At 44.6% G+C, this 142,050-nt stretch overlaps 4 protein-coding genes and 3 non-coding genes across 8 annotated transcripts; 2 read left to right on the top strand and 5 right to left on the bottom strand.

Moving 5' to 3' along the window:
- The first annotated feature begins 3,852 nt into the window (after nt 1–3,852).
- On the top strand, nt 3,853–45,898 carry MAP2K1 (mitogen-activated protein kinase kinase 1). The gene is made up of 11 exons (XM_087704381.1): nt 3,853–4,270; nt 22,572–22,782; nt 24,921–25,067; nt 27,758–27,835; nt 29,280–29,331; nt 34,489–34,613; nt 36,549–36,756; nt 38,076–38,140; nt 40,976–41,037; nt 42,338–42,383; nt 44,618–45,898. Exons 1-11 carry the CDS (start codon nt 4,191–4,193, stop codon nt 44,729–44,731), a joined length of 1,188 nt encoding a protein of 395 aa, XP_087560507.1. The 5' UTR covers nt 3,853–4,190; the 3' UTR covers nt 44,732–45,898.
- A 1,785-nt stretch (nt 45,899–47,683) lies between these two features.
- Nucleotides 47,684–55,247, bottom strand: SNAPC5 (small nuclear RNA activating complex polypeptide 5). Its single transcript, XM_087704382.1, has 3 exons — nt 55,131–55,247; nt 51,146–51,235; nt 47,684–48,321 (listed from the first exon to the last, which is right to left on the bottom strand). Exons 1-3 carry the CDS (start codon nt 55,218–55,220, stop codon nt 48,223–48,225), a joined length of 279 nt encoding a protein of 92 aa, XP_087560508.1. The 5' UTR covers nt 55,221–55,247; the 3' UTR covers nt 47,684–48,222.
- A 1,378-nt stretch (nt 55,248–56,625) lies between these two features.
- On the bottom strand, nt 56,626–62,521 carry RPL4 (ribosomal protein L4). The gene is made up of 10 exons (XM_014066688.2): nt 62,387–62,521; nt 60,919–61,090; nt 60,231–60,337; nt 59,744–59,882; nt 59,038–59,162; nt 58,572–58,701; nt 58,188–58,344; nt 57,193–57,276; nt 56,872–56,992; nt 56,626–56,782 (listed from the first exon to the last, which is right to left on the bottom strand). Exons 1-10 carry the CDS (start codon nt 62,387–62,389, stop codon nt 56,699–56,701), a joined length of 1,122 nt encoding a protein of 373 aa, XP_013922163.2. The 5' UTR covers nt 62,390–62,521; the 3' UTR covers nt 56,626–56,698.
- Nucleotides 58,444–58,515, bottom strand: LOC148048488 (small nucleolar RNA SNORD18). The gene has a single exon (XR_015695756.1). It is a non-coding gene; the product is annotated as a small nucleolar RNA SNORD18 (small nucleolar RNA).
- On the bottom strand, nt 59,944–60,042 carry LOC148048489 (small nucleolar RNA SNORD16). Its single transcript, XR_015695757.1, has one exon. It is a non-coding gene; the product is annotated as a small nucleolar RNA SNORD16 (small nucleolar RNA).
- LOC148048490 (small nucleolar RNA SNORD16) lies at nt 61,162–61,262 on the bottom strand. The gene has a single exon (XR_015695704.1). It is a non-coding gene; the product is annotated as a small nucleolar RNA SNORD16 (small nucleolar RNA).
- Nucleotides 62,522–62,616: 95 nt separating the features above from the next.
- On the top strand, nt 62,617–78,106 carry ZWILCH (zwilch kinetochore protein). 2 transcript variants are annotated; one of them, XM_087704383.1, is made up of 18 exons: nt 62,617–62,908; nt 65,508–65,559; nt 66,604–66,699; nt 66,777–66,892; nt 67,250–67,446; nt 68,227–68,306; nt 68,618–68,788; nt 69,984–70,055; nt 70,427–70,520; nt 70,830–70,885; nt 71,371–71,467; nt 71,611–71,690; nt 73,340–73,496; nt 73,945–73,973; nt 74,560–74,696; nt 75,740–75,835; nt 77,008–77,126; nt 77,742–78,106. In XM_087704383.1, the coding sequence occupies exons 1-18, from the start codon at nt 62,853–62,855 to the stop codon at nt 77,828–77,830; spliced, it is 1,794 nt and encodes a 597-aa protein (XP_087560509.1). In that variant the 5' UTR covers nt 62,617–62,852; the 3' UTR covers nt 77,831–78,106. The 2 variants fall into 2 exon arrangements, with proteins under 2 accessions (XP_087560509.1, XP_013922162.2); XM_014066687.2 differs by having other exon boundaries at nt 62,618–62,908; nt 70,830–70,870.
- The last annotated feature ends 63,944 nt before the right edge of the window (nt 78,107–142,050 follow it).

Consider the following 142,050-nt stretch of genomic DNA (forward strand, 5'->3'; position numbering starts at 1 on the left):
CATCAGGTGAGAGAAGTTCCGAATGAGGAAAAGGTCACCTCTATAAAAAATATCTCCTATCTCTGCCACGCTCATATTCCGGTGGGTGACGTTCCTCCTCTGCGCATGCGTATCCACTCCCGGCCTGCCCTGCCCTCGTATTTCTGGGCCGCTCTGCTGCCGCCAAGCGCGCATGCGCTGCTGTTGCCGCTGCAACTTTCATAGAACTTTGGGTAGTTCGTTCTGTGCGTTTATTTTCTGGTCGGGTTTGCTAGTGTAAGGTTTTTAAACCTAAATATTAATGTTTTTTTAAAAATCTCTACGTTTTTCTAGTCTAATATTATACTGTATGTATTAAATAGTATAGTATTTATTGTCATTGTACAATATAAATACAACGAAATAGGTAAGAATAATTGAGTTTTAATATTGTGGGGTTGTTTTTTTTACTAGCTGGGTTTTCTTTGAGCATGAAATCTTGTTGCATTTTTTAGGACGCTTCTCTGACGATTCTGCTGCTTTTCTGCTGCAGCGTCTACTGAGTTGCCTGTCCATTTGGACACGCCCAGTGATTTACTACTGGTCACTCCCCCTGTTGGCTGGGGCATTTGAGAGTTGTAGTTCTTTAGGCTTAAGACTTAGAATAACTTTATGGTCACTTTGAATGTAATTGGCATACATTAAAATGAAATCCCGTTGCATACAACTCTCAAAAGGGTCTCTACCTCCAATTGACACTACATAAACATGACAAAATAAGTACAAAATTCTGCATATATGACACACAGTATGTTGTATGCCATGTGGCAAAGTATGTTGTCTGCTGGATAATACACCTTCAATGAACTAGACACAATTGCTTCCATTACTGACCTGTGCACAAGGCAGCTTATCTTTTTGACAGCTAGTGTAACAAGTGTGCCATTGCAACAGAATTAACAAGCCATGGTTAAGAACACCCTGGGTTAGAAGGTATTTGGAAGAGTTGCTAAATCAAAGGATGGAGTTGAGCCCCAGAATTATTTTTATTAGGGATCACAAAAGAAAAATATGGAAAAGGTGGACTATATTTAATGCTGCATATTTTAACGGTGGCAAGACTAGTTTTTGCACAAAAATTGAAAAATAAAAAGAGACTCCCTCGGAAGAAGAAATAATAAATAAGATACTGACATGTACAGAAATGGACAGACTGACTCTAGAGCTCAAAGGCAAGTGGGAGACGGAATATCACGAAATCTGGGACAAATGATGGTGAGAAATGAGGGGAAAAGGCCGGGAGAGAAAAACACAGACAAGTTAAAAATTGGAAAATATGGTATAAAGAATGTGTGATAGGTAGGAATTGGATATGTATTTGTATGGTTAGTAATTGTATAAAAGAAAGGATCAATGGACGGGTAATCTAACTGACTACATGCACTTATGTAATGGATATAAAATGTAATCATTGTAAGATCTAATCACTATATGGAAACGTTTATGCCAGAAATGTTGCACTATGTCCAATGTTTTTAATGTTTACCTAATAAAAAACCTTTTTTTAAAAAAGAACAACCTGGCTTAAAGCGATGTGTGAACACAGCCACCTTAAGAGCCTTGCAGAATATTAAAACCGTGGAGGGATTGGATTCACAGACCACATTGTTCTCACAAACAACGCAAAGACAATTGTCCGCAGTGCATTTACTCCTTGACTTGTGACAGTCATTGGACCAGGGTTTCTGTCACAGTGATCACAGCCCAATGGGCATGACGGCATCATTTAGGGATCACAATCCTCACAGTCCTGCTTGCTGTCGTAACCCCAGAACCTTGCAGGTCGTTAAGCAGGAAGAGTCAGAAGTCCCAGGCAGGCGGGGGCCACAGGTGGATGCTGGAGAGGAGAGGACTTGAATTGGCCCTTCACACCAGTGGCCGCCTGGGGTCTCCATCTGCTGCCACTTTTCTATGCCTCTAATTCAGGGCCAGCACTGGCCGGAATGAGGCCTCGAACGCCACAAAGGCCATCCTCAATCCCCATGCTCTCTAGCACCCACCATGGCACCTGGCCTTTTTGCCTCGGTTGTTAAGTGTATCACTGCAGTTGTTAAGCAAATCACATAAGTTGTTAAGCAAATCCAGCTTCCCCCATGAAGGGAAGCTGGATGGGGAATTCTGGGAGTTGAAATCTACAGGTCTTAAAAGTTTCCAAGTTTGGGAAATTCTGATCTAGGTGAATGCAACACAGGCAGCCCTCAACTTATGACCGCAATGGAGCCCAACGGTTCTGTGCTTAAGCGAGACATTTGTTAAGTGAGTTTTTTCCTCCATTTTACAACTTTTCTTGCCATAGTTGTTAGGTGAATTGCTGCAGTTCTTAACTTAGTAACATGGTTATTAAGGGAATTTGGCTTCCCCAATTTGGCTTGTCAGAAGGTTGCAAAAAAGGGATCACGTGACCCCAGGACACTGTGACCGTCATAAATATGAGTCAGTTGCCAAATGGAGGAATTTTGATGATGTTACCCTGAGGATGCTGCAAAGGTTGTACCGGCAAGCTAAGCAAACAGTGGTACTACCTGTACTGTATACAGCCGCTTATTTTTTTTGGGGGGGGGGGGTTACAAAGTAACAGTGGTGCCCCTCACCAAACAATCCGGCAAATTCCCATCTGGGAAGACCCCTCCCCTCCACCACCACCCGGAGCATAAATAGGAGAGTCAAGCAAGAGCCAAAAATCCTGGGAGTAGTGTGGACGACCTACACGGAGCAGCAGAGTTGCCAGTGTGCGCTAGCCAGCCCAGTCTGACCCAGGGGGGGGGCTCCCCTGACCCTCCCACTGTCCAGGGAGCCAGAGGAAAGGGGGAGCGCAGTGGGAACAGCGCCTGACTGCCACCTTCTCTCCCTCTCCACCTTTTCTCTCTCCTCCCCTGCCCCTCCTCCCTTACCCCGCCTCAATCTCTCTTCCTCCTCCTCTGCCCTCCTTCCTCTCCTTCCTCCTCCTCTCCCTTGCCCCCTCCTCTCCCTCCTGTTCTTCTCCCCCCTCTCCTCCCCCACCCCCTCCTCCCTCACCCCACGGCACCCTCTCTCCCTCCTCCTCTGCCCTCCTCATCTCCCTTGCCCCCTCCTCTCCCTCCTGTTCATCTCCCTCCTCTCCTCCCTCACCCCACCTCACACTCTCTCACTCCTTCCTCTCCTTCTCCTTCCTCCTCGTCTCCTTCCTCCTCCTCTCACTTGCCCCCTCCTCTCCATCTCCCCCCTCTTCTCCCTCCTCTCCTTCCCTGCCCCCTCCTCCCTCACCCCACCTCACACTCTCTCCCCCCTTCCTCTCCTTCTCCTTCCTTCTCCTCTCCCTTGCCCCCTCCTCCCCCTCCTCTTCCTCTCCTCCTCTTTTCCCTCCTCTCCTCCCCCACCTCCCTCACCCCACCTCACACTCTCTCCCTCCTTCCTCCTCCTCTCTCTTGCCCCTCCCCTCCTACTCTTCCTTTCCCCCTCTTCTGCCTCCTCTCCTCTCCTCCCCCACCCCCACCTCCCTCACCCTCTCTTCCTCCTCCTCTCCCTCCTTCCTCATCCTCTCCCTTGCCCCCTCCCCTCCTACTCTTCCTTTCCCCCTCTTCTCTTCCCAATCTTCTCCTCCCCCTCCTCCTTCCTTCCTCCCTCTCTCCCTTGCCTCCTCCTCTCCCCTCTTCTCCCTCCTCTCCTCCCCCACCCCCACCTCCCTCACCCCACCTCACCCTCTCTTCCTCCTCCCCTCCCCTCCTCCTCTCCCTCCTTCCTCTCCTTCCTCCTTCTCTCCCTTGCCTTCTCCTCTCCCCTCTTCTCCCTCCTCTCCTCCCCCACCCCCACCTCCCTCACCCCACCTCACCCTCCCCTCCCCTCCTCCTCTCCCTCCTTCCTCTCCTTCCTCCTTCCTCTCCCTTGCCTCCTCCTATCCCTCCTCCCTCTTGTCCCCCCTTTCTCCCCCTCCTCCCCTCCCACGCATTCCGGGCGGGCGGGGGGGGGGCGGAAGCGCGGCGGCGTCTTGGCGCTGCCGGCTGAGCCAAGAGCACATGCGCCTTGCGCGCCGCCCGGCCCGAGGGAGGGGGAGCGCCCCTTCCCCTCGTCCGCCTTAAAGCGCCCCCCGAGCGCAGCCGCCCGCCGGGCCCCGCCGTGGCGCTCCGACCGCAGCCGTCCCGCCGCCCCCGCGCCCCGCGAGCCTCGCCCTACCCGCGCCCACCGCCGCCGCCGCCATGCCCAAGAAGAAGCCGGGGCCCATTCAGCTGACCCCCGCGCCCGACGGCTCCGCCATCAACGGCACCACCGCCGCCGAGTGAGTGGGGCGGAAGGAGGGAAAGGAGGAAGGAAGGAGGGAAGGGGAGAAGAGAGAAGGAAAGGAGGAAGGAGAGAAAGGAGGAGGAAGGGAGGGAAGAGGAAGGAAGGGAGATAGGAAGATAGGAGAGAAGGAAAGGAGGGAGGGAGGAAAATAGGGAGGAAGGAAGGGAGATAGGAGAGAAGGAAAGAGGGAAGGAAGGAGGGAGGGTGGGGAGAAAAAAGGAAGGAAAGGAAATAGGGAGAAGAGAAAAGAGGGGGAAAGGAAGGGAGATTGGAGAGAAGGAAAGAGGGAAGGAAGGAGAGTGGAGAGGAGGACGGAAAGAAAAGAAATAAGGAGGGAGGGAGGAGAGAAAAGAGGGGGAAAGGAAAGGAAAGAAGTGGGAGAAGAAGGAGAGAAGGAAGAAAGGAGGGAGGGAGCGAGCGAAGAAAGAGGGAAGCCGGAGGTCCTGCGGCCACCGGTGCGGGCAGCTCTCAACCGCGCCCTCTTCCCGGCCGTCTTCGGACTGCCTGTTGCCGGAGGCTCCGGACGGCGCTGGGCGCTTCCTGGTCTCGGGCAATCCTTGCCGGGCGCGCGCGGAGCGGATGCCGCCCTGCCCGAGCGAGAGAGGCGCCGCGCCCCGGAGAGGCATGGCCCGCGCTGGGCGTCTCGCCCGCCGAAAGAGCCGCCTGGGCGCTGCGGCTGGTGCGGGGCTGCTGCCCGTCCCGGAGCGCCCTTTAGCGGAGCCCCTTGGAGCGCCTGGCGCGGGAAGCAACCTTGCTTGGAAGCCGGGACCTCCGATGGGAGTGAGGCTCTGCAGCCCCTCCCCAAGCAAGGGACCTACTCCCCCCTCCTCTTTGCCTGGACTCTTCCCTTGTTTTGTCCTGGCTTTCCTTATTCTGGGCAGGCAGCGCTCAGGTCAAAACCAGGATGCCCCCTTCCTTGGGATATGGAAGAAGGTTCAGGTGGGATTTCCTAGGATTTCGGTGCAGACCCCGGACAGGATGAGGGAAGCAGGCCAAGCAGACTTAACAATAGTTCTGGCCCTTATTTAGAAGTTGATGCTGGGCTTCTGATTAGAAAGGTGGTTTCGCTTTATCTAATGCACCCAAGAAGGAGGGATCCTAACAATGGAATGGAATAGAATAGAATTCTTTATTGCCAAGAGTGATTGGACAAACACATCTTTGGTGCCTATGCTCTCAGTGTACATAAAAAGACAAGATACATTCATCAAGAATCATAAGGTACAACACTTAATGATAGTCACAGGGTACAAATAACCAATCAGGAAAAAATATCAATATAAATTGTAAGGATACAAGCAATAAAGTTACAGTCCTGCAGTCATCAATGGGAGAAGATGGGTGATAGGAATGATGAGAAGGCTTAATGCAGCCTTTGAGGGACTTACTTGTTTAGCAGAGTGATGGCATTGGAAAAAAAACTCTTCTTGTGTCTAGTTGTCTTGGTGTGCAGTGTTTTATAGTGTCTGAAACAATTGATGTCCAGGATGCGAGGGGTCTGTAGATATTTTCACAGCCCTCTTTTTGTGCAGTGCACAGGTCCTCAATGGAAGGCAGGTTGGTAGCCATTGTTTTTTCTGCAGTTCTGATTCTCCTCTGAAATCTGAGTCTGTCTTGTTGGGTTGCAGAACCAAAGCAGACAGTTATCATGGTGTCAACATGGTGCTTTTAGATCAGGGAGGTGTTTTTCCCCCCTTCTGCATTTGCTTGATTTGATCTGAAAATGTGCAGTTGTAATTGCCAGTATTTGTAGAGTCTGTGGCCAAAAAACAGGCTTTAGAATTGGCAGGTCAGCTGGTTAGGACAGATTAAACCATATCAGTGGAAGTGCTGGGGCACAAGATAGGTTGGGGCGGGAGAGAATATAGGCTCTAGGCAGAAATTTTGGTAGTAACAAACCTTTCTTTATTAAAAAAAAAAACCCACACCCCAAAGCACTAAGTTGTATTTCTCCTTTATTTAGCCTTTGTGGAGAGTAATTTTTTTCAGTATTTTTCCATTATTTATTATTTCACTGTAATTTCTGTGTTTGCTTTGCACTCAGAGTTCATGAGAGTGCAACAGCCTACAAGTTTAATAAATTATTGTCATTATTTGCAGGAAAGTTGGGAAAATAATAGAACTGCCTTCTGGAAATGCACTGAGATCTGAATATTGATTCTTCATCTCTATCTATCTATCTCTCTATCTACCTCTCCATTTCTCCCTCTCTCTCGCTCTCCCACCCACCTACTCTCCCACCCATATATATCGGATTAGGTAATGGAAAACTAGAAACGAAGGAGTGAAGTGGAGGAAAGTCAGCACTTCACTTTTTCAAGAATTGCCATTGATATTGGGCGGTGATAAATAATTTAGAGTTCGAAATGAGAATAGTGTTCATTCTGCTTTGATGCCTGGCCCAAGCAAGGCACCAGGTTGCTGACAGGTTTCACGCCCCGTCTGATTTTAAAAGGTTTATTTATTTTAGAAATGGAAGCTCACACCCTGCAAAGCAAACTTGAGCCCAGAGGGCAACTTAACTGCGAAAAAAGCAAACGCCATTTTAAGCTGCCTCCAGGTGAGCACAGTAACTGCAGTGTGAGAAGCTGTGCCTCTCTGCTGATCGAAGGTTGCCCTCCAGATTATGGTGTCTCCTTCTGGGCACCGAGTGTTGATCGTATTGACCAAATGGGAGCAGCCAAATTGGACAGGGATCCAGAAAGTCAGTCTGGAGCAAATGACGCAGATCTTCCGGGAGCCAGGAAATATTCCCACCTGCCATGCAGCCGAGGGTGTTCAATGTAATTGTTTTGGCACTCGGGCTACTGCGGAGGCTGTGATGATGTGGTGGTGTCAAGCTAGGAAACGTGGTGTGCAGTTCTGGCTCCTGCCTTCCTGAGATGGCATCCAGCAGGAGTTTGAAGTGGAGGACGGATCCCTTCCAAATGGGAGGATTCAGCAACCTGATGGGACACACTTCAGAATGAACATTACCCTCATTGTAAACTCCAGATTAATGATCACGATCAATAGCCATGGCAATTCTTGAGAAGGTCAAGTGCTGACTTTCTCCATTGCAGAAATGATCGGATTGCATTCCTAGTTTGTTTTCTTTCTTTCTTTCTTTCTTTCTTTCTTTCTTTCTTTCTTTCTTTCTTTCTTTCTTTCCTTTGTTCCTTTCTTCTTTCTTTTCTTCTTTCTTTCCTTCTTCTTTCTTTCTTTTCTTCTTTCTTTCTTTCCTTCTTTCTTCTTTCTTTCTTCCCTTTTTCTTCTTTCTCCCTCCCTCCCTCCCTCCCTCTCTCTCCCTCCCTCTCTCTCTCTGGAATACATGGATAAACTATCAAATTGATATCTGTCCACCCATCTATCGAGAGAGGAGTAGGTGAATAAGCTATCAAACCTGTATGGCTGTCCATCTTACAAGATGTGTGAGTGACTCCAGGCAGCATATAGCCAAAAAAGTAAAATAAAGTCATTGACAAACAATTGGACAGTCTGTGCTGAAGTGTCATAATTCAAACACTTTTAGAGAAAATGACCCAAGACCAATATTCAGTTCTCAGCAGTATTTCCAGAACTGTTTTTTCCCCCATCTTTCCTCCCAATAGTACCGTAATAATTTAGTAAATGGTAGGATCGAGGAGGATTTGTTAACATATTAAGCCCCTATAGAGAACAACCAGTTGGCAAAAAAAAAAAAAATGGAATAAAAAGGAAAATCATCCTTCCTTTCTTTTGGGGGTAGAATTGGATCCCTGATGCAGTTTGCAAAGGAAATGCAAGTGATTCATCCAGTTTTTATTTGCCCAGCCTGAAAACTGCACATGGCATGATTTATTTTTTTTAAAGGGGGATTATATTTTGACCTCTACATTTTGTCACCATTTCTTAACACAGGAAATGCAGAAATACAAATAGACAGCTTGCAGAGCAAAATGCTATCATCATCCATAGGTATTCCTAGAAAATAAATTTGGAACTATGTTCCGATATTTTGCCCAAAAGCACCCTTGTTGGCCCCAAACAAAAGACCAAGGAATAATCATTAACAATTCAAGCTTTGCCTTTAAGCACTGTGAAAATGGGCATGAGGTGAGCAGAATCTAGGGCCATATTTCTTGATCTTGACAAAGATTAGTGGACTTCAACTCCATGCTGGCTGGGGAATTCTAGGAGTTGAAGTCCACATGTCTTTAAGTTGCCACGGTTGAAAAATTCTGCACTACACTCAATTCCACCAAAAGGCTGAAGACGTTTGGACCTTTACTGCTTTTTCCAAACCAAAAGTTATCCAGGTATGCTGCTTGACAGAAATTGTAATTTTCTGCATTTCAGAGATGCAAATCTGTTGGGGATCCCTGTATAAGCAAACTTTCTTTGAATGTGTGAATTTTCAGATTATCCGGGGGTGCTGCATTTTGTAATACTGCATAGATTATAATCTAATCTATTGCAGAATAAAATATGCAAGTTAAAATGTTCTTTTTAAGACACTTGTGATAGTTGAAGAGGGGCTTAGGTGTTTCATGTGTAATTTTGGCAGTGAGAGCATTAACTCTCTCTCACCTGTCACTTATGAAAGTAGCCACCTCTGTTTTTACAGCTGCAGGAAACAGTCTGGGATGGGACTGCTTTAATGAGTCACCCAGAGATGCTAAATTGGTACTTTCTTGCTTTTCAAAACATCTGTCACAAATTGATTCTAAAGCATCACACAATCCTAGAATAACATTAAAGTAACAAGATGAGAGTAGAAGAAATTGAATTAAAACACCTGAGAAAATACAAAGTTTTTATTGTCAAAATAATATAGGTAATAATATAGATGTAGATAAAAAGCTGTAAAGATCAAAACCAGCGCTGTGAACTAAAATAGGTTGCACAGGGCAGCTGAAGTATTTTTATTAGATTTGATTTATACCCTGCCATTCCTGGCATAATAGGATCAGAGAGCCTGGTCTCATTTTAGTCATCTGGCACCCATATCAATGAATTGTTATGAAACCATCTTAAGGGCAGGCACATGTATAATACATTAAACATCTGGCAGTTAATAGAACATGGATCCTGGAAAATATCCTGCTGCTTTCATTTGCTAAATGCTAAAGAACGGTGGCTCTGGTGGAATGGGGGACTAAGGCCCCAGTCCTGCAAAGTAGATGGTTTTAAAGGTTTTTTTAATTGTATGCTATCTTGACAGCTGTTGGTTGCAATAGTACTTAGACTTATATACCACTTTGCAATGCTTTACAGCCTCTCTAAGTGATTTACAGAGTCAGCATATTGCTCCCAACAATTTTGGGTCCTCGTTTTACACACCTTGGAAGGATGGAAGGCTGAGTCAACCTTGAGCCTGGTGAAATTTGAACTGCCAAATTACAGGCAGCTGGCAGGCAGCAGACGTAGCCTGCTGCGCTGCACTCTAACCACTGTACCACCGTGTCTCACATGTGACTTTATGGCAAGCAGCTTGGTGGAATCCACCAAGATGTCCAGCTGAGACCTGTTCTCAACAACCTCCCCTCCTGATGGACAGTTCATGATGCTCTCTACCCATCGGGCAGAATTTCTGTGGATTGAAAGAAATCTCCCATCTCAAGATGCCTGTCCTCAGTGTGAGAGCGGTCTGCTTAGTCTACTGATGTCAGGCTCCAAAAATTAAGAAAGATATACTGGTAATCCTTGAGTTACAACAGTTCATTTAGTGACTGTTCAGACTTACAACAGCACTGAAAAAAGTGACTTGTGACTGTTTTTCACACAACTGTTGCGATATCCCCAGAGTCACTTGATCAAAATTTGGACACTTGGCAACTGACTCATATTTATGATGGTTGCAGTGTCCCGAGGTCATGTATTCCCTTTTTGTGACCTTCGTTCAAGCAAAATCAATGGGGAAACCAGATTCACTTAACTATGTTACTAACTTAACAGCTGCAGTGATTCACTTAACAACTGTGGCACAAAAGGTGGCAAAATTCACAACCAATGTTTCACTTAGCAACAAAATTTTGAGCTCAATTATGGTGGTAGGTCAAGGACTCCCCACATGGTAATTCTTCCAAGCAGATTCTTTTATTCTTCCTCACCTGTTAACATATTCTTGCCAGACTAAAGCAATGTGCCATCCCCATTATCCCAAAAGGGACTTTATTTCAAAAGGTAGCTGGACTTTCCCTTGTTTTGCTTAAAGATGTTTCGCTTTTCATCCAAGAAGCATTTTCGGTTCCACAGCATTCAGTCAGAACTGAAGAAGCTTCTTGGATGAGAGGCAAAATGTCTTCAAGCAAAGGAAAGAAAGTCCAATTGCCTTTTTAAAGAAAGCACCTTTGGGACAACCATGACCAGGATGGCGGAGAATCTCCATAGATATTCCGCCATGTATTCTGGGAACTGATAGGGAGGAGTTATCTTCACCCTCTTTCTCTTACACAAGTTATCTGAACTCAGTTCTCTCTGACTCCTCTGGATTGCACCCAATCCAGGGGGAAAATGCTACCGGTTCTCACTGGTTTGCGCAAACCGCTAGGGACGATCGCCATTAGTTCTGTGAACCGGTAGTTTAAAAAAAAGCTTCCGAGGATCGCACGGCTCTTTAAAGCATTTTGTTCCTGCCGGTTCGGGCGAATAGGCAGGAAAAAAATGCTTTAAAAAGCAGGAAACTTTTTTCCGAATGATCGCGTGGATCAGCTGTGATTGTCGGAAGCTTTCCCCCCTCCCTTTTTAAAGCATTTTTCCCCTGCCTAATGGCAGGAAAAAAATGCTTTAAAAAGTGGGGGGACAGGTTCCGTGACAATCAGCTGTGCCATGCGATCGTCAAAACCTTTTTTTCCCACTTTTTAAAGCACTTTTTACTACATATTCACCCAAACTGGTAGTAAAAAAAATGCTTTAAAAAGTGAAAAAAAGGTTCCCACGGTTGCCCGGCACAACTGAACCTTTCCCCCCCCCCCCCACTTCTTAAAGCAGTTTTTACTACAAGTTTGGGCGAATAGGTAGTAAAAAATGCTTTAAAAATTAAAAAAAAAGTTGGCCACTCCCACCCAGTCACATTACCCTCACCCCCAAGCCATCGCCCACCAAGCCATGCCCGGAGAACTGGTGGCAAAAAAAATTACATTTCACCTCTGACCCAATCCCTCCTGGGAATCCAGACTGCCTTCCATTACACCTGGGCATGAAGTGATCGGGTTGGAAGAGACCTTTCCCAGGTGGTCCCCTCCTTTCTTGGAGTGAGTAAGTCTAATCCAATACAGTCTCGCCCTGCGTGAGGGACTCCAGTCTAGCATCTCCGAAGGTCTCATCCACCAACAAGGTGGTGTAGAAGGACAGGAAATTGGTTTTTCCACTCTTCCACCCACCACTTCCCCCAGCAGCAAACAGCTGAACAACCTCTGGTGCAATATATATGAGCCGATGTGGTTCAGTGGTTAGAGTGCGGTACTGCAAGCTATTTCAGCTGACTGCAAGCTGCAGTTCGGCAGTTCAAAGCTCTCCAGCTCCAGGTTGATTCAGCCTTCCTTCCTTCCTTCCTTCCTTCCTTCCTTCCTTCCTTCCTTCCTTCCTTCCAGGGTGGGTAAAATGAAGATCCAGTTTGTTGAGGGCAAGAGGCTGACTCTGTAAACTGCTTAGAGAGGGCTGTAAAAACACTGTGAAGCTGTAAGTGCTATTGCTGCTATATTAGCTATTTAGTTTCTGCTTCCCTTCTAGTCACTATTAGAGGGAGCCCTTGACGTGCAGTCACAACCAGGGCCAGAAAACCCATTGTGTGCAATTCTTAAGTGAGGCTTCACATGACTGCACCCTATCTTACGACTTTCTTGCCACGTTTATTGAGTCAACCACCATGGTCATTGAGCAAGACTTCACACGATACGATTTGTAACCTTTCCCGCAGGCTTCCCCATTGACTTGTTGGAAGCCGGCTGGGAAAAACTGCAAATTGAAACCCTGCAAACACAGGACGCTGCAGCTTTCGCAAATGCGAGCCCATTTGCGGGTGCCTGAATCATAATCACGCAACCGTGAGGGGGGGTGTGCAAGTGTAAGTTCAAGTATGGGACGTAAGTCACTTTGTCCGGCTTCATCATAACTTGTCATCAAAATGTCATTAAAAAAATAGTGGTAAGTTGATGAGAACCTCTGATATTATGAAATCATATTATTATATGCCTTATAAGACAGGGAAGAGCAATTTTGTTTATGTCTCCTTTTTTTTTCGTGGAAGAGGAAAGGGAGCTCATCACTTTGGGCCAAAGATGCTTCTCATCTGGCATTCTGTTAGCTTCTTAGTCAGATGCTTCTGGTAGCTTCATCATGAAAGCAGCAGCTGACATCTTCAGCTGGTCTCCTCCAACCCAGCATCTGTTCCTGTGTGGTTTGTGCTACGGCAAATTGCCTTGTGCGCAAACATTCCCTGGCCCCAATCCAGCTTCCTTCGGGAGATTGGTTTCTTCTGCATTCTCCAGTTATTCCAGGCAGGTCTTTACCCTAAGCAGGGACAGCCTTCCCTGGGCTGCTGTGATGAGTGTTGCAGGCTGGAACATCTGGGAAGCAGGTTGGGGAAGGCTGTGGGAGGCTTTTATCGCTGTGAATGTCCGTTTGATAAAGTCTTGAGATACAGAATACTTTGACTGCGGAGAACATCTTGATGAGCTTCATTAGGAGCGTGGACAAGATTTCTTTCATCCCGGTTGAGTCTCTTTCACCTCCTCTTCTCCCATTGCACAAAGAGAACATCATCATCTTTCAACAACCCCATAATCCCTTGCAGGGTGGAGTCTGGGCAACTGAATGGAGCTAGCAGAAGTGCTTATGGGCTGGATGCCTTTCCTGTTGCCAATGAGGAGTTTTGTTCAGCAGATACATTCTCATTGTGCCCAGAGAGAGAAATATATCTGCCTCTACCTAGGATTGAACTGACAGCCTCCTGATTGTGAGGTGAGAGCTCCACCTTCTAGGCCACCACACCACTCATTGCACACAGAGGACATCCGATGGGGGGAATGATGAAATTGCTTGCTTTGTCCTGCATAAGAGTCAGGGGCTACTTAAAGAGGAAGAAGCAATTCTTGACCAACATCTGCTCTCTGACTGAGGCCTTCTCCATCACGAATTCCGTGGGAACATTGTTAGCTGGTGGTCCTTCCCAGCGAGGATAAGGAAGCAACTTTTACTCACGATTTCACTGCTTCTGGAATGTTTTCTCAGGGGCACATAAGGACCAAGCAAATTGGTGACACAGTGGCTAAGAAGCTGAGCTTGTCGATCAGAAAGGTTGGCAGTTCAGCAGTTCAAATCCATAGCACCACGTAATGAAGTGAGCTCCCGTTACTTGTCCCAGCTTCTGCCAACCTAGCAGTTCAGAAGCACATAAAATGCAAGTAGACAAATAGGAACCACCTTTGGTGGGAAGGTAACAGCGCTTCGTGTGCCTTTGGTGTTTAATTATGCCGGCCACATGAGCACAGAAACATCTTTGGACAGTGTTGGCTCTTCAGCTTTCAAATGGAGATGAGCACCGCCTCCTAGAGTCGGGAACGACTACCACTTATGTGCGAGGGGAACTTTTACCTGTCCAGGAAGTAAAGCTTAAGGTGTCACTATGACTTCTTTAGGGATGGTTGCCACCCATGGTGACCTTCCACCACCAAATTGCAAGTATGGGTAGGCCTGCAGGGAAGAAAAAATTCTCCTTACAGATCAATCATGTTAAATACAAAATAGATCTTGCCGTACCATGGCCATCAAAAAATGTCAAGATGGCAGAAATGACCTCTTTTTAGATGAACCCCAATGAATCAAATATTGGTTTCAGGCTCATTTCTCTACTACCATATCTCAGATCTCCAAAATGGCTCTTCTTGATAAGTGAACTTATAGCCTTTGGGCAAAATTGTCTTCAGAATAAACCTTGAGAAAACATTTTCTCTTCCTAGAAGTCATCTCATCTAACTACTTCTCAGCCTTCCTGAGTAAAGGCCTGAATTTCTCCAAAATCTTTCATTGCTGAATTACATGGAGTGTTGTAAGTTCCTTGAAATTGGCCAAAAGTACTCTGTATAATCATACTTATTTTAAATCTTGAAGCTTGCCCCTATGGTGGGTTGTGTGCCGTTTAAATCTGGATTTTAAACAGCCTTTCCTAGCTCTTCGAACAGAAATAAATAGTTGGTTGCTTTGCCAACTGCTGTGGAGGTTGTGAGATTTATTTATTATATGAAGTGACAATATGGCGGATTATAGGACAGATGGCACCGACTGGGGAGGCTTGTTCTGAAAGCAACAATCACCTTCAGTCTAACATGAAATTGACATGCATTTAATTTCAGTGGAATAGGAATGGAATAGAATGCAAAATAGGGTGGGGTGGGGTGGAATAGAATAACAGAACAGAGCAGAATAGAATGCAGAACAGAATAAAATAGAAATAGAATTCAGAATGGGGTGAAGTGAAACAGAGCAGAGTAGAATAGAATACAGAATGGGTGTCAGGCCTGCAGTTATATTTCTTTTAGGATATTTGGCCTGCCACACTCTATTATTTTCCTATGCTGTTTCATTAGTGTAGTGTAGTGGGAGGGGGAATAGTAAGGAGTGGAATTGTAGAATGTGTTGTTGTCATTCCCTTCTAGAAGCCCAAGGTAATTCTTTGTCTCTGCACCTCTGCACCTGACCGGAACTAGATGGGTGGAAATGCCAGTGTGGACCATGTGATGAACTTGTGGGCGTGGGAGCAAGATATTGAACTTTAAACTGGGTGGAAACCCAGGAAGCTTTCAGATTCGGGTTTCCACAGTTTGTGCCAACATGTCTGTCTTATTAAATTGGAACTTTAAGGATAGCTCTGCCTTGGACTCTGTTTTAATTCTGCATGATATTTGGAATGCTGACAATGGGGTTGGTTGGTGTGGAATGGAATGGAATGGAATAGAATAGAAAATATAGATAATGGGATAGGACAGGACAGAATAGAAAATATAGGGAATGGAATAGAACAGAATAGAATAGAAAATATAGAGAATGGAATGGAGTGGAATAGAATAGAACTACAATAGAACAACACAGAATGGGATGGTGTGGAACAGAACAGAATAGAATTCTTTATTGGCCAAGTGTGATTGGACAGACAAAGAATTAGTCTCCAGTGAATAAGCTTAATGTGCGTAATATAATCATAAGATACCAATAGGGAAAAGTAATAGAAAAGATGAGAAGGTAATAGTAACATAGCACTACTACATGGGTAAATATCCTTAGACATAAGACAGCACTGTGGTAATTAGGTGTTCAGCAGAGTGATGGCACGAGGGGAAAGAAACCATCTTTGTGTCTAGTTGTTTTGCAGCGTTCTCAGGTTTGGCAACTTTAGGAACTTTTTTAGCTTCCGTTCTAGTTTGGAAGGATGACTAACCCTTAGATCTGCCACATGTGAAGTTCCTGAACCTCGAGACAGAGTTCAAACAAAACCCATTCATTTATTAGGATCAACATCTTAGCATTACTTCTGTGGAGCCTAAACTGACTTTCGCTTAATTGCGTTTGAACTTTACCCTCCATACTTCCCCCTTCTGTCCTGCCATAAATCATATTCTCCAACTAGATTGTAGAAGATATGCATGGAATTCTACTCCCTTCTAAAGTTGATAGTAGTCATGGAAACGCTTTAAACGTTGACATCATGAGCCTATGTTATATATATTTTTAAAATTGCAACAGGATACTGCACAATCTCCATTCCCACCCCACTCCAGGGGAAGGATACTGCAAAATTCCCATTTCCACCCCACTCTGAAGCGAGCCAGAGGTGGCATTTGCCGGTTCTCTGAACTACTCAAAATTTCCACTACCGGTTCTCCGGAACCTGTTGGATTTCACCCCTGCTTTGAACAAATTCACATTTGCCCAAGGGATCTGTCTTGGGTCCGGTTGCATTTATACCCCTAGAAAAAGTTGGATCTGGGGGAGGATGAAGTGCAAAACTTGAAATTGTTCTGCTGTGTTCCCACGCACTTTTGAGAAGGTAGGAGGCAGTTAACAGTTCAATTTGCATGAGCAATTACTGGGGAGGTGGAGGAGGCTTTTAGCGAGGGAGGGAGTGATTCTGAAGACAGCCTCATACATTTTCAAGGGCAACTGTCTTTTTCTATCCTTGATTGCTGAAGCAGAAAAAAAAACAAAGAACATGTGATAATTTTCCAAGCATAATACTGGAGCTTGAAGCAGCTGTTCCCAGCCAGGCATTCTTCAGATGTTTGAGGATTCCAACTCCCAGAATGCTTAGCCGATGGACCCAGAAGAGATGGTTATCAATATTCTAACACGATATTCTCCAAACTTGGCAACTTTGAGACTTGTGGATTTCAACTTCTAGAATTCTCAGCCAGCTTTGCTGGCTGGAGGATTCTGGGACTTGAAGTCCACCAGTCTTAAAATACCAAGTTCGTTCTAACACCTCTGGCTGGGGAACAATTTAAGGACACAGAAAGTATCCTTAACAAGAGAGATTATAAATAAATAAGTCCCTCAACACCATCAAACTATTCACGAAGTCTGCACGACTATTAATCTTCTCATCGTTCCTATCACCCATCTCCTCCCACTTATGACTGTATGACTGTAACTTTGTTGCTTGTATCCTTATAATTTATACTGATTGTTTCCTAGTATGATTTGATTGCTTATTTGTACCCTATGACTATCATTAAATGCTGTACCTTATGATTCTTGACGAATGTATCTTTTCTCTGAGATCATATGCATCAAAGACAAATTCCTTGTGTGTCCAATCACACTTGGCCAATAAAGAATTCTATTCTATTCCTTATTCTATTCTATTCTATTCTATTCTATTACAATTCTGTTCTGTTCTAATTCTATTCTATTCTTTATTCTATTCTTATTCTTATTCTCTTCTATTCCATTCCATTCCCTATATTTTCTATTCTATTCCTATATTCTAATTCTTTTCTATTCCTTATTCTATTCTATTCCTGTTCTAATTCTATTCTATTCCTTATTTTATTCCATTTCATTCCATTCCAATTCTATTTTATTCTTTTCCAATTCTATTCTAATTCTCTTCTATTCCTTATTCTATTCCATTTCATTCCATTCTAATTCTATTCTATTCCAATTCTATTCTAATTCTCTTGTATTCCTTATTCTGTTCTATTATATCATATCATTAGGTTTTCACACTGCTAAATCAGAGTTTATTGACTTACCGTAACCACCGTGGGCTGGATTTCCATAACATGCTAAGTCACAAACCATAGTTTCCAGCTAGAATTGCAGCAGCAACCCCTCCCATCAGGGCCAAATTACATCAAGGCTTAAGGCAGGATGTGAGCTCAGCCTATTCCTCCATCTAGCCCAGCCTGTTGAATTGTTTCCTTGGGCTGAGAACCAAATTGGCCATTATCTGCTATCTGGTCCCTTTGAGAGAAGAAATGGATGGCGTTTGTGATTCAGAAGTGCCAACCCTGATGACAACTGCAAACTTAAGTTGAACGGAAGCAAGAGGCTTTTCCCGCTGTGTCTAACTCCATCCAATTGTTGAATTAAAGAATTATCTTTTTGGCAAGGGGGAGAGCCAAAACAGCAGTCTGTTTAATCACTCTGAAATTCTCTTCTTGCACTTCTTCATCGTTGGAGCAAAAGCAAGTTAGTTGGAAGCCAGAAATCAGGAGTCTGGAATACTTTTTCAGACTCAAATAAAGATAGAAGCTCATGAAAGCTCACTCATTTCCATTGTTAGTTACTAAGGTGCTACCAGAGAACCAACCTAGAAATAAGGAGAAACTTCTTGACAGTGAGAACAATTAACCAGTGGAAGGGCTTCCCTCCAGAGGTTGTGGGTGCTCCATCGCTGGAGGCTTTTAAGAAGAGACTGGACAGCCAATGGTCTGAAATGGTATAGGGCCATGATGGTGAACCTGTGGCACGTGGAGACATATTTGGTGGCACGCCAGCCGTCAGCTCCGGATGTTTCGCCCTTCCGGAGGGCCAGGGGAGGCTGCTTTCACCCTCCCAGGCTTCAGGAAAGCCTTTGGAGGCTGGGGAGGGCGAAAAATGGCCTCAGCGGGACAACCAGAAGTTCGGGAACGATCTGTTTCCAGCTTCCAGGGGGCCGGGGGACACCATTTTCGCCCTCCCCAAGCTTCAGGAAAGCCTCCGGAGCCTGGGGGGAGTTGTGCGTGCATGTGCGGGGGGGAGGCGGTACAGGGGGTTGGACTAGAAGACCTCCAAAGTCCCTTCCAATTCTGTTATTCCTCCTGCTGTCTGGCTGAGGTTGTGTATTTTACCTTATTTCTGATTAAAGGGGCAACCCGATTTTAAGCAACGTGCTGCAGTCCTGGGTTGCATCAACCAAGGGATAACTTCAAGATCACGGGAAGTGACAGTGCCACTCTACTGCACTAGGGAGGGAGGCCACCTTTTGAATGCTGCGTCCAGTTCTGGTCACCACAATACAGAAAAGATGGTGAGATCGGAGACAGTGCAGAGAAGAGCAACTACAATGAGAAACGATCTGGAGGCTAAATTGTATGACAAATGGTTGAGGGAGCTAGGAACGTCTAGCCTATCAAAGAGAAGGATTAAGGGGGATATGATAACCATTTCCCAGTACTCGTGGGACGGTCCCAGAGAAGAGAGGGTTGACTTTTTCTCCAAAGCACCTGAGGGAAGGACAAGGAGCAATAGGTGGAAGCTGATCAAAGAGAGATCCAACCTAGAGGTAAGGAGAAATTTTCTGACAGTGAGAAGAATTAATCAGTGAAACAGTTTGTCTACCAGATTTGTGGATTCTCCATCACTGGAGGTTTCCTGAAATAGGCTGGACAACCATTTGCTTGGGATTTACAGATTAACAGAGTTGGAAAGGACCTTGTAGGTCATCTAATTCAACCCCCCACCCAAGCAGGAGACCCTACATCATTTCTGACAGATGGCCGTCCAGTCTCTTCTTGAAAGCCTCCAGTGATGAAGCTCGCACAATGTCCGAAGGCAATTTCTGTTCCATGGGTTGATTGATCTCCCTGTCAGAAAATGTCTTCTTATTTCCTGGTTGAATCTCTCCTTGGTCAGTTTCCATCTATTATTCCTTGTCTGGCCTTCAGGTGCTTTGGAAAATAGCTTGACCCCCCCTCCTCTCTGGGGCAGCCCCTCAAATGTTGCAAGACTGCTATCCTGTCTCTCCTGATCCTTCTCTTCACTAGACTAGCCATGCCCAGTTCCTGTAACCGTTCTTCATATGTTTTAGCTTCCAGTCATCCTGGTTGCTCTTCTCTGTACTCTTTCTAGAGTCTCAACATCTTTTTTATAGTAGTCTCCTGCCTTGAACAGGGGATTGGACTAGAAGACCTCTGAGGTCTCTTCAAATCCTGTGATTCTGTGTTCTAAGCTTGATGTATGTGTAGACTTTGCCATTGTATAGTAATTTTGTGTATCTCAGATTGTGGTGAAGTCTAGCATATGAGTAAACCTGGACTTCCATGAATTGGAATTGGAATGAATGGAATTCCATGAATTTCACTGGATAAATCCCCAGGTTTTGGGGTGTTCAACTCAAGCAGTTAGCTGGGAAAGGAGCACATTGCCAGCGGATGTCCTTTTGAAACACGAGCTGTCTTCCACTCTGCTAAGGGAAAAGAATCTTTCCCGGAGCAGGAAGCACATAATCCAATTGCAATGACAGTTGAAAATTTACTGTGGCTTGCTAATGCGAGATCTGTGCTGCTCCTAATGATAGCTTATTCACATTTTGGTTTGAGATTGTCAACCTAAAGACAAGGGGTAGGCAAAGACAGCTGTTTGGGTTTTTTATTTCTTTTAACAGCTTTTTATTTTCAGCTAGTGCTTGGAAATTGCCCTCTGCTTCCTCCCTCCTCCCACCAAAGGAGAATTTAAACCAGAGGTCTTCAAACTTGACAACTTTCAAGGCTTGTGGACTTCAACTCCTAGAATTCTCCAGGCAGCTATGGGAGTTGAAGCTATGCTGGCTGGAGAATTCTGGGAGTTGAAGTCCACAAGTCTTAAAGTTGCCACGTTTGAAGACCTGTGGTTTAAACCATCCATTCTGTGAAAATTGCAATGTTCCGTAGCTGTGTTCTAACCAAAACCCATTTCGTTGTGAGCGTGAAAAGTGATTTCCTGCTGTTTTAAAAATTACTGGTCCACAAATCTGTTGCTGTGCAGCGCTTGAGTTTGCAAATTGTTGCTGATTTTCCTGCTGGATTTCTCATAAGCCCTTTTTCATCTGCAGGAGTCTTGCTTAATGGTGAGAACTGGTCAAGCCTAATCTTGCAACATCTGCCAAAATTCAAGGCGGAAAGTGTTAGGCTTAACAGTTGGCGTCAGCTCATTTCTCTGTCTTTTGGTTAGCAAGGTTCAAAAGTGGCCGTTGGCTTTCCTGAACTCCTTAAACGTGCTTAGCTGAAGACCCCAAAATACACTAGCAGCTGACAGGATCTGCTGCAAGAGAAGAACAGAATGGCTTTTACACCTCTCAGCTTAAAAATAACCTCCAGGAACCATCTGCAGGAACCTTGAAAGAAGCCCAAGACAGTGTTTAGCAACTTTAAGATGTGTGGACTTCAACTCCCAGAATTCCCCAGCCAGCATGGAATTCTGGGAAATGAAATCATCATACCTTGTAACATTTGGGGAGGGGGTATCTAAGACAGGGGTTTCCAACCTTGGCAACTTTAAGCCTGGCGGACTTCAACTTGGAGTTGAAATCCGCTAGGCTTAAAGTTGCCAAGGTTGGAGACCCCTGGTCTAAGAGATGATGGACCTTTAGAACAAGAGGCATAGCATCTCCGGTCGTCTTCTTTTAAACCTGTTTACTGTATTTTCCTTGTGAGAAATGATGAACAAGTGAGGTGCATCCATGCGAAGTGTGAGTGGTTGCGTAACGGCTTGCAGATGTGGTTCCCTTGAGTGCCTAAAACATTTCAGCAGAATGGAAAGTACTATCTGTTTGTGGCAAATGGAATCTGAGAATATTTTCTGTAGGGGAAATGATTGCTCATCGGGAACAAGACAGCTGTGTTGAATCAATGAACGCCAGAGGATGGGAAACGTTTTTCATCGGTTTGAAAGTTAATTAGTGATGCTTGTGTGGTTGCTATTATTTCTGCTGGATGGGTGTCCCATTAAGGCAGAGGTCTCCAACCTTGGCCACTTCAACTCCCAGAATTCCAGCTTTGCTGGCTGAGGAATTCTGGGAATTGAAGTCCACTAGTCTTCGAAGTGGCTAAGGTTGGAGACCCCGGCATTAAGGTGTTCCATCTGTGCAACAGGGAGGAACAGAGGCAGGAAAAATACACATGTGTGGATAGGGACATATCTGGAACGTTGAGAATAGAAGTGGAGCACTCTCACAAGATGGCTGCCAGTCACTAATAATCCATTTCATAGAAAGTGGAATTGGCCCTTCCCAACCAAACCTCAGGAGGTGCATTGTGGGAGCTGAAGATCTTGCGGCTTCCACCTGCTCTTTAGTAGGCTGTAGAGCTCCCTGTAGAACTCCCTTACTACCCTCCCGGCCTTCTGTAAAGCTACTAAGTTCTGGCTGATCCGGCAGGCTGGGGGCTGTTAAAGCACCCAGCCCCGTCTTAATTGTGACTTGTGGATTTTAAAATTGTTTGTATTGTCTTATTTATTCCCTCCCTTGTTTATTGTGAGCCGCCCAGAATCCTTCAGGAGTGGGCGGCATACAAAACCAATAAACCAACCAACCAACCAACCTGGGATGCCTAGGGGCCATGCTGTCTTGTGCCCCAATTTACCCACAGGGTGGTTGGGCGATAAAACTAGGAGGGAGCTCTTTGTAAGGAGATGTCAAGAGAAAAAGATCATATCTACCTAAAAGATCATATATACCTACCTAAGTTAGACTGATTTATTGCTAAACACCCTATGCACAAGAATCATCTCAACTGATGGTTTGCACCTGCTTGGAGTTAGACAAGGGTCCACAGAATTCAAGAGGACTTGGACTTGGCTCGCTTGTGGCTACGTTGGGATTCTAAGCTGATTCCTCTCTCGACTCCACCCCCAGATTCTGCCACTCCTCCTCTTACAGGGGAGCTTGCAGACAAAAGGCAAGACACAAACACCATAACAATTGGTCAGGGTAGTGGATGACAGGAGAAACAACAAGGCAGCTTTGCTCTAACCTGCATCAAAACTTTTCTTTCTTATGAGCAAGTTTTCTGTACCTTGAGAGAAAAGAGCATGCCCAGAGGTCTCGGCTCCTGTGTCTTTAATAATAGGAGTTTCTCCCTTCTCTCACCTGGGTCCCACAGGACTAATTTGGAAGCCCTGCAGAAAAAATTGGAGGAGTTGGAACTGGATGAGCAGCAGCGGAAACGGCTGGAGGCCTTTTTAACCCAGAAGCAAAAAGTAGGAGAACTGAAGGACGATGACTTCGAGAAGATCAGCGAACTGGGTGCAGGCAATGGTGGCGTGGTCTTCAAAGTCTCACACAAGCCTTCTGGACTCATCATGGCCAGGAAGGTGAGTTTCGTGACTGGCGAAGTTTGCATGTCTTGCTAAGCCATTTCTGACCATGGTTTATTCAATCAGCTGCCTTTTGTAGAAGCCATTAATTGGAGGTGGACAATTTGACCTCCTGAGCATTGATGTACCTCCAATTACCCGTGTTCTGGCCCAGCCTTTGCATGCAATGAGAAATCACTTACTCACGTAAAACAATCCCCTTTTTAAAACAGAGCAGGAGCCATTGTCAGGGTTCCAAATAGCACTCAAAAGTAAATCAGAGTCCAAGGCAAAGTATTGCTCAAAGTTCCAATTTATTGAGAAAGCCATGTTGGCACATCTGGGAAAACCGGAATCTGAAAACTTCCTGGTTTTCCCCACCCAGTTGAAAGTCCAAGATCTTGCCCCCACACCCACAAGTCCACCCCATGGTCCAACCTTCCACTGCCATGCTGGTAGTTCCACCCATCCATTTCTGGTCAGATGCAGAGGTGCAAAGACAAAGGATGACCTTGGCTTTCTGGAAAGAATTTTGTTATGGCTACATCACATCTAACTCCATACAATCCCTCCCATTTTCCCACAATAGAAAATGCCTAGCAGAATAATAGAAAGTGTGGCAGGCCAAAGATCCAACAGAAAACATGTCTGCAGGCCTGACAGGAGAACTCAGGATAAAAAGCCCTTGCAATGATTAAGCCAAACAGAAACAGCCCCTGTTCATGCCCGGCTGAGGCAAATTCACTGCCTATTGTTTCCCAGCAGGGGAGTCTGTCAGCAGCTCAAATACAGAGCAATTAGTCCAGACAAACCTGGTTCTGGCAAAGGAATCCGACTTGATGGATGCACACATGCAAATGAACAGTTGCCTGCAATGCAACGACAGGCCACTCCCAAACCCCTACTGTTTATTTCCCAGCCAGGAAAGGGCTGGTTAGCATCTACGACTTCTTTTCCCCGACAGCCGGCTTATTGCTTTCCGTGGTTCTCCTCTCCTCTTCATGCATACATGCATCTGAGATGGGCCCCATCTGTTCCTCCCCGTCATTTAGCTCTGGCCCTGAAGACAGCTGCCTCTCCACCTGCCTCTGACTCTGCTTCCTCATCAAAGGCCTTCCAAAGGCTCTGAAGCTGGCCCGGGCCTTCCCTCAACCTCCTCTGACTCCCCTGCTAGCTCTGCTGGCAGTCCGCGGACCACAACAACCAGCCAGCTTCTCTGCTCACCTGTTTTACCTTTAAAAATGCTTAAAAGTGAAAGCAGAGGCCTGGAAGTGCTGGGCTGGAGTCTGCCTTCACCCGCGGAAAATCATGTTCTTGGTCCAGTCACTCTCTGAGCCTGCTCGCTTTCGTCAAGCTCGTGTCCTTCAGAAACTCTTTAAGGACATAATTAACAAATGAGTCACCTGCTAGCTTGTTGCTGTATCAAACTCTTTCTTTTTCTTCCATCATGAGCTCAGATAGAGAGAGATTCAAATGGGGCACAGGTAGTCCTTGATTTACCACTCTTCGTTGAAGGATGGTTCAAAGTTACATCAGCCTTCAAAGTGACTTACAACCTGCCCCAGAAGTTAAGGACTGTTGTACCACCCCATAGTCATGCGATGGCAATTCACGTACTTGCAACCCAATGTACAGCCGTGAGGGTTGCGATGTCTTTTGTCTCCATATGACCGTGATTTGGGGACCTTCCCAGATGACTTCTGACAAACAAAGCCAACTGGGAAAGATGGATTTGCTTGATGAGCAGGTGATTCATTTAACAGCCACCTGAATTGGTTAATGAACTTGGGGAAAAATTAAATCATAAAATTGGATCTGGTCAGACAATGACTTGCACGATGATTGCGTCTTTGGTGACTGAAATTCCAGTGACAATTGTGGTCATAACTCGAGGACTGCCAATATTCAGTCTTAGAATTTTGCCTTCCCCTCTTAGGCAGGCAAGGAACGATGAAATGCCTCCTTCCTTGGTAAATAAAGGATGGCACGGGCACCTTTGCGGGGTGGCTTGTGGGCACAGAGCAGTAAAGATCAGAAGGGGTTTCAGAGCAGAGCCCCCCCCCCCCCCGAGTCCTCTGCGGGCAGCAGGGTGGGCTGGGCTTGGAAGTCCTGGAAGGAACCGAGGGGCAACCTACAGTGACTGCTTCTTTTGGCAGTTGATTCATCTGGAGATCAAGCCGGCAATTCGCAACCAGATCATTCGGGAGCTCCAAGTCCTGCACGAATGCAACTCCCCCTACATTGTGGGGTTTTACGGGGCCTTTTACAGTGACGGCGAGATCAGTATCTGCATGGAGCACATGGTAAGTGACCCTCTTTGCTTGCAGGGGGAACTGCTTGGGGCCCTGTGGTGCTTGAGTCATCAAGGGCTAGGGGAGATTGGTTGGAGGAGCAGAGCCAGAAGTTTGTTCCTTCCTTCCTTCCTTCCTTCCTTCCTTCCTTCCTTCCTTCCTTCCTTTCTTCCTTCCTTCCTTCCATCCATCCATCCATCCATCCATCTATCCTTCTATTTTTTCCTCCCTCCCTCCTTCCTCTCCATCTATCCATCCCTCTATTTTTCTTCCTTCCTCATCCATCCATCCTATTTTCCTCCCTCCCTCCATTTTCCTCCCTCCCCTCCATCTATCCATCCCTCTATTTTCCTTCCTTCCTCATCCATTCATCAATCCCTCTATTTTCCTTCCTCATCCATCCTTCTATCTTCCTTCCTTCCTTCCTCATCCATCCTTTTATTTTCCTCTATTCCTCTGTTGAACCATCCTTCTATTTTCCTTCCTTCCTTCCTTCCTTCCTTCCTTCCTTCCTTCCTCATCCATTAATCCATCTCTCTATTTTCCTTCCTCAGCCATCCCTCTATTTTCCTTCCTTCCTCAGCAAGTCATCGATCCCTCTATTTTCCTTCCTTCCTCAGCCAACCTTCTGTTTTCCTCCGTCCCTCTGTTCAGCCATCCTTCTATTTTCCTTCCTTCCTTTCTTCCTCCCTCCCTCCCTTCCTGATTTAAAGCCTTCCTATGGCTACCAGCTTCAGCAATGCAACTCTGGGCAATGTATAATAATCAAATGAACAAAAATGCCACACACAAAAAAAAACCAACTATGGATACCAACTAAACACAAAAATAACATCATAATTGTGATGCTGGCCCTCCAGACAGAAGCCACCCTAATCTAGTTGCCTAAGGACAGAGTTGTTCATCTCATTGCATTGGGAAAGCCAGTGAAAGGCAGGTCGAGACGAAACACTAAAAAACAAATCTTAAAAAAAAATGGTTTCTGACCTTGAGAATTAGGATTAAGGCTCATTTTGTTTAATTAACACGTGCTACCCAATGCAGCTTTGCTGGCCTAGTTGCTCTTTTGAAGGGTTTGAGTCACTGGAGACCATCTGTTGGGGGCTTTGCCAGCCAGAAAGTCTGCTTTCGCTCACAACACAGTAAGCAGCCATTGGCTGAGCTTGCTTGCCTCCCATGTCCTGCACTGAGACAGGGCTCAAACAAGGCCATCTATCCGGACCCCAAAATGGCCCCTCTCTATAGCAGCATCCGCTCTCTGGACTGAGGTTGCCCTGAGATTTAAACGCCCCAAACTTTGGACCTTTTTCTCTTTTACTCCCAACTGGGTTTCTTCTCTCTGCCATTTTTTTTCCTTTTGTTTTTGTATTTGCTGCATTGTCTCTTTTAAAAGTTTTTAACGATTTGTGAACTATCCAGAATTTCAGTACACACATTTCATGAATTATTACTCTTGATATAGCATCAAAAGTGATTTTTAATTTTGAAAAGGCAACTGGGCGGATTTTTTGAGGAAAAGAAGACATTTCACTTCCTATTCTGGAAGATTCATCAATTTACCATCCCACCAGTGCTGGGATTGTCTTATGCCCAAATTGACTTCCTAGAAATTATGTACGATGACTTCAATGTTTCTCAACCTTAGGAACTTTAAGATTCATGGACTTCAGCTCCCAAAATTCCCCAGCCAGCCATGCTACTACGGTTAGAGACCTCAGTGTTTCTCAACCTTAGCAACTTTAAAATGTGGATGTCAGCATAAACTCTGGGGATTGAAATCCACATATCTTAAAGTTGCTAAGGTTGAGAAACACTAAACTAAAGAATTGGGGAACTGAGTTTGTCTCTATTTCATTGCAGGCAATATTTCTTGTTCCCTTCTACGCCCACCTTCCTGTTCATTTTTTAAAAAAATGTTTGCCATTCCTGCTCTTAGAAACAAAAATCTCACTTTATTTTGGACATCTGTCAGCCTTGGTCTGACCAGATGGAGCCCGACACACACATGTTAGAGCTCTGTTTCTGTGCTCGGGGGGTCAGTTGTGCCCCTCCTCACCTGATTCTTGATGAGAGGTGGAAGAGTTCTCTATGTGGGGAAGAAATTGCTTTGGGGGTCTGCAAAAAATAATTCAACAAAAAATAGCTTTTGATTCCTGTTTTTTTTTAGCCATGTTTGCTACAGAGGTTTTTTCGTGGCCAAGCAGAGCTTTTAACTCATCTTCCCCTGTTGGGTTGCTAATATTCCTTTTGAGGTGGAAATTTAGTTTTGACTTCACAGAAAATAGAGACTCTTGGGGAAAGAACCATCAAGAGATGAAGAGAGGGAAGGATGAAGTTTGTGCAGTTTGTGTGATGAGAGGAGAAAGGTAACATCTGTTCTGCACCTGTTCCCTTGGCAATCTCTCAAGTATTGGAATGTGTTTGTATCCTGAGTTTTAGTTGGGAGACTTGAGGACTAAAGCCTTGATATTACCAAAGGACGGGTCAGTTTGGGAAGAGTTGAGTTGTAGAGATTTGATTCAGCGTTATTCCTCCAGCCATGCGGGATTATTCCATGCTGAAAAGATCTTTTTTTTTAGGTTGAATTTCATCAGCCAGTTGCCAAATTTACATTTCCCTGGGTTTCTTTTGCTGTGTCCTCAACACTTTGACAATGAACACAATTAAAGGCTCTCTCTCTCTGCTTGAACATTTCTTAATAGGATGGCGGATCCTTGGATCAAGTCTTGAAGAAGGCTGGCAGAATTCCCGAGAAGATTCTCGGCAAAGTCAGCATTGCGGTAAGTATGTAATTTGGGCATGTGAAAAGGCAGATGCCAACATGGTTGGTGTCACTCTGGGTAGAGGCCCAGAAGGGAGAGAGTGCTGAGAACATCTTTAAAGCAACGAGACATGAAATTCTTCCTCTTCCTCCCTTCTTTCTTCCTCCTTCCTCCTCCTCCCCTTCTTCTTCCTCCTCCTTCTCCCTTCTTCCTTCTCCTCTCTCCTTCTTTCTTTCCTTTTCCTCCTCCTCCCTTCCTTCTTCTTTGTCCTCACTCATTCTTCTTTTCTCCCTCTCTCCTCATTCCTCCTTCTCCCTGCCTCCTTATTTCTTCCTTTTTCCTTCCTCTTCCTCCCTTCATCCTCTCTTCCTTCCTTTTCCACCTCTTCTTATTCTTTCCTTTTCCTCCTCCCTTCTTCTTTGTTCTTCTTCATCCTTCCTTCTATTTCTTTCCTCTTTGTCCCTTTCTTCCTCCTCTTCCTCCTCTTCTTCCTTTCGTCCTTTTTCCATCCTCATCTCTTCTTCCTTCCTTTTCTTCCTCCTCTTTCTTCCTCCTTCCTCCTCCTCTCTTCTTATTCCTTTCCCCTCCTCTTTTTCCTCCTTCTCTCTTCATCCTTTCTTCTTCTTTTTTCTTCTGTCTTTCTTTTCCTTTCAAAATGAAGGCCTCAAATAAGGCTGACTCTGCAAGGGGCAAAATCAGGGATGTTTCCTCCCCTCCAAGGATTGTAAATCATGTAGTAGCCTCTGTTTTATGCCTCCATCCCCAGGAACACATTTGCTCTTGCAAAGAAATGACTCACTTGCCTTTGGAAGAGTGTGAATTATTACGAAAGACCCATCCAGATGGGTGAACATTTGTGGGTGTGATTGCCAGAAGTTAAACCTGATGGTGTTTAGCAACAGCTCTCCATTCCTTGGCACACAATATGGATTGGGGTCACATAGAGAGAAAAAGCAGAAAAAAAGACAAGTGGAAAAGACATTCTCTCTATGTGCGTCTCTCTTTCTGCTTTCCATCTGTCATAATCGGCTGAAACAAAAAAAAAAATAGCTTCCCAATTTTCCTAAAGTTTTAAGACAACGTAAGATGACCTGCCTCAATGTCCCTCCACCTTGTCACCTTTAAGATACGTGGACTTCGACTCCCAGAATTCCCCAGCTAGTACTGCTGGCTAGGGAATTCTGGGAGTCAACATCCGTGCATCTTAAAGTTGGCAAAACTGAGAAACATTAACCTGCCCCGTGGAAAATGTTCCTGTGCTTGGTTGAGCTGCAAACAATTTTTCTTTATGAAAAAAATATATATTGGGCTTGGAGAAAATGATAACAGGTACCTGGGTGTGCCTGCATCAAACTGAAAGATTCTATTGAGGAGGAATACGGTTACATTCCTTCAATGTTTATCCAGTGGCATGCTGGTCACTGTTTGCTTGTTGCAATGAGCGCCTTCTTTTGATTCACAGGTTATAAAAGGCCTAACGTATTTGAGAGAAAAGCATAAGATCATGCACAGAGGTAGGTGATTTATCTTTCCTTCGAGCTCGTCCTCAACGCAGCCAGATTTTCGTCACTAGGAATGTTTTGCTAAAAATTGCGAGCAGGGCTTGTAGAGATAGAAATGTCAGGAAAATCAAGATTGCACCTGAGACTACAGAACCGGAACTCTCTCCTAAAACTCTGTGGAGATTCTCAGTCATCCAGGTTGTCCCAAAGGTGCTTTTTCCCCCTCTTTTTTTTCCCCAAGAGGCAATTGGACTTTCTGGTTTTTCTTTGAAGACCTTTTGCTTCTCATCCAAGAAGCTTCTACAGCTCTGACTGGTGGGGAATGGAAGGATTTTTCCACCCCAAGGATAAAACACCCAGACAGAAAATGAGCAACGTGGTATATGCAGTACAATGCAGTGAAATACGTGCAGATCTGTACATTGGGGAAACAAAACCACCACTTCATAAACGCATGGCACAACATAGGAGAACAAACCCATCAGGACTAGATTCAGCAGTCCTTCCGCATTTGAAAGACACAGGGCTCTCTTTTGAAGACAGCAAAGTCCACATTTTGGACAGAGAGGATCGTTGGTGTGAAAGAGGAATCAAAGAGGCCATCTATGTCCAAAATGAACAACCTTCTCTCAATGGAGAGGGATGGACAGGACATCATCTATCTCCAGTCTACAGCACAGTCCTTTTTTAGCAGTTCCAAAAAGGCTCCACATGCATTTGCACCACTCGGGACACAGATAAACATCTAGGTGACCTTAATGACCTGCTAAAAGAATGCAAATATCCAGCTGTCTGCAAGGAGTATCAATCCTTCCATTCCCCACTATCCAGTCAGAGCTGAAGAAGCTTCTTGGATGAGGAGCGAAACATCTTCAAAGAAAAACCAGAGTCCAGTTGCCTCTTGAAAAAAGCACCTTTGGGTCTACCCCAAAGGGCCTGACATCCCTCCCACTCCCTTGCAAATCACCTGGGGAGTGGTCCACCAATGTTGCTGCATTTCCCTGGCTTGAAAACCGGGGGATAAAAGTAGTTGTTAACTTACGACCACAACAAACCCAGAATTTCAGTCGTAAAGTATTGTCAGAATTCGAGTTTTCATGTGACGAGACTAAGTTTGATTATCGTCCATACACTGTTGTAAAACAAGTCACTATGGTTGGTAAGGGAATCACATGGTTGTTGAATGAAGCACTTGGTCCTTAAGTGAATCCAGCATGGCCTGATGGGTGTTTTTTGCCATTTTCTGCTATGACAAAATGACAAAAAGCATCTCAAATCATGGCTGGATCATTGCAGGACTCTGTTGTAAATGGGAGCCACTTGCCCGAAATGTGGTCATAAGTCAAGGACTACCTGTGTTTTGAGAGGGTTGAAAAAGCTTCATCTTAAGCACCGAATTTCAGACCACTTTCTATCTACGATGCCTAAAGGGCAGGGGGTCCAAACTTGGGAACTTTAAGACTTGTGGACTTCAACTCCCAGATTTCCCCAGCCAGCCAGAATGCTGTAGAGTGTAAGATTTGCCACTTAAGTTGGCTTCCTGCAGAGGAATGGGGTGGGGGTGGGGGGCTGTGTCCCAGCACGATCCAGTCCCAGCTCCCCAGGGCCAAATAATGCCATTTGCACCAATCAATGCGCTCGATATGCTCACATCCGCCGGCTGGTTCCTGCTAGTCATTATTGGATGCTCAGGTGGCGGAAATCAATACACGAGTTCAGAGAAAATACAAGCTGGAAATACGGCTGAGAAAAATGAGACTGACGAAGCCGTGAGAAGCAATGTACCGGAACTGGATGTCGCTTTGTGCTTAAAGAGTCTGAAAACTTCAAAGCCTCCGTAATTTCCACGCACTTTGAAATGGCAGCAACACACCTGCTCTTCAGCGGCCATTTTACTTTCTTCACCGTTGTGTTCATTTTGTTCTTTACCTCCAACAATTCAGGGGAAAGGAGGGGAGGGGTTGTCCTATGTTCCCCTGTGAGGGTCCCATAAGTTGCTACACCGAATGAAACAAAACCAACTGCTCTGGTCAGTTGCTCTGAATGGCCTTTTCTTTAGGGGGAGGTAAGAAGGGGTGAAACCACAGCCCAGGGATGGATGGATATATTTATTTATTATTTATTTATCTTCTGTCTGTCTGTCTGTCTACCTACCTACCTACCTACCTACCTATTTAGCATCTATTCATCTATCTTCTATCTATCCACCTATCATCTATCCATCCATCCATCCATCCATCCACCCACCCACCCACCCACCCACCCACCCACCCACCCACCCATCTATCTATCTATCTATCTATCTATCTATCTATCTATCTATCTATCTATCTATCTATCTACCTACCTACCTACCTAACTACCTACCTACCTACCTATTTAGCATCTATTCATCTATCGTCTGTCTATCTATCCATCCATCCATCTATCATCTATCTATCTATCTATCTATCTATCTATCTATCTATCTATCTATCTATCCATCTGTCTATCCGTCTATCCATCCATCCATCTATCTACCTACCTACCTAACCTACCTACCTACCTACCTAACCACCTACCTACCTATATCTCTATCCATTCTTGTGGTTTTTAAGGCGCTTTGCGTCCACAAGTGGAAGCAGCAAGCAGCTCTTTCCCGCTGCTTGATGCCTGCTTTCCTCGAACTCGCCCCCCCCCTCCTTTCTCCCTGCCCGGGTGGTGGGATGAATGGCAGATGGGCTTGCTTTCTCCGGGAGCCTTAATGCAGGGCTAATGACTGCTTAAGTGCTGTGCTCTGCTGAGTGGTGTCCTACGCCCACAGGAAGAGGGGGGGGGGGAGCGGCTTGCAAGGCTTCAGTCTTGGTGGAGAAGCCGTTGCCTGGTTACCAGCAGCCTTCTCGCAGGGAAGAGGAGCATCCCAACATGTCCTCATCCCGCCTGGTCATCCTGTGGTTCTCCAAAGAGTTCGAGATGCTGCAGGCAGGGAGAAGATTCTGGCTGCTGATTTACTTCAGGTGGAAGAATAGCAGTAATAGCAGTAGACTTATATACCGCTTCATAGGGCTTTCAGCCCTCTCTAAGCGGTTTAGAGAGAGTCAGCATATTGCCCCCAACAATCTGGGTCCTCATTTTACCCACCTCGGAAGGATGGAAGGCTGAGTCAACCCTGAGCCGGTAGGATTTGAACCGCTGAACTGCTGATCTAGCAGTAGCTTGCAGTGCTGCATTTAACCACTGCGCCACCTTGGCTCTTGCAAGAAGCCCATTCAGATGAGCAGGAAACCTAGCGAAAGGTGGATCCTGTCTTGTTCCACAAGAGTGGCTTGTAGAGACTCTTGAAATGGTCCTGCAAGACAGAGCTGGCTGTTGCTTTTTGGATACCAACAACAGCTGGCATACAGGGGAGTCTTATGCCCACAGGTCTAAAGCACCAGAGGGCAAGACAAGGAACTATGGATGGAAGCTAATCAAAGAGAGAAGCAACCTGGAATTAAGGAGAAACTTACTAGCAGTGAGGACAATTCACCAGTGGAACAGCTTGCCACCAGAAGTTATGGGTGCTTCATCACTGGAGGTTTTTAAGAAGAGATTGGACAGCCACTTGTCTCAAATTGTATAGGGTCTTCTGCTCAATCAAGGGGTTGGGCTAGAAGACCTCCGAGGTCCCTTCCAACTCTGTTATTTTACGTCCTATAGTGGGAGCTATATAATAGAGTGAGGGGGATCATCTATTTCATCCAGTAACTGCGTTTAGAATGGAATGCCGACTGAGATGGAAGATGAAAGGAACTTACTGGCTTTCAAAAACCCCAAATCTGTTTCTAATAATTTTATGGCTATACTTTTCTCCGTATCCCATAATGTTAGCATGCTAATGGATTTCGATGGCTGTTCCTGTGTCTCTAAATAAGTTCCATGCATCTTCTCTGCTTTCAGAGGCCTCTAGAGCGGGATCTCCAATCTTGGCAGCTTTAACACTTGTGGACTTCAACTCCCAGAATTTCTCAGCTAACTTTGCTGGCTGAGGAACTCTGGGAGTTAAAGTCCACAAGTCTTAAAGTTGTCAATATTGGAGATCCCGCTCTAGTGCAGGGGTCGGCAAATGTAAACACTCAAAGAACCATTTGGACCCGTTTCCCACAGGAAAGAAAACACCAGGAGCCACAAAGGTCCTAACCGGAAGCCCCCTGTTCAATTCTGGAGTTGACCGGAAGTTCAGTTTCCCCCACCATAGTCTCCTCCTAGCGCAACATACTTTTTCCTCTACCTGTCATAACCGAAAGCCCTTTCAATTGTGGAGACAACTGGAAAAACCTCCCCTTGCCATAGAGTCTTCTCCTGGCGCACTGTGCTTCTCTCGCCTCCCCCACCGGAAGCTCCTCTCAAAATTATGGCGCCGACCGGTGACGGAGCCGCAGCAGAGGGAGGAAAGAGCCACATGCGACTCCAGAGCCGCAGTTTGCTGACCCCTGCTCTAGAGCAATGCCTCTCACTGCAACATTCACATCAGTAGCAGCCTGTCAGTCATCATGGCTAGCAGAGAAAGTCACATTGTTCTCTGGTGACTCTGCCTTAGACCAAGGTTGATTCCGTGGGATGTTAACATTTTAATCTCGTTTACCCCTTTCTATACAGGTACTCCTTGACTTACAACAGTTCATTTAGTGCCTGTTCAAAGTTACAACAGCACTGAAAAAAGTGGCATCTAACCGTGTTTCACACTTATGACCATTGCAGCATCCCCATGGTCACGGGATCAAAATTCAGACCTAACTCACATTTATGAGTTACGGTGTCCCAGGGTCATGTGATCCCCTTTTACGACCGTTCGACAAGCAAAGTTAATGAAGAAACCAAATTCACTTAATAATTACTGTTACCCTTAACAGCTCCAATGATTCGCTTAACAACTGTGTCCAGGAAGGTCGTAAAATGGGGCAAAACTCACTTAACAACTGTTGCTTAGCAGCAGAAATTTCAGGTTCAAATGTGGCCGTAAGTCGAGGACCCCCTGTATATCCGATGTGTTACTCCTTTTTATTTAAGGATTTGAATATTTTGTCTGTGAGCACAATAGAGAGAACGCTTGGGGATTTTACAATCTTTTGTGTGCTACCGAACAGAATAGCTGTCCCAGAGCTAAAATATTTGAAGTATTCCCCATTTCTTCCTCCCATCTCTCTCCAGATGTAAAGCCCTCAAACATCTTGGTAAACTCAAGAGGAGAAATCAAACTCTGCGATTTTGGGGTCAGTGGGCAACTGATTGATTCCATGGCCAACTCTTTTGTGGGCACGCGATCTTACATGTCGGTAAGTTCAGGCCGTGGGATAGCTGCTGTCAAATTCCGACATCCTAACAGCTGCTCAGTGTCATGATCAATCTCTTGTTGAGTGTTTCCTTGCTTGCAAAGAGCACAAGTGTTTTGCACAGGAGTGTGCAACATAAGGATGCCCTCTCATTTCTGCCCAGGGCTGCTGCTTGAGGCAGAGATTTAGAGATGCTAAAGAGAGTGGTATTTAGCCTAACAAAGAGAAGACTTAGGGGAGACAAGATAGCTGTTGTGGCCCACCAGCGGCCAGCAGAGCTGGCAGCAGACTCAGACAGTGAGGAGGTTGGGGAGGAACATGAGCCAGTCCTGGAATCTGCAGAAGGCTCTGATGAGGACTCTGCTTCAGAGGCAGAGATGGGGCCAGGGCCATCTGACAGTTATTAGCTGCCTTCGGAGTCACAGATCAGTGAAGCAGAAGAACAGTTGGAGCCTGTGCCCGATGTGCGCATGCGCAGAGCTGCCAGGAGAAGGGAACAGCTAAGGAACAGAGGTTGACTTGGGAGTAAAGGCACAGGTGGACGGTGAGTGGCCCCTCCCATAGGGAATAAAGAGGAGCAAAAGGGGAGGGGAGTTTTCAGGAGACAATTAGTTTGTTTAATTAGTGTGAAGATTTGTTGATGACTCAGAGATTCCTTGCCAAGTATTTCCTTCTACAGCAGTTGCCTTTGGAGGATATTGGCCTGGCAGCTCTCCAAGCCTGATAAGGTCTGTGGTTGTCAATTCACCCTTGAAAGACTGTTTGCCGGGATTTTGCTGGATGTGAATGAGAGGAATTCACATTAGCTTAATAAAAAGGGGTTTTGTTGGGACAAGGAGTCTGCTTCATGATTTTGGGAAATCTAGGTCAGAACAATAACCATCCTCCATTACTTGATGGCTGTCACAGGGAGATGGTCAACCTATTCTCCAAAGCACCAGGGGGGCAGGCCCAGAAGTAATAGGTGGGAGATGATTAAAGAGAGATACAACCTAGAAGTAGGGGGGAATTTTCTGACAGTGAGAAGATTTAATAATCAGTGGACCAGCTTGTCTCCTGGGGTTGTGGGGGCTCCATCACTGGAGGTTTCCAATAAAAGTTTTGATATCCATTTGCCCAACATAGTATAAGAACTGCTGCCCTGGGCAAGCTGTTGGACTAGATAGAAGATCTCCAACCTCCTCCCTTCCAGTGCTGGGATACTATGATATTGTCTTTTGGAGAGTTTCAGTCATGTGGAAAGAGTACGATTGGGGCTGAAGTCCAGAGCTTCCTGGGCTGGTGGTACATCTGGAGATGGACACCTGGAGTCTAGCCTTCTCACAAATCAACTGCCATAGTGGGTAGTCAAAAGAAGCACATAACAAGGATGCTTCCTGTTCCCCTGCAAATTCAGAAATCTGGGCCATGTTTCTAAGTTTTCAAACTCTTGAGTCCACACCCTGGCCACAAAACCTAAAGGTTTGAAGAAGTGGAATCTAGTTTCACATTATCAGATTTTTCTCCCTCCATCACCGTTTCCTTTTTTTTAATAAAAAGTTTTTTTCATTTATTATTGTTACATAATAAAAAAAAATATTTTGCGAATAGAGTGTTCTCCGGATTTTCCCTTTAATGTTTCCACAAACACATCATTCATTCTACATTATATTTCCATTATTTCCAATTTTAGCCGTATACTTTTCTTCTCATAATTTCCCATTTCTAATTTTTAATATATATAAACAATATCATTTTCCCCCTCCTCTTTAGAAACAAATCAACTTATCATTTCTTTTCCATCTGTTTTCTGTTTAGCAACGTATGTCTTGAAGTTCAATTTTTACAGGGTCAACATTTAACATCTCCCTTTCCATGCTGTGACTGGACGGGCTTTTGCTGCTGCACGAGGCACATTTTCCCACCATTGCCACTCGTTCTCTCTTTGTCTTCCCCCAGCCAGAGAGACTGCAAGGGACCCACTACTCGGTGCAGTCGGACATCTGGAGCATGGGGCTTTCCCTGGTCGAGATGGCCATCGGCAGGTACCCCATCCCTCCGCCCGATGGCAAGGAGCTGGAGCTGATGTTCGGCTGTCCTGTCGGAGCCGACTATCCCGTCTCAGAGACGTCTCCGCGGCAGAGAACGCCAGGCCGGCCCATGAGCGGTAAGAGGGCACCAACTGGCAGTGCCACCTTGGGGGCTGGAAACGGACCACTCCTTTGAAAAGGGAATTGTGACTGGGAATTTTAGGAAGGCCAGTGGGTGTTGTGGGTATGGCAGTCATGTTGGGATGGGTGGGCACAGGCAGAGCTGGCCATGCCAAAGCCACCTGATCCTTCCAGCATGGACTGGAGCTAGGAGCTGAATGTCAGGTGTGCCTCCTTCAGCATCCAAGAAAAGAAACTCCCAACTCCAATTAGTTAAAGAAAAGGTACATTTACTGGATATGAAATGAAAACAGCGAAGATGAAGCAAGATCTGAGGCAAAAAAGCACGAATTTGTACATATCAAACATTTACCCAAATCCCTCCCCCTGGTTATCCCAACCAATGTCCAATCTCCAGCTCCCAAAGATGTCATGTGGGGTGCATCTTCAGGTGGCCTCATCCAGCAGATATGCAAACAGTTGGCTTTGACCAAACCCAAGCACGAGCCTTCAGCATGCACAGAAGATGGTGAGAACAAAACTCCCCCTTTCAAAATGTCTCCACCAGACGATTCCACTCCCAAATACCCCTCCCTCCCCTTACTATGACAGCCAATAGCAAGCAAGCAATATAGAGGCTGACACTGGGTCTTCCGATCTGCTGAAACATCTTCAGTGAAGGGGCCATTTCTTCCCACTGCTCACACCTGCTTCTACCAAGGCTTTGCTTTCGTTCAGACAGCCCCTGCTTGGTTACAGGGCCAAGATTTCCTGACAGTCTAGGCCAGGGATTTTCAAATGGGGCTAATTAAAGATGTGTGGACTTCAATTCCCAGAATTCTCCTGTCAGTGTTCGTTCATTCATTCATTCATTCATCTTGTATTAGTTGAAAATGGCGAAGATACCCAACACACCTTCCCCCTCCTATTTTGCCCACAAGAAGAAGCCTGTGAGATGGGTTGGGCTAAGAGAGCAGGAGTGACCCAAAGCCCCCCAGCCAGCTTTCATCCCTAAGGCTGGACTAAACTCAGAGTCTCCTGGTTTCTGGGCCAGCGCCTTAATCACTACCCGGAACTTGGTCTATGTATGATGGCTGGGGAATTCTGGGGGTTGAAGTCCACACATCTCAAGGTTGTTGAGTTTGAAAAACATTTTGTTTTTAGCAAACACTCGCTGACAAAACCTACACTATCTTCATCAGCATTTCTGGAAGAAATTTCAAGACCTCCCACTGAACGAATTTTGGAGGCAAATAAGTCTCATTAGAAAATAATGAAAAATAAGCTATAAACCAAAGAGTGAAATTAATTTTGCTGACGTATTGTCATTTTTCAGCCTACAGTTCAGACAGCCGGCCACCTATGGCCATCTTTGAGCTCCTGGACTACATTGTCAACGAGGTGAGTGGAATAGTGAGTCTTCTGCTTTTTTGTCTCCTGCCATCAGAAGGGTTTTTGCTATCATAAGAAGCATCTTGGAATCATGCTGTCATGATGGGCCCCTGCCCTGGATAGATGTCTGTTGTGGCCTATCGGCCACTGGCCACTCCAGCAGCCAAAGCAGAGGAGGAGGAGGAGGCTTGGGAGTTAGGGTCAGCATCAGGGCAACCTGAGAGCTCTGAGGGGGGAGAGGGAATGGAGCTGTCAGAGAGAGAGACAGAGACAGAGCCTGGGCTGTCCGTCAGCCCTCAGATGGAGAGTCAACAGCCCCCAGGTCTGGAGGTGGCTGATGAGGAAGAGGAGGAATAGCTGGGTCCAGTGCCTGATGTGCGGATGCGCAGAAAGCAGAGGAGAGGAGAGCAGTGGAAATCAATTGGCCGGTCCTTGGGACGGAAGAGTCACCACTGCTAGTGAGACCCCATCCTAGCTCTGGGGATAAAAGGCAGGGGTTGGAGATGAATAATGGCAGACAATTATTCATCTTCTGGCCAGACAGATTTGTTAGCCTCCGTTGAGAGAGAAACTTTTTGCTGGGGCTCCTAATAAAGGAATCTTTCAGTTCACTTCAGAGGGTTTGTTGTGTTTGGGGAGCTGGGTCAGAACAGCGACCTCCAGGACCCCTTCCATTCTGCAGTGCTCAGAACCCCCGATGAGGTTCAAGCAATGGCTGGGATGTTCCCCCCAAAATCTTTGTAGATGGATGACATCTCACATGAGATAGAGAGTCTCACCCAAGGTCTTAGCAAGACCAGATATTTTTTTAAAAGGGTTTAGGGGTGCATCTGAAAGTGAAGCAGCCTTTCCCCGTGTGGCTGAACGTCTTGCTCTTCTAACAGGCGCATGAGTTGCAACGCCCGTTTCCGTGGCAACGTTAAAGTCAGTCATTGCAGGATCAAGAGGCAGCTGATGCTGGGATGCGAAAAGGAAGTTTTAATCTGCTGTGGCCTGCCAGCGGTCAGCAGAGCTGGCAGCATATTAGGACAGTAAGGAGGTTGGGGAGTAACATGGGCCAGTCGTGGAGGCTGGGGAAGGCTCGGACAAGGGTTCTGCATCGGAGGCAGAGAGAGGACCAAGGCCATCTGGTAGTTATTTGTTGCCTCCGGAGTCTGACATCAGTGAGGCAGAAGAACAGCAGGAGCCTGTTCCCAATGTGTGCATGTGCAGAGCTGCTAAAAGGCAAGAACCATTAAGAAAACAGGGTTTACTCAGGAGTAAAGCTTGGAGATGATTGGCCCCTCCCATAAGACATAAAAGAGGAGCGGACGGGACAGGAGCTTTTGCAGGAAGCAGTTCGTTTATCTGGTCAGTTCAAGCTTTGAAAAGTTCTGTTTGATTCTGTGCTAAGTTTAGTCCTGCTCTGCATTTGGCAGTTAGGTCTCTGGCATCATTCCCAGGGAGATAAGATGGGTGTTTGTCAACATTCCCCTGAAAGACTGTGGCAACTCAAGACGGCATCTGTCGGAACCTTCACAGACTATTTATGAAGCCTTGCGGACTGTGAATGACCATAATTTACAGCCGCATAAATAAAAAGGGGTTTTGGGGACTAAGATTGTGATTTATGCTTGCTCAGGAAGCCTAGGTCAGAACAGAATCCAAGATGGTTTGTTGGCCCCTCTCTGCTGAGTAGAGGCAGATTTAACTCTTTTCCCTCTTGGTGTTCCACCTGCGAATCTCTTGCATCTTTCCTCAAGGACCTGTTTCAGGTTGACTTCATTTAGTTCCCACATTTCTGCTAATTTTTAGTAGCATTTCCACCAGGACTAACAGATTCTGTGACAGCTTTGTTCCCTAGGCCATCCATCTGGTAAACTCACAAGATTGGTTCTTCTCGCCATAAACATGTAGGCTGTGTTGTTTCTCTGTGTGTCATATATGTGGGTATATGCATAACTTTGTATTTATTTCTTTGTCTTGTCATATTTATGTAGTGTAAAATTGAAGGTAGTGACCCTTGAAGAGCTGTATGTAACGGAATTTCATTTCTCATGTAGGCCAATTAGTGTACATTCAAAGTGACAATAAAGTTATTCTATTCTATTCCTAATTTTCTTCCCATTCCTCTTCTATTCTAATTTTCTATTCATTCTTATTCTATTCCTAATTTTCTTCTTATTCTATTCTATTCTACCCTACCCTACCTTACACACTACACTACACTTCCCGATAGTACACTACACTGCACTACTCTACTCTACCCTACCCTACCCTTCTCTACACTATTCCGCCCTACCCTACTCTACCCTACCCTACAGCATTTGGAAAATTGCTGAGAGTCTTTGAAAATGGAGCAGCATTTAAATAATCAACAGTCATGAAAGACTGACATAATTGTGACTCCTGCAATAGCAGGTAGAGAAGATAGATACTGTAGATAGATTAGATAGATAGATAGATAGATAGATAGATAGATAGATAGATAGATAGATAGATAGATAGATAGATAGATAGATGATAGATAGATAGATAGATGATAGATAAAGAGAGAAAGAAAGAGACAGACGTTTGGCTTAGTGGTTAAGGTGCTGGCCTTGATACCAGGAGACGGAGCGTTCTAGTCCTGCCTTAGGCATGAAAGCTGGCTGGGTGACTTTGGGCCAATCCCTCTTTCTCAGCCCAACCTACAGGATTATTGTTGTTGTGGAGAAAATTGGAGAAGGGAGGATTATTAGGTACATTCGCTGTCTTGAGTTACTTATAGAGTAAGAAAGCTGGTATTAAAAACGCAGTGAACAAATGCTCTGCATTGCAAGATCTTTTCTTCCCTTTTCACCTTTGTCCCTCGGTTGCTTTCAGCCCCCTCCAAAGCTGCCAAGCAGAGTCTTCAGTCCAGAATTCCAAGACTTTGTGAACAAATGGTGAGTTCGGTCTCCAAACTCTTTCCTTTGGAGGAGGGCAATGAAAATGCAGTGGGGGGGGAGGGTAGTCTCTTTGAAAAGACATTTTGGTAATTAATAAAATGAGGCCCATTTGTGCCCTTCTGGACCACACTTGCTCACAATTTAACATGATGACATGATTTTTAAGATTTGGGAGGGGGGGGTCATTTGATGGCCACACATAGTTTTTGAGCCATGTGCTGGGATGCACACTCCAGCAATGTGGATAAAGCCAGGGCAAAATCCAAAACTGATGTTATTTCATTCAAATAAAATGTGGGAATTATTGACCATGGCTTAAGCTAAGATTGCACCCCTAGTATGGTCCATTGCAACCATAGCTCATGTCCTATTAGATTGCACTGGATATAATAAGATCCTTCTCTTCGATATATATATATATATACAAAGGCAAATACCACTCACTCATCAGGAAATCTCCAAACCGTAAAGCCTACAAACTTGAAATGTGGCATGTATGTTCCTCATGGCTTCTAGGTGCTTGCTAAGAAAGCATTTTTCGAAATGACCATCCGATCATCAGTATTTCTTATACAGTAATTAACATGCTCTGATGCTAAGAAGTTCTACTCTCCCTCCCCACTTGAAAAGAACTCTGTTCCAACTGCTGGTTGCCTCACATTCTGTTACCTCAGTTCAAACTGGCAGGCGTTCCACTCCTTCCCTCAGGAGCAGTCTGTGGCTCCATACAGTACTTAACATTGGTACCTCACCAAAATGTCTACGCCTTCCTCCTATGGAACTGTTTCTGGACTCAAGATGGCAGGAGCGATATTCCCTTATGTGTTTCAATCACCGACCACTGAGTCGATTGTGAACCAAATTTCTCCTGCAGAGTCTGATCACATAGTTTCGTCGTGAAGCTAGTATATACTGTATATATAATCATCATCAAAATCTTATCTCTTTTAGGTACATATGATAGTTTCTTTGAGCATAGTTACATTTTGCTATACTGTAAAATTAGGCAGATTTTGGCTATCCATCAATGAACTCATCCCTAATTATAATACACTATTATATCTTCTTCTGCTGTTTGTTTTATTTTAATGTTTTAATTTTATTCTGGTCTGGGACCGTAATGAAAGTTGGACCATGCATTTAAGCTTCGCATTTTGGCTTGTCATTCCTTCAGCCTTTGCATGGAATCCAGAATTACAGGCCTCCAATTTAACATATACCGCAACCATGATTGGGGAGTTTGTGTGTGTTGGTCTCCCATACATCAGCTGCAATGTATAACTTTTATTTTTGACAGCTTGATCAAGAATCCGGCTGAGAGAGCAGATCTAAAACAGCTTATGGTGAGTGAATTCTTCCTGGTTTTTTGAAAGCTGCACATTGCAGGATTCCTCCCCTTGGAATCTACTGGTTTCTTTAACATGCTAAAGTGGTTTCATTAAAAACTTAGAAAGTCAACATGCACAAATTCCAAATGAGGTTACTTTTAATCCTGACTTGGTTGGGGTAGACTTAGGGCATTGTATAAATGCTCTCCATTTATCTAAGCCTGAGTTAATTGTGAAACCCCTGGTAATGGCTTATCTAGTAACCTGTGTTGCCCCACTCATTCACACACACATAAGTGTAGTTTAGAGAGTTCATTAATGTTCCCCAGCAATTCCCTTCACCCAGCCTCAGCACTGTCCCAAATAAATCCAGCCACAAGCAGACCAAGATCAGTCCACAAGGCAATGGCCAATAGTCCATAAAATGATTGAAAGTTGCTCCAATAAATATGTCTACCAAACAAACTTAAATCCACCTGGCCAAACTGAAATACACCCACGAGAGCTCACTTTGCAAGAGAAGTTCAGAGTTTCCAAGGTACAAAGTCAAGAAGGAAGCACAAAGAACAAGCACACATAGCCATAAACCAAACACATTGTTCCCCTCTGCAATAAATAGCTTTCCAGTGCAGCCCATCAAAACGGGAAGGGCCGTCTCCAGAGTAATCTGGCAGATCTCCATTGCTCTTGTCTTTTCTCTGCCCTGTGTGCTCTCGGATTCAGTATGGAAGGCAGCTCCTCTTCTTCCTCTTCACTGACCGCCCACCCCTGCAAGCTGTCCACAGCCGAGTAAATCTCTTTCGGCTGGCTGTTCAGAGTCTTTAATTAACTCCGTTCCTGATGTGCCAGGAACTCGGAGGAAGAATCTGAGGAGTCGTCCAAGGGAGACATCACCAGGCTAAGTAAATTGTGTGGAACTCAACTTTGGAGAAGTTCCAGATGGTTCCCTTGGGGTAGCTGTGATAGGCAAGAGCCCTGGGGCAGCTACTTGTGAATGGCGAAGACCTTTCATTACTGGCCAACCCCAGTATTCCTCAACCATGGCAGATCTAAGATGTGAGGACTTCAACTCCTATGCTGGCTGGGGAATTCTGGGAATTGAAGTCCACTGATCTAAAACAGTTTTTAAGGTTGAGAGAAACAGTTGTAGAAGAATATAATCTAGCTCAACCATGCAGCAAACATTTAGGAAAAAGAAGAAAACTCGCAGGTGGGAAAAGAGAAAGAAGAAGGAAGAGAAAAACACCCCCTCCCTGTTCTGTTGAGTATACGAGTGGGCTCAGCTTTCTGTTATTATACCCTTGAACAATAAAGTAGCATTTATGGAATGTTTGCTTTATCTGCTTGGTAACCCCAATACTTCCCTGACCATGTTTACAGACAGTTCTCTGCTTATGACCGCAATTGAGCTCTACATTTCTGTTGCTAAGCGAGACTTACTAAGTGAGCTTTGTCCCATTTTACAAACTTTCATCAGTGCAGTTGTTAAATTAGGAATGCAGTATTGCAGGTTAACTCTGCCCACTGCAAGGAGCGATCCTGACCGGCTCAAGGTTGACTCAGCCTTCCATCCTTCTGAGTTGGTAAAACCCAGATTGTTGGCTAACTCTGCAAACCACTTACAGAGGGCTATAAAGCACTATGAAGCGATATATAAGTCTAAGTGTGAGCACTATTCTTAGTCCAGTCCAGTCCATATTTTATCCATATCCCATCCCATTTTATTCCATTCTTTCTACTCTACTGTCATGGTGGCACAGTGGTTAGAATGCAGTATTGCAGGCTAACTCTGCTGACTGCCAGCAGTTCAATCCTGACCAACTCAAGGTGTATCGTTAAATGTCTGTGGATATTCTCAGGTCCTGGCTGTCCCAAGGGTGCTTTTTGAAAAGGCAAGTGGACTTTTATTTAAAGACGTTTCACTTCTCATCCAAGAAGCTTCTTCAGCTCTGACTGGATGGTGGGGATAGATATCTATCTTCAGTCAGAGCAGAGGAAGCTTCTTGGGTGAGAAGCGAAACGTCTTCAAAGAAAAGCCAGAAAGTCCACTTGTCTTTTCGAAGAGCACCTTTGGGACGACCAACTCAAGGTTGACTCAGCTTTCCATCCTCCCGAGGTAGGTAAAATGAGGACCCAGATTGTTCAGGGCAAAGAGGCTGACTCTGTAAACTGCTTTGAGAGGGCTGTCAAGCACCTTAAAGCAATACACAAGGCTAAGTGCTGTTGCTATTGTCTCTTCCCCTCTCCAGGTCCACATTTTCATTAAAAGATCGGAAGCGGAGGAGGTGGACTTTGCGGGCTGGCTGTGCTCCACCATCGGCCTCAACCAGCCCAGCACTCCAACCCACGTCGGCGGACTATGAGCCGCTCGCTGGCCACGGTACGAAGACTCCACCGGCTGCTGCTGCTGCTATGCAACTTCCATTCCACGGGGGAGGCCGACTCGGAACTGCTCACTCCAGACCCATTGACGCGCACCGGGGTTGGGGAGCATGGCATGTGGCGCATTGGTGTCCCCAGCCACTTCCCGCTGTTTAGAGCCATGCTGTTCTGGGGTAACCCTCCCTTCCCCCCCTTCCTTTTCCTGTCTACTCCAAAGTATCCTGCTGTTCCCCCTCCACTGCCGTCCCGCTTCCGTGCTGCGCCTTCTCAGCTTTGTCGTGCCAAATTCTTTTCCAGGTGGAATCCCTTTTTGAGGCTTCGCGCGAACAGCTGTTGTGTTTGATTCTTAATGACCAAATGTGACCCTTCTGAGTCGCCAATCTGCAAAAGTTGAAGTGAATGATGGGGAACCTTGCTGGGCCTGGTTGCTGTCCAAAGCCCTTTGCAGACTTTGTCCCGTGAGCCTTGTGTATATCCTGGTGGTCCCCTTTCTTTCCTCCGGCTTTTGCTTAGCCAGTCCTGGTCAGAACGGTTAGCGGGAGTTAGGGGGGGACTGCCTTTAGACGAGACGGTCCCCCCAAAAATGGATTTGATGCCACTAAGCTGAGGTGGAAGTTATGAAGAACCCTGGGTCCTGAACTGGTGGGAAACCATTAGTGGGCTTCAGCCTGAGTAGCGGTTTTGTTTTGTTTTGTTTTGGCCTCCGCTCCTGGGTCAGTATGGACACAACTGCTGATGCATTTATTTATTTGCCTTGTTGGATATTTTGGGCTGGCTTGGTACGGTGTTTTTCAGCCTTCACCATTTGGAAGATGGGTGGGGAATTCTGGGAGTTGAAATCCACCCATCTTCAAGTGGCCAAGGTTGAGACAGACACTGCCTTAGTGGCATTCATCTCCTCCATCTGTTAATTTGGTATCTGTCTGTTGAGCATGGGCCATAGGAAACTGTCTGGCAGAATCAGTGCATTTCTCTCTCTCTCTCTCTCTCTCTCTTTATCTTTTAAAGGCATCAAGATTATTTCCCTTCCAGGTTATTAGATATCATGAACTCTGTACATCCGTTGTGTTGGAAACTTCTTTTAATCATTTTACTCTTCAGATGTTGAGCAACTGCATCTTACATTGAATAAATGTCACACAAAATCACTTTGGAGAGTTGTGGGGTTTTTCAACACGGCTGTTGGCTTTAAGGTGGACTTGGTGGCATTTGGGGGGGGGAGAAGAAGTGACTTCTGGATTTAGCTATGCCGCTGGTCTCCCAGGCATGAGATTGAACAAAGGATCTGCAAACACTGCGTAACCCATCTGCAAATACCCCATAACCCATCTTCCAGACATCTCCCTTCTCCAGATGGAGGTGTCAACTCCTAAAGTTGTCATGGTGAGGGAAGGGGGGGGGGAGGAGCACATACTTTGTTAGAGTAAGATCTCAGATTACTGCAGCAGGCTTGGGAGGGGTGCACCTCATTGGGGAATGTGATTTATGACACAGACTGACGGGGGTGGGGGGAACGAACAGGGGTAAAGTTCAGCTATAATTCAAACAAAGCTCCGATCTGACTGCAAAAAGGCCTTGCCTAATGGCGCTCCTAATAAATGACTAGTTTTGTATTGAAACTTGGCTCGATACTCATGAATCAATTAGGGCATTTTTAGGAAACCTGAGGATTGTGAACAATGCAGCATGGAGTATAAAGATGCTATAGCACCTGATGGACGATGACAATGAAGCATAGCTGTTGCCCTGCTGCCCCTTGCAATCCAGCCCCCAATTGGACTGTCATACCCACAGATAGTCCTCGACTTATAACTGTTTGTTTAGTGACTGTTGGAAGTTACAATGACACTGAAAAAAGTGACTTGTGGCCACTTTTCACACTTATGACAGTTGCAGCATCCCCATGGTCACATGATCAGAAGCGTTTGGCAACTGACTCATGTTTATGTCCGTGTTCTGGGGTCATGTGATGACTTTTTGCGACCTTCTGCCACGCAAAGTAACGGGGAAGCCAGATTGACGAGTGTTATTAATTTAATACATGCAATGATTCACTTAACAACAGTGGCAAGAATAGTCGTAAAATAGGGCAACTCTCACTTTACGAAGGTCTCACTTAGCAACACAAATTTTGGGTTCAATTGTGGTCGTAACTTGAGGATTACCTGTACTGGGTTTTGGCCAAAAGCCAAAACGCACTTGTGTGATCATGGGACACCGCAAACTGCCATAAAGGCAGGCCAGTTACAGAATGGCCGACATGCGGGACAGCGGGGGAGTGGCTGGCATTCCAAACTTTGTAACCAGGTTGTAAGAACCATTTTAGCGGTCTGTTAAAATTTCCTATGGTCCCTAAGCGACCAGTTGTACCAAGTCGCCTATAGGAAACCTTGGAAGCAGCTGTTCACTTTCAACAACATGGAGTATGGAAGACTAGAAGACACACACAAGGGAGGGACACAGAGAAAATTAAGGATGGTGGTGACTAACATATACTCTCTTTTGTGCAGGGGTAGGCCATGATTGCAACTTTACAACTTGTGGACTTCCAACTGGCAGAATTCCTGAGCCAGCATAGCTGGCGCAGGACTTCTACCAGTTGAAGCCCTCAAGTTGTAAAGTTGACATAGTTGTCCATGCTTGCACTTGTGTGCCTGCCTTTTTAAGTTTGCAACTTGCCCCATTCCATTCCAGCTGGTTTGCTTCTCCCTGAAAACAGTGCCAATATATGGGATGCCGCCTGCCAAATAGCTGCCAATTCACTGCCGTATTTTAGAGTCAAACTGGGGATGAAAATATTTATGCTTCCGGGCCAAAAAGCACCCTCCTATTTTGGGAGTGATTTGTAATCCCCAAAATCAGAAACTTATCCCCAGCTATGCAAAGCAAACAGTCGTTTTGACATCTGTCGGAAGGAGGGACATGCCATCTGCCCGCTAGGAAAGTATTTTTTAATATTACCCATAGTAAACAAAACATTTTTTAAAATTCAAACATAAGTTTCATAAAACGGGCCCAAACCAAGCAGAATTAAGGAGTTGTATACAGCCGTACAGGGGGGTGGGGGGGAAATCCCCACATTTTTCAGGACTCTTGTGCAATTTATCCATAGGAAGGTCAGGAAAACAACTGGCACAGAAGTGGTCCCAGCTCTTTTTTTTTTTTTAACAACCGGGGAGGAGATGTTTCATGGACAGATTATTGCTTCAAAAGCTTCATTTCCTGAACTGCTACTTGTTTTGAAACATTAGGTCTGCTCTAGAAAATGACTCGTGCTACATAGTTAGGCTTCAATGCTCCCTTTTTCCAAACCCGCCCCATGATTTTATTACCGCCTTTGGAAGTTTGTGAGATGCTCAGTGGCATTTCCGGTTGGAGTTTAGTCTCTGTAGCACCACACAAAGTTTCATCAAAGCCAAGGAGGCTTCGTTAGTCTGTCCTGGGAAACTGGCCTGACAGCGACACTGGCACCCTAGGAATCTGATTCTTCTTCCTCCTCCTCCTCTTCCTCCTCATCACCATGCACTTGTAACTGCAGCTTAGTCTGATTAATGGCCATTTCATTGTCCATCTGTTCAAAGAAAGAAGAAACAGGTCACTTCTGGTCGGGGTGGAGAAACATCCCGAATGCTGTTTGAAGCAGGTGAGGAAATGTTGTGCTTGGTGGGAACATAGAGATACCGTATTTTTTTAAACTATAAGTCGCACTGGAGTATAAGACACAACATGATTTTGAAGAGGTAATTTTTTTAAAAAAAGTTTTTGCACTCTGCAGGCCTCCCAAATCTTCTGCACGCCTCATTTTTTGCACACAAAAAAGGGGGAGGGGTATGCAGAGCTTTGGGAGGCTTGTAGAGTGCTCCTAGGGGCTGGGGAGACAAAAATGAGCAAAAGGCCCATTTTTCGCTCGTTTTTGCCCTCCCCATCCCCCAGGAGCACTTTGCAGGCCTCTCAAACCCTCTGTACGTCCATTTTTGCAAAGGGGGGGGGGATTTCGGGAGGCCAAAAATGCTGTATTCAGTGTATAAGATGCATCCAGATTTTCACCCTCTTTTTTGGGGGGGAAGGTGCGTCTTACACTCTGAAAAATACTGTAGTCCTTGACATGGGACCATAATGGAGCCTTACCATTAAGGTTGTATGCCGTCATGGTTGTAAAACGGGTTGGTTGTGTGACCTGATTTTACGACCTCTTTCACAGTTACCATTAAACGTGATTGTAAAATGAGCGTTAACATCTTTAAATGAATCCAGTATTTGCTATGGCACAATTTTGTCGAAAATGGGAAGAAACTGCTGGTTTTCAGCAAAAACATTGTAAAACTGTCAAACACCCCTCCCCCCACATATGTTAGAAATTACATGTATTAGCACACCAAGATGTTACCTTATAAAATATTCTTGTCCCCAAACAAAATGTAAAAAGTGTGAAACGGGTCTAATATTTTAGAATTTAGAATAACAGAGTTGGAAGGAGCTTTGGAGGTCTTCTAGTCCAACCCCCTGCTTAGGCAGGAAGCCCTGTCCCATTCCAGACAAATGGTTATCCAACATCTTAAAAACTTCCAGTGTTGGAGAGTTCACAACTTCTGGAAGCAAGACGTTCCACTGATTAATTGTTCTGTCAGGAAATTTCTCCTCAGTTCTAAGTTGCTTCTCTCCTTGATTAATTTCCACCCATTGCTTCTTGTTCTACCCTCAGGTGCCTTGGAGAATAGTTTAACTCCCTCTTCTTTGTGGCAACCCCTGAGATATTGGAAGACTGCTATCATTTCTCCCCTAGTCCTTCTTTTCATTAAACTAGACATCCCCAGTTCCTGCAACCATTCTTCATGTTTTAGTCTCCAGTCCCTTAATCATCTTTGCTGCTCTTCCTGAACCCCAGTGAATCACATTATGCAGCCCGATTTAAAGATTCCCTGGGCCAGAAGATGTAAGAATCTGCCAGGGAAAAGTTTCTAAAGTCCTCTTTCTCCTGCCTACGTATGTGGCTGATGCGTTTTTCTCCCCACTCAATAGTGACAGAGTGTTTATAAATCACTGCCGTCATGCCTGCATCCAGCCTATGAGGGTCTACGGAGATTCACCGTCATGCTTGTCCCAAAGGTGCTTTTTTTCTAAAGGCAACTGGACTTCCTTTGTTTTTCCTTGAAGCCATTTCGCTTCTCATCCAAGAAGCTTCTTCAGTTCTGACGGAATGGTGGAGAATGGAAGGATTCATATTCTGGTCGTTAGCACGCATTCAAAAGTTTGAAAGAGGGGTCAAAGGGACTACCTGCATTAAGACTGAACAGCCCTCTCAACAGATGGGGAGGGATATGACATCATCTATCTTCAATCTACAACACAGTCCTGTCAGCAGTTCCAAGAAGATTGCACACCAGTGGGAAAATTCCAATTTTTTTTACTACCAATTCTGTGGGTGTGGCTTGGTGGGCATGGTGGGGGAAGGAGAATGCAAAATCCCCATTCCCTCCCTACTCCAGGGGAAGGATACTGCAAAATCCCCATTCCCTCCACACTCCAGGGGAAGGATACTGCAAAATCCCCATTCCCTCCACACTCCAGGGGAAGGATACTGCAAAATCCCCATTCCCTCCACACTCCAGGGGAAGGATACTGCAAAATCCCCATTCCCTCCCTACTCCAGGGGAAGGATACTGTAAAATCCCCATTCCCTCCACACTCCAGGGGAAGGATACTGCAAAATCCCCATTTCCTCCCTACTCCAGGGGAAGGATACTGCAAAATCCCCATTCCCTCCACACTCCAGGGGAAGGATACTGCAAAATCCCCATTCCCTCCCTACTCCAGGGGAAGGATACTGTAAAATCCCCATTCCCTCCCCACTCCAGGGGAAGGAGACTGCAAAATCCCCATTCCCACCCCACTCTGGGGTCAGCCAGAGGTGGTATTTACTGGTTCTCTGAACTACTTAAAATTTCTGCTACCGGTTCTCCAGAACCTGCTGAATTTCATCCCTCTTGCACACCCATTTGCACTATTCAGGTGACCCTGAGGACCCAGATAACCCTCCATGTGGTCTCAAGGACTCTCAGGAAGAAAATCAAGTTGGATCAGAAGTGAAATATCTTCAAGGAAAGTCACAAATCCAACTTTCTTTAGAAAAAAGCATCCTTGGGAGATCTTGAGTGTTTTAAAAAGAAAACGAGTTTCTTTGCTTGGAAATATGGTTCACTTGCATAGACAGAAACAGCGGAGAGAATCTCTGCTCAGTTGGCATTGTGATAAATGAGGGACCAGTTGCAACCAGTAACTGTAAATGATTAGCCCTAGAGCTGCAAAGGATCCTTTTCTCTCTTGTGGTGAAGGTGACTCAGTCTTGGTGGCCTCTAAACGGGAGGAGCTACATCAGCGGTGTAAAAGAGCCTTACGTTTACATGCTCCTCCGTGACATCAGCCGAGGGAGTGAATACCGTCTCTTCCCGGGCGTTGATCATGGACCGAAGAGCCAACTCTTCCACCTGGAAACAGAAAATAACGGTCAGCCTCGATCATCTTAGTTGCTCTTCTCTGACCTTTTTCCAAAGTCACCATATCCTTTTTGTAGTATAGTGACCAAAATTATGGTGACCAAAACGTGTGGGCTCCCCTCTAATTTTATCCCAACAACAATCCTGTGAGATGAGATGAATATGACCAATTTAAAGTCAAATCTGGTCAAGAGAATCCTGCAATTGAGACAATAGTTGGAAATGACAAAAAAGCCCTTGATATTTTGTGACAGAAACCCTCTGTTTTGAGGGAATATCAAGCCTCAGGGAGACCCCAGAATGAAGGGGAGACTTGCACTACTCCCACATGTCAACGTCTGGCCACATCAGGAGGCCTAGAAACTGGCTGGGCTTCTTTTAAGTTTTCGGTATCTAAGTATTTAGGTATCCAAACAATTGTAAGCAGATCTGCAGAAGAGGAAGTGGAGCTGAACACCAGACTTAAAGGCTAATCCCCTCCGGAAAGCACATTCCTGGGTGTCTATTTATAATGCTACCCTTTGTGCATATGGCTGGGTCTGGCTTTCTCATTCATACCAGGGTCTTAGCACCTTGCCAACAGCTGGCCGAGCATTCGCCAGCACCTGTGTCATTCAAATACACGGCAAACACCCGGCCTGGAGGATGGCTGGTTCAGCCCTTGTATGGCCCTGAGTGCCATGGGAAGAAATGGGGCGTTAAGTCTCAAGCCACTATTGGAGGAGAGCTATATTCATCTATGGCAGCCAAAATTCAGAAGATGTTCCTTTGCAGATGAATGCAATTGATGAAAAAGATGTGTGTGTGTGGTGTTTTTTGCTTCTGTCAGAGCACCTGGTCTACTCAAATATGGGAGGGAGCATGACTGCTTCCCTTTCACTTTTCACTCCGCTCCAGGAGTATTCCAGGCAGTCGCTTTCACAACAAACTTCCTTTATCAGCAAAAATGTAACACACATACATACACACACTATATATATATGTATATATGTGTGTATATATGTAGAGAGGGGGGGAGGAAGGGAGGAGTAAGTTGAGGACTACCTATACTGGACTAGAAGATCTCTGAGGTCCCTTTCAACCCAGTGAAATCAAACAGACCCTTTTCCCATCCGAGGGGTCTTCCCCAGAAAACTCTCCCAATGGCTTGGAAAAGTTGGTGCTTTTACATGGTTTGACTCCCCAGCACTGAACACAGAGAGGTCTACAGGTAGTCCTCGACTTACGACCACAATTGAGCCCAAGATTTCTTTTGCTAAACGAGACAGTTGTTAAGTGAGCTTTGCCCCATTTTACAACCTTGCTCGCCACAGTTAAGTGAATTCTGCAGTTTTTAAGTTTGTAACATGGTGTTAACTTGTAAAGTGTTGCCATGACTATTATCAGGTTGGCATTGGAGGGGGGATTCCATGCATACCTTCGGCCAGAGTCAGATCTCATACTTCTACATCCTAGTTGGTGGATATGGTTTATGACACAGGCACAAGGGAGAGGATAGAGAGATAAAGTCCAAACGCAATTAAGTGGAAATCAGTTTTGGCTCCGCAGAAGAACATGCCAGAATGTTGATCCTAATAAACGAATGGATTTCAAATGAATGGGTAATATTAAGGCTCTTAAATTAATTAGGTCATCTTCTGGGAACTTCACACATGGTTGTTAAATGAATCTGGGTCCCCATTGACTTGGTTTGTCAGAAGGTCACAAAATTGCACTATCCATAGCACTTAGACTTATATACCGCTTCACAGTGCTTCACAGCCCTCTCTAAGCGGTTTACAGAGTCAGCCTATTTGCGCCCAACAATCTGGCTCCTCGTTTTACCCACCTCGGAAGGATGGAAGGCTGAGTCAACTTGCAGCCGCTCAGAATCGAACTGCTGCAGAGTTATCCTGCAATTCTGCATTCTAACCACTACGCCACCAGGGCTCTTACCTGTTCGCCCTCAGAGCAAAAAGGTGATTACATGATCCCAGGACACTGCAATTGTCCCAAAGATGAGCCAGTTGCCTAGCGTCTGAATTCTGATCATGTGACCATGGGAATGCTGCCATGGTCCTAATGTGTGAAAAACATCCACAAGTCGCTTTTCCCAGCGCTGTTGTAACTTCACAAACAGTCTCTAAAAGGATGGTTGCAAGGTGAGAACTATCTGTAATGTTTCTGATTAGGAGGGCTTTTGAGGGCCAACCGGTATCTGTGGTTGCTCTAGGCTGGGTTGGGCTTCCAAAGGCAGATTAGCTCCTACTTGGATCGCAGCCTGCATTTTCATCCACCTACTGCTAGTTCTATCCAGACAGGCAGCAGCACCAGGGAAATATCCTCTGGGGAATTTATATTTTACTGGCCAGGAAATAAAGGAGGACTAGTCTAGATCTATTTCAAGCTATTTAGCTCTCATCAGCCAGCCTAGCCTTCTGGGATTCGAACTCAGGCTACTTGCATATTAGGTAGATGCATTAACCTCTAAGCCATGGGCTCTCCTCGCTTTGTTGGGTACACCAGAGGACAGATTAAGTGTTTTCTTTCAGTGAGACCAGAGAACCGATATTCAGGTAGACCGGCGTATCAGAGCAAACTGGTCCACCCAAATATGGGATGGAGCATACGGCTTTTGCTTTTCCCTTTCAGTCCCAATCCAGGAGCTTTCACAGGCAGTTGTTTTCATGACAAACTATTTTGTGTTGAATTTTTATTTACCGATCAAGAAATAAAGGGAGACTAGTATAGATCTATTGGCTAGTATAGATCATATAGATTAGTATAGATCATATAGACTAGTATAGATCATATAGTCAAGGCTACGGTTTTCCCAGTTGCAAAGGATGGCTGTGAAAGTTGAAGCATAAGAAAGGCTGAGCACCAAAGAATGGAGGCCTTTGAACTCTGGTGCTGGAGAAGACTCCTGTGAGTCCCTTGGACTGCAAGGCGATCCAACCGGTCAGTCCTAGAGGAGATCAACCCTGACTGCTCTTTAGAAGGCCAGATCCTGAAGAGGAAACTCAAATACTTTGGTCACCTGATGAGAAGGAAGAAGCACTCCCTGGAGAAGAGCCTCATGCTTGCAGCCTTCCAAATTTATTGGACTATCACACCCATTATCCTGTGCCTTGGGTCTTACAGACCTAGAGACAATGGGAGGAGGGGAGATTTGGAGATTTTCAGTCCTCAAGTCCTCCTTCAGACCCAAAGGGGTCCCCCCCCTCGAGGGGCAATTGGACTTTCTAGTTTTTCTTTGAAGACGTTTCGCTTCTCCTCCAAGAAGCTTCTTCAACTCTGACTGGATGGCAGAAGACGCCAAAGCATAGACAACCAAACAAATTGGTTTAAAAGTAGTTTCTATCCTTGGGCTGTCCGACTCTTAAACACAACCACAATCACTTCCCACACACGTATGAATAGTTTTTCTATTTCTTTCTTCTTTTCCCCTATTTTATTCTTTATATGTTATGTTGTTTGTATTTGTTGTCATGGATTGCACCAGTGGGCTAAAACCAACTTCGTTGTATTTATTTTGTACAATGACAAGAAAGGCTATATATATATTTGTGGGGAATGGAAGTCAGAGCTGAAGAAGCTTCTTGGATGAGAAGCGAAACGTCTTCAAAGAAAAAAAAAGCCAGAAAGTCCAGTTGCCTCTTGAAAAAGCACCTTTGGGACAACTGGGGGGAGGGGGTCGGGGGGCTGACCACTGGGAAGAGGCAGACCCTCTTCCTCCCCTCTCCCAGCTTAGAGGCTATGTCTTTGGGGTGACAGCGCCCCATGCTGCTCGGGCGGGGTACGACACGCGTGTGGGCGTCCACACGTGCGTAATTCTGGGCTGCTGCCCCCCCCCCTCCCCGGGAGCTGGTCCCGCTCCCTTCCCCCCCCTCCCTGCCCTGCGCACCTTGAGGCGGGTGAGCTGGTCGTGCAGCGCCTCTTTGACCCGCAGCAGCGTCTCCTCCTCCTTGCGGAGCTCCTGCAGGCGGCTCAGCATCCTGCTCCCCCTCCCCGCCTCGGGGGGCGCGCGCGCACGGATGACGTCGCCGGCGACGGCCCTCTTGCCGGCCGGAGGGAGAAGAGGCGTGGGACGCGGGGGGCGCCATTTTGCTCCAGGGCGGAAGAGAGGGAAGAAAAGCCACGTGCCTGATTTGTAGGCCTTGAAGAGCTCGGGTTAAGCTCTTCATGCTTCTCTCCTCCCCCCAAACGTGGAGGGAAGGAAAGGCCAGGAATGACGTGGGCAGAAAAGCAGCTGGTCAGGAGAGGCTAGCGGCAGAGGGGAGCAGTGCCCAGCCACAGCAGTCCCTTCCCGTTCTACCCATTATTTTTATGCCCAGGGCAAGGGTCCCCAAACGTGGCAACTTTAAGACTTGTGAACTTTTAAGTCCCAGAATTCTCCAGCCAGCTGAAGTTGACGTTCACAAGTTGCCAAGTTTCAAGACCTCTGGCTCAGGGTGTTACCCTCGAAGGACAGATAAGAAACGCTGGGTATTTTTTTTTTTTTTGAAGGCTTGTTGGCACCCTAGCATTTGTGAGGGAGATGGGCAGTTTAAAAATGTTGATCAATACATCTTCACATATTGCCAATGTTTGTATCACAAATCTGCATTTTTCTCCCTGCTGCAGTCTGTCCCAGTACAGCTGGGGAGTGCAAAGGCTCACACTGGATATTTTTGCTTCAAATACCCTGCGATTAAGCACTGCAGCATCTGAGATTAAAACACACCATCTTCCTGTGCTGGTTTAGCCAGTTTGTGGTATAAGCTATATGTGTGCCAGGATTTTTAAATCTGATAAAGAAAAAATTCCTTTGTAAACATTTACAATGCTTTTCCCATTTTGGAAAATCTCTAAACACAGAAACAGCAAGCACCAATCACATGGGTAGATCCTGTTTTCTGTAAATCTGTTTTCCCAGGCATCATTCTTTCACATCAGGTTTGTTATATAGCTGGGGGATCCCTGAGCAGGAAGCATTAAAGGAAAGCCAAACACCCTCCAAATCTGGTGCAACATAGCAGCTGTTACCCCCAAAAGGTACCATTGTTAATTGCACATTTAATATATACAGAAATAGCATATCCTGCTTTTCCTATCAATTTCTAATCGAGATATTTATGCAGAAATAAAAAGCAAAGTAACAAAAAAGCAAGGAACTAATTGTGAAGGTCCTTCCCACATTTTTTTTCTCCCAAGATCTTGATCTTGCTCCTGAATTCCTTTTCTGTGGCTGTGATGGGAAGATTCCAGCTCGCTGATGAAACCTAGTCTTCTGCTTCTGCCATTCCTGCAACATCTGGTCGCTCGAGTGAATATGTTCATGCAAAGAGCATCCTTTAGCTCAGTCATGCTGCTCTATTTCTAATTACATTGCATTCTAAAAGATGAAATGATGACACCACTTTGTATATATTTTTTATTATGAGTAAATTGTCATCTTTTGGGCATTGAATCATAAAAATGCAGCAGCTCTTTTTATGCTGTACTTTCACTCTTTTCAGCACCTGCAACTTGGATCTTCGCTTTCCCTTTCGCTGCCTTCTCCTCTCTGAGTTTGTGCTATCAAAAAAGAGAAAAGGGTTCCGTCATTTCTATTCCTTTAAAACAGGTGTTCTAGAATAACACTTCAGAAATGTCAAGCCACTCACATTTTTAGCATGGCGCAGAATAGTGTTACGCCTCATAGTTTTGGCATATGGGTTCAGTTTAACCATGATTCTCAAATTCTTCAGTGGATTCTTCTTAAGGACTCTACGATGAATCTTCTTCCTGCAGAACAGATGGGTAGACAGAACTGTGAACACAACTTTGGTGGACCACTCAGTGTGCATGAAGGGTAACTACCAAAGACCAATACTGGGGAGAAGAGGTAGCATGCAGAAAAGTAGTATAACACAACTCCATCTTCATGGGAACACAAACACACCTTTATCCTCCAGAGAACAAAAGCTTATGGTTTGGATACGTACTTGGGTGGACGTAGGGCCTTCTGGATCTCCTGGCTTTTTAGGATCCTTCCAAGATCAGTATTGGTCATCTTGTGCATTGGCAGACTGCAATGAAAGACAGATTAGATCAAAGATATAACTAATGAATTATTCTTTTCAAGATGGAGTATTGAGAGGTATATATAACATGATTACTATTTCATAGTAAAAACAGGTGGAACAAGCATTAAAAAAGAACCAGATTGAGATTATAGTGCAAACCCATCCAAACGTGATTACCAAGAGATTGGCTCTGGCACTTCAGGTATGAAGGCCTACAGGTATATGCAACACCTCTCAACTACTTTATGGAGTTGCCAATTACACTGAAGAAAGCCTCTCTCTCATTCAAAGCTCAAGTACTGCACAGCTTCTACTATATTTCTATATAATATAAATTACTAAAAGAGCCTTGGTGGCCCAGCAGTTAGAAGGCATTATTGCAGGCTGACTCTGCCCAGCACTAGGAAATTAATGGAAGGTTGACTCAGCTTTCCATCCTTTGAATAGAAGTAAAATTGATGGAAGTAAAAAAAAAAACACCTCAGATTGTTGTGGGCAATGAACTCATTTTGTAAACCACTTAGAGAATGCTGTAAAAGCACTATGAAGCAGTATACAAATCTAAGTGCTATTGCTATTTCCCCATGACTTGTGTTAGAGAGATATCCAGGATCAACTTTTTCAATCAGCATTGATCTGAATTGGCAACAATATGTTCATGCACTGGTAATGTAGATCTATGAGCCAAAATGTCATTTCTGATTCCCGGGTGTAAACCCCCCCCACCCAATGAAGAGAAAGGATACTGCCCAGTTCCCTTCAACACGCTGACCTCAGCATCGTGAAAGGAACAGCAAAGATGAACACGGACTGAGGTCACCCCCATTCAATGGCCCCTTGAGTTGGTCATATCTGGGTTAGGACTTTCAATGTTCCAGTTTGCAAAGCTGAAAATGAAGCTAAGGCGGACTCACTTGTAGCTACTTTTCAGGGTGGCAGGCTTGCGCCAAGTGCCGTATAAGTTGTCCAACTTGCGGAAAGCACTTTCAGTCCAGATGCAGAAACGCCCAACGTGGCCACCAGGAGCAAGTCTCAAGAGATTCAGCTGGCTCACATTCAGAAGAGTAATTCCTATTAGGGGAGAGGATGCCAGATGCCCTTTCATGTAAAGTTATTGTCTTAAACTCAATCCATGAAGTTTAGAAAGTAAATGGTCCACTATTTGATACCTAAGTCAGAACTTCCACCAAATCATGTGTTTTCAGAAACACGGACCAATGAAGTGGAATATCATCATTCAGGGCCTTTCTCTAGCCTACAAACTTGTTTGAATCCTGGAGGGCAACTGAAGGGAGTACCTGGAATATTTCTGAATGCTTTTATGACGCCATTGTCTTCGTTATAGATGATGCAAGGTCCCCTGCGCTGGATGCGACGGCGGTTCCTCATTTTACCTTTGCCTGCCCGCATGCGCTGAGAGGCATAGACCTGGACAGAAATAGGTGTGTAAAAATCCAAATTCACCAACTTCACTATTACAGATGTGTTACCCAGCAATTCAGAATTTCACCATCGTCAACGTTTATCTGAAACACGGACCAGTGAAAAATTCATCATATGCAAAGGCAAATGATTACGCATGATCAGTCGTTTTTGGTACCTCTCTTTGCGGTAATCATATATATTTGTACTAAACGCTAAGCTCTTTGAAGTTAGTGAATTCTAGTAATGAACTGGCCAACAGAGATTTTTCAAGCCAAATAAAACAATCAGTCTGTCCATCAGTCAGCAACGCTTCTGCTTTGTAATTGATGATCAACCCACCTTTTTGATATCATTCCAAGCTTTCAGCTTCTTAAGTAGGAGAACAGCTTCCTTGGTTTTTTTGTAGCCTTCAACTTTGTCTTCAACTACCAGAGGAAGTTCTGGAATCTCTTCAATGCGGTGACCTAAGATAGCAAAAGAATCATTTAGAGTTGGCAAGCGAAGCCCAAAACCTACTACTCTGACTTTTACGTTGACTTTCAATTAATTTCTGAGTACATTTAAAGACTTAATGGAGTGATCTAGTTATCTCCAAAATGACCTCTTCTGTGCAACCTGGTTGAGCATGCTTTATATCACTCACTACCCCTACCCTAATTGAAAGGGAAGCAAGCTATGTTTTTATGTGCTCACAGCCTTGTTGAATAACTTCTCCCTACAGGTTCATTTCCCACCTACCCTCATACAACTCAAGGCTTTGGAAGTGTTTTTGTAGTAAAAACACTGTGGTAAACTCCACTGGAGTTTATATCTGTTTGTTGTAAGTTATTTTTAAATTACTGTTTTGATTTTATAATTGTGGCATATGGTTACTGTGTTGCAGTATCATTTTACATTTTATGGATTTATCTATTGTGAAGTTCTTATGGTTACAAGGACATTTATACAAGTGCAGTAATATTTGATACCTTTTTGCACATATTTCATAGGCTCTGTTCAATTACATTTACCCTGTATACCAATACCATTGCAGAAAGACACTTGCCTTTAGACATGACTAGAGCTGGAAGGGCAGAAGCTGCCAGAGCAGAGCAGATGGCATAGCGCTTCTGAGTGACGTTCACTCTGCGGTGCCAGCGTCGCCAAGTTTTGGTTGGGGCGAACATGCGACCTCCACGACACATCTATGCTTCAGGCGTCAAGGATGGAACTTTTTTTTTATTGCAGGAAGCCCCTCTTCCACCTTGCTCAGAGTTAAAGGATCATCAATCATCTGTACCAGCTGTTGACAGCAGGCAACTGTCACTGAATACAGAGTAAGGCGCAAATTACAACATCATTGCAAGTAATGGACCTCTCTTCTTGTAACCAAAACAAGGTAAGCAATTGGTGTAGGGTTTTCTATGCTACTAGGGCTTTAAGTGAACTGCCCATCAAACAAAACAAACATTTTAAATCATAATAGTGAAGTTCAAAAGCCATCTACATTACACAGTTGCTATGCATATCAAATAAGTTGTAACGAAGGATACATTGCCAAAAGCACCCTGGCCAGATCGATGAGTTCCACCCCCACGAACCCTTGGAATACGAGCAACTGCCCTTCCAGTACCCCAGGATTCAGCACTGGTCTGGTGCCCTGGGGAAAGAAAATATATATATATTAACCACACAGATAGATTTTAGGTAATTTCCCTGAAGATTTAAGCACCAATATCAGATTGTCTAGTAATATTAATAAAAGCAAATGTTTTTCCAACAGTCCTTGGAAGCAAACATCTGCTTTATGTTTCCTAATGAATCCATGAGCTATTCTAAATGTTATTGTTTTTTTTTTAAAGTGGTTATCAATGATTTTGATTTTTTGCAAGTTTGTATATTATCTAAAGATGTGATTGCAGTGGTATGGAAATATGGGAAATTCAAGACCAATAATAAAATTTCACCATTCTATTAATATTCTGTTGCAGTATCTCATTTTCAAACCCAGTAACTCTTTGGATGATTTTAAATCCTAAACTAAATCAACACACTATGATATTTGGTTTTTTTTTTAATGTTAATGTCTGAAGAAAATGTGTTTTGTAGTGGATTACTGTATATTTCAAATCACGTATCATTACTGCTTGTGATGTGATAACTACTATCAATCTAAATATTGAAAAGCACTAAATGCCCATCTTTCAAACTTTACAAAAACACAACTCTTCTGCAACTTACCTGCAAGTTCACTGACGGCATAGGGCTGCCTGCTGTTCTTCCTCAAATTAGTGTGAACAAAATTCACAATGTCTGGGCGAATCGGAGCCTTGAATACAGCAGGCATAGTGACATTTTTACCTGAAACCTCTCCCTTTTCGGAGTAAACCGATACTAATGGCCGAGTACAAGCCTGTAGAGGGAAAAAGAGCATTAGGCTTGCAATTCAACTCATTCTGCTGATGCTTAATAATATAGAACTATTGCTCAGTTTGGAAGAATCGTCAGTTCAATGGCAACAGTTTATGGACAGCAGGCAACCGCCCCTGAATACCAGATAGGACGCAAATTACAACATCATAGCAATACAGGTGTTCAATTCATTGGATTCTGCATGCCTATAACCACCATGCTGCAGCATAGTGCATCTTGACTTTAATGTTTAATATGAATTATACTGCCTCTCATCATGGAAATTTAATTTACCTCAACACTTGGTTGGCGGGAAGAGGATGTCATCTAACACTGAGCAGTTGAAACACGAAGGTAATAATGGAAGAGCTGCTGCCTCTTCTGTCACAAGGACCATCCCATCCCAATCCTTCCCAAGCCATTGAACTTGTAATTTGCTTCACAAGACCCATACGTGAATTTCAGCCACTTACAATCATAATCAGGAATAACTAATACTGAACTACATAGTTATCTATGTACTCCATTATTTTAGACCATAGTAATACAGTTTAGAACATACCAATACTTATGTAGTCACAAAAGGTCCTACAAGCCTACATTCATCTTGCAACTACAAGAACTGAAATGAAGGCATGTGGCTAATTTTGGGGAGTAATGTTAGATAGGAGACAATTCGATATGGAGATCCCCTCTGGCTCGGCATTTCGATGGTGTGCGTGTGATCTAACACTAAGTCAATCCTCCTTGAGCAGCTGAAAGGAATTTGAATATATCAGATATACCCCGGTCTGCTGATTTGCTTCAAGAAGCCCAAACGGGAATTTCACCTCCTTACAACCATTCCTAAGACTATTATTATTATTTATTACTGTCAAGGTTAAACGAACTGCCCAGCACAGGGTTGCAGCAACATTGGTGCTTTAATGTGATCTGGAATCTACCCTTTCATTATTGCTGATGATGGAGTCATCGCGGACCATTCTCCACGGTGCGTGTCGGCCTTCTTGGGAGGGCGACCGTCTTCCCCTCTCCCCTCGATTTAAAGCGGGTGAGGACTCCCTGCGAGGCGAGGCCCGGGCCTCCGCCTTGGTTCGGTCGGCCTCCACGCGGCAGCGATTCCTCCATGACGCCAAGATGGCGCCTGCCCGGCCTCCGGCCTACCCGGCCTCCTCTCTCCCCGTGTTCCCCAGGAGGCGCCCCTTTCGCTGCCCGCTTGTCAGCCGAGGCGTTCCGGCCCGAGCCCCCCCGCCGCCTCCCCCGGTTTCCCCACCATCCGGCCCGCTTATCTCCTCACCATGATGGGCGCCGTCAAGACCGCTGAGGAGCCCCTCGCGCGGCGCCCGTCTCCGCCTCAGCCCCGACCGGAAAAGGAAGGTCACCTCACAGCTCTATGGCTTTTGCCGCTTGCGCGCACGACCCCGCCCCTTACGAGCAAAGGAAGCGCCCCTCAGTCGGCAGCTCGCCCGTGTTTTCTTCTCTTTCCGTTCTGATGTCCTCGTCTAGTGAAGATGAAGGGGAAAAAATCTTTTCCAGCCGCATTCTCCGTTTAAAGTCTCCTCCGAAGATGTCGGGATTATCTTCTTGGGGGAGGGGGAAGAGAGAGAAAGGATCCGGCAGGCGTCTCTCTTCGGCGGAGGGATTTCTCAGGCACCCACGGGTGTTGGGAAGTAGTTCTGGCGCGCAAGTTTGAGCTATAGGAAGCGACTGCGCATGTGCGCGGCTCCCGGGCTGCTGGCCGTCTCTGAGGCGGCGGTTCTGGGATGGATTCGCGGCGGAGGCAGGAGGGCATCCTCCGCTTCCACAGCTTCCTCGTGCAGTAAGTGGGCCCGTCCTCCTCTCATCTTGAAACTGTTCAAAAAAAAAAGAATAGGGTTTTTAGCTCTCCGCTTTAATCTTCACAACAACCCAGCGAGGTAGGCTTGAAAGGGTAGCGGTGAGGTTCACGGGTCTCCAGCTTAAGAGATGATTATAAAAAGGGAGGGAAAAAGTGAAACACCAGGAGTGAGCCTTACTAGCCTTGTAATACAGTAATAGGGAGATTATTATGATCTAGTTTATTTTTATTCTCTGGGTAATAAAAATCTGCCATTCAAATAATTGCCTTTAGGTTCCTGCTGGAACTCTTTTGCTTCATATAACTAATTTTAAAAAATAAAGTAAATGAAATTATCCAGATTTAGTTATTTTGCAATTATTTTTGGAACCCATTCCATTCCTGGACAGGGATGGCTATTAACTCTGAGGGAAGATTTGAACCCAGGTTCCATCCTGTAAAAGCCCAGTGTGAAAATACTGGAGTGGGCTGGAATCTGGTGGCTTTCAGTGAAGCCTGTGAAAAAAATGGACCCGTAATTTCGGAGTATAAGACGCACCCTTTTCCCCCAAAAAAGGGGGTGAAAATCTGGGTGTGTCTTATACACTGAATACAGCATTTTGGCCTTCTGAAAATGGATGTGCAGAGGGTTTGGGAGGCCTGCAAAGTCCTCCTGGGGGCTGGGGAGGACAAAAAAGAACAAAAAATGGACCGTTCCCCCCCCCCCCAACTGTAAGCTTCCTAAAAGCTATGCATACCCTTTTTGGGGCAACAAACGGGCTTGGTTTTGCAAAAAACAGGTTATCTTTGGTCGTGTTTGCCCAGCCCCCAGGAGCACTCTACAAGCCTCCTAAAGGCTATGCTTGCCCTTTTGGGGGGGGGGGGAAACTGGCCCATTTTCATGAAAAACTTGACTTTTTTGCTCATTTTTGCCCCCCCAGCCCCCAGGAGCAGGCCTCTCAAACTCTCTGCATAGCCAGTTTTTCACAAAAAATGAGGTGTGCAGAGGGTTTGGGAGGTCTGCAGAGTGCAAAAACGTTTTTTTAAAATTTACTTCTTCAAAATCTTGGTGCATCTTATACTCTGGTGCATCTCATACTCCAAAAAATACAGGTAATATATACCTTGACAAAACTAAGGAAAGATTAACACACTGTAACCAATTAAAGAGGACCCTGATGGTTTCTCTCCAGCTCTCAGTAAATGCTAATACAGGTAGTCTTTGAGTTACAATAATTCACTTAGTGACCGTTCAAAGTTACAACAGGACTGAAAAAAATGGTCGTTTTTCACACATGGCTGTTTTTCACATTGATGGCCCCTGCAGCATCTCCATGGTCACGTCATCAAAATTCAGATACTTGGCAACTGGTTCATACTTAAGACCCTTGCAATGCCCTGGGAGGTCATGTGATCCCCTTTTTCAACCTTCTGACAAGTAAAGTCAATGTGGAAGCCAGATTCACTTAACCATGTTACTAACTTAATAATTGCAGTGATTCATTTAACAACTGGAAACAGGGTGTAAAATGGGGCAAAACTCACTTAACAATTGTCTTCAATTAGCAATGAAAAGTTTTGGCTCCATTGTGGAGGAACCAAAGTCAAAGGAGGCAGCTGATTCTGCCCAAAGTATAGAAAGAGTGTTAGGAGTTTTCGGGGGGGCGTTGAGTCAGTTGACTCCTGATGACTGTCTAGACTAGACCCTGCAGTTTTCTTAGCAAAATGTTTGGAAATGGCTTCCTTCTGCTTTCTTCCTAGGGTTGAGAGAGAGTAACTGGCCGAAGTTCACCAGCTGGATTTTTCTGAGGTGTTTATAAAATTTCCCAGTCTAGACTATTGCCCTAGGATTTCTTGAGAGTGTCCTATCCAAGTACTAGCCAAGACTAACCCCACTTTTTAATAGAACAAAAATCAACTATTTTTTCATTCATACATACATTTCCGAAGCTACAGGCAATGTGGAAAGTTGTGTGTTACAGGAAGTATTAGGCAAATCTAATATTTGTCTATCTGTAGACAGACCAGATACTAGAACTGTAGTAGTTTACAAAATGCATTGTGAATATTAGCTGGAACCTTTATAGTTTATTGGTAGTCCTCATGTGATAGGCTTGTTTAGCAACCACAGTTATAACTGTGATGAAAAAGTTTCAACCAATCCTCATATTTATGACTTTCACAGGTCTGTAAAGTAAAGGAACCTGAAGTAAGAGCATAAGCACAGTTATGGTTTCATTTGTTCTTGAGAACTATTGAGTACTCTGTTATGGGTATCTATTTTCTTCTGTGTGCATGTAATTGCCATTGTGCTTATCAAATACTTTGGAATTTAGTCAAGAGAATGGTGTAGAGTTGTCTTGTATTTTCCTCTGCTAGCAATGAGCAGGAAAGTGATGGACGGAATTTTCTTATTTTGTTTTAGGTTGCTTTATGGTAGATTGACTTTAAAAGTAACATTAGCATGTGTGTATATAGGCACATCTCATGTCAAACAGCATTTTAGCATTGGCTACATTCTGAAAATATATTAATTTCATTTTGCTCTTGAGATCTGTTTCCAGTATTCAGAAAAATAAGTAAATCACTATTTATATTTCAGAGTATATGAGGAAGGAAAGCAGAACAATACAACTGGCCCTTCTACTTTTGAGGTATGTCTATTAAGTGTTTTAAACACAGTATTGGTTTACAGGAAATGCTGTGCAGTTAAAGGTAGTAAAGTTTAGAAATGCTAAGATTTTAAATAGTTTAATGTTAGATATAGATTCTAGAAGGGGAAAATATAGTATAATGCTGAATGAAGTTTAATTTATTTATATTTTTAAGTGTGACATGTTCCTTCTTATTGTAAGGATAAATTTGGAAAGGTAGTGCTATATATGTACTCCAGAAGGAAACTTAGGATATAAGTATAATAAATAATAAAAATGACAAGTCATCTTAACAGATAGCAATAGCAATAGCAGTAGACTTATATACCGCTTCATAGGCCTTTCAGGCCTCTCTAAGCGGTTTACAGAGAGTCAGCATATTGCCCCCAACAATCTGGGTCCTCATTTCACCCACCTCGGAAGGATGGAAGGTTGAGTCAACCCTGAGCCGGTGAGATTTGAACCGCTGACCTGCTGATCTAGCAGTAGCCTGCAGTGCTGCTTTTAACCACTGCGCCACCTTGGCATATCAACAGATATGTTGTATAATTCAAATTGCAAATTTGGACTGTTGATTCAAATTAATTTGAATATATTCTATGAAAGGAAATATAGATTTCTTTTCTCTTTTCTCTGTAGCTTGGTTTGTGTTACTTTTCTATGACTATGGTTATTATCTTTAAATAAATTTTATTTTGCTAGGGAAGGACTATTCGTAAGTCCTGAAGTCTGCTATAAAGCATGATTGCTAAGTTATGTATGTATCAACATTAAAACTCTTATATAGTCTGGTGGAACACACGGTCCTCTAAGGAGATCCCAGACTATAGAAAGTTACTGAAAAATCTGGTCTGAAATTCTGACATCTGCTACTTTGAAGCAAGACTATGCTGCAAAGGAAAGGATATGCATGAATGCAAATTGCAATAAATTTGCCTTCCATACTTTCCGTGTATAAGCATGTGGTGCTGTAAGTCAAATTATTTTTAAATTTAGATTGAGAAAAGTACTGTATTATGGAAACAACTTGTTTCTTTTTACCAGACTGACCTACAAGTCCATTTGATCAATGAAGGCCATACAAATCCCTTAGAAAAGCTTTGGGACCAAAATGGAAGTTTTTTTGTTGTAGAGAAACTGGTAAGTTGGTAAATAACTTCCATATGTTCCACCTTTCTGGAACTTAGCAAATTTCTAGCACAGCTGCTTTTTTGCAGAGATCATATGAAGAAATCAGCAGCCTGAAAGTATGTCAAAATGGTGAACCTTCAGTTTCCGAGGCTTTCCCAAAAGAAAATTTTTCAGCATCTCCTTTGGCCCTTTCAAGAGCAAGGTATGCATGTTTGTGTGATTATTTTAATCTTTATTCTTCCTAAAGCAAAAACTAATTTTACTGCCTAGCAGAACAGCTATAATTCAACGTATATTAGTTTCTACAAAATGATATCAACTTTAGATATTCGAGTGAGTAGAATTTTGTACCAACAATTCCTTAAAGAAGGACAATTATAAGATTCCTTTGGTTTGTGTATGTGTATAATAAGCATTCATGTACCTAATGGAATAAATACTACCTTTCTTTTTTAATTAATGTTAGCTATTTTGGGATACAAAAAAATAAAGGTTAAGAAAAATACATCAAATATTTTGTAATTAGTAATCTTCCATAATGTCTTTTCACCATTGATAGGCAATTGATTTCTTTCTACACAATGTCTCAAAATCCAAACATGGAACATCTACAAATAAACCATGCAGTGCAGTTTCCTCCGCTCTGGGTACGATGTGAACCTTCTGACCCAAAACAGATTATTTGGCTTGGGGCAGAACCTTCGAGGAATGGAAATAACCTTTTGGGAATCAGGCTTCACACTGTTACATGCAGTGGTAAGTGTCTATGGGAGAGTCTTGGTCATCTAGGTCATGGTTGTCCGAAAGATGCTTTTTCAAAAGGCAACTGGACTATGTTTTTCCTGTTTTTTTAAAAGTCAGAATCTAGGGTATATACCGTATTTTTCAGAGTATGGGACACACACACCAAAAAAGTGGGTGGAAATGTCTGTGTGTCTTATATAGTGAATACGGGCCCATTTTAGGCCTCCGGAGGCTTCTGCGGGTCCTATTTTTGCCCTCCCTGGGCACGTTTTTAGTCGAGAGTGCTTCTGGATGCTGGGAAGGACAAAAACGGGACCCACAGAGGCCCACCTGTTTTTGGCCTGGAGAGTGCCCGTGGAGGCAAAAAAACTACTTTTTCTTGTTTTCCTCCTCTAAATCAAGATGTGTCTTATAGTCCAGTGTGTTTTATACTCCGAAAAATGCGGTACTTCTTCTAAAATGAAACCTGTTTTAGCAAATTGATTCAGACAAAGTGTTATTTTTGAAGTTGTGGGCTAAAACTGTATGTAACAGGATTGGTTATTTAAAGTAGTCTCTGGAAATATCTCTTTACTTTTCAATATATGTTTTTCTCTGCTACTTCAAACATACAGATTAATTGAGGTATGTTATTGGTTGCTAATTATAATTTTTGATATAGTATTCATCTACATTTTTGCTGCTGATAGGAATAATAGAATTAATATTAGAAGATTTTAAAAATGAAATCAAAGCTTTTTATCTAGTTTTGATCATTAGATAGTCCTCATTTAATTCAGTTTTTTTCCCTAGGTCCTGTGTCAAATAGTAATTATTCTATTGACTTGGAGAAATTGAAAGAAAAACATAGAATGAGACATCATGCTTCAGATGTATGTTTATTTTGATTTTTATTCACAACTAAATATACACTAACATTTAAAAAAAATGAAACAAACCTCAATTGAAAAATTTCTAAGTTTAATATATGATGTTTTATTATGTAGCACAATAACTTTGAGTTCAATATATGATGGATCATTATATATTGAATGCAGAAGCCGTTGTTTTCATTGTGGCCTTTAGGGAGTTTTTATTATTGCAGTCTTAATCTGATTTTAAGGTAATTGATAAAATGTGATGTTTTCATGGCTACAGCCATTCAGCTTGGCTGGCTACAGCTATAAACTCTCTTGTATCTTAGCTGACAATAACAGGCTTTGCCCGTTATGAATTTCTTGAATCCACTTCACTGGACTCCTTGACTCAGGAGGATTCTCTTATTCCATTGGAGAGAAATATATATGCAGATTTTTCTTGGGAGGGTGTGAAAATGATGCTGCAAACCCCTCCCCTCTCCTCTGCTGCTCTGCTGGTAAGGAAATTAACAGTTTCAATACTGTGATAACAGATGCTGAAATGTTGCTGCTAATTTAGCACCCATTTAATTGTGAACTGGGTAAAGGAGGTAGTGTGCAAACAATCTTGTTTAAAACCTAAACTCTTGAAGGCAATTCAAGAAATAATGAATATAAATAAATGATTCATTCTTTCTAGGCCTAGACTCTGTGTGTGTGTGTGTTTTCGTACATTTTCACGGGTGTAGGTATCCTGGTCTTGTTGTATTCGGGTCTTTTACCGTGTAAGATTGAGATTGTCTTGGCAACGTTTTGGCGAGGTCTCACTTGCCATCTTCAAGTTGGTGTTTTCGGCTTTGTGTTTGTGTGAGTAAAGCATGGTCGGAACTGCCGTCTTTCTATAAATCTTGGTGAGGGTATGTGGAATGCTGGCTTTGTTTCAGTAAGTGGATTGATTGGCTGTGTAATTGTATCATGATTCGTTGATTGGTGCTGATTGGTGCTAGCTGTGTGTCCGTTGTTGCTTTGTGTTGTAACGGCCTGGGTGGGAGGTGGGGCAAGTTTGTTGACTAGGGCTGGTTTCCAGATGTCTGGTAGGCAGGAGGTATCGTCACGTTTATTCATGTTGTGGGTTTTTTTCTCTATTTCAATAGCTTCCATAATTATTCTCGTTGAAGTGTTCAGTTTTGGAGATTAATTTGGTTCCTTCAAAATCAATTTCGTGTCCTGTAGCTTTAAGGTGCTGGAAAAGGAGGAAGTATTTTCTTTTTTTCAGACTGTGTTCTTGTGTTCTGCGATGAGTGCATTTATTCTCCTATTAGTTTGTCCTATGTATGTTGCAGGGTAGATTTTGCATGGTATTTCGTAGACTCCTTGGTTTTCTAGCTGGATTTTGTCTTTGGGGTTTCTTAAGATATTGGCTATTTTTTGGTCAGTGTTGAAGGCTCTACCAATCATGATACAACTACACAGCCAATCAATCTACTTACTGAAACAAAGCCAGCACTCAACACACTCCACCAAGATTTATAGAAAGACAGCAGCTCTGATCACGCTTTACGGACACAAACACGAAGCCGAAAACATCAGCCTGAAGATGGCGAGTGAGACCTCGCCGAAACGTTGCCAAGACAATATCAAACTTACACAGGAAAAGACCTGAATACAACACCAGCACGCACACACAAATCATTTTATTTTTGAAAATTTCAGACCCTTCAGATGGCCTCTGGGAGCCCCTTGAGTTCTGTATATGAGCAAAACAGAGAATTGCAGTTTCTCTTGGTGAGTATTGCAACATTATTTCCCAGTCAGAAAATAATGCTTAGCTGAGTAATAGCAAGGATGATTGCGAGCTAAAAACTCAACAGTCCTCTTTGAAATGGAATCAAGGTAGAATTGTTAAACATGCTTTAAATGAATGTTTTTAATGTGTTAATGCTTAAATGTTGTGGAAATTTCAGTACCATTTTTATTTTGTGTGTGTGTGTGCATCTGGTCACACAAGTATATGTAATGCATTCTGCTGAAGAGCAAACACCCTTAATGGGATAGTTTAATACAGGCAGCAGCCTGTATTAAATAGCCGTGTGTGTTGCACTCTGCTGTATCAAGCCATGACTTTAGACTTCTTTCTTTTTGGATGATGGCGTTAGAGTTTGGCTGAGACGTTGAAGAATGGACTAACAAAATGTCCGAAGAGTCTGGGAAGAAAATCTGCTGTTGAACTAGTGCAGAAACTTTTGAAAGGTAATGCTAAGCATTTTGGAAATAATTCCCTTGAAGTCTTAACTGAAATATCTGTAATGGCTGTGTTTGCATTGCACACTTGGTCTGCTGAATAAACTAGAGTGGCTGCATTCACACAGCATGTTAATCCCAAAAAGAAAATACCACATATGAGCCAATACGTGGCATGTAGGCAAGTGTGCCACATCATCACAAATTGATGTATTCAGGAAATGTTCCCTCCAGCCAAAGTTTCATGACAGCAAAGTATGTTCCATTGTATTAAAGCTGATGGCCATAGTACATAGCTTTCTTTTTTTTTTCTTTTAGACTTAAAAGATGATGATACTGAAAATGAAGATGATACTGAGGTATTTGGTAAGATAGTGAGTAGAAAAATATTCCCTCAGAACTCTAGATTGACTGAAGACTGTTTCAATATTGAAGCTTTCAGTGAGTTTTGCTTCAACTAGAATGGCAAAAATAACAGACATTCTTTTGGGAAACCTATTTGCAAGCCTGATATAAGTAGTCGTTGTTTAGCAACTGCCTCCTGCAGTGGCCATTTTGTTACTCAACACCTCTAAACTTAAATGGAATGCTGAGAGGGGACTAGAAATGGCAGAAGTTATATTAGAAGTGTCAATCACCCTTTCTTGGAGAGTTGATGGCAAAAGTGTGTTATATTTCCTTCCACCTTCATAGTTTTTTAATGCACTTTGTTATTTTGAACCTTTAAAATTCTATTTCTAGTTTTCTTAATCACATAAATATATGGTTACAAAATTTCTTTGAACTGTGATGTTTAAATAACTAAAATAGTAATTCCTGTTTCAATTTGAAATTCATTTTCCCTTTGTTAATTTTCCAGGATAACACTACAACAATCAATGGTTCCATGAAAACGCATTTTAATCAGCGCAGAGACCTTGATTTCCTTGAACTGCTGTGGTGCAATATATGGAGAAGTATGTATGTTTCTAGGTTCTGTCTCAAAAAAATTTGAGATGCTGTCTTTAAGGGGACCAGGGAAGGATTTCTATTAATTTACCTGGTCTACGTTGAGTTTGGTTACTGCTTTATTTAATACTTGACTCCCCCTGTCCCCCAGATGTTGCTTCGCATGAGGAACTGGTGAAGTGTTTTTCGTTGGTAATAAGAGCCCTTCAGCATGGAGAACTGCAGACATGGGTGAGTCGGAGTAACAAACCTGGAATGCAGGCAGAGCCATACTGTTCTTCAGCATGCCCAGCCTTTGCACATTGCAGGTGATGCGATGTGCAAAGGGCTGCACCCTCTAAAACCAGGGCAAGATTAGGACCAAGAACTAGGCAAAACCAAATCAAAACCCAAGCTGAATGCAGTTACAGGTATTCCTTGACTTACGACCATTTGTTCAGTGACCGTTTGAAATTATGAGGGAACTGAAAAATGGCCTTACGACCTGTGCTCAAATTACAGCAGTTGCAGCAGTTCCATGTCACATGATCAGTATTCAACCACTTGGCAGCCCACTTGCCCTTATGACCACAGAGGCACTTCAACACCCACCCCCCAAACCTGCCTCCCCCTCATCTCTGCTCTTTTGGCTGCCTTGTGAGGTGGCACAACCCACCCCCCCCCCCCAACAACTGCAGTGCTCTGCAGGTGCTGCCATGCCCAGAAAGCCTCAGCAAGCATTCATTTGCCTTCTCTCCCACCAACCTTTCACCTGTTGTTCCCAGCATCCCACTGAATTTGCTTTCTTATTTTCAGACCCAGCCACTCACTACATGTAGCTAAAGCTGTGCTACCTTCAGAAAAATTTGTGAAGATAGGGCAGCTTTAGCCACTTCAGGAAAGGGAAGGGCTGGAGAACCACATGGGGCTGGGGAGAGAAGGCATGTCCTATAGATGGATGTTTTTAAAAAAATGAGAATTGTATAAATTAGGAACTCCCTGGTTTGGGATTGCTTGATAGAGGTTAATGAGTCCTCCATTCTCAAATCTTCTTAATAATATTACATTGAGCACTTAATAGAAATCAGATCCCTTAGATTTTGGTTGCACTATTTTGGGTTCACTAGTCAGACGTAATAGGCATTAGCATCCTATTATGGCACAACAGTATCATGTATTTTTTTTTAAAATTCTGGCTTAGGTCTAATTCCCGTTAAACTCCAGATTTCCCAAACCAATTAAATAAAATGTGGCTTGCTAGGAGATATCAATCCAGTCAAATAGTCTTTCCTGGCCAAGTATATGTACTTAATTGCTAGAAATAATGTTAGGTACTCAGAGGACTTAGTTTGTTTTCCTTTTTCTTCCTGCTGATCTTTACAGCATTTATATCTACTCGGGTGGTGTTCAAAAAGTCAAGATGGCAGCCACAACCATATGATTAACACCCCATCGCATGGAAGTGTTTTTAATCTGATGTCTTACATTTCCCCAGACAATATCTTTCCTTCCTTTTTCAGGAGATTTGCTTCTGAGGCTTGGGCTGGATAACACACTCCTTCCCTCTTTCCATCTTCTAATCCCCCATCCTTCCACGATTCCATCTCTGTGCTTCAACCTTTTTTATTCTGATTTAATCTGTGCCCTGTGCATGAGGGAGTCTCAAATATTCTGGTCTCACTTTGTGATTCTTTTCCAAACTGAGCTTATCGTGAGACTGGAGGTGCTGGTTGGCAATTATATTTTGGTTGAACGGTGGGAGCAGGCTTATTTTGTACACTTAAAATGTGTAATTTATGTAAAATTTCAAATTAGATTTATTTCAATAGCTATTTTGAGATATTTCTGGATATACTATATAGAGCAGGAGGATCTATGTAAAACATTTGTTCTTTTTGTAGATTCATCAAGAAAGTAACAGTTTACTGAGCAAATTGATCAAGCAGTCTTATCATGGAAAAATGGAAACAGTTTCTCTTGATGGAGATTCTCCCATTCAGATGCTTCTAGAAATAGGCATGGATAAAATGAAGAGAGACTATATCAGCTATTTTGTGGGTATGTTGGCTACCCATCCTGATTTTGGGTAGTTGTATCCAAATGATTTATCTTTCTGTTTTAAAAAAACAAGATATTAGTATCTTGTCAACTAATACCAAGGGTGAGCAAATTACTTATCAGACATCAAATGTATTGATTTAATTTACAAACTAACAAATAGAAACTTTTTCTGAACGAATTTTGATTATCTGACATTGCTGGATGCCTCCCCACAGTCACTTTCCCCTGCCAAACTCTGAACTAGGGAAGGAAAAACTCTAGCTGTCTCTAATTCCAGTTTTTCTTTCAGTTTTTCAGAGGGTCCCAATAATGCAAACATGGAGGCAAATGTCATTGTCTCCAGCTTTTGGTTTTCTAATTTTGTAATAAATGAAGGCTTTCATTGCAGCTTTTAGCATTTATTTTGTATGAAATTGTGATACAAATTATATTTTTTGTGTTTCAGGCAAAGAATTTGCCATACGGACTCATTTGGTAAGTCATAGTCCCCACTTTCCAAATAATATTATATAAATAGTTCTTGACTTATGAACACAACTGGGACCAGAATTTCCATTGCTAAGCAGAGTGGTTGTTAAATGAGTCACATCCAATTTTATGACCTTTTTTGCTACAGTTATTAAGTGAATCACAAGACCATTAAGTAAATCTAGGTACCCCATTGATCGCTTGTTGGAAGCCAGTGAGGAAGGGCGCAAAGAACAATCACATAACTCTGGGACTCTGCTGGTTGCCAAGTGCCTGGGTTTTGATCACATGACCATGGAGATGCTGCAATGCTTAAAAGTGGGAAAGAAACCCGGTTGTACGTCACTTTTTCAGCACCGCTGTAACTTTGAATGGTTGCTAAAAATGGCTGTCGAGAACTACCTCTACTTGAGAGTTGAATAGCGACAGATGTCTGGCGTGGAGGGCATTGGGGAGATTCTTACTAGATTTTTGCAACTGAGGCTGCCTACATATTATTATTTACCCAATCCTTAGGAAAGTTAGCCTTTGATTAAGATTACGGATGCTGTCAATAGCTCCTGATGCTTGTCCTCTGCTATCTCTTTCAAAGGACTACTTCATGTCCACTTCAGTAGGTCTTCAGGAACAGGCTCATCGTATCCAGAAACTACACCACATGTTGGAAATTGTGGACAACTGCATGAATCTTATCAAACTAGAGCAAGAGAACCTCATCTTTCTCACACAGTAATTACTTGCCAGCAACTTTCGCTTAATAAGAGGGTTCCCTTGAATAATGTGATGTTTGGCGTGGTTTTGCTTCACAGAGTTGTGCAAAAAGTGTGCAGCTTCTACGCTTCTTTCTGCACTGGGAGAAAGAAGGCTAAAGGAATATTTCAGCAGTATGGGGAACACCATAAATTAATAGTTACTGAATTGTTTTGATCCTTTAAAAGTGGCATTTCATTCTTGCCCTCATTTTCAATTCCTATCTTTGTGTTAAATCAAGAGGCGGGGGAAGAAACTCTATTCTTCCCATTATGTCCCTAAAGTCACAACACAATTTATTTTTGAAAAGAGAGTTCTCCCTGATGTATGCTATTTAAAAAACATCTCCAAGGTGTATTGAGTGGCGAATATACTTTGAAATTGAAAGTTTGGATGTGAGATCCATTTTTTTGCAAGGGTTTAAAGTTTAGAGCAATCCCTGAAAAACTTAAATCCCTTTCAAACTTAAAAGACTTCTCAATTGTCACAGAACAAATATTTTGAGACTTGTGTATCCATGTTTCTTACCAAAGTAAAAACTTAAATCTGATATAACACAGAAATGTATTTGATATGACTGGAAAGTGATCATATGTATTGCATTTGATTAAGTATGAAAAATAGAATCAACTTTAGTTTTTGGCCTAGCTTTGCCTACTTGTTTTGATCTGCTTATTCTTTGGCTCATGTAGGCTACCTTGTGGGTGAACTTCCCAGCTTGGGTATAATTAGTGTCTTTTGCTTTTTCTTCAGTTCAGTCCAAGTTTCTTCTTCCTGAAAGCTGTTAGAGTCATGAGTCTCCATTGTGTTCACTTACGTGCTACTTTTGCATGTTCGTCATAATATCTATAAATTGCTATTTATAATATTAAATACAAATATATATTAAATATAACTATAATTGCATGTATTGAACAGAAATCGGAAGATGCTACTGGTTTTGATTTACATTGTAATCTACATAAGTTCTCTAATATATTTTTCTAAGAATTGATGGTGTGAAAATGTTTTTGTTTTTGTAGATCTTGTATCAATTATTATAAAGAAAATCCTCTGAATGAAAAGCATGCATTTCAGCTACCAGTCAGGACAAGTTTGTTGAAGGAATTTTACCAAAAGTAAGTTAAGTCCTCAGGGAATTAAAGCCGATCAATTGGCACAGAAGTAATAATAATTGTCAGGTAAAGGTGGGCAGTAGTATGACATTTGTAATGTCATGTAGGGCTTCAGAGGTGACAACCAGCACCCTGAATTGCACTCAGAACTTAACAGACTGCCAGTGCAGCTCTCGTTATAATGGGGTGGATGGACAAACCACAGTGTGCCCATTATTACCTGGGCTCCTGGATGCTGCGCTAGCTGTAGTTTCCAGTTGGTCTTCCAGGACAGTCCCACTTAGAACATACTACAGTAATCCATCTGTGATGAGACTGTGAGTAAAGTCAGCTAATCAAGGAAAGGCCACCATTGCTGCACCAGACGGAGTTATTCACCCGCCCTCCTGGCTACAACTTCCAGGTCCTGTTCAAGTTGAATCCCAAGATTCCCCAAGGAGTGTCCAGTTCCATTTGTCAAAGCACTCTCCTTTCCAGAGTCAACGATGAATTATTGTGTGGGAAATACCTGCCAAGGGAGAATGGAGGGAGTAAAAAGACATCCTGGTATGGAATCTGTTTTTCCAGGGGAGGAAACAACAGAGACCAGGCTATGAAAGTCTATTCCCTGTTTCTCAGGGGTTTGCAGTCAGTTTTGCAAGATTCTGATAAATAGGTGATCAATAACCAAACAATTTTGGCCCATTCACAGAGTTGTTCTGATTCTTTGCGTCTGACAACTGTCTCGGGACTTAAGCTGGCATCCAGATCCAAGCTAGGATCCCTATTCAGACCTAACAGTTTGCAGGTAGCAAGTGAGGATTTCTACTTGTCCCCTGTCAGCCTACTTTGGATATGTTATTAGCATATTGGTGATGCCTCACCCCATCCTAAAAATAACCTGTCCCAGTCATTTCATCTGGGTGTTAAATAGTAATGGGGAGAAGACTGAGCCCCACTTAATGGGGTGGCTGACAGCTTGACCTTCACTCCCTGTCTCAGCTGACTGGAAGCAGTTGTAAGGCATCTATCTCTTTGACTTAAGGCTCTCGGCTTTCCTTTGTAGCTACAATATTTAGAGGTAGTCTTGAGATCTGGCTACCTGCAGGAGACCCTTAGGTTTTACCACCGAGCTTTCCAAATATATGCACCTCTTTAATATGGTTCAATTCTTACCTTTTTTTTTTTTTTTACAGTGCTCATCCTCAGATATGGAGAGTGGCAATCAGCAGCGGTCAAGGACCAAAAAGGGTGAAAACAATATGGCAACTTAGCAACACCCCTCCAACTGCACACCTGCAGCCAGCCAATGGAGGTGAGGAACTTTTGCAGTCTGGAATCTAGAATGGCATTAGCTTTTATGTTTTATTCATTACCGCTGCTATTGTAATCAAAGCCCTGTTTTGAAATTTCCTTCTGGAATTAATTAGCAGATCACTTGGTGGCATGTGGCATATAATATTTTGTGTCCCTCTGTTTATTCTCTGGCTTCTTATCTATGGAACTTATCCATCTTTCTATTTGTTTTGGGTGTTCTATTCTAACAGGTGGCATCCACAGATCTAGATAAAATTGTGTTTTCTGTCTATGAGAAGAATGCCCTTGTTTTGTTTTCCTTTTGGTTAAAATAACTAGAACCCATAGTTGACCTTCTGTCCTATTTTCTTCTTATGTTTGGGGAAGTTAGTTTCCAGAGTGAATAGATTCTGACTTTCTTGTTTTGCATAATTTTAATTGGCTTCATAGCTGAGAGTGTCCAAATCTTGAGCCATGGATGTATCTCCCCAGAAGAAATTATGTCAATAAAATTCCCCTGTAACCTGAAAGAGCCCTCATAAGTAAGCCTCCCATCCAAGGCAGTTAAAATGTTTTTTTTTAGTCGTCGTCCCCCCCCCACCCATGTTTGTTACCATTGCCTTTTGTTCTGCAGATTCACTGGATGACACCAAAGTCTGTGGCAACGAAGGGAAGCATTTTATCATTCTTTCTGAGTGCTCTCAAGTGGACTTCATCAAATGAATGTGCAATTCATGATTCTTTTCTACACCCAGAAAGAGTTGCATTGTTGTGCTTGCTGCATTTATTGAAATTCTTTAGCTGAGGGCAGGTTGAAAGGAAAAGCGCATTTTAGTGGAGAGCAGCCATAACTGCCCTTGATGGATGCTTCCTTCCCCATCAAAGGAGGAAAGCTCAGAAGTTCCTTACTGCTCCGAGTAACAAAAAACAGGTGAGAGATGCAGCAAAAAGGCTTCTCTTCTTTTGTTAACGACATTAATAAAGGCAATTCAAGGAACACTTCAGCATTTTGGAATTCTATTAGGGATCTGATGTCTGTAGAGATTTCCTCTTACTGGGATGGTGATCCAGCCAAATCTTGGAATTGGGAACAGTCAGCTTTTGGGAAATGCCCCTTAGCCAAAAATATCAAGCAATTTCAAGCTCTGGTTTGCAAAAGTAAAAACTGTTATTTTGGAACCTCCAAAATAATCCCCCCCTCTCTTTATTTTTCATTTCATGCTCACCTTGCCATTAATTCAGAAAGCATTGGGAGCCTATGTATATGCATCATGCTGGCTGGGAAATTCTTGAAGTTAAGGTCCAGAGGTCCTAAAGTTGCCAAGGTTGGACACTCCTGAGATACACACTTAAAATATATGCTGCTCTTGTGCTCACGCAGGCTTAAGAAAACCCTGCTTAAACTTTGGCAACAATTTGCAGCATACAGATACACTATCCTATCCCAAGGCTACAACCTCCTCTTGTTGCTGTGCCATCCCAATTTTCTACTCTGGGAAAACCAGTTTCTTATCTCTGTGAGAAGAAGTGTGTATATGCTTATAGTACGTGTGCAAATGCTCACACATAAGCCTAAAAACAAATCCATGCGAAGTAATATTAGGGTTGATATATACGCATTTATTTCTATCTAGGTAGTAAGTTAAAATGCAGATTAACTTGTAAAATAAATATGCATGGCAAGCAGCTTATTTTCAGCCAGTCTGTAGTCTAATAAACTTAGTAATCTCCCCTACAGCTTGGTGGCTAAGAACTTTACCTACTACGCAAGAGGTTGCTGTTTTGGCATCCAGCAGAAACTTGGCAGAAATAGTTATTTTCACTCAATAGCTAGGAAAAGAAGGAGGGAGGAAAGGAAGAAAAATTTACTGAGATTTGAACCAGCATCCTTTTAGTAGCCAAGCAAAACTTTTAGCTACTGTTTTAGGTTAATATTAAGGGATGTGGTGGCTAAGATGCTGACCTTGTTGATCAAAAAGTTCAGCAGTTCGAATACCTAGCGCTGTGGAACAGAGTGAGCTCCCGTGACTTATCCCAGCTTCTGCCAACCCAGCAGTTCGAAAGCACGTAAAAATGCAAGTAGAAAAATAGGAACCACCTTTGGTGGGAAGGTAACAGCGTTCCGTGAGCCTTCGGTGTTGAGTCATGCCAGCCATATGACCACAGAGACGTCTCCGGACAGTGCTGGCTCTTTGGCTTTGAAACGGAGATGAGTACCGCCCCCTAGAGGCGGGAACGACTAGCACACATGTGCGAGGGAAACCTTTATCTTTAGATTAATATTGCCAGTAGAAACTTTTGGATCAGAACAACTCCTGTTTCAGATGGCAGATATTCCGTCCTCTGTATCGCAGCCAAGGAATTGCTGAGATGAACCAGAAAGAAGGGGAGCACTGCAGCCAAAATATAATGCAACATAAAATAAATTTGCAATTGGGTGTGTGTGTGTGTGTGTGTGAATCAGCTGATATCCATTCTTTCCTCCCAAATGGGCTTCTCCATTCCAATGCGTAAGCAACTACTCAGTGCAAAGTTCTACCTATAACAGGATGGTCAACTGTGGTCCTTTTACAATCTGGACTTCAGATTGTTCAGGAATTCTGGGAGTAGAGGTCCACAGGTTGTAAAGGGGCCATAGCTGCCCACCCTTGACATAGTGTGGTGCTTTGATTTATTTATTTATTAAGCTTATATGCTGCCCTATTCCTGAGAGACTCAGGGTGGCTAACAATAAGCGAGGGGGTACAAAAAATAAAAACAGCAATTTAAAATTCCACAACAGTCGTAACCTCGGATGGGGCTGGATACTTCAACAGCCCCAAGTCTGCCGGAACAGCCAGGTCTTTATGGCTAATATTTTTGTTTTCCCTAAGTTTATTTTAAAACCAGACACTTGACCATATTGATTAATCGCATTCATTAAAACCATACTGGATTCCTGCGGTTGTTCCAATATTATGACCAAATCATCCGCAAAAGCACGCACTCTGTATTCTTGCTGCCTAATCTTAATTCCTTTTAGACCATCCAAGCCCTGTATTTTATTCAACAATACTTCCAAAGTTATAATAAACAATAGTGGGGACAAAGGACAGCCCTGTCTTGTATCTTTTCCAATTTGAAAAGAGTCTGTTAAACTTCCATTGACTATGATTTGAGCTGTTTGCTGTTGATATATTGCTTTAATTGACTGTAAAAAACTATCTCCTATCTGCAGTTTTTGCAATATCTTCAACAGAAATTGCCAATTAACTCGATCAAAAGCTTTCTCAGCATCCAAAAATATGAACGCAGCAGGAATTTGATTGTTCTTTCCCAAGTATTCTAGTGCATTAATAACTAACATTACTTTTCATTTGTCTCCCTTGTATAAAACCTGTCTGGTCAGCGTGTATCAATTGTTGAATAACCAGCATTAACCTATTTGCTAATATTTTAGTAAAAATTTTATAATCTACATTAAGTAATTTAGTTAGTTTTAGTTTTTAGTTTTAGTAATGAGTAATAGTAATTAGTAATGAGTTGTAATGAGATAGGCCTATAGTTTTTGGGTTGAGTAGTATCTTGATCTTCTTTGGGTATCAAAGATATAAAAGCTGTCTTCCAGGATGGAGGTACCTTACCTTCCGTTTGAATCTTATTAAATAATTCTCTAAGAGATTCTACCATTTCTAATTGTAAGTTTTTATAGTAAGCCGCTGTCAAGCCATCTGTGCCTGGTGTCTTCCCTGACTTTAACTGCTTAATTACCTGTAAAATTTCCCCCGAGGTTATTGGTTGATTCAATTTTTGCCTGTGCTCTTCTTTAACTAAGGGTATTTTCTCTATCTAAATATTTGTCTATATCTAAACCATTAATTTTATCCCCCTTATACAACTCTGTAAAAAATTCCCGAAATGCCTTTTGAATCTCATCCTGTTGAAACACCTCCTTCCCTCTATAAGTCAATTTAGATATATTTCGAGATTTCCTTTTTTTCCTAATCTGATAAGCTAACCATCTGTCAGGTTTGTTTGCGTTGCAGAAAGTATTGTATTTTGCGTATAACAAACTAGTGGCTACCTGGTCAGAAATCAACATGTCAAATTGAGATTTTAATATGGCAATTGCTTCCTTGACCTTTGTATCGCCTGGGTTTAATGTTAACTCCAGCTCTTTCCTCTTAATTTCCTCTTCCAATTCTGTTCGTTTTACCCCTTGTTTATGTCTATGTGCTTTGTTTATATTTATCAGTACTCCTCTCATATACGCTTTGCTTGCATCCCATACAAATTCCATGGGTGTTCCCTTATTCATATTAAAAACAAAGTATTCGGTTAGCAATTTTTTACAATCACTGCACTGGCTACCTATTAGTCTCCGAATCCGCTTCAAGGTGCTGGTCGCTACCTATAAAGCCCTACATGGCATCGGACCTGGGTACCTGAGAGACCGCCTCCTGCCAATTACCTCTCAGACCAATTAAATCGCACAGGTTGGGTCTCCTCCAGATTCCATCTGCCAGCCAATGTCAGCTGGCGACTCCCCGGGGGAGAGCCTTCTCTGTTGCAGCCCCGGCCCTCTGGAACGAGCTCCCTGTTGAGATCCGGACCCTTACTACCCTCCCGGCCTTCCGCAAAGCCACCAAGTCCTGGCTGTTCCAGCAGGCTGGGGGGAGCTGAGAAGCATCTACCTCCACGGAAATTGTGAATGTTGGTTTTGTTTTTAATATGTTGTCTTTGTCTCGTTCCCCCCTTTCCCTTGTCTTTTGTGAGCCGCCCAGAGTCCTCCGGGAGTGGGCGGCATACAAGACAAATAAATAAATAAATCTCTCAGTTCAAAGTCATCCATCATGTCAAAAAAGGATTTAGGTAGCTTTGCTCGCATCTTAGTATTTGGGCGAAAAATCTTCTTGTCTCTCTTGGTATCTATAACGCCATTCCAGGCACCCAATAATACAAGACCTATAATCCCACTGTACTAATTTAGCATGAAGATTTCTATAGAATCCTTGCTGTTGATTAGGAGCATAAATTCCCAGAAGCAAAGTCTTTTTCCCTTCTAGGATTAGATCTAACGCAATGTATCTTCCATAGGGATCTGCTTCAATTAATTCAGCTTTCATATCTTTTCTTAAGTATACAACTATACCATTTTTCTTTTCCATAGCAGAAGTTACAAAGTGTTGACCAAGTTTTGGGTTAATCAGATATTTTTGATTGGTTGATTTAATATGAGTTTCTTGCAAACAAATTGTCATTCTTAAACTGTTTAAGATAGTGAAATATTTTCTTTCTCTTCTGTGGAGAATTCAATCCATTGACATTCCATGTTAAAATCTTAGTTGTCATCTTTGGTTACCTGAAGCTTTTTTAGAGCCTCCTGCATGGCCTGTTTAACCTTTGGCCTAGCTCCTCCCACGGCTTCTGGACTTGTTGCTGTGGCTCCTTGATCGATGGCCGGTGATTGTTGAGGTTGTTGCCTTTTAGCTTGTTTCTCCATTCGTCTAGTAGTCATACGGCTAGGTCTTTGTTCCATAACACCTTGCGCTTCTAGGGGAGAGAGATGATCCATCTTATCTGGTAGTTGTGTGGTTTGCTGTCTGTCCTGTCCTTCTTGTGGTCTTTCTCTGGGTCCAGATGGTGCAGGGTGTCCAGCCTTCAAAATATTATGATAAAAATCTCGGGCTTTCCATACAGAGTTGAGATGATATCTTTGCCTACCAAATGTAAGTATAATGCCAAATGGTGCGTCCCATCTATACTGTATCTGACGGTTTCTAAGTTCTTCAACTAAAAAAGCATAATCTCTCTTGAACAGCCAGGTCTTAATTGCTTTACGGAAGGCCGGAAGGGTGGTAAGGGTCCGGATCTCAACAGGGAGATTGTTCCATAGGGCCGGAGCAGCCACAGAGAAGGCCCTCCCCCGGGGGATCGCCAGCCGACATTGGCCGGCAGATGGAATTCGGAGGAGGCTTAGTCTGTGGGATCTGATAGGTCTTTGGGAGGTGACTGGCAGGAGGCGGTCTCTCAAGTAACCAGGTCTGATACCAATTGATTTTCCTATCTGCAGATTTCTGGAAATAGGACTCTTATTGGGGGCCAACGTCCTGTTCTTTTTATGCTCCTGTGATCACAATTGCCGTCTTGGCTTTTTTGAGTCCCCCTGTAGATGCTCTTGGAAACAGCTCTGGTTCTAGGATAGAAGGGACCTTGGAAGTCTTCTAGTCCAACCCCCTGCTCAAGCAGGAGTCCCAAAATGGATTTTTAGCATGTGTTTCATTTACAAAACTCCAAGCAGAGAAATATGGAAACCCCAAGTATTTCTGCCGTCCTCACCTTGCAACCATTTGTTTACTGGCCGAAGTTACAACATCACTGAAAAAAGTGACTTATGACCAATTTTTATACGTACAACCCTTGTAGCCTCCCCAGGGTCACGTGATCAAAATTTGGGCGCTTGGCAGCTGATGTGTGTCACGGTTGCAATGTCTCCAGGTCACGTAATCTTTTGTGACTTTATGATAAGCAAAGTCAACAGGGAAGCCAAATTCATTTAGCAACCATGTTACTAACTTAACAGCAAAGGTCATAAAATGTCACTTAACAAATGTCTCACTTAGGAACAAATTGGGGGCTCGATTTTGGTCATAAGTCAAGGACTGTATGCTCTGTGGTCAACCCAAATACGCCAGAAGGCAGGAATTTTACACAACAAAACCACCTCTGTGGTTGGTTATGCCCCAGATTAATGTGTTGGGGCGCATTTCAAGGAAACAAAAACAAACTCCTACAAATTTGGCTCAGCCTCACTTGGAGAAACTGTACAGAGTGCGAATTCCTTTGTTTAATCCATCCTTTCGACCGATGACGGATATGGCACAAGAAGAAGAACCCGTCTGTGGCTTTTTGGTTGGAAGGACTGCCTGCTGTGCCCCTTGCCCTACCCTTAAGCCAGGAGTTGTGCCCAAGTCACATTTGGAGAGCTCAGCACAAATACTGGACACGGCACTTTGCAGGTGGAGTGCATTAAGACAGCTTTGAAACTGTAAAGTTTGGTTGAGGCCACAAGGTGGCAGCACCAGAACATTTATCAGGGTGTGCCCTGTTGAGTCCAGCCAAAATAATAGTTTTATGGCAACTTAAATATTTGCTGCACACATTTTGGGTGGGTGACAGTCTATTTGATGCAGGCAGGGACTCTAGTCCTGAAAAAGGAATGTACACACACTGTAGTTGGTTAATGTGCTTAATGTGACCCAGATGTTCTTCCTTGGTTAAGCAGGTTAACCCGTGTGGTAAGAAACCTTCGATCCTGCATGATCAAGAAACAGTGTTAAAGGCTCATTAATTGCAGTGCTGTTGCATCCCCTGAAAACAATCTTTGTGATTCGTTGTGTCAGCGATAAGCAGCTTAAAAGATGGCTTTAAGCCAGAATGGTTGAAAGTCCCAAAGCTGATGTTTTAAATTTCTGCCAGTTAAGTTTGCCTTCAATTGCTCTTTGTTTTTTGTTTTTAAGGAGGGAGAGTAGCACTATCAAGAGAAATTAGTTGACAGCTCCATTTGGCATCCTTCCCTTCATCCTTTTGGAGCTTCTGAGGCTTCAGTTCACATTTGCAAACAGTGAGTAAACGTGTAAAAGCGGCTGGCTTTAAAAATAGAAGTCCTTGGAAGTGAACAATAATTTATTAACTTGGAGCCTGGGAGAGGGCTTAAGGCAAGATACCAGTGGGCTACCAGCACCAATTAACCAGAGCTGTATATTTAGTCTGTAATCAAGCTATTAATTGGTTAATCACACTTGGTAATCAACGGATACTTTCAGGCTTAGTTGGTATCGCTGACATCGACACAACGCCCCAGGCAACGATTCAGCACTCAGCCAGCCCTCACCCCTCCCATTTTCTCCAGCAAAGTAGACTTTAAAACATGAGCATCCGGTGCAGCAATAGCAAAACTGGGCATGGTCTCACAAGCGTGAATTCCCCCCCCCCCCGCTCCCCTTAAGGATCAGATTCCGATGTTCAGCTTTTGGTCTTAATTTTTTTTCTGCACCCGGTAGAATCATACAGGCGTTTATATTACACAGACATCTCTGTAAGTTGCTTGCCCACAGTTAAAATGCAATCAAATAAAAATACCTCGCCCCAAAATAGGAAATGATGAAACAGGCTGTTTGAAGAATGAAGCCAAAGGAGTGGGGGGGGGGATCATGGTTGTAATGGGTGTAAAAGAAGGTATGTCTGAATCATACAAAAAAGATGTTGAGACTCTGGAAAGAGTGCAGAGAAGAGCAACAAGAATGAGCAGGAGGCTGGAAGCTAAAAAGTACGAAGAACAGTTGCAGGGGTTGTGTATGCCTGGTTTAATGAAAAGAAGAACTAATCGTGACATGATAGCAGTATAACTATTTCTGAGGGGCTCAAGCTATTCTCCAAAGCACCTGAAGGCGGGACAAGAAGTAATAGGATGTAAACTAACCAAGGAGAGAAGCAACCTAGAACTAAGGAGAAGCTTCCTTGCAGTGGGAACAATCAACCAGTGGAAGGGCTTGCCTTCAGAAGTTGTGGGTGCTCCATCACTGGAGGATTTCAAGAAGAGACTGGACAACCATTTGTCTGAAATAATATAGGGTCTCCTGCTCAAGCAGGTGGTTGGACTAGAAGACCTCTGAGGTCCCTTCCAACTTCTATTCATTCTTGTTCTGTTGTACTGTTTCATTCCACTCCACCCCATCCTGTCCTGTCCTATCCTACCCTATTCTTAAGATATTTAAATCAGGCTGTTAACTTAGCCAGGATCTTATATCCCTTGCATTAGTTTCTATGCTGTTCACCCAGCATCGCTAGGGAATCACCATTGCTAATGAAACCTGGGGCTCCAAGAAATGCAAAGTGCAAGCTAAGCCAGGTTGCCTCTTCTGCAAGCCACATCCTTGCTTAAGAGTGCAATTTTGGCCACTCTTGCAAGGATAGAGGCCTTGCCCATTTCAAAAATGGCTGTCTCGATTCCTCCTCTCCCAGTCACAGAGACAAAAGGCGCAATGGGGCACAAGTGAAGACTGGGAGTGCTCCACTACATTCTTACGTTTCTTAAGGTATATTTGTACATATAGGTAGTCCTTGACTTACAACAGGTCTTTTAGTGGCCGTTCAAAGTTACAGCAGCACTGAAAAAAGTGACTTGCCAGTTATGACCATTTTTCACACTTTATGACCATTGTAGCATCCCCATGGTCATGTGATCAAAATTCAGCCACTTGGCAACTGACTCATATTGATAACGATTGCAGGGACACGTCATCCATTTGCAACCTGACAAAGTCAACCAGGAAACCCGACTCACTTAACAACCATATTACAGTGAACCGTTGCAATGATTCACTTAACTGTGGTGAGAAAGGTCATAAAATGGGGCGAAACTAATTTAATGACTGTCTCTCTTAGCACAGAAATGTTGCACTCCATTGTGGTCGTAAGTCAAGGTACATGGTAATGCTCCAAAGATTGTTGGCCTCACTTAAAGAAAAATGACTCCTTTTTTTTTGGTGGATTATTTCATAGTCCTAGTAATGAAACAAATTCAGGTGTCTTCCAGCGAAGTTTGTGTCCTTTTAATTCTTTGTCCATCTGTTCCCTCACCAGCCGGGCAAAATCTAAACGCCTATCTTAATTTACTTAAAAGCTACCATTTTAGAACAGTTAATTGAGCTCCCTGTTAATGGTGCAGCTGATGGCTAATTAAGATACATCCTTCCTTGATTTGGCTGAATTGCTTGGAGGGAGACCGGGGTGCCTCATCTGGGTTTCCACAGGACTGCAGCAGCATCCAGACCCCAACATTATTTAGGGAATGTTTATCCTGAGCTTCATGTAAAATCCCAGACATCTCTTCGTTTATATTTGGAGGGCAACACGGAACCCCAGGGATGAATTCGTACCGAAAGGCTTCCCGTTCCCAATTCCAGGGAACATCAAACTTTTGGATGCGGCTGCAGAAAACCGGTCATGTGGCTATCCATCGTTTTCTAACAGATAACAGATTAACAGAGTTGGAAGGGACCTTGTAGGTCATCTAGCCCAACCACCCGCTCAAGCAGGAGACCCTACACCATTTTTGACAAATCTCTAATCGCTTCTTGAAAGCCTCAAGTGATGCTCCCACAACTTCTGAAAGCAACTTCTGTTCCATTGGTTGATTGTTCTCACTCTCAGAAAATTCTTCCTTATTTCTAGGTTGAATCTCTCCTTGTTCAGTTTCCATCCATTATTCCTTGTCTGGCCTTCAGGTGCTTTGAAGAATAGCTTGACCCCACTCCTCTCTGTGGCAGCCCCTCAAATATTGGAAGACTGCTATCCTGTCTCCCCTGGTTCTTCTCTTCCCTAGACTAACCATGCCCAGTTCCTGCAACCATTCATCGCATGTTTTAGCCTCCAGTTCCCTAATCATCCTGGTTGCTCTTCTCTGCACTCTTTCTAGAGTCTCAACCTCTTTTTAATAGTGTGGTGGCCAAAACTGGATGCAGGATTCTAGGTGTGGCCTTATTAGGGCTTTATAGAGTGGTATTAGTACCTCCCTTGATCTTGATTGTATCCCTCTGTTGATGCAACTTAGGATTCCATTGGCTTTTTTGGCTGTCACTGCAGCTGGGAAAGATGAAAAATACACCTTGTGGGGGCTGTAAAATAGACATAATTCAATTAAAAATAACACAGTAATTCTCACTCATTCTAAACCAATCCCAACTACTTTGCAAGAGACGGTAGAGTGCAGTGGTTAGCGTGCTGGCCCACGAGAATGACTCTAGGTTCAAGTCCAACATCCACTTTGAAAGGTTCCCAATAGATTTTGGATTTCAGGTAGTCCTTGACTTACAACAGTTCGTTTAATGACTGTTCAAAGTTACAATTGTTTTTCACACTTACGACCATTGGAGCATCGCCATGGTCACATGATCGCAATTTGATCCTGGGATCATGTGATCCCCTTTTGTGAGCTGACAAAGTCAATGGGGAAGCCAGATTTAGTTAACAATTGTGTTCCTAACTTAACAACTGTGGCAAAAAAGATCGTAAAATGGGGCAAAACTCGCTAAACAAATGTCTTACTTAGCAACATAAACTTTGGGCTAAGTTGTGGTTGTAAGTCGAGGATCACCTGTACCCTTTGGGGAAAGATCCCCGTTAAAATTAAAATTTTAAGGAAAAGTTTCATTGTGAAGAATCAGTCAAAGGTATTTGACCCTGGAGAAACCAGAGATAACCATTGTGGTTTATTGTAGATTAAAAGCCATGGTGGGCTTTCTGTGAGGACATAGGAGAATAGATTGTTAACAAAGGGCTTTGAAGTTTAACCTTGCTGTTTTGGCTTTACTTGTTAACTATGCTTTTTTTATCGTAAATAGATGTCAGGTCAAATTGGTTGTGTAAATAGAGTTGTAGAAGTTCATAAATCCTAGGCCTGTTTCACAAGGTGAGGGAAGTATTATTTTTGAAACGTATCTATCAGTATTCAACTAGGGGAACAAATTATGTATATGTTTGCTTTTTTCTTTTTGTATGCACAATTGTATTTTTTATTTTATTTTATGTCTTGTTTATGTCTGTTCTTTTTTCTTCTTGGAGTTTGTATTTTGTTGAAATTGGGCAGCCATTTATTTGAAATGGTATATGGTCTCATGCTTGAGCAAGGGGGTTGGACTAGAAGACCTCCAAGATCCCTTCCAACTCTATTATTCTTGTTTTGTGTGTGTGTGTGTTTGTTTGTTTGTTATCGGCATGCAACATTTTGGGATCCTGTCTTTATGTACATCAAGCCATCTCCACTTCCACTTTATTGGACAAGAGCCTGACTTCTGCCTCTCTGAATGCAGCCTTGTTTGCCAACACACCCGTCTTTGGCACGCAAAGGGGAACCATGAGAGAACATAATGCTTTGTGTGTGAGTGTCCTCAAAGAGAGAGCCAAGGCGCTACAGTGGGGAGGGGGATGACGTCGCAGTGGGGAGACCCAGGTTCCAGTCCTCTGTTACCCAGGGACCAATGGCATCTTTTCTCTCATTTGGGAAGACAGCCACTTTCTCACACTTAGATTCTGATTGGAATCAAAGCAAAAATTGCAATTGGCTGGTCCTGCTTTTTCAGAGGCTATTCTGAAAGTATGGTCTCTCGCACTTTTCTTTATTGCATTTGCATCCTGCTACAATCGCAATCAACCCTTGGTGGTTTAAGGTTGAGCTTTTTCCTGACAAAATGAATATCTCTGTCTTTTGCACCCTGCAATCTGCTTCCTTTTCATGATTGGTACAATCTAGCCGCATGTGCTAAGGCTTTCTGGATGGATGCAAAAGCGGAAGAGTTGAGCAGTTGCAGGAAAAGGAAAACTGGTCCAGGCTCGTGTCTTGAAATGATTAGTCTTGCTGTCTCTTGACCCGATGAGAAGCAGAGATGCTCTCCTCGCAGGAAGCTCTCAAGGTTGCACAAGGAAACAACAGGACTAAACGTCTGAGCCAAGCAGATTCTTGTCTTGTAGCCCTGTGCATTTGCAAGAGGGGATAAAGAGAAGCGAGACCCAGTTCTGCTTGGGTCAAATGTGGCCCCCAGTGCAGACCATATTGCTAACTGTTTTATCTCCTCTGTAAAGTTTGGCCTCCTTTGGCTCAGGGTAGCACAAAAAGTTACAGAAAGCACCTTTAGTACTTTAGTTTAGTTTAGTTTAATGAAATTTGTATGCCGCCCACTCCCATTGGGACTCTGGGCGGCTCACAGGCAAGATAAAAGCATTTTTTTAAAAATTTAAAATAAGAAATACAATATTAAAATTAACACAACATCCATTCTGTCCAAGAGGGGCTGGATATTAATCAACAGCCCCAGGCCTGCCGGAACAGCCAGGTCTTGGTGGCTTTACGGAAGGCCAGGAGAGTGGTGAGGGTCCGGATCTCTACGGGTAGTTCGTTCCACAGGGCCGGCACAGCTACAGAGAAGGCCCTCCCCCGAGGGGCCGCCAGCCGGCATTAATTACTGTATAAAAAATACTAATGATCTGATGGTCATTTCAAAAAACCTTTTCTTAGCAAGAAGCAACCTAGAAGTCAAGAGGAACGTACATGCCACATTTCAAATTTGTAGGCTTTACGGATCTGGAGATTTCGTGATGAGTGAGTGATATTTGCCGTATGTATGTATGTATGTATGTATGTATGTATGTATGTATGTATGTATGTATGTATGTAACTCAATGCACTGAACATATGTAATACTCTTTCCTCTTTTCCCCACAACAACAACCCTGTGAGGTGGGTGGGCTGAGAGAGAGGGACTGGCCCAAAGTTACCCAGTCAGCTTTCATGTCACAAATACAGGTAGTCCTCAACTTACAACAATTTGTTTAGCGACCGTTGAAAGTTACCATGGCACTAACAAACCTGACTTATGACCATTTTTCACACTTTTGACTGTTGCAGATCAAAATTCAGATGGTTGTAAACTGGCACATACTTATGACGGTTGCAGAGTCCCGGGGTCACACGATCCCCTTTTGCAACCTTCTGGCAAGCAAAGTCAATGGGGAAGCCAGATTCACTTAACAACTGTGTTACTAACTTAACAACTGCTTTGATTCACTTAACAATTATAGCACTTAACAACAGCAAGAAAGGTCGTAAAATGGGGCAAAACTCACTAAACAATTGTCTTGCTTAGCAACAAAAAATTGGGGCTCAATTGTGATTATAAGTCAAGGTCTACCTGTATCTGCTTCCAACTAGATTGAGTTGGAATTCAACCCATTTATGTATCATATGTTGAAGCATCTCGAGATAGTTTAGGAAATAGCATTTTTTAAAAACAAGAGCAGTGAATGCTTCAGCTTTCCTTGGGAGGCTGCCCATTTGCTCAGAGCAGAAGACCCCAATAAAAGAGGGGGTGAAGGAAGGATAAGCTGGAAGCCAGCTAAAGTGGCATTTGGCTTTGGCCGAAGTGTCATTCCGGCCTGTGCCAAAACCTTTCCGAGACTCAAATTATTCCGATCTTTGTCCAGAAATCAGGCATTCTACGTTCTTGGCCCTCAGCCTGGAAGTCCCTTTTGTGGGCTCCAGTTGAAGGAACTACAATCCTGTCAGCTGATCGCAAATTCTGATGTGGGTAACCGAACATTGTCTGCATTAGATAGTAAGCGATGGATTTTGATATTTTGGGTGGAATGGAATGGAATGGAAGAATTCTGAATTAGAATGAATAGAATAGAATGGACCTCTGGTAATCTCTGGATCACCAGAGGTCCCTTCCAATCCCTCCATTCTATGATCGGAATAGCAAAGGATCTTCATTGTGTCGTTAAAAGGATGTGAGAATGAGCCAACACCGTTCTTGGCTTGGATGAGGCTCCTGGTGGATTTACAGATATGAAACATATTCAGGGTTGCCCAAACCTGTGGCATTCACCTCTGAAAGGTTGATCTCAGATTCAAGAAGTCAGAAACCATGATAGAATTTAAAAGTACTACAAGTGTCTTCCATACTATCTATACACAAGAGTCTGGACAACTAATGGTCAAGGCAAATTAGGATCAGATAAGAGTCAACGGACTTCAAGGGGGGTGGATGGACTTAGGGTGTGGACACTCCAAACTGATTGTGTGTTTGATCCCTCCCTCAGGCTCAGCCTGGTTATCTCCTATCGTTGATAGAACCTCAGGATCAGAAGTACAGTATATACCTTATTTCTATGTGATGCCTTTAAAACTTTAATTTAATCAGAACTAAGGAGAAATGTATTAATGGTGAGAGCAATTAACCAATGAAGCAACTTGCCTCCAGAAGTTGTGTGTGTTCCATCACTGGAGGCGTTTAAGAAGTGACTGGCCAGCAAATTGTCTGGAATGGGATAGGGTCTCCTGCTTAAGCAGAGGGTTGGACTAGAAGACCTCCAAAGTCCCTTCCAACTCTGTTGTTCTGGTGACCACAAGAGATGCTGGTGAAAAAGGCAACAATTCTCTGGTGTCTCCCCCACCTCTGAAAGGTTGTAAAATGGGACAAAACTTGATAAGTGTTTCACTTAGTAACCAAAAGTAGGGCTCAATTGTGGTTGTAAGACTAGGACTGCCTGTAAAAGATTCTATCTGCAGAGGGATCTGAGAGGAAGGTGGTTTCAAGAACAAAATATTCTCCTTTCTCCTCCTCTCAAATGTTTTGACATGAATTGAGTTTCTTGTGTACCTTTCGGCATTCATATTGCCAAGTTCCTGGGAAAACAAAGGTGTTTAAAAAGAAGAAGAAGGTGGTGTGTGTATGTGTGTGTTGGATCACATTACAAACCACAAATACCTCTGTGGTTCATCCCCACAGACTTCCATTGTGGCACGAGGGAAAGAGGAATGTATGTATCCGTGGAAGAAGGCTGAGCCGTGCGGAAGTCTTTCCTGCTTATTTTTTTTTCCAGCTTTCTCTCTTCGAAGCCAATCTTCGAAGCAAATATGCAACTTTTGTTGTGTCAATATAGGGAGAAGCTGTGAAAAGACGGCCCTAGAGGACCTGTCCATTAACGGGGAGAAGGGAATTCTCCATTCCTTCCTTCCTCAGCTCCTGCGTGGAGCAGAGCACGCATAAAAACGCAGCCGCCCCGTTTTGGGGATGGATGGGTCATGGGAGAGCCTTTGGCTGCTGAGGTTCAGCCCAGCTCTCCTCTATAATTGCTCCAAAAATAGACTTCACCGTTTCTCTGGCACATTGGTGTTGACCTGAATTAATTCCCAGCCGGCCTCGTTTCCTTAAAATAAAGGCAGGCTCACAGTTGCCTGACAAAGATTTAGCACACTGCGGTGGATGTGTGCTTCCTTGGTTCAGATCTAATCCAAGGACCATTAAGCTTGGAAATGGGAAGGAGACGGACAACCCCGTTTGGAGAATACCCTGAGCAAAGACACAGCTGTTCACTTGCGCCTGATGCCATGCAAAAAGAAAAAGCCAGAGTAGTGTGAAACAATTCCACATACACTCACACACACAGTTCAAAAATCAGCCATGCAAATGTTACAATACAATACAATAGCAGAGTTGGAAGGGACCTTGGAGGTCTTCTAGTCCAACCCCCTGCCTAAGCAGGAAACCCTATACCGTTTCAGACAAATGGCTATCCAACATCTTCTTAAAGACCTCCAGTGTTGCAGCATTCACAACTTCTGGAGGCAAGACGTTCCACTGATGAATTGTTCTAACTGTCAGGAAATTTCTCCTCAGTTCTAAGTTGCTTCTCTCCTTGATTAGTTTCCACCCATTGCTTCTTGTTCTACCCTCAAAAACATGTTTTTAAAGACAAAGTAGTTCCCTGCAGCTTCCTGCCCCCTCCCCACCCTTTGTCAATGAGCCATTAAAGCTAGTCTACTTTACATAATAAAGGTAGGATTAGCCTTCTACAGAACTCACCACATGGCATCTGGAAACTCAATCAAACTTGGACTCAAAACACAACCTAGAGAGCTGCCCCTGCATGGCCCCATGGGAATCTGACAGCCAATCAGAATACATTTCTTATGCAGGAACAGGAAACAGAGAGGTGGGGCTGAAGAGAGTATAAAAAACCCAGCGAGTCCCTTTTCCCCCTCTCTTTTCTCTCTTCACCCAACATCTGGAAGCCTGAGATCCCCCTTTTCTGTTCAGGAACTCAAGCCATGTGATCCTGTCCACCATTAAACCATCTTTCCAAGCAGCCTCCATGTTTCCAGTGTCTTTTCCCTCACTTGGAACTGAACCCAGAAGGACAATTCTTCCCACACTTTCAAAAGGGTTTTTCCCTGCCAGCCTTTCTCTACTTGGGCAGCCCCATTGGGATGGCCATGTTCTCCTTGCACACGGAATTGAAAGGATCTGGTTGTTGCCATTCACTTGATTGCTCTACAAGGGAGGGATCTATTCCACCCCATCCTTCATCCAGAAAAGAAATGGAGGGTTCCAGGGCTCTGTCCTCATTCCCAAATAAGGAAGCAAATATTATATTTCCAGGACCAGAAAGGGAGGAGGAAAACTTCTGGTTAAAGGAGATAGCTAGAATTCTTTATTGGCCAAGTGTGACTGGACACACAAGGAATTTGTCTTTGGTGCAGATGCTCTCAGTGTACATAAAAGAAAAGAGACATTTGTCACGAATCATAAGGTACAACACTTAATGATAGTCATAGAGTACAAGTAAGCAATCAAATCATACTAGGAAACAATCAATATAAATTGTAAGGATACAGATAAAGGAGGAGCCACGTCGCGATGTTACAACGTGTGGTCTTGATACTCCGAGACTGCCATTGACACTTTTGCCACTGGAGGGTCCATTGAGACCTAAACCGTCCCATAGAGACGTTGATCAGGAAGACAAAGCCTTACTGCTCTCAGGGATATCGCAAAATCCCTGCTAGACCCAAGGGAAGTGCTTCAAGGCGGCGGTAAACAGGCAGCCTCTAGGCTGATGAAATCGGGATGCTCCAGAAGGAAGAAAGTGAAAAGAGAAAGTGAGTCCATCTGGTGAGATATTTTTTCTAGAGCCGAGGTGGCGCAGTGGTTAAATGCAGCACTGCAGGCTACTGCTAGATCAGCAGTTCAGCGGTTCAAATCTCACCGGCTCAGGGTTGACTCAGCCTTCCATCCTTCCGAGGTGGGTAAAATGAGGACCCAGATTGTTGGGGGCAATATGCTGACTCTCTGTAAACCGCTTAGAGAGGGCTGAAAGCCCTATGAAGCGGTATATAAATCTACTGCTATTGCTATTACTGCTATATTCTATTTTGCTAAAGACTGCCCAAATAAATGTTTCTTTAAAGCCAAATTAGATCCTTAAACAAAAGAACTGAGCGGCGAAAATAATCCTAATTGGATCGCTGTGGAAAGTTTTTTTTTCTTTGTAACTATTTTTTGTGGATTGAAGTGCTCATAACGTTCTTCATCTCCTCTTAAAGTGAACGGATTGATTTTTTTTCTTTTGCTTCTTGTTGCTTTATTTTTTTACTTCTGGATTAAAACCTTCCTTTTTATTTTAACAATTGTTCCTACTACTTGTTATTAAATCAATTGTTCCTACTATTTGTTATTAAATCACACTAAAAGAAATCTAAAGAACTTTGTTCCCTATAGAAGGTTGAAAATTAACTGCCACTCGGAGGTCAAAGGCTGGGGTTTTTGAAACTCTTTTCTTTCCTTATTTGACTTTACTAACTTTGTAGCTGAAGGGTTTGCAACTTGTTTACAGAAACTGATAAAGAACCAAGGGCACGAATTGTTTTCACAGGTGCCTCAGAATTATTTTGGCAGGGAAAGAAACAAAGGGGTGGAAAAACAGAACCCTTCCCCTTTGAAGAGCATAAAAGAACTTGTGTTCACGTCAATTTAAAATAAAAAATAAGAGAGGCCTGGAAGGCTAGAGTGGCAGTTGCTATTGGGTTTTTTTCTGTTTCTTTCTCTCTTCTGTTTTGGAAACATGGATCAATACTTAGATGAGGAAACCTTAAAATTCCAAAATATCTTGGCTGGAATTCAAAATCTATTGGAAGGATATGGGAGAATTGAGAAGAAGTTGGAAAGACTAGTCTTCCTCACAGCAAAAGATGATGGGGTTGGCGCCCCCAAAATTAAAGGGGAGAATGAAGATATAGAAGATAAAGATAAGACAATAGATGAATTTATTAATGGAGCAAATGTGGGTGAAAGTGGAAAGAAGGGAATATGGAAAAGGGAATTCGACGAATTGGAGCTCTACCCCAGATTCCAGGACACAGAAGAAGAAAAAATACTAATGATGATAGACATAAGAAGAGAATTTTTTTCAGAAGCAAGATTGACAACCAAAAACAAGCTAATTTTAGTAGCAACTGGTGGGCAACAAGATTATCTGAGAGACCCTTCAAGCAACAAAGTGCGGAGAGAAGCCTATAAAAACCTTATAAAGGACATAAAAAGAAGACTGACACCACAATTGGCAAGAGAGATAAGACTGTTTTGTTATTGGAAAGATACAGGTTGACAATGAAAGTTGATAGTAAAAAATTAGTTGATTTTGGTGATTAATAAGTAGGAATTTTGTAACTCTAAGGTGTAATGTTATTGGAGGATTTTTTGAAATAGCTAATGAATGCCATTATGTGGTTGTGTCTTTAAGTATGAATGATTTGAGGTAAAAGCATGTTCAAATAATTGTAGTCAAATGAGAATTATGGTACACTGATAGTAAGATATACAAAGATCTTTTACTTAAAGTATATAATCTAATATGAACTGTAAGTAATGACTGTGGAAGAAATGCACAAAAGTTATCTGTAACCAATTGACACGCTTTCTACAAGATGTAATGAAGGATGATTCTTTTTTTGTGTGTTTTTGTTCAATTAAAATAAAATCAAAAAATAAATAAATTGTAAGGGTACAAGCAACAAAGAGTCACACAGTCATAAGTGGGAAGAGATGGGTGATAACAATGATGAGAAGATTAATAGTAATGCAGACTTAGTGAATAGTTTGACAGTGTTGTGGGAATTATTTGTTTAGCAGAGTGATGGCATTTGGGGAAAAACTCTTCTTGTGCCTAGTTGTCTTGGTGTGCAGTGCTCTATAGCATCGTTTTGAGGTAGGAGTTGAAACAATTTATGTCCAGGATGTGAGGGGTCTATAGATATTTTCACAGCCCTCTTTTTGACTCGTGCAGTGTGCAGTTCCTCAATGGAAGACAGGTTAGTAGCAAATCTTTTTTTCCCCAGTTCTAATTATCCTCTGAAGTCTGTGTCTGTCTTGCTGGATTAAAGAAGAAACCGAAGGCTGTCTAGGGCAAAAGACTTGCTCAATATATTAAATTTTTCAAAGCATCAGAAGGCAAGACAAGAAACAAGGGATGGAAACTAATCAAGGAGAGAAGCAACCTGGAACTAAGGAGGAACTTCCTGACAGTGAGAACAATCAGCCAGTGGAACAGCTTGCCTCCAGAAGTTATGGGTGCTCCATCAATGGAGGTTTTTAAGAAGAGACTGGACAGCCATTTGTCTGAAATGGTATTGAGTCTTTACTCATGCAGGAGGGTTGAACTAGATGACTCCAAGGTACCTTCCACTTCTATTCTGAAATAGAAAATAAAGACAAAGCTCTCTAATGAAGGACTTCATTTGGACATCTGACTGCCCTCCTGAGAAGCTTTTTCTAACATTGCACTGGAATCTCTCTTCCTGTCATTTAAATCCATAGTTTTGTGTCCTGAACTCTGGAATAAGGAGAAAACAGTTTTTGGCTTCCTTCGGTGAGATATTTGCCGGCGATCATAACCCTTCTCAGTGCAGGGATTATGGACTTCCTGTTTTCAGAGATGGGAAGGAGACACCGTTTCCTCTGTCCTTGGCAAGTAGGCATCGTCTGATGCCAGCACTGACATTTCATTTTGTCGCAAACGTCATCTTTGAACTTACAAAGAAATAGTTTACATCTGGCCTAGTTTTTTGGACTTTGCTGCTTCCTTATCTCCACTTCTTTAAAGCTTCTTGCCCGATGAAGAATTCTGGAGAAGTCCAAAATTTGCATATCTTTTGAGGACTCCCTCACCCGTTCCTATTCCTGTTTAATCCTGAATTTGCATCATTATCGATGGGCTCAAGTCAGAGCAGCTTATAGGATCAAATTGGAATGGACGTAAGAAGGCTCAGGGTTTGTCTCCTTCCTTTCCATTTCACAGAATGTCAGAGTTGGAAGGGACCTTGGAGGTCTTCTAGTCTAACCCCCTGCCAAAACAGGAGACCCTCTACCATTCCAGACAAGTGGCTGTCCGATCTCTTCTTAAAAACCACCACTGATGGAGCACCCACAACTTCTGCAGGCAAGCTGTTCCACTGGATAATTGTTCTCAAGCTTTAAGAGAGGTTTGAATTACTTCTGGAGTAAAACTTCCATGTATGGTGCTTTTTAATATTCACCTTAAATATCTTTTCCCTGGGATTCAGAGGTCTGAACTCAAAAGCATAGGACCACAGGCAATTCTTAATTTAAAACCTTTGTTTAGTGAACAAAGTTGCCACCGCACTGAGAAATGTGACTTACAAGTGGTCCTCACACATATGACCGTCACAGCATTCCCCACTGTCACATCATTAAAATTCAGACACTCGGCAACCAGTATGTACTTACGACATCCTGGGCTCATTCGATTCACAATTTTCCCTGCTGGCTTCTAACAAACAAAGGCAATGGGGAAGCCAGATTCACTTAATGTCTGCATGATTCACTTAACAACCATAGCGATCCCCTTAATAACCATTGCAAAAAAAAGGTCATAAAATTGGGCGCAACTCAACAGTCATTTTGCTTAGCAACTGTCAGCCTCTGTGATGCTTGTTTGCTATCGGCTGCCATAGTAACAAGGAGGGGGGAGCATTTGCATTTGGGAGGGGAAGGGAGCTGGAGGACATGTGTGAAGGAAAAGGGAGGTTTGCTCTCATCATTTACTGCACAGCTGAATGGACTGGTTTATGCCCAGTCGGGGTCAACCGTCCCAGCATACCAGATGGGTGGAAGCACCTGAAGATGCGCCCCACATGACACCACGTGGGTTGGGGATTAGACATTCAGTCTGGGTCCTTGGGGGGAGGGATTAGGTCATACTTTCAATATGTAACTTTCCTGCCTTTAGCCTCAGATCTTCCTTTTCTTTCATTGCTATCAATTCAAACTCAGTCAAAGTACCTTTTCTCTACAAAGATGGAGTTTTCCTCTCTTGGGTTTTGAACGGATACACGCCTGACAGCCAGAGAAATTCTATCCTAGCTGTGGTCATAAACTGAGGACTACCTGAAAGGAGAATTCCCATCTTTGAGACCTGATGGGAGAATTTCTCCTCCTCTTGGAAAATGCCTAAAAATGTTCCAACTTCGTTCATTGGTACCCAGCTTTCTGGGATATTCACTCTGGATATTTTTCTCTGACATCCCATACAATCCTCTTCCCCTCCAGCAGAGGGAAATCTGCTCCAAATTCTCTTGCCTCCGAAGTATCCTTATAGGCAGGAAAGCTGGGTGCCTGCAGAGAAATTCAGGATCTGGCTAGGGCCTCCAGGTGAAGGTCAAGAGAACATACAAAGGATTCCTTAAAAAACGGCATGGCGGTGGCACAGTGTCTGCTGCCTGCCTGTGGGTATGCCCAGCCCGCCAAACCAGCTTCAGACGGGAGCAGTGCCAGTCCTCATTATCTCCCAGCCGGGTTGCACCAGCCTTGGCGCAGAGCTCATCAGAGCTCACAACTGGCGCCACGGCTGGAGGACAATCACCCCTCCGAGCTTCTTGCCGAGCCATAGGAGAAATTACAAGGGGAGAAAGAAAGGGAAGGATCCAGGCCAAGAGAGCTTTGGGGCTGCCATCCCAGCCAGGTTTTGATCTGGTTGCCTGTGGTCACCATCAGGTTACATGACTTCGGCTTAGGCCTGGAATAATTCCACTGCCACTTTAAATGTACACTAATTGGCATACATTAAAATGAAATTTCACTGCACACAGCTCTCACCACCTCCAATATACACTACATAAGCATGACAAAATACATACATACTAATGCATATACCCACATATTTTATACACGGACATATATTAATAGCTCCAATGTTGATATATTTCTTAAACGGGCTTCTTCCCTATCGGGCTTCTAAACAATTGCTGTGATTAAAAGTTATTGGGGGGGGGGGGCAGAGAAGAAACTAAAGTGCCTCCCCCAGTTAGGAGCTGCTCCAGCCTTCAGCCCTTTGAACAGATTAAGGCACAAAGGATGGAAATTCCCTCCCCTCCAGCGCAGGCCAATGGTTTACACACACTCCACAGTTTGTTTTTTGTTACTCTGGAGCCTACACAAAAGAGGGGGGAAAATGGAATAAGAATGAGAAGAAAGCACCACAGGAGTTGTAGTGCTACATCACTGGAGGTTTTCAAGAAGAAACTGGATAGCCATTTGTCCAATAGGGTCTCCTGCCTTGGCAGGGGGTTGGACTAGAGGACCTCCAAGGTCCCTTCCAACCCTATGTTCTATGCCTCTGTCCACCATATTTTATTCAAAGTGAGCTGCCCATAAAACTGAGCAATTGAAGGTGAGAATTCATCATCCTTTCTGTTCTTCAAAATGCTCCTTTGTATTTAACTGAGAAGAGGGGCAAAAAACCCCAAAACTCACAAAATGGCTGCCACCTGGATGCTACTGAATCTGTTCGTTGGTTTTGTGGTGAATCAAGATGGCTCCGAAGCAGGAGAGCCCTCCCACATCTTCAGCAATTAAAAATAATCTTCCCTTTTATCCTACAGCCTGAGAAACAGGAAGGCGACCAAAGGCAGAAAGAGAGTGGCTTGAAAGCAATCTTTACCCTATCTTTTTCTCTGCTTTCCTTGCCTCCAGCGATGGGGTATTTTATGGGATTTTCTCCTTGCATTTCAACCTGAAGATTTCCCCTCCTTTTCCTTCAAAAGACCCAGAGTGCACCAAATAACATGTTGGATGGAATTTGTTTTCTTAATTCCGTAATAGGATTAGTGGGCATGGGGTGAAGGTTCATCTCCCTTCCTCTAACGCAAGGTTTCCCAACCTCAGTTTCAAGTGCAGGAAATCGGGAGTCCACGCAGCTCAAATGAAGATATACATTTATTGTACCAAGGTACCTAGGAACTCAACCTTAATTGCTTCTAGGAGACATAATGAGTACCAAACAATTTTTCCCCATAAGGAATAATATAGTGAATCACAAGTAGCTAACCCCGACAACTTTTGGTTTGTGTATTGTGAACAGATGGTCCTCAACTTATGATTGTAATTGAGTCCAGAAGTGATGTTGCCAAGTGAGAAATTTGTTAAGTGAGTTTTGACCCATTTTTGGAGTTTTCTTGCCACATTTGTTAAGCGAATTACTGCAGTTGTTAAATTAGGAACACGGTTGTTAAGTGAATCTGGCTCCTCCATTGACTTTGCTTGTCAGGACATTGGAAAAGGAGATTCTGGGACACTGCAACCGTCATAAATATGAGTCAGTTGTCCAGCATCTGAATGTGAATCACATGACCACAAGGATACCCAAATGGCCATGCATATGAAAATAATCATAACTCACTTTTTCCAGTGCTGTTGTAACTTTGAACAATCACTAAATAAACTGTTGCAAGTTGAGGACTACCTGCATCAAACAAATGATGAGTACTGGGACAAAATGTTTACGTCAAAATGTGTTGAGTATCAAATTTAATGAGTTTCAAAGCAGTTGAGTTTCAAGGTACCGTGGAATGCTAAAGCTCTCTACAAGATCCTGAACTACTAACGGTCAAGGCGATAGAGAAGAGTCAACGGAATTCAAGGATGGCTGGACTTTGATATCTTGTGGACGTGAAGGGACCCGAGACTGAGGCCACCTTTGACCCCTCCCTCGGTCTCAGCCTGCTCATCTCCTACCCTTGTCATTTTTAAGATGGGCGAACATCAACTTCCAGAGTTCCCCAATATTTATCCTAATTCTTGAAACAATAGTTGCTATTTTTAAAGGCCGGTGGCCTTCCTTAATGGTTGTATTCTACAGTTTTTAATCTGACAAAAACCTGCAGCTAACCTCTTCCAAAAATTACCTTAACTGTTTTTGCTGAGTGCTTTGTTAAAAGAAAAATCTGTCTGGAGTGGAGCCAAGTTTCAGCCCTCATATAAACAATGTTTTACAGAACAAACTGAACCGCAAACTAACCAATCACATTGTACCCTGGTGAGTTTTGCAAAACCACAGTCTAGGTGAGTTAATCAATTGTTCACTGTGTTGTGCAGATCCAGAAGATTAATGAAGTGAGCCATGGTTACGTCATGGGCTCAGATGAACTGCCTGGTCCAAGGTAAACTCAACCGATCTTTCCATTCCTTAGGACCAAAGATCTCTGCAGCTTGTAAAAACCAATTCTTCCAAACCTTCCCGTGTCTTTTCTCGCACTGATCGAACAGGTGACCACACTTAGTTGATCTTGGCTGATCTCAAAAGAAGAAAGCCAGGATGGAGCTGATAAATCTTTAGACAGGAGACCACCTAGAAAGGAGCAATTGCAAACCAGTTCCCTGTTGTTTCCAACATGTTGACTTTCAAACACAATTGGGACACAGATTTTTCCACTTGGCAAAAAAGCAGTTGTTAAGTAGTCACACCAAATTTTACAACATTTTCTCCTCCCATCCTTGAGTCAACTGGACTAGTATCAGTCACTAGCATCAATACTGGATTGGCCAACTAGCCGTGGCCAGCTTGCCGTGGTTAACTCGCTATGGGACAAAAGTTACACTAACTGGAATAGAATTATCAAAGAAGGGACAAAATGACGTACAAATGACAAAAGTTAAAATATTTTTAAACTTATTTTAAACAATTAAATTGAACTGTTGAATTGACCCACAGTGGATTGTCCTGTGGCGAGTTGGCCATGCCGAGTTGTCCCGTGATGAGTTGGCCGTAGTGACATCTCCCATTCTGCCTCTTGCTGACCCAGATCCTTCTTTGGTTGTTCTCTGTCTCGCCCATCACCTGCTGATGGTTGACAAAGTGTAAAAGATTTAGGACTAAACCGGGATGATGTCAGATTAAGAAAGAAATTTTACGTTAGCATTTGTGCCAGTAAGGAGGACTTTAAAAAAAGTTAAAGGTTTCCTCTGTCCAGTTGTGTTTCACTCTAGAGGGCAGTGCTCATCTTCCTCTTAGTCAAGGAAGACAACATTGTCCAAAGACAATTTCTGTGGTCATTTGGCCAGCATGGCTATACATCAAAGGCTGTTACCTTCCCACTGAAGTAGTATCTATTTATCTACTGGCATTTGCCTGCTTTCGAACTGCTAGGTTGGCAGGAACTGGGGTGAGGATGGAAGCTCACCCCGTTGCACAATGCTTGGGTCTCCAAACTAACCACCTTCCAGCTGACAACCCAGCAATGACTTCCTGCTGCTTTATTCCTGGATGGGCACCAAATAAGGACAACATCTGGAAACTAAGGAGAAATTTTCCTGACGGTAAGAACAATAAACCAGTATAAGAGCTTGTCTTCAGAAGCTGTTGGTGCTCCATCGGTGGAGGCTTTCAAGAAGAGATTGGACCACTTGTCTTCCAGCCACTTGTCTGGAATGTAATATGGCCTCCTGCTTGAGTAGGGGGTTGGACTAGAAGACCTCCAAGTCCCCTCCAACTCTGATATTCTATATTTCTAAGGTTATGAGGACATTGCAAAAGAGAAAGAGATTGCCAAGGCATATCGATGTTGCTGTTCATTTGAGGAAAGGCCCATAAGTAAATTTTAAGTCAGAACGGCAAAGTTTTAACACCGTACAGTATTTTCCTGACCTCTTCTCCTACTAGTTTTATAGCAGCTGAAACGTTAGCTGCCCTCATTTTTTTTCCTCCCAAAGGGCTGAAGAGGGCCAGGAGGAAATGCTCACGAAGCGTTCAAACCAGCAAGTTGATTTATGAATTATTGGTTTGAAATCTATCCCCATCTTTAAAGCTCCCAGAGCAGCTAAGAAAAATCTAAACGCCCGTAAGAAAGATCGATGAATCGCCATGAAAGTGCAGCAGGAGGGGTAGCATTCAAAGTTAAAACCAAAGTAAAAGGATTTTTACATTAAGGGTTGAGGCCTTTTTAACCACAAAAGATTCCATCGCTTTACTTCTGGAACTGGAGACCGTTTTGTACCGATCAAGATGGGAAGAAGACTCACTTGGGGACAGGACTTTCTTCTCCCAGCCTCCTTTTCTCAAAACTTCCCAGAATCCCCTCCAGTGGTCAACTGGCCCACATTAGTAGTTCCCCTCCCCCTTGTGTCCATCTTGTGGGTTCCGTACCCACCCCAAAAGAATTTGTACTTAATTTCAAAGCACTGCCCAGCCCTAGAAACTAATTTTATGTTTTCAAAGTATTATGAAGGAGAACATTTGTTAGTATTTGAAATAGTCAAACAAAATGGGTGGCACGTAAATCAAATAAATAATGCTCCATATTAGGGGGGATCTGCACAAACTGAAAATAATGCAACAATGCCTTTTATTGTGCTAATATGTAGAGATTTGACATTACTGGGGAGAGAAATGCACACTTCTGAACAAAATGTCTATTTATAAATGGTAGAATAAACTTTTAGAAAAAAATTATACAAGTTTGATCAGCTGAATTTGTCCTACTTGCAAAAAAAAGGATGAAAAATAATTAACCCACTCACCCATCCCAATTTTATTTTTTTAAATGTTCTATAAGGCAAGCAGAAACAAGATAACACCCCAGAACAATGCATTTCATATTCAATCATAGGTTATTATTGTTATTATGACTTCTATAATATTTCCAAATCTGATAAAAATATGACTCATTTTTTTGAGATGTCAGTAATTTAATTTTATCATATGCTTTTTATAACTGGATTTTATTATATCCAAAACCCATTGACCTTACTTTAGCATGCCAATTCTTCAATGATTTGGCATGCTTATTTGGAAATTTCCAATTTTGAGCCTTTCTTTAGTGCATTATCAGTGGGTTATTTCCCTCAAAACCTATAGCTATTCCTACTTTGGAATATATTTTACTTCTTGTTTGATTGTTCTTCTAACTTAATGTGTTTCAACCTTGGTAATGTTAAGCTGTGTTGAATTCTGCTCCCAGAATTCCCCAGCCAGCTTGTTGGCTTTGGAATTCTGGGAGCTGAGGTCCACAAATGCTGACCACCCACAATTTCCACTATTGGTTTGATTGAACTGGTCCAAACCGGCTGAATACTCTGATGCTGACTGAGGGATTCTGGGAACTGGCTTCTCCACATGCTGGGAATTGTGGGAACTGAAGTCCACCCAGGCTAGCTGGGGGATTCTGGGAACTGACTTCTCCAAATGCTGTCTAGGGAATTCTGGGAACTCAAGTCCACACATCTCCGAGTTGCTGAGGTTGACAAGTTCTGTTCCAACACTCTCTTCCCTATTTAGCATTTGATGCAACTCCAAAGCTCACTTTGAAAAGAAGATCTGCAGCCTGCAGTTGAGCATTGCCCCAAGGCCTCCTCAACCCCAGGTGAGGTTAAATGAGGGCTGCCATCCTGCCCTGCTTCTTGCCAAAGGATGATTCCGTGATGGGGTGATTAAAAGGCCCCAGTGCCTGTCTCGCTGGGTGACGCCATTCCTCTCTGCTTCCGGCATCTTCCTTTGTGACGCTCAGCTCCATCCCCAAATTCTTCCTGTCTTCTCTTCCCTACAAGGGAATCTGGGAAGAGGCAGTGCCTCAACTGCCAGAATTTTGGCTTCCTTTGAGAGAGAAGGCAGCCACATCGCCCTCACCTTGATGCCAGGGTTTAGAAAAACACTCCCCCTATTCAAGCAATTATGTTCTGGCAGGGGCCCTAATGTAATTTATTCTGTCATGATTTAATAAATGCCAACCTTCCTTCTTAAAAGACTCCTTGAGGCATGCCCTTGCAACAGGGGCTATGGCTGTTAAAACACTTTTGCATTAACTGGTGGATTCAAGTGATACACTTTGGGGGAGGTTCAGTCTAGGACTTCTTTGTGTTTTTTGCGGGCCATGGGATGCCTAATGGTCGCCTTCAGCACCCCAGTTCAAAGGCTCTCCCCCCCCCCTTCTCTTTTCTATCTGCCTTTTTCCGAGGCCAAGTTTTCCAGCCGTAAGTAGCAATTGGAAAAATTATTGCATTAAGTAATCTGCATTTGTAGGATCCAATCTGGGTCGGTCACTGAGAGGTTTAGTCTTCCAAGCTTTCAGATTCGTGCTGGAGCCCATCTTCAGGGAACATCTCTCTCACCAGAATCTGTGCTTTGGGCTATTCTAGACATAGTATTTATATGGTCAGCACACCACAAAAAATATGTTGAGATTCTAGAAAGAGTGCAGAGAAGAGCAACCAGAATGATTAGGGGACTGAACGGTTGCAGGAACTGGGCAGGGCTAGTCTAGTGAAGAGAAGGACCAGGGGAGACATGATAGTAATCTTCCAATATTTGAGGGGCTGACATAGAGAGGAGGGTGTCAAGCTATTTTCCAAAGCACTTGAAGGCCAGACAAGGAACAATAGATGGAAACGAAACAAGGAGAGATTCAACCTGGAAATAAAGAGGAATTTTCTGACAGAGCAATCAACCAGTGGAACAGAAGTTGCCTTCAGAAGTTGCAGGAGCTTCATCACTGGAGGCTTTCAGGAAGAGACCGGACTGCCCTCTGTCAGAAATGCTCTAGCGTCTCCTGCTTGGGCAGTGGGTTGGGCTAGATGTCCCTTCCAACTCTATTAATCTCTTAAAATAGTGCCTGGTTGTGTGTAGCTTTTTAGTTGTTGATTGGGGTATTGATGGCTGATGAAAGCTTGGAAGACTAAACCTCTGGTCCCAGTAACCGACCCAGATCGAATCCTGCAAAGATACTTTTTCATAATTGTGTCTATTGCAAATGGTTGTTAAACAAGGCAGTTGCTAAATGAGGAGTACCTGGAATGAATAACTGTGTGGCCTATTTGGGTTCTAGAAGAATTTGGGAAATAAAGTTGGTGCTAGGAACTTTCTAAGTATGAAAAAAAATGTTAATTTGTTAGAAATTCTGTTTATATAAAGCACCTCTGGAACGATCTCCCCGTGGAGATCCGGACCCTCACGCAAAGCCACAAAGACCTGGTTGTTCCGGCAGGCCTGGGGCTGATGAATTTCCAGCCCCACTTGAATCGTTATGACTGTTGTTGTTTTTACCCTGTCTGTCTTTTGTCCTATTTGTATCCCCCCCTTCCTTTTGTTGTTAGCCACCCCGAGTCCCTCGGGAGTGGGGCGGCATACAAATTAAATAAACATAAACATAAACACCACACAGAGCAAACAAAGAGTACGGTCACCATGTGTTTTACTGCTCAACTATACATTTGTAACAGGAAACTCAGCTCAGAACAAAAGAGCATAGAGTGTGTGGCTGAATACTATTGTAGTTGTTACATAGCAATACATTCATAATTAATTTTGAATGCCTCCTCATGTTCTGCTCTGCTGCTTTATCATAGGTGTGGGAATATTCCTGGAAGGTATAAACAAAGAATGCCTGGTATATTCACAACTATATATACTCCCAGAAGGGTCACCTGAGGCATAAAAACTATCCCTGCTATCCAACTAAAGCAACTAGGAAAAGTGGAAGGGAAGAGAAGAAGAGAATTACTATCAGCAAGGGGTTATATGCTGAGTTATATAACAGAATAACAGAGTTGGAGGGGACCTTGAAGGTCTTCTAGTCCAACTCCCTGCTCAAAAAGAGACCCCATACCATTCCAGACAAGTGGCTGTCCAGTCTCTTCTTAAAAGTGTCCAGTGATGGAGTACCTGCAACTTGGGAAGACAAGCTGTTCCACTAGTTGATTGTTCTCACTGTCAGGAAATTTCTCCTTAGTTCCAGGTTGCTTCTTTCCTTCTCTCTTCCATCCAACATTTCTTGTCTTGCCTTCGGTGCTTTGGAAAATAGGTTGATCCTCTCTTCTTTGTGGCAGCCCCTCAAATAGTGGAACACTGCTATCATGTGTTCTTCTTTTCATTAGATTAGACACACCCAATTCCTGCAACTGTTCTTCCAATCCCCTAATCATCTTTCTTGCTCTTCTCTGTACCCTTTCTGAATATCTTTTTTACATTGTGGAGACCAAAACTGGATCCTGTGTTACCAGGATGGTCTTACCAAGGCTTATAAAACGATGCTAACATTTCACATGATTTTGATTCTATCCTTCTGTTAATGCAGCGTAAGATTGCATTGGCTTTTTGGTGGCTACAGCACCTTGCTAACTTATATTTAAGTGATAGTCCACTAGGACATCAAGATCCTTCCCACAGTCTGTTGAAATCCCTCTGGATCTTGAGCCAATCTTCTGGTGTATTGGCTATTCCTGCCAGTGTAGCGCTGTCTCCAAATTTGATGAGTTTCCCTTCTATTCTCGCATCTAAGTTGTTTATGAAGAAGTCGAACAAATATCATCAATAATGCAACATTGGCAGAATTGAAGGACCAGGTTGGAGGCAGGTTATACTGGAGAAGGTCTATCTCTGTGTCTATGGAGATTCTCAGTCATCCAGGTCCTGGTTGTCTCAAAGATGCTTTTTCAAGGCAACTGGACTTTCTGGGTTTTCTTTGAAGGCGTTTCGCTTCTCATCCAAGAAGCTTCTTCAGCTCTGACTGGATGGTGAGGAATGGGAATTTTTTTGACTCCTTGCAGACAGCTGGTCATTTGCATCCTTTTAGAGGCTCCTTGAGGCCACCTGGAGGTTTGTCTGTGTCCTCAGGGTCACCTGAGTGGTGCTAATGGGTGTGGAGCCTTCATGGAACTGTTGAAAAGACTGTGCTGTAGACTGGAGATAGATGACGTCTCTCCCCTTCTATTGAGAGAGGGCTGTTCGATTTGGACATAGATGGCCTCTTTGATTCCTCTTTCACACCAGTGGTCCTCTCTATTCAAAATGTGGACTTTGCTGTCTTCAAAAGAGAGCCCTGTGTCTTTCAAATGCAGAAGGACTGCTGAATCTAGTCCTGATGGGTTTGTTCTCCTATGTTGTGCCATGCGTTTATGAAGTGGTGGTTTTGTTTCCCCAATGTACAGATCTGCACGTATTTCACTGCATTGTACTGCATATACCACGTTGCTCATTTTCTGTCTGGGTGTTTTATCCTTGGGGTGGAAAAATCCTTCCATTCCCCACCATCCAGCCAGAGCTGAAGAATCGTCTTGGATGAGAAGCGAAAGGTCTTCAAAGAAAAACCAGAAAGTCCAGTTGCCTCTTGAAAAAACACCTTTGGGACGTCTCTCTCTGTGGTTGTATAAACAGAGGTTGTTTAAAATCAGTCAATCAATCAACCCATGCAAACACCCAGCTCCCTTGAGAAGACCATAATGCTGGGAAGAGTGGAAGAGAAGAGGATGATGGGGAGAATGGTGGTGGATGGACTCCATCAGAGAAGTGACAGGTCATTGTTGGAAGATCTGGACAGCCAGGTTGAAAAGTGATGGTCCTAGAGAAGATTCATCTATGTGGACGCTAAGCATCGACTTGATGGTTACATTATCAATCCATTTTAAAATGAGCCAGCTTCCTATTTCATTTTATTAAAAATTTAAAAGGGTTGAATCTTTAGGAGGGCAAAACCAAATAGGATTCCAGCCCAGCCCCAGGGGTTTCTGCAGCCAGTCCCGGGCCAAGACCACCCCCTCCCACACAAGGAGACCCCATTTGTCTTCTCCCATCCCCAACAGTTCTTGTGTAAAAGGTAGCACCCCAAATCTCTGAATAATGGCATTAATGGCAGAAAGGAAACTCATGCTGACGATTCTTTCCAGCAGATGGGAGAAACGCTCTCAAATTCTTTTTATTTTTAAAGAACGGTGGTATTCCTCCTTGTATGTTACATATTTTAGTTTAGTTTTGTTTTTTTTTAAAAGAGAAACCTCACCAAAACAGAGAAACAAAACCCAGAACAATTCCATTCTTAATAGCTTTAAAAAATGAGAAGAAGTGGTGTTTATTTAAAACCAGTCCCCTGCCCAGTTTTGCAAAATAAAACTGGATAAAAATAAACAGCTAAAATAAGCAGAAATGTCGTTTTTTGAAATGAGAAAACAATGAACCCTGAAAGGGAGCTCCAGCCAAGGGAGAGTCGGCTGTGTCTACATTTCCCTTTTGACTTAACAGCTCCAGACTCTTGTCTCCATGAGGTGAGTTCCTGCTTGCATGATTCATTACCAAGATGAAGTTATCAACAAATTGCAACTTGCATGCCCATCATGGCTCTCCGCAGGATGATTGACTTCTGCCAGGTTTGCCTACGGCAGGGCACTGGCAAAGCCAATTGCCACCCTCAATGGCTGACTTGCATTTAGACCTGAGTCTTCCCCCAAAGTGCATCCCTTCACACATGTTGGGTATGCCCCAAGCTTTAAATCCTGGTTTGATTCAGTCTGCTTTATCAAACCAGGATTAGGTGGGTTTCCAACACAAGCTATTTCGGGATCATAATGTGCAAACCACAAGTGCATCAAAGAGCATCACAGTGACCATGTTGGTGCAACACTGAAGGCCCAAACCAGCTACAGGTAATCCTCGACTTGCAACCACGATTGAGCCCAGCATTCCTGTTGCTAAGCGAGACAATTGTTCAGTTAATTTTTATGACCTTTCTTTCCACAGTTGTTAAGTGAATCACTGCAGTTGTTAAGTTAGTAATACAGTTGTTAAATGAATCCGGTTTCATGGAATGGAATGGAATAGAATGGAATGGAATAGAATAGAGAAAAATGCAGAAGAGAAGAAAATATAGAAATAGAAGAGAAGAGAAAATAGGAATAGAATGGAATGGAACGGAATACAGAATAGAATAGAATACAATAGAGAAAAATATAGAAGAGAAGAGAAGCTTGAAGGAGACCTTGGAGGTCTTCTAGTCCAGCCCCCTGCTCAAGCAGGAGAACCTATACTATCTAGACAAGTGATTTAGCTTGTCAGAAGGTCACAAAAGGAGATCACATGACCCCAGAGCACTACAACCCTCATAAATATGAGTCAGTTGCTAGGGGTCCAAATTTTGACCCTGTCACCATTAATCTGCTGCAACAGTCATAAGTGTGAAAAACTTACGTTCTCTTGTAACTTTGAACGGTCATTAAATGAAGTGTGGTAAGTTGAGATCTACTTGTATTGCCTACCACCAATGTCTGGACACTGGGGCTGTCCGTGTGTGTGTGTGTGTGTGTGTGTTGTTTCTGTGTGTTGCTTGAACCCTTTTCTGAGGCTGGGCGAGCGCATTCCAGGCTGCATTTGATGCTTCGCCTCGGCCGCCTCTTTTCTAAACAATTCTGCTTTGAAAGGGAAAAAGCTGCAGCCAGCGTGTCTGATTCCTTCGTCCGGACAACATCCGATCGGCCACATTATCAGGTCTTGCGGGGACTTATCAACAGACGGAGTTAAACAAGCTCCTGTTTATCTGGGAGAAGCTGTATCAATTGCGCCGGGACAAAGAACTGGCTGGCACCAAGCAAATCTCTTGCTGGCATGGGAAAGGGACAGGACGGGACCGGCCCAGCCAAGAGGTGCCGTGTGGAGAAAGTCACCAAGAAGCAGGGCTGCATTACACACACACACATGCACACACACACACGCTCACGGTCTCGAGAGCAGGCAGATCTGAGAAAGGGGCTGGTGGTCCCAAAGGCACTTTTTCCAAAAGGCATCTGGACTTCCTTATTTTTTTCCACCTTTGGAGAGGTTTCACTTCTCATCCAAGAAGCTTCTTCTGTTCTGATTTAAATCCTTCCATTCTCCACCAGTCCGTCAGAACTGAAGAAGCTCCTTGGATGAGAAGTGAAACCACGGAAAAACCAAGGAAGTCCAGTTGCCTTTGGAGAAAGCGCCTTTGGGGCAACTGTGACCTGGATGATGGAGGATCTCCATAGACCAGTGTTTCTCAACCTTGCTGTCTTTAAGTCTTGTGGACTTCAACTCCCAGAATCCCCCAGCCAGCAGAGCTTTCTTCCAGGTGCACAGGACGCTCTCTGCCAGGGAGAGGTCACCCATCCAAAGTCTCATTTTTATGGGACCCACGGGGTGGGGATCACGTTAGCTGTGTTGAATTAAGATGAATTAAATGACAGATCTGGTCTGGGGTGAGCGTGAAAGAGGCCACAGGGTCAGTGGCTGCTTCTGGGACAACCTGAAGCTGGGGGAGGCATCAGCAGGAGGGCGGCCAGCACCGTACGGAGGTGGCACAGAGATGGCACAAACTTTGGGCACCATGTATGAATTTTCCAGGTAGCAGAGATTGGCAGCTTAAATCATCCCCTTCTCTTGTCCTCCCTCCCTCCATTCCTCCCTCTCTTCCCCTCCCTCTCCCTTCCTTCCCTCCCTCTCCCTGCTTCCTTCCTTCCTGATTTGTATATTATATATGTACTTGTATTTGAAGGTGTCTTTGCTATTTCTAAGACAGCAGCATATCTTGGTCTATCCTTGCAGATTTCTTTCTTCCCAACTGGTTTGGTTTAGATTTCACTTTGTTGGGTGTTTTGCAAATCAAAGTTTAGGACTCAATATTATGCAGCAACCCAACCAAAAATGGTGCAACAAATCATTATTGAAGCAAACCACAGCTTACTCTGAGGTATGGGCTCAGAGAAACCCCCAGTTTTCTTACTCGCTCCTTTAGTCTTGGATCCAGAGAAAAGGAGAAAAGTTACTGGCTGAGATTTCAGAGTTGTTTGTTTCTTTAACAAGATGCAATGCGGCTTTATCTAGCCCAGTGCTGCTCAACTTCAGCAACTTTAAGATACATGGACTTCAACTCCCAGAATTCCCCAGCTTGTTTGGAGAGGGCAGGGGGGAGGGAGGAAAGGAAGGAAAGGGAGGAAGGGAAGGAAGAAAGGGAGGAGAGGGAAGGAAGAAAGGGGAGGGAAGGAAAGGAAGGAAGGGGACCAGCTCATCTATGGGCTTCCCTAAAGCCTTCCAGAGTCTCCGAAGGCATCCTAGAGGCTGCTGCAAATCCTGATTCCAGCATCACTCTTGCACTGCCTGCCACTTTCTCTCTGGTTCCCCATGGTGGGATTCTTCCCCCACCCCCCACCCCTGCCCCATTCCTGCCCCTTTCTAGGCCTGGCCTGAAGATGCTTTTCCTGGGAGGAAGGGCTTGGTAATTGAAAAGAGGGACCGAACCAAAGGAATCCCATCCCTGGCCCTAATCTCATTTCCTCTGGTGCTGTGTAGATGGTTGGGGGAGGGGGGGCTTGGCCCTTGTCCAAAGCCTCAGATTAATTCGGTGCAGAAGGAGGTGGCTCCAGAGATCCTGGGGGGAGAAGGGAGGGGGCAGCTCAGGAGGGAGGGGGACAAGAGGAAGAGAAGAAGCTCTGCTGGGCGCCTTTTCCTGCAGGGGCCCTTCTTCCACAGAAGCTTGAGGGGGGGTGTCTATGCAGATAAGGCTGCAGCCCCTTCCCTAAGTAGGCAGGAGAAGGGAATGTGGGGTCTGGAGGCTTTCTGGCTGAGGCAGCTGGAAGGGGCCCCTCTCTGGCCCCAGTAGCACTTCCTGGACTCTTGGGTTTGGGGAGATGGACAGGAAAAACCCTCTTCATATCTTATCATTCTGGCTGGGTTGTTTGCATAGCCCAAGGCTGAAGACAGGACATTGACCTTTGGGGAAGGGGCTCAAGGCGGGAGGTGGGAGAGTGCAGCATGAAACACAAACACACATGGCTGGATGGCTGGCGTGGGAAGCTTGCACACAGAAGGGGAGGAGGACCTCCAAAGGCCATGCAGAAGGTTCTCTAGAATTCCCCAGGAGTTAAAGTACGCCAGGCTTAAAGTTGCCAAGGTTGGAGACCCCTGCTCTAGTGGCTACACAACTTGGATGCAAGGGCCAGGATGCTGGTTAGCCTTCATAAAGTGTTTTACAACCACAGTTGAGACTGGAACCTCTGTTCCTAAGCAAAGTGGTCATTAAGTAAGTCGTGCCTGATTTTTGCAACCTTTTATTGGCAATTGAATCACCCTGGCCATAAAGCAAATCATAATAGTTGTACGCTGGTTGTCTCGTGTCCAAATGTTGATCAGCTGAACGTGAAGATGTTGTAAGTGTGAGGACCAGTCATAAGTCACTTTTTTCAGGCGCTGTCATAACTTCAAATGGTCATAGGTTTGAGGAGTACCTGTACACCGACTTGCAGGACGTCCACAACTTACGTCTATAATGGAGCCCAACATTTCTGTTGCTAAGTGAGACAGGTAAATGAGTTTTTGCCTCATTTTATGATCTTTATTGCCACAGTTGTTAAGTGAATCATTGCAGTTGTTCAATGAGTAACACGGTTGTTAAGTGAATCTGGCTTCCACAAAAGGGGATCACATGACCCTGGGACACTGCAACCGTCATAAATATGAGTCAGGCGCCCAGCGTCCCAGTTCTGATCATGTGACCACGGGGATGCTGCAACGTATGAAAAAATGGTCATGTCACTTTTTTCACTGCGGTTGTAACTTTGAACGGTCACTAAATGAACTATTGTAAGTCGAGGACTACCTAGATGTTGAAGTGTGGAAATTGTAGCTGGGAAATTGTAGGCGGAATCTCTACTCCAGAGCAGAGGTGGGTTCTTACCGATTTGGATCGGTTCGGTCGAAGCAGTAGCCGTATGGCGGCCTGGGTCAGTGGAATCGGCAGCAACTCAGGCCTGCCACGCCCCGGACCGTTTCCCCAGTCGCCATCACCATTGCCATCTTGGTTTTGAGTTCTGCGCATGCGCGCGCACAAGCAAACCAGCAGGCCAGACCCCACCGCTGCTCCAGAATCCCTACAGTGGTGATGGCTAAGCTTTTTCTAAAGGTGTGCCAAAATGTGTGCACAACCCCCCCCCCTCCATGCATGTGCATACAACCCCAAACTTCCGGTTTGCCCATTGGGCTATTTTTCGTCCTCTTCATGCTTCAAGAAGGCTGGAGCCTAGAGAGGGCAAAAAATAGCACAACAGCCCAAACCGGACTTTCGGGAACAAACTTCCGGTTCGCCCGTTGGGCCTGTTTTTCGCCCTCCCCAGGCTCTGGAGGCTTTTCTGAAGCCTGGGGAGGGTGAAAACGGGGAGGGCGAAAACTAGGGAGGGCGAAAACGGCTGGAAGGGCAAAAATCATGCGTGTCATAGGTTTGGTCTGCTTCAAGCTTGGAATTTCACTGAATTGCAGAGCTTGACCATTTGCGAAGCTGAGTAAAAGAGGCGCGTTGTCTCAGCTTTGCTTCCAATGCTAATTGACTTGTGCCAAGAATGTTTAATTAAGCACATGTGGGATGGATCCATTTTCTGATGCAAATGAAGAGAATGTTCCCCATTTCCCCCCCTCATAATTAATTAGTATAAAAAGCTGTAATCACAACCCTTAACAACTTCCTAGGAATGGGCTGTAGGAAGTTAGCATCCACCCCTCTCCTAGAAGAATGGAATCTCCTGGGAAATATTGAAACAGCAGAATATTATATTTCCCTGGATAAGAAATGGAGAAACATGTTTTTAGGCAGGAAGCAGACTCACTCTTAATAGCCCTCACCTTTGTCAGTAGGCCATTAAAAAAGCCTGGGTCAGTCTATTCTACATAACAAAAATCTCCCCCTTCGGCTCCAGGGTAATGGAATTAAGGCATGATAGTATTAGCTATTTACCTACCTCACCACAGGACACCTGGGAAGAAGCGATGCTCAACCAAACCTGGACTCAAAACACAGCTTAGATAGTTTCCCCTGCATGACCCCATGGGAGTTTGACCACCAATCAGAATATGGGCTCATGATCAAAGGCCAGAGGGGGCATAAAACCAGGGACTTTCAGCATTCAGCCCTTCCCCTCTCTTCTTCTTCACCCCACAATGAAGCATCTGATCACCCTTTTCTGTTCAGTAGCTCAAGCCATGTGATCCTGTCCACCATTAAACCATCATTCCAAGCAGCCTCCATCTTTCCAGTGTCGTTCCCCCTACTTGGAGCTGAACCCAGAGAGACATTTCTTCCCACAAGGCCACAGGAAGAAGTCATATGCGGAAATAAACTATCTTCTTCATTTGGGCTGGACTGAAACCAAATGCTTGATGGTATTAAATTTAAAAAATGCTTTCCTTCAAGCTGAGAGCGATGAAACTCCGTGGCCATAGAGAGGCAAACTTTTTCTCTTTTTATAATCCTGGTGTTCTAAAACAAATGGCATCTGAGATGACCCGTTTGATCTTAGTGACAGACATTTTTCTCTATTTATTTTCCCTAGTGGTACTCATTCGAGGAAAGGATATTTCTTTGGAAATGTATTTCAAAGTGGAAGAGAATTTCAGCATAATTCTCGTTTCAAATTTTACGAGTGTTTCAAAATATAAAACACAAAGAAAACAGAAAAGAATGGCACAGGAGGGGGGAAAGGAACGGGGGGGGGAGTGGGGAGGGGGAGAAAAGCATTGAGTAGCCAGGAAAAACCAAATGTACAGATACAGATTATGCAAAACCTGGCTGCAAAACAGTAACTCTGAGAGGGATCTTGGAGTCTTAGTGGACAACCAGCTAAATAGGAGCCAAGAGTGCGACAGCAGCCCAAAAAGCCAATGCAATCCTAAATTGCATTAACAGAGGGATACAATCAAGATCAAGGGAGGTACTAATACCACTCTATAAAGCCCTAGGAAGGTCACACCTGGAATCCTGCATTCAGTTTTGGTCACCACACTATAGAAAAGATGTGGAGACTCTGGAAAAAGTGCAGAGAAAAGCAACCAGGATAATTAGGGGGCTGGAGGCTAAAACATATGAAGAACCATTGCAGGAACTGGGAATGTCTAGTTTAATGAAAAGAAGGACCAGGGGAGACATGATAGCAGTGTTCCAATATCTCAGGGGCTGCCCCAAAGAAGAGGGAGTCAAACTATTCTTCAAGGCACCTGAGGGTAGAACAAGAAGCAATGGGTGGAAACTAATCAAGGAGAGAAGCAACCTAGAACTAAGGAAAAATTTCCTGACCAGAACAATCAACCCATGGAACAGAAGTTGCCTTCAGAAGTTGTGAATGCCCCAACACTGAAGGTCTTTAAGAAGATTTTGGATAGCCATTTGCCTGAAGTAGTATAGGGTTTTCTCCCTAGGCAGGGGGTTGGACTAGAAGACCTTCAAGGTCTCTTCCAACTCTGCTATTGTATTATTGTAAAGAGCTGTCCGTGCCACCTCTGGCACGTGTGCCATTGGTTCGCCATCACAGGTGTAGAGTCTCCTGCTTGGGGGTGGGGTTGGACTAGATGACCTACAAGGTCCCTTCCAACTCTGTAATCTATTTACGAATGAAATCACACAAAGCGAGAGCCATCAGCTGGGCTTTCAACACGTTGCTTTCCCAGCAGCTCCCTCTTTGATGTGGTTTGAGGAGAGGATGAGCAAATGAGAAGGTTTGTTGACTTGGTGTAAATTATAAGCTGGGTATTTTTAGACGGCTTGCTGAAGTTGGCTGCTTCTTGTTGGCTTGGCAAAACAGATTCAATCTCACAAAAATATACTGTTGATTACAGCGTGGATTAGGGTAGTGTTAGACGGCCAGTGAAACAAGGAAGCTTTTCATCCTCTTATCCTCCCCTCCCATTTTTAGCCAGAAAATAGAGTCTTCCGTTTACCGCCTCGATGATGCTTTAAAAGCAAATGACAGGTGAACATTACATAGTCTCCCGTCAGAGCTGGTGACATTACATTCCACCTGGTAGCAAAACTTGCCCAATAGTTTTTCAGGCTGGGCTGCGAAGGCAGGAGTGAAGAGGCTAAAAGGAGATGCAAGAAGGTCGTCAGGTCAAAAAAGTCAAGATGGCAGCCAGGGCTGTGTGATCAAAGCCCCACTCCTTTTGATATTCACCCCCCCCTCCTTTTTTTCCGGTAAGGTCAAATAATTGGAAAAAATACAATAAATTTTGTAAATAAGAATTGTAAGTTCACAAAGACTACTAGGTGCAAATAGAAATACATGCTATTTCCATAGCAAGGAAAATAAAGCAGGAATGGTAAAATTGAATACTTCATTCAAAGAGGAAAATATATTCTTATTCGGATATCACATCTGGAATTTGTGCTTGTGAAGAAAAAAAATGAAATTTGACCTTGGTTTTGTTGATTAGAAAGATTTGGTGTTATTGAAATGGCTAGTTATATATTAATATGTAAGAGCAAAAAGTTTAGGTTGGAGTGTGTTTATCTTGTACTGTGCTAGGAAGACTTGGAAGAGTCAATGCCCCCTTTTCTTTCTTTTTCTCTTCCCCCTTGCATTTCACACTCCCTTTTCCCCATTTCCTATTTTCTTTTCTTTTTTGTGTGTGTATTTTATACTATCAAAAATAGAAGGGAAAGGAAAAAGGGGGGATCATCATGTAGCTGCAGCTGCCATTTTGCTCTTTTTTGACACAGGGGTGGGGAGTGAGGGGGAGAGAGAGAGGGAGGGAGGGAGAGGAGGAGGGAGAGAGAGAGGCCACAGATGCCCCTGTACAAGAACTGGATAAAACTGCTCTTGATTTAAAGTCACCCAGAGAGTGCTTGTAAAGGCCTCCCTTCTGCTGTGTGGCAACCCAACACTTTGCTCTGGATACAGGCAGCATCCTTGATCTACGGCCACAGCTGGGAACCAAATTTCCATTGCTAAGCAAGGCGGTTAAGATTCTTTTCTTTAAAAAAAAAACTTGATTAGATTATAGAATAAAATCCAAAAGTGAATAGGAGGACACGGGAGGAAGAGGAGGAGAAAGAAAAGTGAGGAGGGGAAAGTTTAAAAAAGAAAGAAAAAGTGTTGGCTTCCAACTTCCTCCGTTGCAATAGAATAAAATTAACTTCAAACCTCCATTTTTTAACTTTTCCATAATAATATAAACTAGCCGTTCCTGTAAGAGTTGTGTCTGATTCATTCTATGACCTTTTTTGCCACGGTGGTTAAGAGAGTCACTGCAGAGAATCATGTAGTCATTAAGCAAATCTGTCTTCTTCCATTAACTTTGCTCGTGAGAAACCGGGAGGAGAAGATTGTGAATGGTGACCTGAGAACCTCTGAGATGCTGCAACCATCATACATACATGCTGATGGCTATGTGTTTGTATTCTGATCACGTGTCTGTGGAGAGGCTGTAATGGCCAAATGTGCAAGGAGTGGTCATAAGTCAGGTTTTTTCAGTGCCTTTATAACTTCAAACAGTCACAAACCAAAGGGTTATAAATCAAGGATTACCTGTATACTGTTGCTCTATAGAAAGTTAAGAGTCTGCAGCCACACATCACACCAAGCCATAATGTGTTTGTTCTGGTTTAGTATGTGTGAACAGCTCGGTGATTTCATGGTGGTCCCAGGCCCTGTGAAGCAGATGGCAGATCAACAGAGTTGGAAGGGACCTTGGAGGCCTTCTAGCCCAAGCAGGACACCCTACATCTGTGATGGCGAACCTATGGCACACTTGCCAGAGGTGTCACGCAGGACCCTCTCTGTGGGCACGGGAGCCATCGTCCCAGTTCAGCTTGGCCGTGCATGGGTGTGCGCCTCCTGCTGGCCAGCTGGTCTTTGAGTCTCTGGCACACATGCAGGGAGAGTGGGATGTGAGTGTGGGGGGGCATGCGTGCGGGGGGGGGCAGGGCACATTCATGGGGGTCGTGTGTGCATTGCACTTTGGAGGTTCACATGCGCTTGTGCACTTTGGGCATACAGTCTTGAAAAGGTTAGCCATCATTGCCCTACAGCCCTTCTGGCAAATGGTAGTCAGTGATGAAGCTCCCACAACTTCTGAAGCTGTTCTATTAGTTGATTGCTTTCAATGTCAGGAAATTCCTCCTTATTTCCAGGTTGAATCTCTCCTTGATCAGTTTCCATCCATTATTCCTTGTCTGGCCTTCGGGTGCTTTGGAAAATAAACTAAAACATCCGATGAATGGTTGCAGGAACTGGGACTGGCTAGTCTAGGGAAGAGAAGGACCAGGGGAGACAGGAGAGCAGTCTTCCAATACTTGAGGGGCTGCCCCAGAGAGGGGGGGGTCAATCTATTCTCCAAAGCACCTGAAGGCCAGCCAAGGAATAATGGATGGAAACTGATCAAGAAGAGATTCAACCCAGAAATAAGGAGGAATTTTCTGACAGTGAGAACAATCAACCCATGGAACCAAAGTTGCCTTTGAAAGACCTTCTTTCTGTGGAGCAGATGGAATCAACCAACATGCTCTTCTAGAAGGCCCACAGCTGATGTGCTTATCTTTATCTTCAAGGTCCAATTCAGCATTTAAGAACGTGCCTTTCCAATGCTTGACCAAGCAGAACTTAATTCCATCCCACCCTCATTCTCTAAAACCCTACCCAAAAAGGCACTGAAGACCCTGGATGGCTTTGCAAACACACTAAACCTTCACTCAGGCTAACAAAATTGAAGGCCAAACAAGGAGGAATGGATGGAAGCTGATCAAGGAGAGATTCAACCCGGAAATAAGGAGGAATTTTCTGACAATGAGAACAATCAATCAATGGAATGGACGTTGCCTTTGGAAGTTGTGGGAGCTTCATCACTGGAGGCTTTCAAGAAGAGACTGGACTGCCTTCTGTCAGAAATAGTGTAGGGTCTCCTGTTTTGGCAGGGGGTTGGACTAGATGACCTACAAAGAACCTTCCAACTCTGATAATAATCTAATCTCTCTGAGGCAGCCCCTCAAATATTGGAAAATTTCTATCATGTCTCCCCTGGTCCTTTTCTTCATTAGACTATCCAGTCATCATATGTTTTAGCCTCCAGTCCCCAAATGTCTTGGTTGCTCTTCTCTGCCCTCTTTCTAGAGTCTCAACGTTTTTATATAGTATGGTGACCAAAACTGTATGTACTATTCTAGATGTGGTATTACTAGGGCTTTATAGAGTGGTACCTCAGAAGTTGCTCTCCTCCCACTTGAGACCATCATCCCCAGTACACAGGGCCACCGGGGTCCATGAGAAGAATGGGAGGCTGTGGGAATGGCAAGCTTTGTTTACAGTTTGTGGCTTCTATCTGGATTGTCCTGCCCAAACTGGTCCATGCATGGATGGGTGAAGAACAATAGAAAAAGGAAGGAAAACCAACCCGAGATTGGCCCAGAAGCTGGCTATGCAAACTTTATTTTTCTCCAATGGATGGATGTAACTCTGGCCCCAACATTTTCTCCCAGGACTTCTTGGCGCTGCTCCAACTGGCTCTTGGCCGGGAAGGAGACAAGATTAAGAAGTTCTTAACCACAAACTGGAGTGAAGCTGGGTTCCCCCCTTGTTTTGATACTGTTTAAAGGAACCCTCGAGCTAGTAAATTCTGCTTGGCTTTGTTCTCCCATCACCTCTTCATCCTCTTTCGATTAGGACTGTTATTTTTACTTTCCTTGCGAGGCTCCCACTTTCCAACCCCTCTGAAGACTCAGCGGCCAATATCTGAGAGCGGTCAGTCTTAAACAAACAAGCAAAACCTTCAAAGGAAATCTTCAAGTGGAAATTGCTGACTTGCAGCTTTGGGAGAAAGTGAGGAGTTGTTGGGTTTGTTTTTTTTCAGATGGTCTGAATTAAGATAATGACTTTGCATCTCACTATTGGGGGAAACTTGGTTTCAACCACAGGATGTTTGCAGAGCCTTCGAAGGAGGTTTGCACACACTTAATTCCGGGCGTCTCCTGGTAGAGGCAGAATTGAAAGACAACTGAATGAAGCAACAGGCAATAATAAACAAAATGTTGACAACCACATGAATGTTATTGGTCACCACATTATAAAAAAAACACAGAGACTCTGGAAAGAGTGCAGAGAAGAGCAACAAAGGTGATTAGGGGTCTAGACTAGAGGATAAAACATACGAAGAATGGTTGCAGGAATTGGGTTTGACTAGTCTAGAGAAAAGAAGAATTAGGGGTGATATGATAGCAGTGTCCCAGTATTTGAGGAGCTGCCACAAAGAAGAGGGGATCAATTTATTCTCCAAAGCCCCTGAAGGCAGGATAAGAAACAAGGGATGGAAACTAACTAGAGAGAGAAGCAACCTGGAATTGAGGAGACGCTTCCTGACAGTGAGGAGAATTAAGCAGTGGAACTGCTTGTCTCCAGAAATCGTGGGCGCTCCATCACTGTGAATAATTATTCACAAAGGTGTTTGTTAAAATAACTGTGTTATTCAAGGCATCACGGGAACGTTGGTTCATTTCATGATAAACTGTTTAGGCTGGGAATCGTGGGAAGTGTAGTCACCATGCAGCAGAAGATTGAGAATGTCAGATTTTATTTATTTTTATTTATTTTATTAAACAAATTGAATAAACTCACACATAGCTGATTCTGGCTACCTGTAACAGATTGTGTGTTTCTTTCTCTATTTTATTATGATTTATTAGAATCCTGACCAACTCGGAGAGTATAAAATTCCTCCTCTGTTACTCAGATTAAAACAAAAAGAACACTCACCAACCCAGAGGCATCAAAATCACCCTATCTACAATTCCCTGGGAATTGTTGCAAGCCATTCCCCCACCCCAATCCCAAATTAAAACCTTTTCTCCTAAGGGAAGGAGAAACATTTCATTCAACTTCCCGGGGGTGGGGTTTTGCTTGGGCTGCCATCTTGACTTTTCTGACCCCCATGGACACTCCTTCCTTCCTCTTCTGTTCCTTTATTTCTTTCTTCACCTCCCTCCTTCCTTCCTCTTCTGTTTCTTTATTTCATTCTTCCTTCCCTCTTTTTCCTTCCTTCCTCTTTCCATCCCTCCTTCCTTCTTCCCCTCCCTCCCTCATTCTTCCTTCCTCTTCTGTTCCTTTATTTCCTTCTTCCCTCCCTCTTTTTCCTTCCTCCCTCCCTCTCCTTCCTTCCTCTTCTATTCCTTTCTTTCCTTCTTCCCTCCCTCCTTCTTTCTTTCCTTCCCTCCCTCCTTCCTTCTTTCCTTCCTTCTTCTCTCTTCCTTCCTCCCTCCCTCCTTCCCTCCATAACCCCCAATCAGGCATTCTCCTGTGCCCCCCCATGCTTCAGCTGCAGACCCTCGATCAATGCGAGCGCTTCCCTCAACCCACCCAGCCCTCTTCCTCCACTTGGCCTGGGCTCCCTTCGCCCTTTGTCAGATCTCAGCTCCGTCCTGGGATCTGCAGTAGTGGGGACCTCAGCCAAAGGGTCCTTTCCCTCCTGGCCTCCATTACAGCTCTGCTTGTTTGTGTATTCAGCACAGTTGCCTTTATCACTGGCCCCGTCCTGACGCTGAGTTCTTCCTGTTTCCGATTCTGACTTCTGATTTTCCCTCTTCTTGTTTGTTTTTCCCCTTCTCTTTTCTTCCCTGTTGTTTCCAAATTTACTCCTCGTTTCCCAGATGCATTTGGACTCTCTCTGTGTGTGTGTGTGTGTGTGTGTGTGTGTGTGTGTGTGTAGAGCATACTCTTTCCATTGTGACCCTTAGGATGATTCAGCCTGTCCTTCCTGACCTTTGCAAGTCCTGCTCCTGAAGACTGTTTTGCAAAGTTAGGGGTATTTTTTTTTGGGGGGGGGGTTGCCTTATAGAATGGGAAGATACTCTACACAGGTCTTTGGCAGGATTAGTAAACTACCCCCCACCCCACCCCACTCCGCCAACAGCAAGGAGAGGAAGATGATGATTAAGGGCCTGGAAACTAAAACGTATGAAGAACGGAATTGGATATGTTTCAAGTGTGCATGTATGTTGTGTTGGCTTTAAACTCAAGAATATACTAAGGCAGAAGTTTGTCCACCCCCAAGGATAAGACGACTGTTGACTTACCTGTCGGTCCTTCTATGTGCGCTGCGAGGGGAATCCAAGCATGGGTTAACTTTGTCCATTAGCCTAGAGACTGAGTTATGTAAATGTTGACCACGCCTCCTCTGACTGGATAGGTCAGTTTTGTAGGAAGTCAGCCGTTGAAAGATCTGTAGCAATGTCACTGATGGCCGTAGCCAAGAACAAGGTATTCATAGTCACATCCAGAGTAAAGTAAAGTCATTAAGCAGAGTAAAGTCAGTCATCGAGTCAGAGTCATGAGATAGCCCTGGCCAGCCGAAACTGCGGGTGGGTTTGGATTCCCCTCGCAGCGCACATAGAAGGACCGTTCAGGTAAGTCAGCGGTTGTTCTCCTGTGCGCTGCTTGGGGAATCCAAGCATGGGACATGCCAAAGCAATTAAGTTTCAGGGCGGGAGCTAGGCTGGTCAGGGTCCTCCGGAGAAGAAAGCACCCTTTGCAACACTCGCCGCCCAAAAAAGCCTCAGCCAATGCATACATGTCAACCTTGTAATGTCTAATAAATGGTGATGGCGACGACCAGGTAGCCGCCCTGCAAATCTCTTCCACTGAGGCTTGCGTAGCCCAGGCCACTGTGGTAGCCGCACTCCTGGTAGAATGAGGAGTAATGGGAACCGGTCAGGAGTGGCTGTCATAAGCAAGAGCGATGCATGCCTTTAACCATCGGCCGATGTTATGGGAAGACACCTTCTGCCCCATGGATGATGGCTGGAAGGAAACAAAAAGCGCCTCCGACCTTCGCAACGACGCAGTGCGTTTCACATAGCGCCGAAGAGTCCTGCGGACATCCAGGTGATGCCACTGGCGTTCCTGCGGATGGGAAGGGTGGGGGCAGATGTCCGAGAGGACGAGCTCCTGAGCCCTGTGGAATAACGTGTTGATCTTTGGAAGGAAGGCCGGATCCAAACGAAGGACGACTCTGTTGGGATGGAATATGCAGAGGTCTGTGCAAACTGAGAGCACCGCCAGCTCAGACACCCTCCTGGCCGATGTGATAGCTACCAAGAACACCATCTTAAGTGTTAGTAATCGGAGGCTGATGGATTGAATGGGCTCAAATGGAGAAATTGTGAGAGCCCTGAGAACCAAAGTCAAGTCCCAGGTAGGGTAACGGTGCACGGTCTGAGGTCTGAGATTAGCTGCACCCTTTAGAAAGGATTTGACCCGTGAGTGTCAAACTCACAAGGCCCCACTTTTGAAAGGTGTGGAAGGAAGGCGCCACTTGGATTTAACATCTGCCTGCCAATGGCGAAGCCATAGCAAATGCTGGGACGCAACATTGGAAACAACAGCTCGGGATGCAAATTTCGCTGCATTAAGAGTGGCATCCGCAGAGAATTCCAGGGCTGCCATCAGTTTGGTAACATCTTGGTGAAGGCGCATGCCTACCCTCCAATTGCCTGAGCCAGACCAAGGAGGTCCTATTAAAGAAGGATGCCGCAGTAGCAGCACGTAAGGCCCAGGCCGCAGCCTGATGGGTCTTACGAATGACTAACACGGCCTTACGGTCTTCCACCTTCAGCCCTTCAGAAATCTCTGATGAAATTAAGGCTGGTGAAGCTAGGGCAGCAACAGGTGGATCCACTGTGGGAAATTGCAGAATACCTTCTAATTCTGGAGTGGAAGTGTACAATTTCTTATCCCCATTGCTGGGTGGGGTAACCGCAGTCGGTTGATCCCACTGCTTTTGAACAAGATCAAGAAACAGCTTGGGGGAGGGAATAACCTCCTGCTGTGAAACCTGTTCAGCAAAAAGACGATCAGTTGCATCCAAACCAACTGCAGTGTTAGCCTGAGTGGCTGCCTCCCCCATGTGAGTGGTGGTCTTCGCCTTATGCAATAAAGACTTAAACAGTGTGGGGCAAAATAATCCAGAAGAATTAGGCTGGTCCAGAGCCAACTCTTCATCATCAGAAAAATCCCTGTCTACTACCTCACCTTTCTCCACCAAGACCGAATCCTCACTATAGACTGAGGGTAGAGGTGAAGGTGGGTCTGTCTGAGGGATTGACAAATCCACCTGCATGGCCTGGGGTTCAGGGCAATTCTGGGCACCAGTGGTCCTGGGAACTTGGGCTCTACGATGCAGCTCCGCATCCACGCCCCTAGAAATAGCTGCAGAGATCATCTGGTAAAGATCAGGGGGAAGGCACAGATCCTGGCCTTCCACCGGTCTGAGGCCTGCAGCGGTAGGAGTAAATGTAGCAGAGGGCCCTGCACATGGAATTGTGTGGACCGAGGCTACACTTGCTTCCGATAGAACCGGGGGGGAGGGATTGGGGCCCCAATACCCCCTTCTCAGAAGTAAATGCCCAGGGCAATTGAATACCAACCTTGGCGCTCTGTAGGGCGCACGGGAGAAGTCCGTTGCAGAATTAGCACCGGAGGTGAAATGCTAGCCCCCCCCAGAGGCCTTAGTTGCTGCCTTGGACTTATCCTTACGCTTATGGGACTTATCCAGAGCTGTGGATGAGGCCCGGGGCTTCTGGCTGGAGGCCCTGGTAATGGCCCTGCCGGGCCTTGGGCTAGTCCCCCCACACCAGGGGAGCAGGAATCACTTGCGGGCTCTACAGCACCTCCGCAAATGGACTGATCAGCCATTATAATAAGGGAGAATTGAAAAGGCTCAATCTCACACAAGGATTGCAAAGCGCCACGAATTTGCACCACTGCACAAGGCACCGCGTGGAACGGAAGAGCTGCGATGAGTCGATCTCCTCACTAAGCCAACTTGCCGAAAGTGAGGGAAAGAGGAGGAGCTGTTGGCGCAGCGCTACTGCCTGGGCGCAAAAATGCACGACACGCCTCCTCTGGCCGTTCCTGGGCGTGCACGAAAACCCGGTCCAAAATGGTGACCGCAACAGAGGCGCAAAATTCAAATTGCCAACCAACTGACGATGCGCCTGGAAGTCTCCGGCACACCATCACCTCGGCAAGACCCGCAGCAGCTCCGATTAAGGAAAGGCAACAGCGGCAGTAAAAGGAAGCCTGGAGATAGACCATGCCACTCAGGCAGGTTGCTCCCGATGCGAGGCGGCGTGGGGCGGCAAACCAACCCAGGGTGCGTGCGATCAGTAAAGAAGGGGAAGTGGCGAACCAATCCCACACTTAGAAACACGGCTGCTGCGTCCAGGGTGCGATGGCTCCTGTGGACCTCACAGCCTCCGATCCCCGGACGATAAAGCTGACGCTGAAAAGGGTTGGGCTGGCAGCGAACTGCCGCCTCTACCTTCCGTCTTGTAATAAACCAATCTTAACCATTCCCAACGATCGCTGAATTCAATAAATAGATGAGAATTTTGTCGATTAGTCTAGAGAAAATTGATATACGTCTCTTTAGGCTGGACTGAGTTAAAAAACTGACCCATCCAGTCAGAGAAGGCGTGGTCAACATTTACATAACTCAGTCTCTAGGCTAATGGACAAAGTTAACCCATGCTTGGATTCCCCAAGCAGCACACAGGAGAACACCCAGGCGCAAGCTGAGCAACGTGGTATATGCAGTACAATGCAGTGAAATACTTGCAGATCTGTACATTGGAGAAACAAAACCACCACTTCATAACCGCATGGCACAACATAGGAGAACAAACCCATCAGGACTAGATTCAGCAGTCCATCTGCATTCAAAAGACGAAGCCCACTCTTTTGAAGACAGCAAAGCCCACATTTTGGACAGAGAGGACCGCTGGTGTGAAAGAGGAATGAAAGAGGCCATCTATGTCCAAATTGAACAACCTTCTCTCAACAGAGGGGGAGAGACGTCATCTATCTCCAGTCTACAGCACAGTCTTTTCAGCAGTTCCAAGAAGGCTCCACAGGAACCATTTGCACCACTCGGGTGACCCTGAGGACACAGATAAACCTCCAAGTGGCCTCAAGGACCCTCTGAAAGGATGCAAATGAGCAGCTGTCTGCAAGGAGTAAAAAAAATTCCCATTCCCCACCATCCAGTCAGAGCTGAAGAAGCTTCTTGGATGAGAAGCGAAACGTCTTCAAAGAAAAATCAGAAAGTCCAGTTGCCTCTTGAAAAAAGCTCCCTTGGGACAACCATGAGCTGGATGACGGAGAATCTCCATAGACATAAAGCAATGGAGGGAAGCAACCTAGAATTAAGGAGAAATTTCCTGACAGTGAGAACAATTAATCAGCGTAAGGTTTTGTCTTCAGACATCCTGGATGCTTCATCACTGGAGGCTTTTAAGAAGAGATTGGAGAGTCACTTGTCTGGAATGGGATAGCTTGCCCTGTATCAGCACGGGGGTTGGACTAGAAGACCTCCATGGATCCATCTTCTTCTGTTCCTATTCCTTTCTGTTCCTTTCCATTCTGTTCTATTCGTAATTTGAAAAAGTGTCAAAGACAAGACACTTTGGAAGGATACTTAGTGTCCAAATGAGTCAAAGGGTCCTAGCAAGCTCTCATTTGGATGCTGCCTTCTCCCCCTCGCCTGTGAGTTCATCGGATTTTTCACATCGCATTGATGGATGATCTCTGGAGAGCCAGAGATGAAGAACATCCCTCCATCCTGGTCCTCCTTGACCTCTCAGCGGCTTTCGATACCATCGACCATGGTATCCTTCTGCGAAGACTGCGGGAGGTGGGAGTGGGAGGCACCGTGTTACGGTGGTTCTCCTCCTACCTCTCGGACAGGTCGCAGTCGGTGTTAGTGGGAGGGCAGAGATCGTCCCCAAGGCCCCTGAAATATGGGGTGCCGCAGGGTTCGGTCTTATCCCCCCTACTATTTAACATTTACATGAAACCGCTGGGAGAGATCATCCGTAGGCACGGGATTAGATACCATCAATATGCGGACGATACTCAATTGTATCTGTCCGCCCCGTGCCAAATCAATGAAGCGGTTGACGTAATGGGCCGGGGGCTCGAAGCCGTCATGGACTGGATGAGGATTAACAAGCTTGTGCTCAACCCAGAAAAGACCGAGTGGCTGTTGTGTTTTCCTCCCAAAAATTCGGCCATTAATCCAACACTCAGGCTGGGGGGTCAAATTTTACACCCCTCAGAGAGGGTTCGCAACCTGGGAGTCCTCCTGGATTCACAGCTGTCATTCGACCATCATATAGCGGCTGTGACCAGGGGGGCATTCGCCCAGGTACGCCTGGTGCGCCAGTTGCGACCCTACCTGAACCGGGAGGCCCTCACAACAGTCACTCGGGCCCTCGTGATTTCTAGGCTGGAATACTGCAATGTGCTCTACATGGGGCTGCCCTTGAAGAGCATCCGGCGACTTCAGCTAGTACAGAACGCAGCCGCGCGAGTGATTGCAGGTGCACCCCGATTCACCCGCATTACACCTATCCTCCGCGAGCTGCGCTGGCTACCTGTTGATCTCCGGATGCGCTTCAAGGTGCTATTGACCACCCATAAAGCCCTACATGGCAGTGGATCTGGATACTTGAGAGACCGCCTTCTGCCAATTACCTCCCTACGGCCTATAAGATCTCATAGGTTAGGCCTCCTCCGCATCCCATCGGCCAGCCAATGTCGGCTGGCAACCACAAGGAGGAGGGCCTTCTCAATAGCGGCCCCGACCCTTTGGAACGAGCTCCCCGTAGAGATTCGTACCCTCTCCACCGTCCAGGCCTTCCGCACAGCCTTGAAGAACTGGCTCGCCCGTCAGGCCTGGGGATAAGGACCACTACCCCGCCCGAATGTTGTATGCATGTTGCGTATTATTTTATTATGTGTTGTTGTCGTAGTATTGTATTGTATTGTATTCCCCTCTCCCTGGTTTCTGTGAGCCGCCCTGAGTCCCCTCAGGGAAAAGGGCGGCCTACAAATAAAATCAATTCCAAATTCCAAATATATATATATATTTAATTATACTACCACAGCCAAGATTCCTTCCCCATGAAAAGTGCCAGCAGGCGCAGCCCCCAACTCTCTCTGTCCCTTTCTCTCCCTCTTTCTCTCTCTCTCTTTCTCTCTCTCTCTATTTTTCTCTTTCTGTCTCTCCCTCTTTCTTTCTGTTTCTCTCTCTCTCTATCTCTCTCTATCTCTCTCTTCTCTCTTTCTGTCTCTCTTTCTGTCTCTCTTTCTCTCCCTCTCTCTCCCTCTCTCTCTTTCTCTCTCTCTTTCTGTCTCTCTGTCTCTCTATCTCTCTCTCTGAATCTCTTTGTCTCTCTCTTTCTCTCTGTCTCTCTCTTTCTCTCTCTCTTTCTCTTTCTGTCCCTCTCTCTGTCTCTCTCCCTTTCTCTCTGTCTCTCTCTGTCTCTCTGTGTGTGTCTCTCTTTCTCTCTCTCTGTCGGTCTCTTGCCCACCCCCATCGGCTGCTGATATATTTTTGTAAAGATATTCTTTTTGTCTCCATTGGTGTGGGAAAATGTACTTTCCACCACACAATCATAAATTATTCTTTGAGGGAAAAGGTTGGAATTCAGAAGTCTGCATTTTTCATGGCACGCTGGGTCCGGCCTTTTTGGCAGCTGCTATGGGCAAAAGCAGCGAGGGGGAGGGGGAGAGGGAGGCAGGCGAACAGGAGCAGCAGCAGGGAAGGGAGAAGCCTGCAAGACGCTGGCCTCCTTAGTGGCAAAGAAAAAAATGGGGTTGTTTTTTGACAACCCCAGAATTGCCGAGATGTATAATGAAGTGAGCCAGGCCTGCATTTACAGAGAAATCAATGGGATATTCCAGATTGTTAAACAAGACTTTGCAGACGAGGTTGATCAAATCGCATACAGCCGTGATGGCGAAGCTATGGCACATGGGCCACAGGTGCCACGCGGAGTCCTCTCTGCAGGCACATGAGCCCTGTCCCCAGCTCAGCTCTACGGCACATGCTGAATTTAGAAGGGTGCATGCGGGAGATGCATGTGCATGCACGGGGGATGGGGGTGCGCAGGGGGTTGCAGCGTGGCCCAGAATGGATCACGGGTCACGCATGCATGTGGCAGGCAGGGGGAGCACGTGTGTGTGTGTGCGTGCATGCACAGGCAGGGGCTGTTGCACATGCATTGTATTATGGGTGGGGCCGTGCAGGAGCACTGTCACTCACACGCTTCTGGCATGCAACGACAAAAAGATTAACCATCACTGACATATGGAATTCAAAACGGAAAGGCATTGTGAAAAAATACAGATAATCCTCCACAGCAAGACAGTTGTTGAGTTTTGCACCATTATTACAACCTTTCTTGCCACAATTGTTAAATGAATCAGTGCAATTGTTAAGCCAGCCACTTACTTGCTAAGTTGTTAAGTGAATCTGGCTTCCCCATTGACTTTGCTCATCAGACGGTTGCAAAAGGGGATCGCGTGACCCCAGGATGCTGCATCAGTCATAAATACGAGTCAGCCAAGCATCTGAAGTTTGGTCATGTGACCATGGGAATGCCTCAATGGCCATAAGTGTGAAAAAGAGTCAAAAATCTCTCTTATAGTTATAACTTTGAATGGTCACTAAATGAACTGTTGTAAGTCGACACTTCAACACACTCTCTGGCTGTTGAAAGAAATCACTGAAAGGTTCTCCAAATGCTGAATATTTCTGTCCTGGCATTTGCAATGAAATGTCCCATCATCTTCTTGCTCCTTGAGCCCAGAAGAAAAAGATCATTTATATTGCAGCTTCTGGCTGCAAACAAAGCAACTAACCTTGTTTAAGCCATGATTAAAGCAGGAGGACATCCGTCATCCCTGCTCTCAGACAGGCTGGGTTGTCCTTGAAGGCAACTGTAAGCATCCTGCCTCTGGAGATCCACCATCAGACTTGGGAGGTCGTCTCATGGATAGCATGATAAAGTCATAAAGTCTCCCAGGTTGAGAACATGGTTATAGATGCTGTGAGGTCCATGGTTCCCTCTCTGAGCTTGGCTGTTGTCCCATTTCATTTAGCAAGAAGGGAATTGGGTTTTCTTTCTGGGTCCCCCACTCTCTTCTAGCACCGATGATGTAACCTAGTCGGGTAATGAAAGGTTTGCGAGAAAACACCCAAGCTCAGAGAGCACCAAGGACCACATAGTCCTCCTCTTCCTCCTCTCTGCAAACCCTATTCCCTTCTGGTACTGATGGTGTTACCTAGTTTGGCAACGAAACGTCTGCAGAAAAACAAGCAAGTTCAGAGATCACTAAAGACCCCTCAGTTCCTGTTCCTCCTCCTCCTCCTCCTCCTCCTCTCTGCAATCCCTATTCCCTTCTGGTACTGATGGTGTTATCTAATTTGGCAATGTAACGTCTGCCCCCCCCCCCAAAAAAAAAACCAAGCTGAGAGACCACAAATGATCCCACAGTTCCACCCTGGGCCACAAATAGTCTCTTCTGTTGGTGAAGTTGGCACAACTGTTGCCCCACAAGGCAGTGGCGGCAAGATGGCAGCCAAGATGAAGGCACAGCACAGATCTGAAGCTGCCACAAAGGGTGGGGGGGTAAGCCTTGCAAAAGCCACTTCTGGGCACTGCAGAGGGAAATGTAAAACCCCACCTTAAGCATCAGCCGAAAAAAGAGACTAAAAAGATGATGGGACCCTAGAAAAAGCACCGGAAGAGCAAGAAAGATGGTTAGGGGACTGGAGGCTCAAACCTACCACCAATGGCTGCAGAAACTGGGAATGTCTATTCTAATGAAGAATAAAATGAGGGGAGACATGAACGTGGCACGACATAACTGCGGTAGACTAAAGCACGCCGACAACACCGCGGCGATAAAACCGCGATGTCAAAAGCGCGCCCACAACAGCGCGCCCACAACAGCGCGCCGACAGAAGAACGATTTAACTTAAGGTAAGGTTTAGGGTTAGGTTTTGGGTTAAGTTTAGGGTTAGGTTTAGGGTAGGTTTAGCGTTAGGTTTAGGGTTATTTTTAGGGTTATGTTACAGCGCGCTGACAGAAGCGCGCTGTTGTCGCGCGGTTTTGACGGTGCGGTTTTGTCACCGCCCTTTAGTCACACGCGCTTTAGTCTACCGCGGTTTTGTGGTGGAACCGACATGAAAGCAATTTTCCAATATTTGAGGAACTGTCAAACAGAAGAGGAGGTTGACCTATTTTCCAAAGGATTTGAGGGCAAGAGTAGAAGTAACAGGTGGAAGAACATTAAAGAGAGATCCACAACTGAAGAGTAATTTCTTGACTGAGAATATATGAATCAATACAATAGCTTTGCCTCCTGAAGTTGTGCATCGTCCATCGTTGGAAGTCTTCAAGAAAAGATTGGACAGCCTTTTGTCCACGCTGGTATAAGGTCTCCTGTCTTGGGCAGGGAGTTGGACTAGATCAGGGGTCCCCAAACTTGGCAACTTTAAGACTTGTGGACTTCAACTCCCAGAATTCTCCAGCTGGCTGAGGAACTCTGGGAGTTGAAGTCCACAAGTCTTAAAGTTGCCAAGTTTGAAGGCCTCTGTCTTAAAGGATGCTGGCTGAGGAATTCTGGGAGTTGAAGTCCACAAGTCTTAAAGTTGCCAAGTTTGGGGACCTCCAGACTCGATAGACCTCCGAGGTCCCTTCTAGCCCCCAGGTTCTAATTCTGCAAAGCTGCCCAGAGAAAAGTCCTTGTTCTTCTTTGCAAAGCTACAGGCCTCCCCCTCTGCTCTCTTCCCCAGGCTGGGTGGTGGGAAGAGCAGTCCTGCTTGAGCAAAAGGGGAGTAGCGATTGGCGACCCCCCCTGAGGCTGGCGGCAGAGCAGAGCCAGGGGCGAGGGAGGGTGGAGGGAAGGCTCTTATCGCCAGCCGGTCTCCTGGATGTCTGGCCCTGGGGCAGTGAAGCGGGCTGGTGGGGGAACAGGAGGGAGACTGGGCTGGGGAAGCTCAGGCCTGGCGGGGGTTCACCCCTTCCCCACCCTGTGAAAATGCAGGAGGGGGCAGGCACCCATCCTGGGAAAAGGGTGGTCCAGGGAAGGCCCCTGGCCGTTACCAGCCAAGGGAGAGAGTGAGAGGAGGGAAAGAGAGTGAGAGGAGAGAGAGGGATAAATGATGGAAAGAGAGAGAGAGGAGGGAGAGACAGAGATTGACAGAGGAAGGAAGGAGAGAGAGAAAGGAGGGAAACAGAGAGAGGAGGGAGGGAGAGAGATAAAGGAGAGAAAGAGAAAAGGAGGGATAGAGAGGAAGGAAAGAGAGAAAGGAGGGAAACAGAGAAAGGAGGGAGAGAGAGATAAAGGAAGAAAAGAGAGAAAGAAATGAGGGAAAGAGGAAGGAAGGAAAGAGAGAGAGGAAAAGAGAGAGAGAAGGATGGATAGAGAGGAAGGAAGGAAAGAGATAAAGGAGGGAAAGAGGGGGGAAGGAGAAGGAAGAAATAGGGAGGAAAACAGAGAGAGGGAGAGGAGGGAGGGAGAGAGATGAAGGAAGGAAAGCAAGAGAGAGAGAAAGGAGGGAAGAGAGAGAGAGAGAAGCAGCTCCAGGCGCGTCCTCTCCGCATTCCAGCCGGGCGTCTCTGGTGGGTTGAACTGGGAGCCGTCGAGCCCCCCCAGACAGACGCCAGGCGTTCCATCCAACTGGCCGGCCCAGATAAGGACGCCAGTCCCGCTGCCTGCATGTCCCGGAGCTCCGGCCCGGCTGGTTCTTGGCTGGGGCTTCCCGCAGACGCCCACCCCGCCGGAGCCAGGCAGCGGATAAGGGGCTCCGGGGGAGATAACGCTGCTGCCTCCCAGGCGTTCCACCCGCCGCCTACCCTTCAAGGCCCCAGCTCCCCGGGGAGCAAGGGGCTGCTTCGGACGGTCCCCCGGGCGAGATCCGGGGCTGGAAACCAGCCCCGACGGCGAAGGCGCAAAGCCAGATTTCCCTGCCGGGCGAAAGTGCCACCCGCTGGGCCACCGCTGCCCGCTTCTCCCGCCACGATCCTCCCCTCCCCTGCAAAAGGTATGGGGAGGGGAGGCAACCCCCAGCCCCAAAGTTGCGCCAAGGTTTTGATGGGCGTGTGGGAGAGCCGGGAAACCCGTCGGTGAAGATTCCTGCCTGTCTGCTGAAGAGCTCTGTGCGATTTGAATGTCTAGACGGTTTGAGACAGAGAAGGTAGTCTTCCTCCTTGCAGCCAGGAGCTGCTTAGGGATTTCTGCTGAATTTGTGGCAGAGCAGGAATAATTGCTCTCTCTCCCCCCCCCTCCCCCTCCTACCCCACAACAAAGAGTTGAAGGCTAGGAGTTTGCCCAGATGGTCTATGGGCAGGGGTCCCCAAACTTGGCAACTTTAAGACTAGTGGACTTCAACTCCCAGAATTCTCCAGCCAGCGTAGCTGGACTTTACGACTTGTGGACTTCAACTCCCAGAATTCTCCAGCCAGCATAGATGGACTTTAAGACTTGTGAACTTCAACTCCCAGAATTCTCCGGCCAGCATGCTGGCTGGAGAATTCTGGGAGTTGAAGTCCGCAAATTTTAAAGTTGCCAAGTTTGGGGACCTCTGGTCTATGGAGATTCTCAACCGTTCTGGTCATGGTTGTCCCAAAGGTGTTTTTCCAAAAGGCAATTAGCCTCTCTTGGGTGTTTTTTTTTTCTTCCCCTCCTTTGAAAACGTTTTGCTTCTCATCCAAGAAGGTTATTCAGTTCTAACTTCAAGGGATTGGCTTCTTGGATGAGAAGGGAAAGGTTTTCAAGGATGGGGGTGGGTGGGGGGTGGAAACCCCAAGAAAGTCCAGGGGACGTCTGGGAAAGCAACTCTGCCAGTTGCCCAGAGTCATTTCATAGGCAGAGATCGGGGTTAGTGTGATGTGGAGAAGGCAGCAGGCTAAAAAGATGAAAGGCTGTAAATTCTAATCCTGAGACAAGAACTGGTTAAATTTATGAATTACTACCCATTCCTATGCACAGAAACCTCCACAAATAACAGCACTGTTTTAGCCCTAGATAAGGCTCCATGTGGGGACGCGGTGGCTCAGTGGCTAAGACGCTGAGCTTGTCGATCAGAAAGGTCGGCAGTTTGGCAGTTCGAATCCCTAGTGCCGCATAATGGAGTGTGCTCCCATTACTTGTCCCAGCTTCTGGCAATCTAGCAGTTTGAAAGGACATAAAAAATGCAAGTAGAAAAATAGGAAATAGGAACCACCTTTGGTGGGAAGGTAACAGCGTCCCGTGCTCCTTTGGCGTTGTGTCATGCCGGCCACATGACCACAGAGAAGTCTTAGGAAAGCGCTGGCTCTGCGGTTTTGAAACGGAGATGAGCACCATCCCCCCTAGAGTCGGGAATGACTAGCACATATATGCGAGGGGAACCGTTACCTTAAGGGTCCATGAAATTCAAGGGAGGTTGGACTTGTTCCTTTGTGGCTACATAGAGACTCTAGGCTGATTCCTCTTTTGACTCTCTCCCCACCTCCTGCCATTCCTTCTTCCACATTTGCTTGGACATGAAACCGCTGGATGACTTGGGCCAGTCACTTACTGCCAGTCCTATGGAGCAAGAAATGGCAAACCGCTTCTGAAAAACTTCTCCAGGAAAAGAACCCCCCTCCCCAGGTGAAAGAGGGCAAACCCACCTGAAAACCAGGGTCAAAGAATGACCCTCCTCCTTCCCCACCTCACTTGCGCAAATGCCTTGCCCGCCTCCATCTTTCCTGTTCAAAATGTTTTTTCCTTTATTTGTTATTTCTGCGCCTTCAGGACTCTTTCCATGCCAGCAACTGGGCAGGAAAATTCATTACAGTAGGAGATAAAATGTCTCTAAAAGAAAAACAAGCAAGACAAGAAGACAGCTCAGCTGGGACTCAAATCCAGATAGCGACGGAGTCCTAATTCTGCCAGGCAGGGCAGTCTGCAGCCATAGCAAACATTTCTCCGCTGGGCCTTCCCCACCCCCCTAAAATTTCCTTTGCCGTTTCTCATCAGGTTGCACAATTGGGGAGCGTCATTTAGGAATCTGGTCTCTCAAACTCAGGGAAAGAAGGTTCGCAGGATCCTGGCTTGTTCCAGAGTGTGGTGAAGGGTCAAAAAAAGAGTCATTATGGCGGCCACAATCACACCTTCAAAGCATGTGAAAAAGGGTGTTGGTGACACATTCATGGCCACTTTTTGACACTTCGTGGACTGTTTCTTTATGCATGCTTTATTGCAGGGTTTCCCAACTTTGGGAACTTTAAGATGTGTGGACTTCAACTCCCAGAATTCCCCACCCAGCCTAGCCAGAGAATTCTGGGAGATGAAGCCCACTGTGTCTTAAGGTTGCCAAGGTTGGGGAACCATGGTTAACTGAATGAATAAGGGTCTGGATTCCCAAAGGTGAACAAGGCCATTGAAATACATTTTACACCCAGAAAAGCTACAACACTTCAGTGGAAAATTCCCCCCAATTTGGTAGCGTGTCAATGGAGAATTTCACACAGCCTCCGATCTGCTGATCAAAGACTCCACTTTTTATCAGCCAGGCGAATTCCCCCATCCTTCTCCCAGAAGATCAGAAGAATTTTATTTCCTTTCAACCTGAGCAGAAGAGATCTGGCCCATCAGAGCTATCCTGATAATATTGCACATGAACCAATTTCATTGTATTTAAGTACAATGACAATAAAGATTATACTTAATTATCCAGATCCAATCAGGTCTGGAGGGCACCAGGTTGGAGAAGCTGCGTTAGTGAGTGCTTTGGGGTGGGGAAAAGAGGGAACAGTCATATCAAGGATGACCTTTTTTTCATTTGGCCTCATCATGGTCCAACTACCTTCTTCCGATGATAGACAGTCCTCGACTTACAACTGAGCCTGACATTTATGTTGCTACACCAGACAGTCGTTAAGTGAGCTTTGCCCCATTTTATGACCTTTTTTAACCACAATTGTTAAGTGAATCCCTGCAAATGTTAAGTTACTAACATGATCGTTAAGTGGCTTCCTCATGGACTTTGCTTGTCCGAAGGTCGCAAAAGTGGATCACATCACCAGTTGCCAAGTATCTGGATTTTGATCGTGCCCCTGGGGATGCTGCAAAGGAAAACGGTTGTACGTTGCTGTTGTAACTTTGAACAGATACTAAATGAATGGTTGTAAATCAAAGATTACCTGCATTGTCTCCCCTTCACCTGATCTCCAGACCTGAAGTGAGAAATCATCATCATCATCATCATCATCATCATCATCATCAGGTCCTATGCAAAGCACATGGGTTAGGGAGTGTTTTCAACCATTCGCAGCATCTTTGGCATCGCCCAAAGAGACATTGCTAAAGAAACAGCAGGTTGTCCTTATGGTTGCTAAAATATTCCCCCCCCCCTTATTTCTCAACTGTCCCAAGTGAGGCCCCTCAAGGGATATTTAGCCTGTCAAGGTTTGACACTCAGTGCATGGTGGAAGGTCTGGGCTGAGCACAGGCAGGGAGTGGCAATTTCCAGCAGACATTTATTTATTTATATCCCGCCTTTATTATTTTTATAAATAAGACAGTGAACATATTCAGCACACCTTCTTCCTCCTATTTTCCCCACAGCAGGTTTAAGGGGAGAAGGAAAGAAATGGCTACCATCATCTAACTTGGCTTTCTCTACAAATAGAGAGATTTTTAATTCTAAACACTCCTCCGCTCTGGTATAAACTGAAGACGCTTTACCTCGCACTCAGGGGTATGCTGTAACAGAACAGAATAACAAGAGTTGGAAGGGACCTGGAAGGTCTTCTAGCCCAACCCCCAGCTCAGGCAGGAAACCCTGCACCATTTCAGACAAACAGTTATCCAATCTCTTCTTAAAAACTTCCAGTGTTGGAACATCCACAACTTCTGGAGGCAAGCTGTTCCACTGATTATTTGTTCCCACTGTCAGAAAATTTCTCCTTCGTTCTTGGTTGCTTCTGTCCTTGATTAGTTTCCACCCATTGCTTCTTGTTCTGCCCTCAGGTGCCTTGGAAAATAGTTTGACTCCCTCTTCTTTGTGACAACCCCTGAGATATTGGAACACTGCTATCATGTCTCCCCTAGTCCTTCTTTCTTTTAAACTAGCCCTACCCAGTACCTGCAACCGTTCTTTATATATTTTAGCCTCTAGTCCCCTAATCATCTTTGTTGCTCTTCTCTGCACTCTTTCTAGAGTCACAAAATCTTTTTTTATATTGTGGTGATCAGAACTGGTTGCAGTATTCCAGGTTGGCCTTACCAAGGCATTATAAACTGGTATTAGCATTTCATGTGATCTTGATTCTACCCCTCTGTTAAATGCAATGCAACCTTGGATTATGTTGGGGTTTTTGGCAGTTGCAGCACAGGGCTGGCTCGGCGGCCAAGTATTTGTCCACTAGACTCCCAGCTCCTACTCACAATTACTACTATTGAGCCAAAGGTCACTGTATGGAGTGACTTTTAAAAGGAAGTGTTCATTGAATCCTAGGGTGGGGAGGGACCTTAGAGATCTTCCAGTCCACCCTCCCCAGCATAGGAATCCTCATTCCATGCTGGCCAAATATCTGTCCCTTCTTTTCTTGAAAACCGCCAGCGATGAGCCTACCTCACCTTCAGAAGGCTGGCTCTTCCACTGATTTATAGGTCTCCCAGTCAGAAAATAAAGTCCTCCTTAGTTTGGATCACTCACTGCAAAGCTTCCATTCTCTCCTTCTCCACACTACTTTCCTACAATGGATGGAAACTAATCAGGGACAGAAGCAACCTGGAATTAAGGAGAAACTTCCAAACAGTGAGGACAATTCACCAGGGCAACGGCTTGTCTCCAGAGGTTGTGGGTGCACCAACACTGGAGGTTTTTAAGAAGTAAGTTTTTAATACATCTGGAGTAGAAGATCTCCAAGGTCTTTTCCAGCTCTATTCCATTCTGTTCTGTTCTCTGCTCTACTCTACTATACACCCAGGCAAGAAATCTCTTTTTGCCAGGGAGCCTATTTGGAGCCTTAAAATCAGAACATAAAGGTTGGCAGGGACCTTAGAGTCATCTAGTCCATCCCCCTGTCAGATGCGGAGTCATGCACTCCCAAGAGAGCACTTGCAGGGAAGGGGCCTGCTCAGAATACTTGCCATTGGGAAACGCAGCATGTGGCAGCAGACAAATTTACAATGCCAACTATTGCAGTGACATCAAGCCTCCCTTCTGGCCCCTTGGGGAGGGGGCCACTCTCTTCTCTGTCCTGGGGAGACAGACAACTCCCTGATGTGCAGCCGCTCTCAATTTCCATTTTCTTCAAGTGCCTGCAGGGATTATGCGAAGCCTGGAGGTTCTCTTGGGAATAAAGATAATGCTAGAAGCCGACTCTTTGTTTGCAGCAGGCCAGCTTCTAATGTATTTATAATCTTTTTTAAACCAAAGGACAAGCCAGACGGGGCCAGCAGCCAGAGAGGCTCCCAGGACAGGCTGTCTTTGAACCCCGCAGCACCAGGCTGCTTATCTAAGTTTTGAATTGGAGACTGGACATCATGCCTCCTTTCTAAATTAACCAGCTCATCTGGTTTCATCATATTCCAGGCTCAGTTTGTATTCTCGCTGTAGGCCACTGTTCTCAAGTTTAGCAACTTTAGGGCATGTGGCATTCAACTCTCAGCATGCTGACTGGGGAATTCTGGGAGCTGAAAGTCACAGATGCTGACTGGGGAATTCTGGGAGTTGAAAGTCACACATACTGATGGGAATTCTGGGAGTTGAAAGTCACACATGTTGACTGGGGAATTCAGGTAGTTGAAAGTCACAGGTGCTGGCTAGAAAATTCTGGGAGTTGAAATTCACAGGTGCTGACTGGGGAATTCTGGGAGTTGAAAGTCACACGTGCTGACTGGGGAATTCTGGGAGTTGAAATTCACAGGTGCTGGCTAGGGAATTCTGGGAGTTGAAAGTCACATGTGCTGACTGGGGAATTCTGGGAGTTGAAAGTCACACGTGCTGACGGGAATTCTGGGAGTTGAAATTCACAGGTGCTGGCTAGGGAATTCTGGGAGTTGAAAGTCACACGTGTTGGCTGAGGAATTCTGGGAATTGAAATTCACAGGTGCTGACTGGGGAATTCTGGGAGTTGAAAGTCACACATGCTGACTGAGGAATTCTGGGAGTTGAAAGTCACAGGTGCTGACTGTGGAATTCTGGGAGTTGAAAGTCACACGTGCTGACTGGGGAATTCTGGGAGTTGAAGGTCACAAATGCTGACTGGGGAATTCTGGGAATTGAAGTCCATCTATCTTAAAAGTTGAAAAACTGCTGCAGACAGAGCGGGGAGAAGGCGAGAGAAAACCCTGAGCCTTTTGGGACATAATGTCTCTCCATGTGCCATGGTTGCTACTTCTGAATAATGCCTGCATTAAAGAGACAGAATTGCTCTGGTTTCTACAACCAGACTTTGCTAAAAGAATTCAACTTAAAAAAACAAAACAAAAAACAGGGACCTAGTTTCCTTTCCTGGATCTTGGGTGCCGGCCTTGAATGGAGCTGGTGGAAAGCACTTGGGGCTTTGAATGACCATTCTTGGTTCATAAAAGAAATTGAAAATAGGGAGTATTCAATGAGGAAGGAGCAAGCCATGAAAGGTTTCTGAGCTCTTTTGTGAAGGAATATCTGCTTCTTCCATCTCGGCTCGGCTTCCTGTGGGTCTCCCCAGTCTCGGTTCTCTTCCATTGTCAGCAGCAACTTTTGGAAATGACCTCAGGCGGGACCAGAGACGGCGACTCGGGGCCAGAGGGCCTAACCCAGCCTGTCTCCAAGCAGCCCACGGAAGGCAGACGCTGAGATGGGGAAGAGACAAGCAAAGAGGCAGACGGGGGACCGAGAGCAGAGTATGGCGGTGGAGACTGGCAAATGCTGTAGCCACAGGAGTCAGAAAACTCAGTCACAATTGTGAGACGCAAGCAAAAGAAAAAAGGACGGGGCTTTGACCACATCGTTGTGGCCCCCGTGGGGACTTCTGTCACTGTTTGTGGCATATTTAAAAAAAAAACAGGAAGGGTTTCAAATCACCCAGAGTTGTGACCGGTTGGGAGAAGTATCCATCTAGTTCAGTTCCAAGCTAGGAGGAAGACCCGGGAAATATGGAACCTGATTGGAAAGATGGTTTAATGGTCAAACAGAAGCCCCAGCCACATGTGATTCTGGGCAGCTGACCACATAGAGTTGAGTGGGGGCCTTTTATACCCTCTCTTCAGTCATGGTATCCTATTTTCTTCACTGCCGGTTCGGTAGTGAGAGCTCGCTACCCAGTGGTGAAATTTTTCTGCTAGCGGTTCTGCGGGCGTGGCTTGGTGGGTGTGGGCGTGGCTTGGTGGGCGTGGCTTGGTGGGCGTGGCAGGGGAAGGATACTGCAAAATCTCCATTCCCACCCCACTCTGGGGTCAGCCAGAGGTCCCATTTGTCGGCTCTCCAAACTTCTCAAAATTTCTGCTACCGGTTCTCCAGAACCTGTCAGAACTTGCTGGATTTCACTCCTGGTGCTACCGACATGCATGCGCAGAAGGTCCATGATGACGTCTGGATGGGTGGGCGGAGCCTCACACTGCCGCCGCCACTACCGGTTCGCCCGAACCGGCCCGAACTGGCAGAATACCTGCCTCTCTTGAGCTTTGAACTTGAGTTTCCTGCCCCTGTACAAAAACACGTCTTGGCTGTTGTCAGACTCCCATGTGGCCCCGTAGGAGTCATGTTTGTCTGAGCTCCCAGGTTTGGTTGAAGCCATGTGCCCAAAGCTAATGAGAGAGCGCTGGTTCAGTGCTCTAACCAGAATGCATGGGGCTAATTTCCAAGGAAGAAGATACAGATTAAGACCAGCGTTTCTCAACTTTGGTCACTGGAAATGTGTAGATGTCATCTCCCAGAATTTCCAA

The sequence above is a fragment of the Thamnophis sirtalis genome, unplaced genomic scaffold, assembly GCF_051295495.1.
Source record: "Thamnophis sirtalis isolate CommonGarterSnake01/CBP01778 unplaced genomic scaffold, rThaSir2_p1.2 scaffold_2, whole genome shotgun sequence".
Lineage (NCBI taxonomy): Eukaryota > Metazoa > Chordata > Lepidosauria > Squamata > Natricidae > Thamnophis > Thamnophis sirtalis.

What these genes read in the sequence shown, in the direction of transcription:
- SNAPC5 (XM_087704382.1), bottom strand. Translation starts at nt 55,220, where the DNA reads ATGCTGAGCCGCCTGCAGGAGCTCCGCAAGGAGGAGGAGACGCTGCTG. An exon ending in ACCAGCTCACCCGCCTCAAG is followed by an intron (nt 51,236 to 55,130) that starts GTGCGCAGGGCA and finishes TTCTGTTTCCAG; the next exon opens with GTGGAAGAGTTGGCTCTTCG. An exon ending in TCACGGAGGAGCATGTAAAC is followed by an intron (nt 48,322 to 51,145) that starts GTAAGGCTCTTT and finishes TTCTTTGAACAG; the next exon opens with ATGGACAATGAAATGGCCAT.
- RPL4 (XM_014066688.2), bottom strand. An exon ending in CTTGGAATGATATCAAAAAG is followed by an intron (nt 58,702 to 59,037) that starts GTGGGTTGATCA and finishes ATTTCTGTCCAG; the next exon opens with GTCTATGCCTCTCAGCGCAT. An exon ending in AGCATTCAGAAATATTCCAG is followed by an intron (nt 58,345 to 58,571) that starts GTACTCCCTTCA and finishes CTCCCCTAATAG; the next exon opens with GAATTACTCTTCTGAATGTG.
- ZWILCH (XM_087704383.1), top strand. Translation starts at nt 62,853, where the DNA reads ATGGATTCGCGGCGGAGGCAGGAGGGCATCCTCCGCTTCCACAGCTTC. An exon ending in TTTTTGTTGTAGAGAAACTG is followed by an intron (nt 66,700 to 66,776) that starts GTAAGTTGGTAA and finishes GCTTTTTTGCAG; the next exon opens with AGATCATATGAAGAAATCAG. An exon ending in ATGGAGAACTGCAGACATGG is followed by an intron (nt 71,691 to 73,339) that starts GTGAGTCGGAGT and finishes TTCTTTTTGTAG; the next exon opens with ATTCATCAAGAAAGTAACAG.
- MAP2K1 (XM_087704381.1), top strand. Translation starts at nt 4,191, where the DNA reads ATGCCCAAGAAGAAGCCGGGGCCCATTCAGCTGACCCCCGCGCCCGAC. An exon ending in GCACGCGATCTTACATGTCG is followed by an intron (nt 34,614 to 36,548) that starts GTAAGTTCAGGC and finishes GTCTTCCCCCAG; the next exon opens with CCAGAGAGACTGCAAGGGAC. An exon ending in GCCAGGCCGGCCCATGAGCG is followed by an intron (nt 36,757 to 38,075) that starts GTAAGAGGGCAC and finishes GTCATTTTTCAG; the next exon opens with CCTACAGTTCAGACAGCCGG.